General features: G+C 42.6%; 3 protein-coding genes and 1 long non-coding RNA gene across 8 annotated transcripts; 3 read left to right on the top strand and 1 right to left on the bottom strand.

Annotated features, from left to right (window-relative positions):
* The first annotated feature begins 16,204 nt into the window (after positions 1 to 16,204).
* On the top strand, positions 16,205 to 21,291 carry LOC129540746 (uncharacterized). The gene is made up of 3 exons (XR_008682715.1): positions 16,205 to 16,304; positions 16,441 to 16,483; positions 21,170 to 21,291. It is a non-coding gene; the product is annotated as an uncharacterized LOC129540746 (long non-coding RNA).
* Positions 21,292 to 51,244: 29,953 nt separating this feature from the next.
* On the top strand, positions 51,245 to 89,543 carry EFCAB14 (EF-hand calcium binding domain 14). Its single transcript, XM_055402127.2, has 11 exons — positions 51,245 to 52,432; positions 54,336 to 54,484; positions 59,889 to 60,034; positions 70,191 to 70,289; positions 73,717 to 73,827; positions 75,950 to 76,054; positions 77,085 to 77,276; positions 79,039 to 79,125; positions 81,427 to 81,538; positions 82,464 to 82,589; positions 86,076 to 89,543. The coding sequence occupies exons 1-11, from the start codon at positions 52,251 to 52,253 to the stop codon at positions 86,249 to 86,251; spliced, it is 1,485 nt and encodes a 494-aa protein (XP_055258102.1). The 5' UTR covers positions 51,245 to 52,250; the 3' UTR covers positions 86,252 to 89,543.
* A 1,558-nt stretch (positions 89,544 to 91,101) lies between these two features.
* Positions 91,102 to 97,569, bottom strand: TEX38 (testis expressed 38). 2 transcript variants are annotated; one of them, XM_055402631.1, is made up of 2 exons: positions 97,508 to 97,569; positions 91,102 to 91,887 (listed from the first exon to the last, which is right to left on the bottom strand). In XM_055402631.1, exon 2 carries the CDS (start codon positions 91,760 to 91,762, stop codon positions 91,277 to 91,279), a length of 486 nt encoding a protein of 161 aa, XP_055258606.1. In that variant the 5' UTR covers positions 91,763 to 91,887; positions 97,508 to 97,569; the 3' UTR covers positions 91,102 to 91,276. The 2 variants fall into 2 exon arrangements, with proteins under 2 accessions (XP_055258606.1, XP_055258605.1); XM_055402630.2 differs by lacking the exon at positions 97,508 to 97,569 and adding an exon at positions 96,368 to 96,936.
* On the top strand, positions 97,021 to 121,428 carry ATPAF1 (ATP synthase mitochondrial F1 complex assembly factor 1). 4 transcript variants are annotated; one of them, XM_055402626.2, is made up of 9 exons: positions 97,030 to 97,444; positions 100,741 to 100,849; positions 104,177 to 104,221; positions 104,837 to 104,899; positions 107,812 to 107,862; positions 109,009 to 109,056; positions 112,160 to 112,255; positions 113,911 to 114,018; positions 120,512 to 121,428. In XM_055402626.2, the coding sequence occupies exons 1-9, from the start codon at positions 97,116 to 97,118 to the stop codon at positions 120,704 to 120,706; spliced, it is 1,044 nt and encodes a 347-aa protein (XP_055258601.2). In that variant the 5' UTR covers positions 97,030 to 97,115; the 3' UTR covers positions 120,707 to 121,428. The 4 variants fall into 4 exon arrangements, with proteins under 4 accessions (XP_055258604.2, XP_055258603.2, XP_055258602.2 ...); XM_055402628.2 differs by lacking the exon at positions 112,160 to 112,255 and having other exon boundaries at positions 97,023 to 97,444; XM_055402627.2 differs by lacking the exon at positions 107,812 to 107,862 and having other exon boundaries at positions 97,026 to 97,444.
* Positions 121,429 to 128,711: the final 7,283 nt, after the last annotated feature.

Below are 128,711 nucleotides of genomic sequence, written 5' to 3'. Positions count from 1 at the left end.
AACCCAGTGCAGAAGCTCCTCACCTGTCTGACTGCTCTCCCCCTGAGGAAGTATTCTTGCTTAAAGTCTCACTTTCCTTTCTTTAACCTCCTTGCTTGTCTATAAATTCTTTTGAGATGAAGAAAGAACCTTAAATTTGCCTGGAACAATTTAATTAATATAGATCTGTCTTTAGAGCCATCAACATTGAGTATAATACTTTTAGTGCACCTAGGTTTTGTTTTTGTTCTTTTGCAGTTGCTCAGTCCAACTCTTTGTGACTCCATTGACTTCAGCATATCTGGGTCCTTCACTGTCTCCTGGAATGTGCTCAAACTCATGTCCACTGAGTCGGTGATGCCATCCAACTATCTCATCCTCTGTCACCTGCTTCTCCTCCTGCCCTTAATCTTTCCGAGCATCAGGGTCTTTTCCAGCAAGACAGCTCTTCACATCAGGTGGCCAGGTACTGGAGTTTCAGCATCAGTCCCTCCAGTGAATATTCAGGGTTGATTTCCTTTAGGGTGGACTGGTTGGATCTCCTAGAAGTTCAAGGGACTCTCAAGAGTCTTCTCCAACACCACAGTTCAAAAGCATCAATTCTTTGGCACTCAGCCTTCTTTATGGTCCAACTCTCACATCCATACATGACTACTGGAAAAACCATAGCTTTAACTATACGGACCTTTGTGGACAAAGTAATGTCTCTGCTTTGTAATATGCTATCTGGGTTTATCACAGCTTTTCTTCCAAGGAGTGTCTTTTAATTTCATGGCTGCAGTCACCATCTGCAGTGATTTTGGAGCCCAAGAAAATAAAGTCTGTCATTGTTTCCATTTTCTCATGAAGTGATGGGACCAGATGACATGATCTTAGTGTTGAGTTTTAAACCATCTTTTTCACTCTTTTCTTTCATCTTCATCAAGAGGCTCTTTAATTCCTCTTCACTTTCTGCCATTAGGGTAGTATCATCTGCATATCTGAGGTTATTGATATTTCTCCTGGCAATCTTGATTTCAGCTTGCACTTCATCCAGCCCAGCATTTCACATGACGTACTCTGCATATAAGTTAAATAAGCAGGGTGACAATACACAGCCTTGACATACTCCTTTCCCAATTTGGAACCTGTCCGTTGTTCCATTTCTGGTTCTAACTGTTGCTTCTTTACCTGCTTACAGGTTTCTCAGGAGGCAGGTAAAGGGGTCTGGTATTCCCATCTCTTTAAGACTTTTCCAGTTTATTGTGATCCACACAGTCAATGGCTTTGGTGTAGTCAATGAAGCAGAAGTAGATGGTTGTTTTTCTTTAATTCCCTTGCTTTTTTTTGATCCAGTGGATGCTGGCAATTTGATCTGTGGTTCCTCTGCCTTTTCTAAATCCAGCTTGTACATCTGGTCACAGGACTGGAAAGGTTCAATTTTCATTCCAATCCCAAAGAAGGGCAATACCAAGGAATTTCAAATTACCACACGATTGAGTTTATTTCACATGCTAACAAGGTAATGCTCAAAATCCTTCAAGCTAGGCTTCGATAGTATGTGAACTGAGAACTTCCAGATGTACAAGCACCTAAGTTTAACAGAAGTTAAATGAAATCTTGTTATATCTGTTGTAAATTTGTCAGAAAGAAAAATAACTTGGTATGAAACTTTTATGAGTGAATTAAATACAAATGACATAAGAGTTTTTCAGTAAACTACAAGAATAGTTGCATTCTGAAAAGTCTCTAAAACAGTCTCTCCAAATTCTAGTAACAACTACTTGCCTCTTGGTAAGATGAAAGAAATTAAGATGGTTAAGACTCAGGGATTCTCATTTAAATACACAATGAGTGCTACTAAAAACAGTAAAACATTTCACTATACAATAGGAAAGTAGGATACATGTTTTGAGTAAAAAAGGATTTTTATGCATGGTTGGGCTGAGATTAGGTGAAACTTATTTAGGTAAATGGATTTTGTTATTAAAAGTAGACGGGTGTAGAACTAGCTTTAGTTCCTCTCTGTTAAGGGAACAAGTTTACTTAGAATGCTGCTTTTGATCACAGATTGTATGAACTTGCCTTTAAGTGATCTGTATTTGTTTTTAAATAGTCACAGTGACCTACGATTCTATCTGACCAAATGTTTTTTTAACTTTTTGATATTTTTTATGAACTTCCTATAAAATTCTAATTAAAGTTCTTTTGACTTCAGCTAGCTTGGAGATGTTTCAGAGGGCCCCTGAGGCAACTCAGAAAAAAATTTAATTTAATTTAATAATACATATATACATATAAAACTGACTAGAATTGGTTGACATGTTAAATTACACAGCTTCCTCAGATTATACTGCATGAATAAATATTATTAATATATACATTCTAGAAACTACACAACGTTTCTGAAATTTGGACATGCCCTGGTATAATGTTTTAATTTTAGTTGTTATTGTATAATGCTGTATGTCACAACAACTTGGATAAGCTTCTTTGTCAAGACATATTGTCATTAGATCTTTAACCACACTTTTTTAAGACTTTTATCACCCCTAAACAGATAAGCTGACAATTTGCAAATCTGCCACATCTTCAAAAAGAGTCATAAAAAGGACATTTTGACAAAAACAGGTTTCTGATAACTTTTAAATCATACTGCTAAACTAGGCAAAATATTTTAAAAGCCTAATGGAAACTCTGATTTCATAAAACTTTTAGTAAAAAGAATTACTTATTCAGAACTGAGTCAACTGATGAATACGGTTATAATTTTTTGGTTTTGCCTGAAATATTACTGGCTTTTAATCTGTGCTTTTCCAGATGTAAGGAAATCTTTCCCCCTAAGTATAGTTAAGACATAGTCAGAAAGTTAAAATTAATAGATGAGGATGGGAACTGGAGCTAAAAGCCTAAGTCCAATTACAAATTAGAAAACAAGGTTAAAGGAGTTCATCAAGTTCAAATAATTGTAGATAAAGAAGAGAACTGTGCTGTTTACTAAAGATTCTAATATTCCCTGTCCAAGGCTGATCAATTCTGTTCCACAGTCACCATTCATCTTCCCTATTTGGCAGGAAGCAAAGATAGTTTTTACCCCTTTCCCACAAGATTGTGAAGTGGACATTGACAGTGGGGAATTGTAACAGGGAATAACAAATCTGACTCCATACTGGTTTTGTCTCTTTTACATTAACCTTTGCATTCTGTTGCTTTTGCTACAAGTTAATCTCTCAAACAATGTTGCTTATCATTTAAAATATACATACTGGCCCATCTCAGGGAACCCTGCCCCCATGCTTGAATGTTAAACTAAAATACCCTTTTTCAGCCCACAGGAAACATCCTGACCCAACTCACTTGTGAACGTTTGCCGGAAAGAAGATATTAATATATCCCCCAAACCAGGAGATATTTGCAGTAACTTATGACCGATATTGCCTGTTTTACAAATTTATTGTTTCTTGCATTAACAAATGTGTAACTGAGCCTCTGATAAAATGATGATACGTAGTTCCATATGAGATTAACGATAGTAACAGTGTAACTTTAGATATGGGAAGAAGCAACAAGAGGGAATATTTTCCTAGACCGTAAGAGACTAGTAAAACAGGTGGTCCAGAGACTTTCAGTTCAGTTCAGTCACTCAGTCGTGTCCAACTCTGCAACTCCATGAATCACAGCACGCCAGGCCTCCCTGTCCATCACCAACTCCCAGAGTTCACTCAAACTCATGTCCATCGAGTCGCTGATGCCATCCAGCCATCTCATTCTCTGTCGTCCCCTTCTCCTCCTGCCCCCAGTCCTTCCTAGCATCAGACTCTTTTCCAGTGAGTCAACTCGTCACATAAGGTGGCCAAAGTATTGGAGTTTCAGCCTTAGCATCAGTCCTTCCAATGAACACCCAGGATTGATCTCCTCCAGAATGGACTGATTGGATCTCCTTGCAGTCCAAGGGACTCTCAAGAGTCTTCTCCAGCACCACAGTTCAAAAGCATCACTTCTTCGGCAATCAGCTTTCTTCACAGTCCAACTCTCACATCCATACATGACCACGGGAAAAACCATAGCCTTGACTAGACGGACCTTGGTTGGCAAAGTAATGTCTCTGCTTTTTAATATACTATCTAGGTTGATCATAACTTTCCTTCCAAGGAGTAAGCGTCTTTTAATTTCATGGCTGCAATCAGCATCTGCAGTGATTTTGGAGCCCCCCAAAATAAAGTCTGACACTGTTTTCACTGTTTCCCCATCTATTTCCCATGAAGTGATGGGACCAGATGCCATGATCTTTGTTTTCTGAATGTTGAGCTTCAAGCCAACCTTTTCACTCTCCTCTTTCAATTTCATCAAGAGGCTTTTGAGTTCCCCTTCACTTTCTGCCATAAGGATGGTGTCATCTGCATATCTGAGGTTATTGATATTTCTCCTGGCCATCTTGATTCCAGCTTGTGCTTCTTCCAGCCCAGCGTTCCTCATGATGTACTCTGCATAAAAGTTAAATAAGCAGGGTGACAATATACAACCTTGACGTACTCCTTTTCCTATTTGGAACCAGTCTGTTGTTCCATGTCCAGTTCTAACTGTTGCTTCCTGACCTGCATACAGGTTTCTCAAGAGGCAGGTCAGGTGGTTTCTTAAATAGCTTTAATTCAAAATAATCAATATGCAGTTGAGGCATATTCTAGGGTGGCCTGTCCTAAACCCTAACATAACCAATGAAGAACAGGGGGTAAATGAATACTCTCCCCTCCCATGCCCCAGGTAAGCAGTACTGAAGTGTACTCTAAACAGGTCCTCAGAGGGTCCCCCAGCAGGACTGAGCCCTCTTGCCTCCAGTGGTAAGCAGCTCAATAACACACCTCGGACTGGCTTTGCCTTCTCTCCTGGTCACTCTTCCCAACCACCCACCCCTCCTATTTTCTGGGGTGAATTATCTGCTTTCCCTTTGGGGGTGACCCAAGTTAAGCCTAAAGTTATGTGACTCACAGTTATATGATTAAGTGCATGGGAAGAGCTGGGGTGACAGGTGTCAGAAGGCAGGGGGCGGGACCTACATGTTAATGCTATTTTATTGCCCTGATTAGGTCAAATGGACCGTGAGTCAATGGTCAGCTCTACCAGCCTGGTCCTGGAGAGGCAGAAACTTGGAAACCCTGTGTAAATGCCCAATTTCCCAGGCATAAAGAAAAGGGATATAGATATTTCTCAATTGCTTCAGAACGCGTAGGGGAAAGGGTGTGTTTGGCACATCAGAGGAAACTTCATCTGACATTTCAAAAAGACCTATTTCCTTGTCTCTCATCCCCCCTCCTTCCTTCTCTTTTTTCCTCCTTTTCCTTTCTCCCTCCCACCAGGAATGATGACTCAGCACTTTTCCTCTGGGGACAGCTAGAGCTATTGGCAAACAGCGTTTCTGTTCCCCTCTGGAGGAACCCAGGAAGGAGGGCATGTTTCCCTGTAAGGGTGACTCTTAAAGCCCTCCCCTTAGGCCCTGTCCAGCTCCACCCCATGTGATAGCTCCCAGATATAAGTTTCCAGTAGCTTCTGCCCTTAGAGATCTGGCTGGGGCAGCCAAACCCCGACTCTGGTGTTCAAGCCATGTGCTTGCCAAGCTTTGCCTGGCCCCCACTACCTCCTCATCAGACATACTAGCTGCCTGTCTTGGGTTTCTGATTGTTCTTAGGTACACATCCAACCCTGAACAAGTTCCTTGACCTCTTTAACTCTCAGGTTGCTAATCTGTGAAACAGTGGTTAGAATAGTAGCCGCCTCATAAGGTTGTGTGAAGGATTAAATGAGTAGCACAGAAATTCTCTGGTAGCACAATGGGTAAGAATCTACCTGCCAATGCAGGGGACACAGGTTTCCCTGGTCTGGGAAGATTCCACACATGGTGGAGCAACTGAGTCCTGTGCTACTCTTTGCAGGCCTGTAAATGTGGAGCTTCCTTTTCTGCCCCCAATTTCTACAGGGCCAGAAATTTTTTGGTCTTAATAAAATGCCAAGGCTGCAACAAATATATTCAGAACTGCAGACTTTGGAAAGATTTTCCTGAGTATAATCTCTACTGATTCTCACAAAACCTTGTGAGCTCATTAAAGAAGGAAATCTAATATTTGTCTCAGTAGCCACTGAGGTAGAGAGGTAATACATGGAAAAATAAACCAAATCCAAGGAGGGAAGGCTTAATATTTCAAAATGGCACTTCTTAAAGCAATCTGTAACTCTAATGCCATTCCAAGCAAATCTCAACAGGAATTTACATAGCACTTAATAAATTGATCCTAAAATTTTTACAGAAGAATAAAGGTCCAAGTATAGCCAGAAGAATTTGAAAAAGAATAAGAGTAGATTTACCCCCATAGGATATCAAGACATTTTATAGGTCTAGTAATATTTTTTAAATGTACTCATACAATGGAACAGAAAAACTAAGAATGACATCAAAATATCATAAATGACAAAAGTAGCATTACAAGCCAGTAAAGGTAAACAAAACACTCGGTAGATGATTCTGTTACTACTGACTGTCCCCAAGGAAACAGGAAAATTAGGTCTCTATCTTATATCATATACAAAAATTGCAAGTGGTTCAAAGACATGAACATTGTCTTTAAAAATATGTCAAAACTTTTAAAAGAATATCAGATCATAAACTCTTGATAAATAATACATTTGACCACATTAAAAAGTGTGAAGTTAAACATTAAAATTTGAAGTTTGTGCATAGAAAAGATACAAAGTTAAAAGATCACAGACTGAATCACATATTTACAAAGCATGTACTAGCAACAAATTAGTTTTCCAAATACATAAAGATCTACAAATAATAAGTGAAACACAAACAACCTAAGGATAATTAACAAAAGATATGAAAAGGCAATTCTTAAAAGAAACCTCAGTGGCCAAAAGCATGGGGAAATGTTCAAATTCATTAGAAATTAGAGAAATGAAAATTTACTCTATAATGAGATTTTAGTTCATATCAAACAAATTAGCAAAAATTTTCAAGTTTGATAGTACCAGGCATCAGTGAGGATGTAAGGAAACAGAAACCCTAATATATTTCTAGTCAGAATGTAAGTATGAGAGCAATGTGACAGTGTTGGTAAAGTTGCAAAAGGGCAAACCTCACCACCCAGCAATTCTTTAGGCATATACCCAATTTCCACTCTCATGCCTGGAGACCATGAAAGCAAGTTTACAGTGGGAAAAAGTAGAAACATTCCAACTTTCCCTTGGTAAGAAAATGGATACCTAAACTGAATAATTCATACCATGAATAACCATACAAATGAGTAACCCAGGTCCACATATATCAATATGAATGAATCTCAAAAACAAAGCTTGGGGGGAGCAGAGAAGTTGAAAAAGCAAGTAAACACTTATGTAAAATTCTAATGCAAAAAGCCATACTATGTATTACACACATACAGTTTTCAAGTATAATACATATGGAAACATGTTGATTTCAAGTTAGACTTTGTGGAGAGAGCAAGGGAAAAGGAATGATCAGGGTAGGATTTTAGCCATATCTAGCATTTAATTGCTTTTAAGGGAGAAAGAGGCATCTGAAACAAATATGGCAAATATTCACATCTGTTAGATCTGGGAGGTAGGTTTGTAGGCTTCTGTTACAATATTTTTTTATTTTCAGTGTGTTTAGAATCTTGTCTCATAATGTAAAAGTTCAATTTGAAACATCATCTTGGTACAGGCAATGTGTATTCTAGTTCTATGGTGGGAATTAAGAGTTGCATGGGGGGCAGCCTCGGATGGGACCTGATGCTGTGACAGGTGTCAGCAGCAGCCATGGCAGTGCAGTAAGGTGGTGGTAGCTATGATGCGCTGAGCTTCTGGTGGTAGCTATGATGTCCTCCTGACTTCAAGGAGACCCCTCTGAGCTAAATACACACCAGAAGTAGTCTTTTGACCCCAGAAAACTCCTGGGGTTTTCCTGAGATGATCATAGTAGCAGGAACATCAGGGAGAAGCAAAAGGCATTCTCAGAGACTGGGGAGATGGGCAATCCAGCCATTTCACTGGAATATTAAAAAGGAATAGAAAGAAAGTAGTCCACTTTCATGCTTTTTGAATGGAAGGTGATAGAAGATTCCATTTTCTCTTCGGGGCCACAGGCTAAGAAGTATTTTCTCTTACTGAGATGACCCAGAGAGTCCTGGAAGTAGAGCCCAGAGTTCTGGTTCCCAGCTGACCTAGCTCCCAGCTGCCAGCTGAGCAAATGCCCAGCATCCCACAGCCCCCAGCATCATAGAAGTTTCCAATTTGGCAGTGAGGTGGGATCTTTGCCTAGAGTCACCAGGTACAATGTTGAGAAATGAAAACCATTCCCTCTGCCATGAAGCCTCTAAAGTTCCTTGAGAACCTGAGATACTTCCCTCAAATCTATTCTGTCCCCAGGAAAACACAAGAGAACATCCCCACCCTAACTCCCAGCTTGTTGGTCATTGGTCAATTTATCAGTTTCCTGTCATCAGAACTACAGACTTCAGAGCTGGGAACTTTAGCAATAAGTCTTTCAGTTTCTAGATAAGTTCTGGACAAGAGAGGAACTTGGCCAGCAAGTCACTGAAAGACCTGGGAGGAGAACTTCCATCTCTACATTTGTGCCATCTCTGATACGGAAAATCTCTGGCAGAGCTGGAGGCCCCAAGGGTCAATGCCCAGGGAAGGGAGGAGAGAAGTCAGAGCTAGTCAGGAATGGAGTCCAGTGTCAGGACACAGTGCACTGGGCAGAGTTCCTGGCAGTTGAGAGAAGCCAGAGGGTCCTGATCTCTGTGGCCCAGAGGGCAAGTTTCCCAGGGACAAACTCTAGGACCTTCTCTAAATCTCTAATCTTCCCAGAAGGTGCAACCTGAGGCCAAAGGGGAAAAGCAAGCCTCCAGCTTCTGCAAAGCAATGGGGAGGCAAGAACAGTGGGGGGTGAGGAGGAGGTGGTGCCAGCACAGGGTCTGAACCAACAAGAGTTCACATGGCCAGCTCCACAGGCTGATATGAGGCTGAGTCACTGCAGAGAGTCCGGCAGGGTTGGCCACCATGGCTGGTCACTCCTTGGCTTTATTTTTTTATCCAGCACTACCTTGTTGCCTTGATGTGATGGCAGAGGTGCTGCCTGTATTAGTCACAGTTCTCCAGATAGAACTCTTCTATGGTTTCTTTCCATCGCCCTTAAACTAAAAGATAAAGTCTGGAATGCAACCTTCATGGAACTCCCAACCCAGCTCCTATACCCGCAACTGAGCTTCATCCTCTGTCCACACCCTCTTCCCCTGCAACTGTCACCTATCTTCCTCTAGGTCTGCCAGGGCACTCTGCTCTGTCTTGCCTTCGTGCATGCTCATCCCTCAGCCAGGAATCCTACTCCCTTCTCTTTGCTAAGATGAATCACAAGGTGGAATCAAGATGGCTAGGAGAAATATCTATCACCTCATTATGCAGATGATACCACTCTGATGACAGAAAATGAAGAGGAACTAAAGAGCTTCCTGATGAAGGTAAAAGGGGAAAGTGAAAAATCTGGCTTAAAACTCAACATTCAAAATGCTAATATCATGCCATCCGGTCCCATCACTTCCCGGCAAATAGAAGGGGGAAAAGTGGAAGCAATGACAGATTTTATTTTCCTGGGCTCCAGATTCACTGTGGATGGTGACTGCAGCCATGAAATTAAAAGACGCTGGCTCCTTGGAAGAAAAGCTATAACAAAGCTAGACAGCATATTCAAAAGCAAAGATATCACTTTGCCAACAAAGGCTTCTATAGTCAAAGCTATGGTTTTTGCAGTAGTCATGTACAGATGTGAGAGCTGGACCATAAAGAAAGCTGAGCACCAAAGAATTGATACTTTTGAATTGTGGTGGTAGAGAAGACTCTTTAGAGTCCCTTGTACTGCAAGGAGATCAAACTAGTAAATCCTGAAAGAAATCAATCCTGAGTATTCATTGGAAGGACTGATGCTGAAGTTGAAGCTCCCAATACTTTGGCCACCTGATGAAAAAGCCAACTCATTTGAAAAGACCCTGATGCTGGGAAATATTGAAGGCAAAGGAGAAGTAAGCTGAAGATGAGATCATTAGATAGCATCACTGACTAAATGGACATGAGTCTCAGCAAAGTCCAGGAGATAGTGAAGGACAGGGGAGCCTAGAGTGCTGCGGTCCATGAGGTCACAAAGAATCATGACTTAGCAACTGAAAAACAATAACAAATCACACACAATGGGGCTAAAACTCTTCAACATGTAGCACTGCCTGGAGACAGGAAAAGGGCAAGAGAACAAGAACTCAGTTATAAAACTCTTAGCATGCCAGATCCATTACACAATCAACCTGCCAGGCAGGTACCTCTGAGCCATGAGTGGTGACTTCCTCATCACTGGAAGTGGGCAAGCAAGGCTGAGGTTTAGTGGGTAGGGAAGAGAAAGAATAGTGCCTTCAGAAACTCCTTTCCCTCTAATTCATAAAACAGGGCTCCACTTCACCAAAAGAGGCAGGATGGTGGACCTATCTCTAGCAAGAACTACCAAGGATCACTGGGGCAGGGGAGTCAAGAGAACAAGTTACCAAGTTACCTGGCTCAGGTTTCAGTAATACTGTGGGTCCTGTCCCTGCCCTGCAGCAGCTTGGGCAATTAAACAATGCTTGGGTTTAGGACAGCTTCCAAAACCTCGGAGAGAATGTGCTAAGTACACTTGTCTCCAGCCCTGCCTTAGGAACAGCTCTCTTTTCTGTGATCAGCAAACACTGCCTGGCTCTCACTCCTGCTGATATGAGGTGAAGAGGTTTAAAAACAGTGTGGTGCTCAGAGAAAGATCCTGTGAATGGAGCAGCAAAGGAAGGGGTGTGGGGTGTTGATGATCCGTCAGGGGGGTTGTGGTTCTTTACTTGCCAAGTCATGTTCAATTCTTTGTGACCTCATGGACTGTAGCCCGCCAGGCTCCTCTGCCCATGGGATTTCCCAGGCAAGAATACTGGAGTGGGTTGCCATTTCTTTCTCCAGGGGATCTTTCCCACCCAGGGATCAAACCTGAATCTCCCGCATTGACCAGCAGATTCTTTACTGTGAGCCATCAGGGAAGCCCGAAGATAAGATACCTGAGAATTTTTTAATCCAGAGGGGAAGACACTGGAAGAGAACACAGTTGAGAATGCAGGACAGAGTGGGGGAATTAAGAAACCGATTCCAGGTCCCAAGCAGGCAGGAGACATAAGAACCACGGGGCAGGATAGACAGCACCCAGGGGACAAAGGAGCATGAGAACAGCGTGGTGGAGCGAAGGTGGGGTTCTGAGGGAACCTAGAAAGACACGGGATCCTTCGCAGAGTCAGAGGAGAAGGTTTCAGGCAGAAGGGAGGCTGCCCTGAGTAAGAAGGATGAGTAGGAAATGAAGGCCAGTCGGAGAGGCTCGGGAACAGTCACAGGGACAGTACACAGGCAGAGCATGAGCTGGGGCCCAGCGAGCCGAGGGAAGCTGCGGAAGAAGAGCCCCTGCCTGGTGCAGAGTGGGCAGAGCCTGGAGGATGATGCTCTGACCAGGGAAGGGTGGTCACTAAGGACCTGCCCAGCTGGCTCCTCCCCCGGGGCTGCTCTTTACCCTCAGGGCCCAGCCTGGTGAGCTTCCCTGGTGCACCTCCACCCCAAGCAGAGAGAACCCGCCCTCCTGAGAACCCCCACAAGGCCCCTCTGGAGAATTGTCATCTCTGAAATAATGCCTGGAGTGCCAAGTTCTTTAGACATGTTGATTTTTTTCCCCCCATTTAAGCCTCATCACCCATCTCCATATGCAGGTGTGATTATCCTCATTTTACTGAAGGGAACCTAAGGCTCAGAGGCATAAAGACATTTGCCCAAGATGACTCAGCCAGATCTTGCCCAGGTCAGTCTGAGCACAAAACCCACCTTTTCCACTTTGCCACTGCACTGGAACCAGCTGAGCAGGGGTCTGCCCTGCACTGACAACACGCCTCATGAGGGCAGGAGCAGGGTCTGCTTCATCCTCTGATCACCAGCAGAGCCCATGCGGTACTCAAGAATACTTATTGAGAAGACCCCAGAGGCAGATCATTTCATCTGATCCTTTCGTTTTATAGATGAGCAAACTGAGGCTCAGGAGACAGAAAGGATTCAGCGGGGTCACACAGCAAATCGACACTGGCGCTGGGTTCAGTTCAGTTCAGTTTAGTCGCTCAGTCATATCCAACTTTTTTCGACACCATGGACTGCAGCACGCTAGGCTTCCCTGTTCATCACCAGCTCCTGGAGTTTACTCAAACTCACATCCATCAAGTCAGTGGTGCCATCCAACCATCTCTTCCTCTGCGGTCCCCTTCTCCTCCCGCCATCAATCATTCCCAGCAACAGGGTCTTTTCAAATGAGTCAGTTCTTCACATCAGGTGGCTAAAGGATTGGAGTTTCAGCTTCAACATCAGTCCTTCCAATGAATATTCAGGACTGATTTCCTTTAGGATTGACCAGTTTGATCTCCTTGTAGTCCAAGGGACTCTCAAGAGTTCAAAACCAACTGTGACTCCAACACCACAGTTCAAAAGCATCAGTTCTTCGGTGCTCAGCTCTCTGTATAGTCCAACTCTCACATCCTTACATGACTACTGGAAAAACCATAGCCTTGACTAGACTGACCTTTTTTTGGCAAAGTAATGTTGGCACTGGGTTAGGACACAGGTTTTCTGACTCTGAAACTAGAGCAAGGCCCATGAAACCCACCACAAAGTCTGGTTCCTCTCTCTGGGGCCACAGCCTCACTTGCTGCCTAATGATCTGCCCACTAATCCTATTTTATAACATGTAGCCCTGAAGTTTACATCAGAATTAGTGTCCAGGGCCTGGAAACACTGCCAATCCCACCTTCTGGGAACACTGCTGTCAAAGGAAGCCAGGAAGCAACTCAGTTTTACTGCCTAGATGGCTCCAGGCCCAGGGCTGGGGCTCCTGGCCAAGGAGTTAGGCTGGGACCACTTTGGAAAGTAGAGACACAGATCAGAAACACTCGTGGGCAGGGACTTAGATATGATCTGGGGAGATAGCTACAGAGCCAAGACCTAAAGGATGAGTTAGAGGGAGGCAAACAGAGAGAAGTATGGGAAGGTGGAGAGAACAGCAAGAACAAAGGCCTAGGGGTAGAAGAGTAAAAAGGACAGCCACAAGTTGCACGTGACCCTGCACATTCAGGGTCACTGTAATGAGGATGCAAGTTTCAGTCGAGAGAAAGGAAATAGGGTGCAGGGCAGGCCAGGCCAGATATCTTTCCCATAAAAGGAAGAGAATGGCACTGGCATTTCAAGTAGGGATAGTGGAATGAGGAAACACCAGGAAAGGGTGCAGAGAGGAAACTATTTGAACCATGGCACTTGTTTGTCTGTTTCTACTTTGAGGCAGTGACAGACTTTATTTTCTTGGGCTCCAAAATCACTGCAGATTGTGACTGCAGCCATGAAATTAAAAGACGGTTGCTCCTTGGAAGAAAATCTATGACAAATCTGACAGCATATTAAAAAGCAGAGACATCACTTTGCTGACAAAGATCCGTCTAGTCACAGCTATGGTTTTTCTAGTAGTCATGTATAGATGTGAAGTTCAGTTCAGTCTCTCAGTCGTGTCCGACTCTTTGCGACCCCATGAATCACAATACGCCGGGCCTCCCTGTCCATCACCAACTCCCGGAGTTCACTCAAACTCATGTCCATCGAGTCGGTGATGCCATCCAGCCATCTCATTCTCTGTCGTCCCCATCTCCTCCTGCCCCCAATCCCTCCCAGCATCAGAGTCTTTTCCAGTGAGTCAACTCATCGCATGAGGTGGCCAAAGTATTGCAGTTTCAGCTTTAGCATCAATCCTTCCAATGCACACCCAGGATTGATCTCCTTTAGAATGGACTGGTTGGATCTCCTTGCAGTCCAAGGGACTCTCAAGAGTCTTCTCCAGCACCACAGTTCAAAAGCATCAATTCTTCGGCGATCAGCTTTCTTCACAGTCCAACTCTCACATCCATACATGACCGCTGGAAAAACCATAGCTTTGACAGACCTTTGTTGGCAGAGTAATGTCTCTGCTTTTTAACATGCTATCTAGGTTGGTCATAACTTTCCTTCCAAGGAGTAAGCATCTTTTAATTTCATGGCTGCAATCAGCATCTGCAGTGATTTTGGAGTCCCCAAAAATAAAGTCTGATACTGTTTCCACTGTTTCCCCATCTATTTCCCATGAAGTGATGGGACCAGATGCCATGATCTTAGTTTTCTGAATGTTGAGCTTCAAGCCAACTTTTTCACTCTCCTCTTTCACTTTCATCAAGAGGCTCTTTAGTTCCTCTTCACTTTCTGCCATAAGGGTTATGTCATCTGAATATCTGAGGTTATTGATATTTCTCCCAACAATCTTGATTCCAGCTCGTGCTTCTTCCAGCCCAGCGTTCCTCATGATGCAATCTGCATATAAGTTAAATAAGCAAGTTGGACCATAAAGAAGGCTGAGCACAGTAGAGTTAATGCTTTCTAACTGTGGTGTTAGAGAAGACTCCCAAGAGTATCTTGGACAGCAAAGTGATCAAACCAGTCAATCCTACAGGAAATCAACTCTAAGTATTCATTGGAAGGACTGATGCAGGATCTGAAGCTCCAATACTTTGGCCACCTGACGCAAAGAACCAACAAATTGGAAAATATCCTGATGCTGGGAAAGATTGAGGGTGGGCGGAGAAGGGGCAACAGAGAATGAGATGGTTGGATGTCATCACTGATTCAATAGACATGAGTTTGTGCAAGCTCCAGGAGATGGTGAAGGACAGGGACGCCTGGTGTGCTGCAGTCCATGGGGTCACAAAGAGTTGGACACTGAATAACAACTGCCCTGTCTAGAGTCTACTAAAGGGATCATACTTCTTACCCTTGAGATGGAATTCAAACACTTTGCCACCCAGGCCTGGCATAGCTGATTCCTGCAGGTCATTCTGATGTCCTCTCCCCATCAGCACCCTGTGGTTCCCTCCTTCCTATCCTGCTCCTGGATCCCAGGATGACCTCTGTAGCTCTTCTTCTGTTTTCCTCTCTGCGTGGAATGTTCTCCCAGCTCAAATGTCACTTCCTCCAGGAAGTCAACCATACCCGACCCCTGCAACTCATCTGTGACTACTTTCTGTCTCAAGGTCCCCAGTGCTGGTCTCCATTATAGCTCTGGAGACAGTTTATAATTATGTAACAATAAGGAGAAAGTGTTCCTTTTAAAAGTTACCTGCCATCTGGGCCAACTGACTTAGGAAGAAGGTAGAATTGCTCTTAGGCAAAGAATGTTCTTTTGGTTTGGAGATAAATTAAATGAAGTGCCTGGTGATTCAGATGGTAAAGAATCTGCCTGCAACGCTGGAGACATGGGTTCGATCCCTGGGTTGGGAAGATCCCCTGGAGGAAGGTGTGGCAACCCACTCCAGTATTCTTGCCTGGAGAATCCCCATAGACAGAGAAGCCTGGGGGGCTACAGTCGATAAGATTGCAAAGAGTCGGACATGACTGAGCAACTAAGAATAGCACGGTCCCTGGCCACAGGTTAGATGTGAGCTGAATGGACAAAGAGACTTTAAAACACTGTGTAAGATATTTACTTCCCAGGACTCTGCAATCTGCACTGCTCTCCCCATTCCCTTCCTAGTACACTCTAGGTACTAGCTAGGCCTGAAATTCTTTGCAATCAGAGTAGCATTCTTGACTTGCAGATTCAAAAGGCAAGACCTGGAGTTGCAAAAACCAGGCTTTCAGACTTCTAAAACCTAAGCCCTGAAGGATTTGGAGCATAAGCTCTGTAACATAAACAGTAGATTTAAAGGAATAGTACATGAACAATTGGTACCACCTTCCCATAGCTGAGACCAAATGAACGGGTACCGCAGGTGTCAGGGCCACTGGGAGGAGGGCAAGAGGGCTTCCATCTTGAAGACTGTCAGCCATCTTAAGGCAGGATGTGAACTGGGCCTGAACCCTGTTAACCATCGTTAAAGAAAAATCAGGAAACCGCCTCCTCACAGATGGCAAACAAAGATTGGAAGTAAAGATCAGGTTGTCTCAATTAGATTAATGATAGTGCCTGCACCTGCATGTTGTAATTGTTAATTTTTCAGCACCTACATGTTGTAAAACTAACTACTAATGTGTGAAGAGGCATGTAGCAGAGGGTATAAAACCGAGTCCTCTGAACTCATCGGGGTCCTTGTTGTGAACCAATTCCACCTGGGCCCTCTGGCATAATAAACAGTATTCCACTGTCCTGAATGTCCTCCGAGGTGTGTTTTGTGACTCCAGATTCTACAGCAATTCTGGTGCGTTGGCTGGGAAACCCTCAGAGAGAGAGGCCCATTGAGCCTCCACCTGTGGCTTGCTGGGATGAGAGCCTCCAGAAGGGGAAGGCGCCTCCTCCCCCGAATCAGCCCTTGTTTAATCGACTCTTCTTTCCAGGTGGATTTCACAGGACTAGACAACAGAAGGAAAGCGCACACAGGTACGTCCCACTGTCATAGTGGAAGAAGGGGCCTGATCACCCCCTTGGATGAGTCTGTGGCAGCTGTGTCCTCGTAGGCTCAGTGGGGAATTGTTTACTGAAATAAGTAAAATTCTGTTAACTGAATCTGTGCTGGTTGTTTGTCAATGTCTTTTCTGGCTTACAAGGGACTGTCCCCTGTGCCACAACACCCTCCAGTTCTCCTTAGGGATTCAGGGACCTCCCAGATGTTGTTTAGGACCAGACTGGGAACTGTGGCTCTGGGTGCATGTTTGTCTGCACTGACCCACGATAAGACAGACTTGGATCTCTCCAAGATCAGACTTATGCAAAGAGGAGTAGATGGAAGCCTTAATTGCTTGGATTTGGCTGGCTTCTGAGAGAAAAACATGAGAGAGATTACCACTGAAACACTTAGTAAGTAAGGCCTTTTCCACCCTGGTCATAGCCGAGAAGGAAATGGCAACCCACTCCAGTGTTCTTGCCTGGAGAATCCCAGGGACGGGGGAGCCTGGTGGGCTTCCGTCTATGGGGTCACACAGAGTCGGACACGACTGAAGTGACTTAGCAGCAGCATAGCCGAGATAAAGTGGCAGTTGTGCTTTGAGTGGAGACATCAGCAGTGGCTGAGTACATGACCCTGGCAAAGTGAAAGAGAAGTCGCTCAGTCGTGTCCGACTCTTTGCAACCCCGTGGACTGTAGCCTACCAGGCTTCTCCGTCCATGGGATTCTCCAGGCAAGAATACTGGAGTGGGTTACCGTTTCCTTCTTCAGGGGATCTTCCCGACCCAGGGATTGAACCCAGGTCTCCCACATTGGAGGCAGATGCTTTAACCTCTGAGCCACCAGGGAAGCCCAAAGGAGCAATGAAATAGAAGTTGGACTTTCTGTAAGTGATAGAAGAAACGTGAAAAGTAGGATGGGGAGTGGAGAATCCAAGCCAACCGTCCTTGAACACATGATTAAAAACTTCAAAAAGGGCTTTAGAGGAGACTAGAGTATGAAGTTAACCCCAGACAAGCTTAGAACATTTTGTGAGATAGACTGGCCATCCTTTGGGGTAGGATGGCCCTCAGAGGGAACCCTAAAATTGAACAAAGTTCGGGCTGTGTACTCCGTGGTAACCAGGCAGCCAGGCCACCCAGTACTAAATGCACAGAATACACCCCCTTGGGCCCAGGTATGTTATCTTGGAAAAGTAGAAAGCAAGATTTTTCTGGCACAGGCAAAATGCAAGTGAGAAAAATTAAAGGAATTATATTATGATCCGGAGGAGGAAGAACTCCCACCACCCCCTCCATACTGGGGAACATGAAGGGGACCCCCAGAACAAGAGGAAAGAACAAGAGAGACTTTCCTCCTCTGCCTCCCTCAGTGGAGCAGGTTTCTCTCCCTCCTACTGCACCACCTAGTGCAATGGGAGCTGCTGCACCAATATTATACCTACCCCTCCCCAGTTGAGAAGAGGGGGGAAAGGGACAATCAAGTGTTTAGAGGCAGCTGAGGTCTACAAAGGAACCTCAAGAGAGAGAGGTTTTGCAAATGCCTCTTAGGGAGGTCAAAGCAGTGCTGTAGGGGGGCCAGACGGGCACATCCATCCTGGCCCCACTGCTCTTTAACTATCAGCCATTCTCTACCATGGATCGCTTGAACGGGCAAAGACACACCCCTCTCTATTCTGAGAAGCCACGGGGTATGATTCATCTAATGGAGACTATTTTCAGGACCCACCAACTGATGTGGGATGACATAGCCCACCTTCTCCTCATCCTCTTCAGTACAGAAGAAAGACAGTAGATCCTCACAGAGGCACGTAAGTGGCTCTGAGAAAATGTACCAGAGGGCCAGCTGGACCCTGAAAGTTGGGCCCGAGAAGCCACTCCAGACACAAGAGCAGACTGGGACTTCAATACTGACCAAGGTAAGCAATCCTTGGAACGGTATAAGACAACATTATACAAGGCCTCAAGAGGGGGCTCACCAGCCTACTAACATGGCTAAGACTAACCCTATGATCCAAAAGGCAGACAAGACTCCCACAGAGTTTTATGAGACACTGTGTGAGGCCTTTCGACGATACACCAACTTTGATCCAGACACCCCTGAAAATCAAAGGCTCCTACACGCCGCCTTCGTGGCCCAGTCGTATCCAGATATTAGAAGGAAATGCCAAAAGATGGAGGGGTTCTCTGCTCTTACCAACACCCAGATGATAGAAATCGCTGCTGAATTGCAAGTGGGAACAGACTTTCCTCCTGTCTGTGATGATACCAAGGGAAGATGAATGGAAGCTGATCAGTCATCTGGGGAGGCGGGGGTTGCAGACCCTGGAAGCCTGAACAAAGCTGTTTCCTGAAGTATGGGCTGAAAGTAACCCCCCCAGACTTGTGTAAAACCACCCTTTGGTGATAATAGAGCTAAAGGTGGGGGCCCAGTCCATAAGGAAAAAACAATATCCTATACCGCTGGCTGTCAGGAAGGGAATCAAGTTCCACATTGATAGGCTGAAGGAGGCAGGCATACTGGTGGAATGCCAATCACCATGGAACACCCCTATCCTCCCGGTGAAGAAGAACAGGGAAAAAGATTATCAGCTAGTTCAGGACTTGAGCTTAGTAAGCCTAATGCCTCCTAATGCCCAGTATTTTACTTGTTTGGCTTTTTTTTGTATAAGAGTGGCTCCAGTTAGCCAAAAAAATTTTGCCTTCAAATGGGAAGACCCCAGGACAGGTCAGAAGTCCCAGCTGACTTGGACTTGGCTGCCACAAAGGATTCAAAAATTCCCCTAAGATATTTGGGGAAGACCTGGAAACAGATCTCCTCTCCTTCCCGTCAGATACTACCAAGTGTCAGATCTTACAGTATATAGAAGACCTACTCCTGATGGCAGAGATTTGTTCTCCACACTGGGAAGGAACTAAGACTCTCTTGGGCTGGCTGGACCAGGCTGGATACAAGGTGTCGTGGAAAAAGGCCCAAATCTGCCAGATTGAGGGTAAAGTACGTGGGATTTATTAAAAAGAAGGGGAGGTTGCCTTGGGCTTAGAACAAAAACAAGTGATCAGTCAGATAAACCAGCCTACTACCAAAAGGCAAGTGAGAGAATCTTTAGGAGCTGTGGGGTTTTGCCAGATCTGGATACCTGGATTTTCACAAATAGCTAAACCCCTGTATTCTGCCACTACAGGTCCCGGGAATGACTAACTTGGGAGCCAGAGCAGAATCATGCTTTTGAACAATTAAAGAGAGCTGTGACAGAGGACCCCGTACTAGGCCTCCCTGATTTAACCAAACTTGCACTCTGTACATTTATGAGAAAGAACAAGTAGCACTCAGATTGCTGACACAAGCAATAGGCTCAGGGCAGCGAACTGTGGCTTATTTATCAAAAAGGCTGGATCCCGTAGCCTCTGGATGGCCCTCATGTCTGAGAGAAGTGGCAGCTGTTGTCATTTTAATAAGAGACTGACAAACTGATTATGGGACAGCTATTAAAAGCACTGCATGCCATAGTCACTCTCCTATTGGGGGGTCTGGGGCAAAGTGACTTTCCACCTCTCAGATCAAGGACTTTTATGTGAAAATCCCCAAATAAAGGTGGAAGATTGTCAAGCTCTAAACCCAGAAATTTATTTGCCAGTGAGCTAAGGGCCTCCCAACCATGACTGTGAGGAGGTGCTGCTGCTGCTGCTAAGTCACTTCAGTTGTGTCCGACTCTGTGTGACCCCATAGACGGCAGCCCACCAGGCTCCCCCGTCCCTGGGACTCTCCAGGAAAGAACACTGGAGTGGGTTGCCATTTCCTTCTCCAATCCGTGAAAGTGAAGTCACTCAGTCGTGTCTGACTCGTAGCGACCCCATGGACTGCAGCCTACCAGGCTCCTTCACCCATGGGATTTTCCAGGCAAGAGTACTGGAGTGGGGTGCCGATGCCTTCTCCAAGTCCTGTAGCAGAGGGTATAAAACCAAGCCCTCCAAAATCATCGGGGTCCTTGTTGTAAACCAATTCCCCTTAGAATTGGTACTGGTATACCAATATAAACTGGCGTAATAAACTGTACTCCACTGTCTTGAGTGTCCTCCAAGGTGTTTTGTGACTCCATATTCTACAACACAGGGACAGAGAAAGAGCCAGTGAAGAAGAGGTGTGACTCTGGCAAGTTCCTGAGAAAGTCCTCGTGTTACCTGTGTGGGAACTCAGAGGGAAAAGGGACACACATCCTCCCGGGGTCAAGCCTAGGAAAGCAGCATGGCCCAGGTGGCTCTGGAAAGGTGCTGAGGAAGGGCCTGCATGGTGCTTCTAGGCTGATGGGTCTTCACAGCCTCACAGCACGGGAGCAGATGCATGCTCTGTTCTCCCGGGGGGGTGGGGGGTTCAGGAGCAACTGGGAGGGAGTTTGACCTGGAAAGACCTTGTGGTTTGACACGAGGGAAGACACAGTGGCCACCTTTGCTAACTACAGTAAGAGTGAGGGCGAGGCAGAACCGTGTACACTCGGGAGAAAACAGGCACCCCACAGCCCAGCCTCAACAGTACTGCAGTGACTCCCAGAACTCAACACACACCTGGCAGAAGGAGTGAGAAGACCCAGAGTTGACTGAGATACATTTCCACCACCTGTAGGAAGGGCATTGGGGAAAGAAAATAAGTTTACATGTAGAGAAATAATCTTTCATTTCTTGCAGCCTTACACTTATGGACTAACACTGGATGGTTGGATGACTGCCTATGAAAACAGGAATGAATGCAGCCGAAGAGGGAGAGGAGGATGGAGAGTGGAAAAGAGAGCCCCATAGTGAGGGCAGAGGCCTTGCTTGTAGAACCAGCAAAAATCCCCTGTGGAGTGCCTGTGAATCTTCCCCAATGGGAGTCTAATATTCAAATTCAAGTTCTCATTTGTCCTGATCTCTGCTGCAGCTCCCCTCTGCAGCCCCAAATCGTTGATATCACCCACCACAGGTCCTAACCTTGCATGAGTGATGCTTTGTGGGGGTGAAGGAGGCGGAGCAATGGTGTATGTGGACCCAGGTGGCACAGAAAGAGGATAGTGCTACTAGGCCAGCATGGTGGCAGTCAGACCTCCTAGGGCTGGAGTCCTCTCAAAGGCTTCCTCATTCACCTAACACTCACGTTTGTCACCTGGGGCCCCAGCTAAGGCTGTTGGCCAGAACACCTGCACATGGCCTCTTCATGTGTCCTGGGCTTCCTCACAGCGTGGCAGCTGGGTTCCAAAAGCAAGTATGTAAAAAGAGAGACTGATAGAAGTTCTATCATCTGGTACAATCTAGCCTCAGGAATCACACAGCGTCACCTTTGCCTCTTTCCAGCTTTTTGGTTTTTGCTTTTGCTTTGTTGGCCGTGCTGCATAGCATGTAGGATCTTAGCTCCCAACCAGGGATCAAACCCATGCCCCCTGTGATGGAAGCGTAGAGTCCTAACCACTGGACTGCCAGAGAAGTCCCTCGCCTCTTTTTGTTTATGAGAAATAAATCACTGAAGCCAGTCCATCATCAAGGGGACGGAATTAGACTACGCTTTTCTGATAGGAAGAATTTGTAGACAAGTTTAAGATCACTACAACAACCAGGAAATACCAAGAGAAACAGAAGCTTCTGAAAATATTGTGAGGATCATGCTAGTTTTCCACCATGTGTGGAAATGCATCTCAGATGTTTCTATTTGAGTATCAAGGGTAATGTGACCGCACAGGCTAGAGGACTTTGGAAACCCTGGGCAATGCTGCTAGTTGCCTAGCAACTAGCAACCCCCACCCCCAGAAGACAATAAGCTCACTACTCTCTGCCCTGGACATTGAACTACATTGGTGTACACCTGGTACAACTGAAACCATTCAGGGCTTGTTTCCATACCATGCACCTGTTTGCTTAAAATTTGGCAAATGTGTAAAATTTGTGGTGCTCACTACAAGCACTGCTACAAGAGTACAGCAATTTGCAGACTTGGCAACGAGTATCTGGAATCGACTTTGGGACTGACCAGGACTCTGCTGGACACACCCAGAGGTGGGTGATGGCTCTTCCCATTATCAAAACTCACCGACTAAAGCAGACAGTTAAAATCAGCATAGATGGATTGAACCCTGAGCCCCTCCACAGCACGGTTAGTGTCTGAAAGTGAAAGTGAAAAAGCCAATCAGACCATAGGTATCACAAATATGTCTGTGAGAAGGAGAGGACAAGGGCAGAGAGTGTGAACCAGGTTCTGCTAAAAGGCAGCAGGCTGGCTCAGATAGCTCTGAGGACCTTCCCTCAGGGGAGACCCTGGGGTTTCTGACAATCATTCATCCTGTCCCTGAAAAGAGGGCCAAAGAGAAGAAGCTAATTCTGCTGAGTCAGCATTTGCCCTTTCACCGAGAAGATGGAAGCCCTAGAATATCAAGGTATGACTCACCTGCTCTCCCTTCACTCCTTCCTATCTCCAACAACATCTGCTCCTTCTCCCTCTCTCCTGACAAATGACAACAGCGGGTGAGTAATGCCAGGAGGCAACAGGGCCTGTCAGCTGCTGTACAGAGATTTACTAGGCTCTTGGCAAACTTTTGGAGACGGAAGTGGTGGGGAGAGAAGGAAGGAGGGTATGTGTCTCAAAGCTTATGCTCCAAAGTAGGGTATACCTCTGGGCCTGGTGGGATGTGGTAGAGAATGCTCCCTCACTGTGGGTGTCCAGAGGAAGGCGAAGCCTGACCAGCAGGGACACTGAAGCCAGTTCTTTCTTCATACCACTTTGCACAACTTCAGAGGTGATCAGAGCAGCAGTAGCATGAAGCCACAGGCCTGAACAGGGAAGCCAGCTGAGGCTGAGTTCATGCATTCAACAGATACCCAGTAAGCTACTACTATCCTGAGCTACTAATACTCGTGCTGAGGGCTGGAGAGACAGAGCTATCTCAGACATGGAGGAACTCCCAGAGGAGGCAGAGAGAAAAGCACAAAACAAATCAAGGCAGTCAAGTGTTTCCTGTTGCGGGAACCATGGCGAGGAATTTATTACAGCTGGGGTAGAAAGAAAGGTCATGGACGCATTCCCAGAAGAGGGGTCATTAGTATTGCATCTGGAAAGATAAACAAGCATTCCCTAGCAGAGAAAGTGACATGGATAGACAAGACCAAAGAGGCAAGGCACAGTCAGCCAGCTGTCGGATAATTCCAGGGGCACAGGGTCTGAGGATGGTTCAGACTGAGGGGAGAGGCTGGAGAGGCAGGCCAGACCCAGAACATGCCCAGCCTTGCCGGCCAGTCTGAGGACCTGGAGTTTGACCCTAGAGGCCACAGGGAGGACTGAAGGCTGTAAAGGGAACTGAGGCATCAGTCACGCTGGCTAACGTGGAAATTAATGTGGGGAGGTGGAAAGACTTGGAGGGTAGGAGAGAGGTGAGGAAGGCTGACAAGAGAGGGTGGAGACTTATACTAGGGCAATGGCCATTGAGGATCACCTGGATGTGAGACTAGCAGCAGAGGTTAGCAGTCCAGTCTTGTCCATTCCAGTGTACCAGATTCTAACCCCAAGCTTCTGTTTCCTGTCCCAGCTTTGGATGGAAAATAAGTATTGGAGATGGATTCCGAAAGAAAAGAGCAGGCCTTCCCTGGTGATACAGTAGATAAGAATCCACCTGTCAATGCAAGGTGCATAAGGTCAATCGTTGGTCTGGGAATATTCCACATGCCACTGAGAAACTAAGCCCATGTGCCTCAACTACTGAGCCTGCCCTCTAGAGCCTGTGTGCTGCAACTACTGAGCCTATGCTCCCCAACAAGAGAATACACCACAGTAAGAAGCCATGCACCACAACGAAGAGTAGCCTCTGCTCACCACAACTAGAGAAAGCCTGTGAACAGCAACCAAGATCCAGCACAACCAAAAAAATTAAATTAATAAAAGAAAGAAAAAAAGACATTATGGAAGACTTTGGGCGGTGACAGAATTAGGAGAGAGAAGGCAGGGGGCAGAAACATTTCCTCCTCAAGCTGGAGATCTGCTCTCAGCCCTGTGTGGTGTTCACCCCAAGAAATAGGATGGCTGGGAGGATTAGGGTGTCTGAGAGGGAGGAGGACCCTATCTTGACTTCATTCAACAAGTTTGTTCAACAGACATTTGTCCTTGGCTTGCTAACGGAGACACACCAACTTTTTGGAACCAGCACATCTGGTTCACATGCCAGGTATACCTCACCAGCTCCATGGCCACAGGCAAGTGACTTCATTTCTGAGTCAGTTTCCCCATCCAGACAATGAAGATGGTCATCCCCTCTATGCACAGCTGTTTTAAAGATTAGAAATAATATATTTTATAATAATTGTGGCACAAAATAGGTGTTTGGTAAATGGCAGTCACTGTTATTTGTCTAGAACTCTGCAGAGGCTCTGACCATGCAAAGGTTGGGTGAACCTGGCCTTCAGAAAGTTCTGTTTCACTGCTTCCCTCTGCTGACCAAAGGAGGCAGACTCCACTGGGGAGAGAATCACAGGATGCTGACACCAGACAGAGCTCCCTATCACTCCACCGGGAGGAGATTTCCCATACACCAAACACTCTCTCGTGGGAGGACACCAGCCTCCCTCCAGACATGGATCCATACAGAGACAGCACACGTGAAGCAGCATACAGACAGACAGACACTTAACAGCAGTTTGAATTCATAGCTCACCTCTCTGCACCTCTTGGCTATAAAATGCATGATGATCTCTACCATGTTTCACAGAATTGTTGCGACTTTCAGGAGAATAGATTATGCCTGGATGATCTCTGTGGACAGACATGCTCTGAGCTACCACACAAATGTTCATGATCAAGCATTTTCTGATGTCCCTTCCCCACCATGCTGGGTGCTAGGGACCCCAGGAAGATATAAGAAGCTGGCCCTGCCCTTGAAGAGTGCCAGTCTGGTGGGAGAGACAGCCATGTTTCAGGCAGGTGCTGATGGAGTAGGGACTATCCCTGCCTGGGGGAATCAAAGAAAGACCTGCTGTTAGGTTGGCCTGTTCCTAGGACCCTGTTTTTCAGCCCTGAAATGGAAGAGGATAAAGCTAAGCTCAGGATGACCTACTCCAATCACTGCATCTCTTGGCATAATCCTTTCTGCTCTTCAATCCCCTCTCCCTCAAAGTCATGAAATGTGGTAGAAGGTCAACAGAGTCAGCCAGACAAAGCCACAGCTATCTCTGAGTATAAAGCCACCCTGTATTCAGGTAAGGCTCTCAAGACCTTGCCTTACTTGGTAATACTTTTTCACTGGAATTCCTGGACCAAATCCCGAGGGAGTTGCCTTCACCTTTAAAGTTTTGAATTGACTCCACCTCACTAATCTTGCTAAATCTCCACAGGTGAGTTTCCACCAGACAAGTTTATCCAGGTTCCCACAACCTATCTATAGAAATTTCTGAGGACATGGATATTGACAAAGAATCACAGGGACAGAAAGAAGTTAAGACAACAGAAAGGGACAAACTTGTAGGGAAACATACATACTTGGCCCTTCCTTAGAATTTAGTTTCAGAAGAGAAAAAAAATTGTATGACAACGAAGAACGGGCTGAGAGAGTGCAAAGGAGAAACTTCAGCCCTAATAGGTGAGGAGAGGAGCTACCCCTCACCTGAGGTCAGGGGCGAGAGCCGAGATGAGCCACCCCATGCCCCCGAGGTCAGGGGCGGCGGCCGAGAGGAGCCACCCCAAGTGCAAGTGGCGGTGGCTGCGCAGGCGCAGGAGGGCCAAAAGGAGCTAACTCCACGTTCAAGGTCAGGAGGGGCAGCCGTGAGGAGATACCCCTCGTCCAAGGTAAGGTGCAGCGGCTGTGCTTTGCTGGAGCAACCCTGAAGAGACAGCCCACGACCAAGGTAAGAGAAACCCAAGTAAGAGGGTAGGTGTTGCGAGAGGGCATCAGAGGGCAGACACACTGAAATCATAATCAGAGAAAACTAGTCAATCTGATCACATGGACCACAGCCTTGTCTAACTCAATAAAACTAAACCATGCAGTGTGGGGACACCCAAGACGGGCGGATCATGGTGGAGAGGTCTGACAGAATGTGGTCCACTGGAGAAGGAAATGGCAAACCACTTCAGTATACTTGCCTTGAGAACCCCATGAACAGTATCAAAAGTCAAAATGATAGGATACTGAATGAGGAATTTCCCAGATCAGTAGGTGCCCAGTATGCTACTGGAGATCAGTGGAGAAATAACTCCAGAAAGAATGAAGGGATGGAACCAAAGCAAAACCAATACCCAGTTGTGGATGTGACTGGTGATAGATGCTATAAAGAGCAATGTTACATAGGAACCTTCAATGTTAGGTCCATGAATCAAAGCAAATTGGAAGTGGTCAAACAGGAGATGGCAAGAGTGAATGTAGACATTCTAGGAATCAGTGAACTAAAATGGACTGGAATGGGTGAATTTAACTCAGATGACCATTATATCTACTACTGTGGGCAGGAATCCCTTAGAAGAAATGGAGTAGCCACCATGGTCAACAAAAGAGTCTGAAATGCAGTACTTGGATGCAGTCTCAAAAATGACAGAATGATTTCTGTTCGTTTCCAAGGTAAACCATTCAATATTCAGTTCAGTTCAGTCGCTCAGTTGTGTCCGACTCTTTGCGACCCCATGAATCACAGCACGCCAGGCTTCCCTGTCTATCACCAACTCCCGGAGTTCACTCAAACTCATGTCCATCGAGTCGCTGATGCCATCCAGCCATCTCATTCTCTGTCGTCCCCGTCTCCTCCCACCCCCAATCCCTCCCAGCATCAGACTCTTTTCCAGTGAGTCAACTCGTCGCATGAGGTGGCCAAAGTATTGGAGTTTCAGCTTTAGCATCAGTCCTTCCAATGAACACCCAGGATTGATCTCCTTTAGAATGGACTGGTTGGATCTCCTTGCAGTCCAAGGGACTCTCAAGAGTCTTCTCCAACACCACAGTTCAAAAGCATCAATTCTTCGGCGATCAGCTTTCTTCACAGTCCAACTCTCACATCCATACATGACCACGGGAGAAACCAAAGCCTTGACTAGACGGACCTTGGTTGGCAAAGTAATGTCTCTGCTTTTTAATATGCTGTCTAGGTTGGTCATAACTTTCCTTCCAAGGAGTAAGCGTCTTTTAATTTCCTGGCTGCAATCAGCATCTGCAGTGATTTTGGAGCCCCAAAAAATAAAGTCTGACACTGTTTCCACTGTTTTTCCATCTATTTCCCATGAAGTGATGGGACGAGATGCCATGATCTTTGTTTTCTGAATGTTGAGCTTCAAGCCAACCTTTTCACTCTCCTCTTTCACTTTCATCAAGAGGCTTTTGAGTTCCTCTTCACTTTCTGCCATAAGGGTGGTGTCATCTCCATATCTGAGGTTATTGATATTTCTCCCGGCCATCTTGATTCCAGCTTGTGCTTCTTCCAGCCCAGCGTTCCTCATGATGTACTCTGCATATAAGTTAAATAAGCAAGGTGACAATATACAACCTTGACGTACTCCTTTTCCTGCTTGGAACCAGTTTGCTGTTCCATGACCAGTTCTAACTGTTGCTTCCTAACCTGCATACAGGTTTCTCAAGAGGCAGGTCAGGTGGTCTGGTATTCCCATCTCTTTCAGAATGTTCCACAGTTTATTGTGATCCACACAATCAAAGGCTTTGGCATAGTCAATGAAGCAGAAATAGATGTTTTTCTGGAACTCTCTTGCTTTCTCCATGATCCAGCGGATGTTGGCAATTTGATCTCTGGTTCAGTAATCCAAGTCTATGCCCCAACCAGTAATGCTGAAGAAGCCAAAGTTTAACAGTTCTATGAAGATCTACAAGACCTTTTAGAACTAACACCCAAAAAAGATGTCCTTTTCATTATAGGGGACTGGAATTCAAAAGCAGGAAGTCAAGAAACACCTGGAGTAACAGGCAAATTTGGCCTTGGAGCACAGAATGAAGCAGGGCAAAAGCTAATAGAGTTTTGCCAAGAGAACACACTGGTCATAGCAAACACCCTCTTTCAACAACACAAGAGAAGACTCTACACATGGACATCACCAGATGGTCAACACCGAAATCAGATTGATTATCTGCAGCCAAAGATGGAGAAGCTGTATACAGTTAGCAAAAACAAGACCAGGAGCTGACTGTGGCTCAGATCATGAACTCCTTATTGCCAAATTCAGACTTAAATTGAAGAAAGTAGGGAAAACCACTAGACCATTCAGATATGACCTAAATAAAATCCCTTATGATTATACAGTAGAAGTGAGAAATAGATTTAAGGGACTAGATCTGATAGATAGAGTGCCTGATGAACTCTGGACGGAGGTTCGTGACATTGTACAGGAGACAGGGACCAAGACCATCCCCATGGAAAAGAAATGTAAAAAAAGCAAAATGGCTGTCTGAGGAGGCTTTACAAATAGCCATGAAAAGAGTTGACTCACTGGAAAAGACTCTGATGCTGGGAGGGATTGGGGGCAGGAGGAGAAGGGGACAAAAGAGAACGAGATGGCTGAATGGCATCACCGACTCGATGGACGTGAGTTTGAGTGAACTCCGGGAGTTGGTGATAGACAGGGAGGCCTGGCATGCTGTGATTTATGGGGTCGCAAAGAGTTGGACACGACTGAGAGACTGAACTGAACTGAATAGGTGAAAAAGACATTCAGGTATAACTAATTGGAAAAGGAGAAATATAGTTGTCTTTAAGTACAGATAATATGATTGTCCACAAAAAAATGAATTAAAACAAAAAGTTCACATATAAACAGAGCAAGGCAATTGGACAAACATTTGCATGATTGCATTTCTATACACCAGCCGCAAACATTTGCCATAGAGAACAATATTTAAAAGATTCCAACTATAATAGCAACAATATTATAAAGTAGCTAGGCATCAGTTCAGTTCAGTTCAGTCAATCAGTCGTGTCCGACTCTTTGCGACCCCATGAATCACAGCACGCCAGGCCTCCTTGTTCATCACCAACTCCCAGAGTTCACTCAAACTCATGTCCATCGAGTCGCTGATGCCATCCAGCCATCTCATTCTCTGTCGTCCCCTTCTCCTCCCACCCCCAATCCCTCCCAGCATCAGACTCTTTTCCAGTGAGTCAACTCGTCGCATGAGGTGGCCAAAGTATTGGAGTTTCAGCTTTAGCATCAGTCCTTCCAATGAACACCCAGGATTGACCTCCTCTAGAATGGACTGGTTGGATCTCCTTGCAGTCCAAGGGACTCTCAAGAGTCTTCTCCAGCACCACAGTTCAAAAGCATCGATTCTTTGGCGATCAGCTTTCTTCACAGTCCAACTCTCACATCCATACATGACCACGGGAAAAACCATAGCCTTCACTAGACGGACCTTGGTTGGCAAAGTAATGTCTCTGCTTTTTAATATGCTATCTAGGTTGGTCATAACTTTCCTTCCAAGGAGTAAGCGTCTTTTAATTTCCTGGCTGCAATCAGCATCTGCAGTGATTTTGGAGCCCAAAAAAATAAAGTCTAACACTGTTTCCACTGTTTCCCCATCTATTTCCCATTATAACTAAAGTTATGTAAGATTTACATGTAATTAAATATATTACCAAGAGACACTTCCTCAACCAAATGATCAAATCTAATGCCAACAATAATTATACTACTGACATTTTACCCTCAGGTGTGATACACTGAGATAGACATATCAATGATAAAGTATTCTTCCCACAAACATGTATAACCTGAATCTAGAGGGGAAAAAAATCACAAGAAAATTTCTGGTGGGAGTATATATTTACGTAACCATTTTGATTCTAAATTGAAGGACATTTTTGCAAAAGATTTGTACTTTCAAAAATTTCATAAAAGACAAAAAAAATCATAGGTCAGTGACAGGCTGGAAACTGATCTAGATTAAACAAGAAATAAAGACAAAGCAATTAAATATGATGTAAGCTCTTTGATCCCACCTTTTAAAATCAGTATGGAGGACATTAAGGGGAAAATTGAAGAATTTTTAATAAGAACTTTATTAGAAAATAATAATGCAACAATGTCAGATTTCCTGAATATGATCATTACATTGTGCTCATGCAGAAGAACATCTCAGTACTTGGCAGTTATATGCAGAAATATTTGGGAATATGATTTCATAATTTGAGAGTTACTCTCAAATGATTCAGAACAAAAGAACATACTAGTATTTATATAAATATAGAGACCTAAAACAAAAGTATCAAGGGTATGTGGGTGTTGCTTTACTGTTTTGTGGATATTCTATAGAATCCTGATTACTGTTCCAAAATTAAAAGCTGAGGAAAAATAAGCAGAGACAATATCGGGACTTCCCTGGTGGTCCAGTGGATAAGACTCCAAGCTCCCAGTGCAAGGACTCCAGGGTTTGATATCTGGTCCAGGGAACTAGATTCCACATGCCACAACTAAGAGTTTACATGCTGAAACTAAAGATCCTACGTGCCACAACTAGGACTTGTCACAGCCAAATAAATAAACATTTTTTAATGGATATAATATCTATACCATGTCTCCAAAGAGAAATGTTTATTACGGTCAATTTTAGATTCAATGCAACCTCGATCAAAATCACCATAGAGCTTTTTAAAAATTAAGCCTAACAAACTGATTGTAAATTAATATGGAAGAGGAAAGATACCCTAAATATTTCTCTTTTTATTGGAGTATAGTTACTGTACAATATTGTGTTAGTTTCTGCTGTACAGCAAAGTGAATCAGCTACATGTATGTGTATGTGTATATATATATATACACACATACCTGTGTATACACATATGTGTATACATAAGGCTATGGTTTTTCCCGTGGTCATGTATGGATGTGAGAGTTGGACTGTGAAGAAAGCTGATCGCCGAAGAATTGATGCTTTTGAACTGTGGTGCTGGAGAAGGCTCTTGAGAGTCCCTTGTACCGCAAGGAGATCCAACCAGTCCATTCTAAAGGAGACCAGTCCTGGCTGTTCATTGGAAGGACTGATGCTAAAGCTGAAACTCCAATACTTTGGCCACCTCATATGAAGAGCTGACTCACTGGAAAAGACTCTAATGCTGGGAAGGATTGGGGGCGGGAGGAGAAGGGGACGACAGAGAATGAGATGGCTGGGTGGCATCACTGACTCTATGGACATGCGTTTGAGTGAACTCCGGGAGTTGGTGATGGACAGGGAGGCCTGGCGTGCTGTGATTCATGGGGTCGCAAAGAGTCGAACATGACTGAGCAACTGAACTGAACTGAACTGATACACATGTGTGTACATATACACACACATATATATATATATTTAGTTCACCACAGAGCATTGAGTAGAGTTCCCTGTACTACACAGTCGGTTCTCATCTCTTCCTATTTTATACACACTAGCATATATATGCGGAGAAGGCACTGGCACCCCACTCCAATACTCTTGCCTGGATAATCCCATGGGTAGAGGAGCCTAATAGTCTGCAGTCCATGGGGTCTCCAAGAGCCGGACACGGCTGAGCAACTTCACTTTCACTTTTCAGTTTCATGCATTGGATAAGGAAATGGCAACCCACTCCAGTGTTCTTGCCTGGAGAATCCCAGGGACGGGGGAGCCTGGTGGGCTGCCGTCTATGGGGTCGCACAGAGTTGGACACGACTGAAGCAACTTAGAAGCAGCGTATATATGTCAATCCCAATCTCCCAAACCATTCCATGTCCCCTTCCCTGCTTCCATACATTTGTGTCCTATGTCTTGTCTCTATTTCTGCTTTGCAAATATATCCTAGGTGTTTCTGAAGAAGAGGGAGGAAAGACTAAATCTACCAGTTTTTAGAATATATCATGAAATCACTTAATCACAAAATTAAGACAGTGTGATGAGGTTCAACGCATGATACAGGATGCTTGGGGCTGGTGCACGGGGATGACCTGGAGGGAGGATATGGGGAAGAAGGAGGTGGGAGGGGGGTTCAAGAAAGGGAACACATGTACACCAGGGGTGGATTCATGTCAATGTATGGCAAAACCAACCAATATATTAATGTAAGGTAATTTGCCTCCAATAAAATAAAAAAAATAAAAGTGTGATGATACAAACCTAGACAGCATATTAAAAAGCCAGAGACATTACTTTGCCAACAAAGGTCCATCTAGTCAAAGCTACGGTTTTTCCAGTAGTCATGTATGGATGTGACAGTTGGACTATAAAGAAAGCCGAGCACCGAAGAACTGATGCTTTTGAACAGTGGTATTGAAGACTCTTGAGAGTCCCTTGGACTGCAGGGAGATTAAATCAGTCCGTCTTAAAGGAAATCAATCCTGAATATTCAGTGGAAGGACTGATGCTGAAGCTGAAAGTCCAATCCTTTGGCCACCTGATGTGAAGAACTGATTCATTGGGAAAGACCACGATGCTGGGAGAGATTGAAGGCAGGAGGAGAAGGGGATGACAGAGGATGAGATGGTTGGATGGCATTACCGAATCAATCAACATGAGTTTGAGCAAGCTCTGGGAGTTGGTGATGAACAGGGAAGCCTGGCTTGCTACAGTCCAAGGGGTCACAAAGAGTTGGACATGACTGAGTGACTGAACTGAATTGATGGTACAAATTGGCCAATATGGATTAGAAAAATGAAAAATGTGAAATTGGATCCGTATTTTGAGTGAAAGTGAACACGCTCAGTTGTGTCCGGCTCTTTGTGACCCCATGGACTATACAGTCCGTGGAATTCTCTAGGCCAGAATACTGGAGCGGGTAGCCTTTCCCTTCTCCAGGGGATCGTCCCAACCCAGGGATTGAACCCAGGTCTCCCACACTGCAGGCAGATTCTTTACCAGCTGAACCACAAGGGAAGCCCTCCGTATTTTGCCCCATACACAAAATGTCCATTCAAGGTGAACTAAAGATCAAAATGGAAACTCTAAAATGTAAAGCTTTTAGTATATACTTTAATATCTTTATAACTTCGACCTGGGAGATAATTTCTTAAATAATTTACAAAAAAATTGTTTAAGTTGCTAAGTCATGGCAACTGTTTTGCGACTCCATGGACTGTAGCCTGCCAGGCTCTTCTGTCCATGTGATTTTCCAGGTAAGAATACCAGAGTAGGTTCCATTTCCTTCTTCAGGGGATCTTCTGGACCCAGGGATCAAATCCATGTCTCCTGCATTGGCAGGTGGGTTCTTTACCACTGAGCCACCAGGGAAGCCCTTATTAAAAAAAAAAAAAAAAGTTAATCATAAAAGAAAAAGAATAACTTGAACTATATTAAAATAGTTCTATCCAGTAAAAGATATTTTAAGAAAAGATAAGCAATTATTTACAAACTGGGGAAAATATAGTTGTAACATATACCAACAAATGATTTGTATTAAGAATATATAAAATGCCTCAAATCATTCACAGAGAGGAAAACAATTAAAAAATGAACAAAAGTCACAATTAGGCATTTCACAGAAAAGGGAACCAAATTATTAATAAACATTTGCTAAACCTCATTAGTAATCCAGTAAATAAAAATAAAGACCACGATGAAATCACAATTACTCCATTCAATTTACAAAGATTAAAAAGTCTGACAGTATAGCACAGGAAACTATATTCAATATTTTGTAATAACCTATATGGGAAAAGAATCTGAAAAAGAATATATATATATATGTAACTGAAAACATATATATATGTATAACTAAATCACTTTGCTAACTTGAAGCTAATACAACATTGTACATTAACTATACTTCAATTAAAAATGGTTAAAAAATAAAGAAGTCTGACAATAGCAAATGTTAGAGAAAATGTTGGTCAACTATTCTACTATACACTGTGGCTGGGAGTGTAAATTTACACAGCCACTCTGACAAGCAATTTAGTACTAGCTTATAAATCTGAATTTCCAGATACTCTACAACTTAGTAATTCCACTTCAAGATATATACAGGTGTGTAAGTAAGTGTAAGTATGCACAAGGAGAGATGCTCCAGTATATACATACAATAATATTTTTAGCAGTACTGTTTGAAATAGCAAAATAATATCAGTTCAGTTCAGTTCAGTCGCTCAGTTGTGTCCGACTCTCCGCGACCCCATGAATCATAGCACGCCAGGCCTCCCTGTCCATCACTAACTCCCAGAGTTCACTCAAACTCATGTCCACAGAGTCGGTGATGCCATCCAGCCATCTCATTCTCAGTTGTCCCCTTCTCCTCCCACCCCCAACCTTTCCCAGCATCAGAGTCTTTTCCAGTGAGTCAACTCATCTCATGAGGTGGCCAAAGTATTGCAGTTTCAGCTTTAGCATCAGTCCTTCCAATGAACACCCAGGATCGATCTCCCCTAGGATGGACTGGTTGGATCTCCTTGGGTTACAAGGGACTCTCAAGAGTCTTCTCCAACACCACAGTTCAAAAGCATCAATTCTTCGGTGATCAGCTTTCTTCACAGTCCAACTCTCACACCCATACATGACCATGGGAAAAACCATAGCCTTGACTAGACGGACCTTTGTTGGCAAAGTAATATCTCTGCTTTTTAATATATTATCAAGGTTGGTCATAACTTTCCTTCCAAGGAGTAAGCGTCTTTTAATTTCATGGCTGGAGTCAGCATCTGCAGTGATTTTGGAGCCCAAAAAAATAAAGTCTGACACTGTTTCCACTGTTTTTCCATCTATTTCCCATGAAGTGATGGGACCAGATGCCATGATCTTTGTTTTCTGAACGTTGAGCTTCAAGCCAACCTTTTCACTCTCCTCTTTCACTTTCATCAAGAGGCTTTTGAGTTCCTCTTCACTTTCTGCCATAAGGATAGTGTCATCTGCATATCTGAGATTATTGATATTTCTCCCAGCAATCTTGATTCCAGCTTGTGCTTCTTCCAGCCCAGCGTTCCTCATGATGTACTCTGCATATAAGTTAAATAAGCAAGGTGACAATATACAGCCTTGATGCACTCCTTTTCCTATTTGGAACCAGTCTGTTGTTCCATGTACAGTTCTGACTGTTGCTTCCTGACCTGCATGCAGGTTTCTCAAGAGGCAGGTCAGGTGGTCTGGGATTCCCATCTCTTTCAGAATTTTCCACAGTTTATTGTGATCCACACAGTCAAAGGCTTTGGCATAGTCAATGAAGCAGAAATAGATGCTCTTCTGGAACTCTCTTGCTTTCTCCATGATCCAGCGGATGTTGGCAATTTGATCTCTGGTGCCTCTGGCTTTTCTAAAACCTGCTTGAACATCTGGGAGTTCACGGTTCACATATTGCTGAAGCCTGGCTTGGAGAATTTTGAGCATGACTTTAAAATAATATCAACAATACCATTATTACCCACTGACAGGAAGATCAATTAATAAATTGTGATATATTTGCACAAAAGAATATTTCATATACAGCAGCAAATCTGAGTGAAATACAGCCCATATTACTATTTGGTTGAATATTGATGATATTTACACTGAAAGAAAATAGCTAGTCTCAAAAGATTGTATACAGCATGATATTCTTTTTGTAAATATAAAAAAAAATAACTAAAACAAAAAATGTGTGTGTGTATGTTTTGAAAATCAAGGAAATGACAAATTCAAATTTCAGCATGGTGTTTACATAGAGATGAAGAAAGAGGTTCAGTTCAGTTCAGTTGCTCATTCACATCCAGTTCTTTGTGACTCCGTGGACTGCAGCATGCCAGGCTTCCCTGTTCATCACCAACTCCCAGAGCTTGCTCAAACTCATGTCCATCTAGTCAGTGATGCCGTCCAACCATCCCATCCTCTGTCATCCCATTCTCTTCCTGCCTTCAATCTTTCCCAGAATCAGGGTCTTTTCCAATTAATCAGTTCTTCGCATCAGGTGGCCAAAGGATTGGAGTTTCAGCTTCAGCATCAATCTTTCCAATGAATATTCAAGACTGATTTCCTTTAGGATGGACTGATTTAATCTCCCTGCAGTCCAAGGAACTCTCAAGAGTCTTCAACACCACTGTTCAAAAGCATCAATTCTTGGGCACTCAGCTTTCTTTATAGTCCACCTCTCATATTCATACATGACTACTGGAAAAAACCATAGCTTTGACTAGATGGACCTTTGCTAGCAAAGTAATGTATCTGCTTTTTAATATGCTGTTTAGGTTAGTCATAGCTTTTCTTCCAAGGAGCAAGTGTCTTTTAATTTCATGGCTGCAGTCACCATCTGCAGTGATTTTGGAGCCCCAAAAAATAAAGTCTGTCACTATTTCCATTGTTTACCATCTATTTGCCATGAAGTGATGAAACTGGATGCCATGATACTAGCTTTTCGAATGTTGAGTTTTAAGCCAACTTTTTCACTCTCCTCTTTCACTTTCATCAAGAAGCTCTTTAGTTCTTCTTCACTTTCTGCCATAAGGGTGGTGTCATCGGCATATCTGAAGTTATTGATATTTCTCCTAGCAATCTTGATTCCAACTTGTGCTTCATCCAGCCTGGCTGGATGTACATCATTTCATATGATGTACTCTGCATATAAGTTAAATAAGCAGGGTGACAATATACAGGCTTGATGTACTCCTTTCCCAATTTGGAACCAGTCCATTGTTCCATGTCCAGTTTTAACTGTTGCTTCTTGAGCTGTGTACACATTTCTCAGGAGGCAGGTAAAGTGGTCAGGCATTCCCATCTCTTGAAGAATTTTCCACAGTTTGTTATAATCCACACTGTCAAAGGCTTCAGAGTAGTCAATAAAGCAGAAGTGGGTGTTTTTCTGGAACTCTCTTGCTTTTTTGATGATCCAGTGGATGTTGACAATTTGATCTCTGGTTCCTCTGCCTTTTATAAAACCAGCTTGACCATCTGGAATTTCTCAGTTCACATACTATTGAAGCCTCTCTTGGAGAATTTTGAGCATCACTTTGCTAGCGTGTGAGATGAGTGCAATTGTGTGGTAGTTTGATTATTCTTTGTCATTGCCTTCTTTGGGATTGGAATGAAAACTGACCCTTTCCAGTCCTGTGGTCACTGCTTAGTTTTCCAAATTTGCTGGCATATTGAGTGCAGCACTTTCACAGCATCATCTTTAAAGATTTGAAATATCTCAGCTGGAATTCCATCACCTCCAATAGCTTTGTTCATAGTGATGTTTCCTAAAGCCCACTTGACTTTGTACTCCAGGATGTCTGCCTCTAGGTTAGTGATCACACTATCGTGGTTATCTGTGTCATGAACATCTTTTTTGTATAGTTCTTCTGTGTATTCTTGCCACCTCTTCTTAATATCTTCTGCTTCTGTAAGGTTCATACCATTTCTGTCCTTTATTGTGACTATCTTTGCATGAAATGTTCCCTTGGTATTTCTAATTTTCTTGAAGAGATCTCTAGTCTTTCCCATTCTATTGTTTTCTTCTATTTCTTTGCATTGATCACTTAGGAAGACTCACTTATCTCTCCTTTGCTGCTGCTGCTGCTAAGTCACTTCAGTAGTGTCTGACTCTGTGTGACCCCATAGACGGAAGCCCACCAGGCTCCCCCATCCCTGGGATTCTCCAGGCAAGAACACTGGAGTGGGTTGCCATTTCCTTCTCCAATGTGTGAAAGTGAAAAGTGAAAGTGAAGTCGCTCAGTCGTTTCCGACCTTTAGCGACCCCATGGACTGCAGCCTACCAGGCTCCTCCATCCATGGGATTTTCTAGGCAAGAGTACTGGAGTGGCTTGCCATTGCCTTCTCCGAGAGATACTATTCTTTGGAACTCTGCATTTAGATGGGTATATCTTTCCTTTTCTCCTTTGCCTCTTTGAAGAAACAGGATGGACACTTGCATGTAATTATTGCTGATGTTACTTGCTGGGCTGGTTTGTGAGTTTGTGTGTGAGAGAAAGAGGAAGGGAGGCAGGGAGAGGGAAGGGGAAAAAGGAAAGAGGAAGGAAGGAAGGAAAAGAGGTCAGTTCAAAGACTAATAATGACAGTGTTATGAGCCAAGATTATAGATAAACTAAATTTGTGCAACTTGTGTCAGTTAAGAAGAAGAGGAGGAGAAGAAAGAGACACCTAAGCAACCTGGGTATCAGGGAAGGCTTTCTAGAATAGGGTACCCCTAAGTTGAGCATTTAAGAGCATCTAGGGTTTATTGCCTGGAGAATCCCAGGGACGGGGGAGCCTGGTGGGCTTCCGTCTATGGGGTCACACAGAGTCGGACACGACTGAAGTGACTTAGCAGCAGCAGCAGCAGCAGGGTTTATTCAGATGAAGGAGCATGAAGAGGCTTTTCAGGGAAAATCAACATGCAATGATAAAAGGCCAGAGAGTTTGGGCTACAGGTTGCTAATGCTTCAGGTTCCCTGATGCTGAGAAAGATTGAAGTCGGGAGAAGAAGGGAGCGACAGAGGATGAGATGGTTGTATGGCATCACTGACTCAATGGACATGAGTTTGAGCAAACTCTGGAAGATAGTGAAGGGCAGGGAGGCCTGGAGTGCTGCAGTTCATGGGGGTCACAAAGAGTTGGACATGACTTAGCAGCTTACAGGTTGCTAAGGATAATTGCTCAGCAGAATGGGAAATGCTAAGGAACTGTGCCTATAAGAAACAAGACTAGGGAACTATGTAGGTGCAACAACTTCAACCATATGGACAGGGTAGGACCTAGGAAACTGACTGGGTCAGGGCACTCCATTCTCTAGGTACGAAGCCTTTCTCAATCTGTCTGACCAGCAAGACTATCACAGCAACAGTAACCTTGGAGATCTGAAAAAAGGTGGAGCCAGGCACACAACCCAAAAAATCTTTTATCAGATCTTAAGGCTCTGAGTCTCGGGCTATATGCAGGGTGATGATTGATTCTGTGATGATTGATTCGGGGCTAGTTGATTCTGTGCCAGTCCTGAAGGCTAAGATGGGAGCACAAATGTGCCTTTAAGAGGTGGAGAGCAGAACTTACAAATCAGCACCATGGACAGAAGACCCAGCCATTCCTGTCTTCTCAAGGTTCAGGGCAAGCCAGGAAGACCTAGCTGGAATCTTTTGCTTTGTTTTGTTTTGGCTGTTCTAGGTCTTTCTTGCTGTGCAGACTTCTCCCCACTTGCAGAGAGTGGAGGCTACTCACTACTTGCAGTGCCTGAATTTCTCACTGCAGAGGCTTCTCTCATGAAACACAAGCTTTAGGGCACATAGGCTTCAGCATTTGCACATGTGGGCTCAGTAGTTGCAGCTCCCCAGCTCTAGAACACAGACTCAGTAGTTGTTGCACACAGGCTTAGTTGCTCTGTGGCATGTGGAATCATCCCAGACCGGGTATCAAACCCATGTCTCCTGCACTGGCAGGCAGATTCTTTACCACTGAACCACCAGGGAAGCCCCCAGTTGGAATCTTTAGTAGACAAATCCTTGAACTCCAAGAGCCCAAAGATAGAGAAATCCCAGATCAGGAGACCATCAGTCCTGATCTAGCCTGACTGGATGACCTCACGATTGCTTTTGCCTCCTCCCTGGCCTTCCCTGGTGGCTCAGGCAGAAAAGAATCCATATGCAACGCAGGAGACTCAGTTCAGTCCCTGGGTTGGCAAGATCCCCTAGAGAAGAGAATGGCTACCCATTACAGTCTTTTGTCTGGAGAAGCACATGGACAGAGGAGCCTGGTAGACTATGGAATCTCAAAAGAGTATGACACGACTGAGTGACTAAGCATGAATGCACACTCTGGTCTTCCTACCTAAAGTCTGACCCCTTCCTAACCTCTGTTTCAATCCCACAGTGCTACCAGAGCAATCTTTCTATGACTTGAATCTGATTGTGACTCTGTCTTTTAAGACTGATATCCCCATCCTGATATTCAAGACCCTTCAATACTTCCCCTGCCCATATGCCTGACATTATTGGTCTCCTCTCTTTTCTAACACTTTTGCTCCTAACACAATTTTCCCTCCTATTTCTCGGATGAACCCCTTTATTCCCACAAGTGCTAAATATTGGAGGACCCACAGGGTTCAGTCTTTGGAACTTTTCTTCTATTTCCACTCATCCCATTAGTCATCTCATCCAATCTTGTGGCTTTAAATACATCTCTAACCTAGAGTTCATATTCGTGGACCTACCTACTTGATAACCCCACTTGGGTATCCAATGGACATCTCAAACTTATCATGTCTCTAACAAAATTGGTAGGAAGAAGGATGTTGAATAATATCCTCTGAATTGAGAAGGAAGTTTAAGGCTGAAAAATGCAGCAAGCAACACCATAAGGTGCAACAATGAAGTCTATTATGGGTAACTTACATACAGGCAGGACGGTGTGGACCACAGTCCAGACATTGATAGCTATGCTCCATCCACACCATACTGTGGAGGGAGTACAGAAGGATTTAAAGGAGCCAAAGCTAAAAATAGAATCTATCAAGTGGGAAACATGTCAGCACCAAGGGAAACTGGGCATTTTTCATCTCACCCAGGGATCTCATGACCATTAACCATCTACTTCAGCAAAAGACATTCTTCCAGTTTTCATATGAGATGAAGGCAAGGGTAAAAGTTGATAGAGAACTTATATGGCTTGTGCACATTCTTTATGAGTAGGTTAAAGCTCAGTCATGCAGAAAGAGAAGGGGCTGGATTTCAGGCCTAAGATGAAGCTGATAAGATGGAGTCAGTGTGGTTCAGCCACACAAAACACTTCGTCTCATCCTCCTACCAGCTTCCCCACCATAGTAACCAGCAGCTCTGTTGTCCAGTTGCCCAGACCTTAACTTCTCTCTTTCTTTCATGCCCTATATCGAGTTCATCAGGAAATTCAGTCAGCTCTACCTTTAAAAATGTGTCCATAAACCAACCACTTCTTACCACTTGGTCTAGATCACCATCATCTCTGTATTACAGCAGTAGCCTCTAAACTGCTTTTCTGCTTCTGCCCTTTCCCCTTTTATTCTGTTCTGAATATGGAAACCAGAGTGACCTTATTAAAACATTAAGTGGGATCATATAAGCCCCCTTATCAAAACCTTCTAATAGCTCCCTAACTGACTTAGAGTGAAATCCATAATCTCTTTGCATCAAACATTCTTCCACAGCCATACAAGTATCCTCACTGCTCCTCAAATGTGCAAACTTACTCCCACCTTGGGGAAAGTTTTAGAATCAAATATTGTAAATCTTCCAACTTTGTTCTTTCTCAAAAAATTGTTTTACTATTATAGGTTTTTGCATTTTTATATATATTTTAGGATCAGCTTGTCAATATTTATCCAAAGAAAAAAAGCCTGCTGGTATTTTTGCTTATGGCTGCACTGAATCTATAGATGAATTTAGGAATAACTGACATCATTACAATGTTGTCTTTCAATCCATGAACATGATATATTTATTTATTTAGATCTTACTTTGATCTCAGCAGTATTTTGTAGTTTTAGTGTACCAATTTTACACATAATTTGCTGAACTTATCCATAAATATTCCACGTTTTTAAGTCATTGTAAATGGTTTTAAGTTTCTATTTTCCAGTTGTTCAGTTCTAGTATACAAAAATACAAATAACTTTTTTACATTGACCTTTTATCTTGTGATTTTGATAAATTAGTATATTAGTTCTAATAGCTCTTTTATAGATTCCTTAGGACTTTTTATTTATATGATTATATTATCTGATCTATAAATAAAGACAGTTTACTTCTTCATATCTAAATATGTGAGCTTTTTTCTTTTTTACTGTGGCAGTGATTAGGACCTCTGCTGCTGCTGCTGCTAAGTCACTTCAGTCACGTCCGACTCTGTGTGACCCCATAGACGGCAGCCCACCAGGCTCCTCTGTCCCTGGGATTCTCCAGGCAAGAGTACTGGAGTGGGGTGCCATTGCCTTCTCCGATTAGGACCTCAGTACAGTGTTAAACAGAAACAATGACAGCAGACATCCTTGTCCTGTTCTTAATGTAAAAGAATTCTATTTCAGCATTAAGTATGATATTAGCTATAGAACTTTCATAGATGCTCTTTACCACATTTTACTATTAATTTTAATAGAGCTTTTCTTATAAATAGATGGTGAATATTATCAATGCTCTTTTTTGTATATATTGTGATAAATTATGTTTTTCTCCTTTATTTTACAATATGGTGATTTTCAAACGTTAAATTAATCCTGCATTTCTAAGATGAACCCCACTTGGTCATGATATATGCTTTTTATTTGGAGTTGGTTACGATTTGGTAACATTTGTTAAATGTTTTTATATCTATTTTCATAAGAGAAAGACAGTTAATTTTCTTTGTACTGTCTTGTTTCCCTTCTCTCAAGGAGAATAGTTCTGTGCTAATTGTTGTCCAATGCCTAAAAAGTTATTCCATACATTTGTACAGTTTTCTAGTTATTTATGGGCTTCCCCCATGAGGCAGCAGTAAAGAATCCATCTGCAATTCAGGAGACTCAGGAGATGCAGGTGTGATCCCTGGGCAGGGAAGATCCCCTGGAGGAGGAAATGGCATCCCACTCCAGTATTCTTGCCTGAAAAATTCTCCTCCAGGACAGAGAAGCCTGGTGAGCTACAGTTTGTGGGGTCACAAAAAGTTGGACATGACTGAGTATGCACACACATACATGCACTAGTTAGTGATGCAGGACAGAAAGTCCAGTACAATTTTAATCATGTACAGAAGCTAAAATTCCTCCCCCTTGGATCTTTTTATTCAAATTTCACTTCAAAAGCTGTAATCACTACAACAATATTTTTCCTTTACTGCTTCATATTTCTCCTTAATACTCATTATCCAACACAATGTTTATTTATCACCTTATTTGTGAATTTTTTCCTTTCATTAGAATGTAAGTTCCATGCAGGCATGGATTTCTGTGTATTTTGTTCCTTGTTTAACTCCAACATAAAGAATAGGGCTTAGAATACATTAAGCGTTCAATAAATATATGCTGGATGGATGGATGGATGATTGAATGGATGAAAGCTTACTTCATTTCAAAATCTTTCCCTAATGCCATCCCGACCCTTTCTGCATCTTGTATTGTGGTGCTGATCACGTCTTTACTGTTCATCTTTATTGTTCACTGTCTCTGTCTGTTGATCTGTCTCTCTCTCACACACACACACTCACACACCAGAAGCTCTTACACAGCAGGAGTATGATCGTCTATCCTGTGTTTCCCAATCTCCTAACACAGGAGAGTTACCATTTGTGGTGAAGAGAAATTGTCCCCATTTAAGAGGTGCAGTTGTGCAGGAAACCTGCAGAGGGCAGCATGAGGCAATATATGTCTATTGTCTCCTAGTGCCAGTCTTCTCGGTAAGTAGAGACTGGTCTCAGATGGAGCTGAACTGTAGTCTCAGGTTGATTTAGACACACAAAGCCAGTGCTATTCCCTTAGAAAAGAACTCGGGATGGCCCAGACAGCCTCTCCGTGTTGTCCCCCACTCCCACACCTGCCATTTATTCCTTCATCCACCCCCAGCATTGATGGAGGGAGCGCACACACCACACACACACACACACACACACCACACACACACACACACACAGCCGTTTCTAAGTTAGAAGAGCCTTCCCATCACGATTCCATCACCTTCTTTCCCAGCCTGCACTAAGTCCCTTGCTCCAAATAGGTATCTCAGAGGTCTGTTTCCCGGTCTCCCTGTCCACTCAATGCATTTAACAATTCCCTTGAAGCCCTTTAATGCCCACCATTTAAATTTAATCCTTAGGCACTGCCAGGGGGTGCACATAGTTAGTTCCAGTTTACAGATGAGAAAACAGACTCAGAGAGGAAAAGGAACTCATCTAAGATCACACATTCAGTAGGTGAAGAGACTGAGACTCAAACCCATACAATACTGTACCCTGACTCAGGGCTCCTCTGGTCCAGCTGCAAGTCCATTTCCAGCTCAAGCCCCTGGAAAGGAGGGCAAGAGTTGGTGGTCTGAAGGCCATTGTACATTCTTTCCTCCCAGGATTATTGTTCTCATCCTAAAATAATTTCAATCATTCCAGACTTTCTTTTTGTCCCCTAATATAAACCCTGTGGACCACTGCCTGCTTCCTGGGAACTCTGGCAGTGTGGAACCTGGATATTACTGGTGTATTCCAGGGCCACACACAGGACTTGGCATGTGGAAGTAGCTTCCTTAGGGCAGGATTGTTGGATGGATGGATAGATGGATGGAATGAATGGGTGGGATCACCAAGATGAAGGACAATGCCTAGAAATTCTTCCAATAGCTCTCTTCAGCTCTTCCAATAATTTAATTCAGCAAACAGTTCCCAAGGTCCTTCCAGCACTGGATGCTGTTCTGGGTGCTAGGATACTCAATAGATGGGGAAACTGAGGCTACTACACAGCCAAGGGAAAAAAGCTTGCAGCAACTCAAAGGAGACTGTGCCTAGAATAGAAGAAGGATGCCGGTGGGGGCAGTCCTTACCCTTGCCCACAATAATGCTGGGAACCAGTGCTGCTTCCTGCTGCCTAGGACCCACCAGGAGAAAAATCATTGTTTAGCTTGGAGCTTGGCCCCTCTCCTACCACCCAGTCCTTCCTCTTCCCATTGTCTTTAGGGTACCGGATGCAGCTGCCGACACAGCAGCAAAAAGAATGGGGAAGGGGCTGGGAAAGCAGACGAAGCCATCCCAGGAGAGGTAAGATGCTTCAGCTGGTGGTCCCTTTCCAGATGAGCTGCAGACAAAGGCCCAGGCAACAGGTCCGCCAGCATGGTGCTGGGCACCAGGTGCAGAACTCAGGTTTCCAAGGCTCAGATCCAGATTCAAGTCCCAGTTTCTGCCACTGATGTGCTGTGTGTCCCTGGGCAAGCCTCTTGCAATCCCTGGACATCCATTTTCTTCTCAGTTAGAGCAAGATAAGTTGTTTACCTTGGGAGGACTAATTTATCACAGTGATGATTAACACAAAAAATGCCTAATACATGAGTATTTTTAAATGTTCATTTCTGTTCCTTCCCTCCAACTTTAACCATAGAAAAACACCAAGAAAAATGATGGCAAAGGGAATTCTTGTAGCAGATGGAAGCAGCATTTTCTATTAGGTAAATGAAGATTAATTACCCAACTGGGTCACCATGAAAATTATACTTAATAAATCTATAATAAATCACACTGAATAATTAATAATCACATTAATGGAACAGGTACATTTATTGAGCATTTACTATGAGTCAGGCACATTGCTTCTTCACACAGCTACTCTGTGAGTTACATATTGTCAGGGTCAGTTTCACAAGTATGTGACAGAGAACCCCCGACTCAGAAGGGTGTGCCACAACTAGGGCTTAATAATCTGTGGTTCAGTTCAGTTCAGTTCAGTCACTCAGTCATGTCCGACTCTCCACGACCCCATGAACCACAGCACGCCAGGCCTCCCTGTCCATCACCAACTCCCGGAGTTCACTCAAACTCATGTCCACAGAGTCGGTGATGCCATCCAGCCATCTCATTCTCGGTCATCCCCTTCTCCTCCCGCCCCCAACCTTTTCCAGCATCAGACTCTTTTCCAGTGAGTCAACTCGTCGCATGAGTTGGCCAAAGTATTGCAGTTTCAGCTTTAGCATCAGTCCTTCCAATGAACACCCAGGATCGATCTCCCTTAGAATAGACTGGTTGGATCTCCTTGTGGTACAAGGGACTCTCAAGAGTCCTCTCCAGCACCACAGTTCAAAAGCATCAATTCTTCGGCGATCAGCTTTCTTCACAGTCCAACTCTCACATCCATACATGACCACAGGAAAAACCATAGCCTTGACTAGACGGACCTTGGTTGGCAAAGTAATGTCTCTGTTTTTTAATACACTATCAAGGTTGATCATAACTTAATCTATGGTTACCATCTTGAAATCCTTAATCATTTTATTTTTGAATTTGTTTTGAAAGTGAAGTCTGATGGAGCAATGGAGCCTCCACTGGGGACTTGGAGGTTCTGTCCATACGTAGTCCCGCCTCGCCCCACCTCCCTCTCCCCTTCCCCCTTCCCCAGGATAGGTTCTCAGCTGCCTGTTCCTCTGCGCCATCGCATCCTTGGCCTGGATACAGACACAGGGAGGGCTGGGTTGGGGTGCCTGAGGAAGGGCCCCTTACCCCTGTGAGTGTCCCCATGCCCAAGGAAGCATAGGGCTAACTAGCGAGCTATGAACAGCATGACAAAATAGGTAAGAAATCATAAGAGAAAGGGGGATAAAAGCTTTTTTCCTGATTTTTGAATAAGGGATCTTGCATTTCCATTTGCACTGACCCCCACAAATTACATGGCTAGTCCTAGGTACTATTATTACCACCACTTCACAAAAGTGGAGACTCAGAGAGGCTCAGTCATTTGCCCAAGGTCACACAGCTGCCAACTGGCAGAGCTCAGATGTGGACTTAGATCCCAAAGAAGAGAGGATTATGAGATCTTAAAGAGCTTCAGCCTAGGAATCAAAAGTCCTGGATCACATTTCTGATCATTGGCCCTGAGCCAGTTTTTCCCCCACTCTCTGCCTCAGTTTTCCCAAGTGAAAGCATTCTGTAGAGTCTTCTAAGGTAGCACCACATCTCAAGATGTGACTTCGCCACTCACACAGAATGGGATTTTGAGCTCTGGGAACTCAAATTTGCTTACCCTCCGCACATTGTTGTAGGAGAATTCAGCAGGTATCATTCACCCTATATAAACACTATATGATGTTGCTCCCTTCCCAAAAAAGCATGGAGCAGAAAGCTGGGCAGGGAATACGCTTATTCCCATTGTACACACAGAAAAGCTAGAATACCAGAACTGGAAAATTACTCCAGTTCAGTTCAGTTCAGTCACTCAGTCATGTCTGACTCTTCGTGACCCCATGGACTGTAGCATGCCAGGCCTCCCTGTCCATCACCAACTCCCAGAGTTTACTCAAACTCATGTCCATTGAGTCAGTGATGCCATCCAACCATCTCATCCTCTGTCGTCCCCTTCTCCTCCTGCCTTCAATCTTTCCCAGCATCAGGGTCTTTTCCAATGTGTCAGTTCTTCTCATCAGGTGGCCAAAGGATCGGAGTTTCAACTTCAGCATCAGTCCTTCCACTGAATATTCAGGACTGATTTCCTTTAGGATGGACTGGTTTGATCTCCTTGCAGTCCAAAGGACTCTTAAGAGTCTTCTTCAACACCACAGTTCAAAAGCATCAATTCTTCCGCACTCAGCTTTCTTTATAGTCCAACTCTCACATTCATACATGACTACTGGAAAAATCATAGCTTTGACTAGATGGACCTTTGTTTGCAAAGTAATGTCTCTGCTTTTTAATATGATGTCTAGGTTGGTCATAACTTTCCTTCCAAGGAACAAGCGTCTTTTAATTTCATGACTGTAATCACCACTGCAGTGATTTTAAAGCCCTCCCCCCAAAAAAAGTCTGTCACTGTTTACACTATTTCCCCATCTATTTGCCATAAAATGATGGGACCAGATGCCATGATCTTAATTTTCTGAATGCTGAGTTTTAAGCCAACTTTTTCACTCTCCTCTTTCACTTTCATCAAGAAGCTCTTTAGTTCTTCTTCGCTTTCTGCCATAAGGGTGGTGTCATCTGCATATCTGAGGTTATTGATATTTCTCCTGCAATCTTGATTCCAGCTTGCACTTCATACAGCCCAGCATTTCTCATGATGTACTCTGCATATAAGTTAAATAAGCAGGGTCACTTGGGAAAGTGACTTACCCAAGATCTTAGTGCATTCCAAACAAGTTTTGAATGGGTAACAGGTTGCACAGACACAAAATCATAATGTGAACATCCCCAAATGGACAGATGGGTCACAACCTTGACAGGTCCTGGTGTGGGAAGGCACATGGTTCCTCAGTGCAGGAGCCCTTGCTCTGAGAGGGTTGGCTTAATTTCTGGTCTTGAGGGTCCAGGTTTGAGGGAGGAAGCTAAAGAGTACCAAGAGCTCCTGAGAGAAGAAAGACACCTGGCCAGTAGTTTTCAAAGGCTCAGTATTTCATGGGATGTTTACCCAACACCGAAAGTTGTGTTATCTAAAGACCAGTAGACCAAAAGAAAAAAAAAATAGACAAAAAGGTGGACAGTGGGACTGAATCACAGATCCTTCCTCCTCCAACCTCCCCACCCAAGACCAGTCCACTGCATGAGAGGGCAGGGCCTGGCTGACCAGATGTCATTGCAGCTGGGTGAAATGACTTTGGCCCCACCTCACTTCCTTGGGTTCCTCAGCCCCAGGTTCCCTTGGTGTATATGTAACATCTACAACACAGGAGGGCCATGGGAAGGGCTATCCTGGGCCAGTCACTCCTTATGCCTGGGTTTCTCATGACCACAGCACGTGTTTGTGAAGTGGTTCTACAAGTCAAGACCTTTTCCTGTGTAGTACCACACCTTCAAGGAGATGCTAGTGCAGAGCTGTCCAACAGAACTTTCAATAATGATGGAAATGTACTGTTCTGTTGCTGCCCAATAGCCACTAACCACATATGGTTATGGAGCACAGTGGCCAGTGAGACTGGGAAACTAATTTAAACTTTTAATTAAGCAAAATGTAAATTTAAATTGTTATAGGTAGCTAGTGACTACTGACTACCATATTGGGTAGCACAGCTCTAGAAACAAAAGGAAATGAAAAACCAAAATAACTGCATCACGTTTGGGGGGCATCAAAAGCACTTTCACAAGTATCTTCTCACGTGTCTGTCCTGTGAAATAGACTTTAATCCTCACTTTGCAGAAAGGAAAACTGAAGCTCAGATTTAAATAGCTTCCATGTTGACAGAGCTAGTAAATATTCTAAATGATTTCATCCCAGATCTCTTGATTCCAAACCTCCACTCATACCTCTATATAACTCTACCCACCTACATAGGTGTCACATATATATCAGATCTTCTACCTCTGGACTTGACACATAAAGATAAATAAGAAATAGGCCCAGACTTTGGGTGGGTATCCCTAGACAAAGCCAGTGTGATTGACACAGTAAGAAGTGTCAATATATAAAAAATTACTTTAGGGCTTCCTGGTGGCTCAGTGGTAAAGAATCTGCCCGCCAATGCAGAAAACATGGGTTCAACCCCCGATCCAGGAAGATCCCATGTGCCACGGAGCAACTAAGCCCCTGTGCAACAACTATTGAGCCTGTGCTCTGGAGCCCAGGAGCCGCAACTACAGAAGCCCGCACATGTGCTTTGCAACAAGAGAAGCCTGCATCCCACAACGAGAGAGTAGTCCCCACTCACCACAACTAGAGAAAAGCCTGCATAGCAGCATAAAACCCAGTACAGTCAAAAATAAATTTTAAAATTGTATTTAAAAAATTACTCTAAATGACTTTTTTCCGAGCAGTTCAAAGCACTTTGCTTTAAATACTATCTACATGGGAGACTCTCAGATTTATATTTCAGGACCCAATCTCTGCCCAGAATTCCAAATAGATGTACCAAACAGTCCATCTGAGTACTGAATTGGTTTCTCAAGTTTGCCACAAATCTGCTCTTTCCTATCTCAGTAAACAGCAATTCCTTTGTTCCAGCTGTTCCAATCTGACTCTGGAGTCATCTATGACTCCTTGTTTTGTACACACCTGCTCTGTAGACCATCAGCAAGTATTGTTAGCTCTAAGGTCAAGAAGCATCCAGAATGCTCAGCATCTCCACTATTGCCATCGTATTTACTTGTCCTTTTCTCTCCTAATTCTCTTTTCCAGTAGCTAGAGTGATCTTTTAAAAAATCTAAGCCAGAACTTAAAGCACCAATGGTTTCCCAAAGTCCTCACAGTGGTCCCTCAAGCCCTACAAGATCTGCTCCTGATGCGTGTCTGACCTCATTTCTTATAGCTCTCCTCTGGAGAAGGAAATGGCAACCCACTCCAGTATTCTTGCCTGGAGAATCCCGTGGACAGAGGAGCCTGGTGGGCTGCCGTCTATGGGGTCCCACAGAGTCAGACACTACTGAAGCCACATAGCAGCAGCAGCTGGCTCTTCAGGTCCAGCCACACCACGTTTTCCACGTCACTCCTTCCTTGGGGTCATTGCACAACTCATTGCCTCGCTGCCTCCCAATCTCTAACCAAAGGTCCCCTTATCACAGAGGCACTCCCCGTCCCTTTATCATGTTTCCCTTTTCCCCATAATATTCATCACCTCCTGACATGTAACATGTTATTGTTCTCCTTCCACTCAAGTATAAACTGCAGGAACTGGGTTGGCAGATAAAACACAGGACGTCCAGTTAAAATTGAACTTCAAATAAAATAACTTTTAAGTATGAAGATGTTACATGAGATACACTTACGTTAAAAAAAAAAAAAAAACAATTTGTAGTTTATCTGAAATTTAAACTTTCCTAAGTGTCCTGTATTTTTATTCCCTAAATCAGGCAACCCTACGCTGGAAGGCAGGGACAGTGTTTGTTTTGTTTATTGCTGTATCCTCAGCGGTAGAACTTTCTGACACGTGGTAATCAATGACTAAATCAACAAATATTTACAGAATGAATGAACGAATGTGTTCAACCGGGTCATTAACTTGTAACACGCCTAAACTTCTAATAAGCAGCTGGAGAGTCAGAGGGCTGGCACCTCTAAATTGGGTTAGTCACAACTGGGGGCCGATGCGGTGATGAACTTCCCAAGCAAATTCATCCAGCTGGGTGCCTTGCCTGGCTCATCCCTGCTCCTCTGGAAACAACACACGGCCTAGGACAGGTGAGAGACAGGTCCCCTGACACCCTCCTGGGGGCGGAGGCTCCTCGACAGGGCAGACCGACTGCCAGCGCCAGAGCCTGCGCCTTTTAACGCCCCGCCGCCCCTACCTCCTTGCGTGACGTCATCGAACAGGCGGCCAATGGGAGTGCGCCTTACTGGCAGGCGGCGCCGGCGGCCGCTGCCAAAGGGGAAGTGAGCTGGGGCTGAAGCGATGGCCCGGGTCTGGAGCCTGCGGCCACAGCCGCCGCCGCCACCAGCGACTCGGGAGCAGCTGCGGCCGCAGCCGGAGCGGGGACCGGAGTCGCGGCTGGAGTGGAGGCGGCGCGTGTGAGTTGCCGAGAGTCGGCCGTACCGGAACACCTCAAACTCTGGGCGGGAGCGCTTCAGGTGGGCTGAGCCGCGGTCACCCCTCCTCACCGCGCCCCCAGGCCGAGACAGCAGGGCTGGGGTCTTCCCAGGCGCAGGACTGGCTCCTCTCAGGCCGAATCCTCCAGGCTAGGCTCTGGGTTTTCCTTGGCCTCTGACTCCCTTCAAACTCAGGACAGAGACCGGAGGACGGTGATCTTCTTGGACTCGGGCATTTTCTCTGTCAGGGTTATAGTGGCTGGGAGCCTCCTCCTGCTACCATCTAGGGAGGGACCAGCGCGTTCCCACCGTCGTGCTTTACGTCTCCCCGCCTCTTCCCATTCAAGAACCAAGTTTCTTGTTTTCCTCTCCATTGGAAATCCTGCCCCGGAAGTCCGAAACACCTATCTGTGTGTCCTCTCCAGCTCCTGGAGTACCCTTAGAAATACTATCTGCTGACCAGGGTTCAGAATCTCTCATTCTTGACTTGACTTTTTATCCTGAGAGACAAAAGTTGCTCCCCTCCCCAGTACCCTCTTAAGTAACTGGCACTCCATGCATAGGCCTTTACCCATTTGGATCACCAGCTCCCTGGCCATCTCTATGTGACTTCCCCCATTCATTTGAGTTCCTGTTTCCTCTGGAGTCCAATCTCCAGCCCCTAGCGTATCTGGTCAGTCCCACCCCTGGGTGGGAGTGACCAGAGGGCTTTGGCCCAGGATTCCTCACCCTGGAAGGCAGCTCCAAGGCAGGGAGAGAATTGGGCGTCGGGTACGAACCTGGCAGCTCGGGAGTGGGTGCTCCACTTACCCCACACAAGAAGATGAAAAAGCGCAAAGAGCTCAATGCATTGATCGGCTTGGCTGGGGACAGCCGGAGAAAGAAACCCAAGAAAGGCTCAGGCCACCGCCTGCTTCGCACGGAGCCTCCTGACTCAGACTCCGAGTCCAGCTCAGAGGAGGAAGAGGAATTTGGTGTAGCTGGAAATCGCTCTCGCTTTGTCAAGTGAGTAAAGAAGTGCTGAGGCTGGGATGGGAAAAGTCATCTTGCACTACCAAGGGGGCGACTGAAAGGAAAGGAGACGGGAGTTCTTAGGAAGAAAAAAGTGTATAGTCCCTGGAAGGCACAAGGGAGGAAAAATGTTCGGGAGAAGTTGAGTTCAGGTTTTGAATGAAGTATAAGTTAAGAGTTCTGTCTCTAAGTGTACAAAGAGGTCTGAATCTAGGGTGGAAGTGTGGACTTGGGGATTGTGCCAAGAGCCCGGTGAGAGTAGCAGAGAAGCTAAGAATAGGGACGTAGGGAGAGAGAAATTTGAGAGACAAGGCCCTGTTAAATTTAGGAGACACAGGGACCTTAAGACTGCAGGGTTTTTTATTTGTTTGTTTGGGTTTGTTTGTTTTTAATTTTCCCACTGTGGATGGGTCTGAATCTGGTAATGGGGGAATATGATGAAGGACGTTCTGTAAAAACTATGAACCTTGAGAGAAATGGAGGGTGGGAGACAGAAAGAAGAGGCCGCTTTTTTCAAACCACTTTTAGATGGTAATACCCTCCAGTAGTGAGGACAAGTGGAAGTGTTACTCAGTCGTCTCCGACTGTGTGACTCCATGGACTGTAGCCTGCCAGGCTCCTCTGTCCATAGGATTCTTCAGGGAAGAATACTGGAGCGGATTGCCATGCTCTCCACTAGTAAACACAAAGATATTGGGAATTGGGGGTAGGGTAGGAAGGGGCTGAAGGGACTCTTTAAAGTGCCCTTGGACTCTCTTAAGGAGCACATTGAAAGAGTATGCTGCTGAGGATGTGAAAGCAAGAGCTCGGCTGAAGCTTAGAATGCTAAAAGAGATCAAATCCTTTGAGATTTGTTTGTTTGGAATGTCTTTGTCCTTTTATATTAAAGGAAGAGATTGGTTTCTAATGAGCTTTGGCAGGTGAAGTAGTTCAGGGCAATCCTGGGCTTCAGCTATGAAGATCTGATGAAGTGGAATAGTTAACTGGAACAGTTACCCTGTTGGTTTAGTTTAGACCTTGAGTGCTGGTTGACGTTTGATGTGAAATCTAACTCCTATGTCCTTCCTTCTGAACCAATCAGCTGGAGTGTATGAGCTGTCCACTTTAACCTACCGTTCTAGTTTTTTTCATTCCATTTTCAGTAAAGCTAAATCAAAAGTTTATAAAGTTTCAGTGAAGTAAAACAAGGTCCTCTTGAATAACTATATATTTGAGAGAGAGAACTAGATAGATAAGTGAATTACAATACAGGAATAAATGGCATAGAAAACTCTGATCTTTACACTTCCCTAACCTGAGTCACGGAGAAGGCAATGGCAAGCCACTCCAGTACTCTTGCCTAGAAAATCCCATGGATGGAGAAGCCTGGTAGGCTGCAGTCCATGGGGTCGCTAAGGGTCGGACACGACTGAGCGACTTCACTTTTCACTTTCACACATTGGAGAAGGAAATGGCAACCCACTCCAGTGTTCTTGCCTGGAGAATCCCAGGGACGGGGGAGCCTGTTGGGCTTCCGTCTATGGGGTCACACAGAGTCGGACACGACTGAAGTGACTTAGCAGCAGCAGCAGCAGCAGCAGCAACCTGAGTCAGTTTCCAAAGACCTGCATTGATGATGATGGCAGTGAGCTGCAGTGCCCACAGCTGCTTCCTGTAACTCAAAAACTCCCTCATTTCATGAGAAGTTTGTCCCCAGTAGATGAACTCTTCCTGGGTCATATTATCTTGACATATTCAACCTGCTGATCAGATTTAAGTGTGTTACCCTATGTTCCCTGGTAAATGGGTTGGTTATTCATTAGAGATGCTAATTGCATGCCCACACATGTGCTATTTGGAATCAAACTGTATTCATAATCCCTTTCATGCTCCTGGTTGCATTTGTTCTTCCGATCAGGGGAGACTATTTACGATGCTGCAGGATCTGTTATCCCCTCTGTGCGTTTGTCATCCTTGCCGCCTGTGTCGTGGCCTGCGTTGGCCTGGTTTGGATGCAAGTCGCTCTGAAGGAGGATCTGGATTCCCTCAAGGAGAAGTTCCGAACAAGTAAGTGGTCCCCCTTTTCAGAGTATAATTTTGGACTCTTTGCCAGGTTCTAGGACAAAGTGAACCACACTGAATTAAGATTTTTGCTCACTCTGATGAAGCAATTACATGTTCCTTTCAGCATTTTTTCAACTCTTTCTTAGCTGTCGGCTTGAATGCAATAACATTTATTTTTAAATGCACAAACAAAACACAGCACTTATGCACCATTGGGACAAATAGCATCTGAAATAATGGCATTGCAGTCAGTGTTTATAGCATAGAAGGGAAGGATCGAGATCCAAGGTTCTAGAACCTTGGTTAATTTCCACCTGTTGCCACTTCATGTTTCCCAACTGTAAAGTGGTAGTAGCAACACTAGGCTATTTCCTTCCTCTTCACAGGGCTGTTTGAGAAAGAATGTGGGCGTGTCTATCAGACAATATCCTCCTTAAGAAAAACCTAGAGAAGCATAGTACTGAGCAGTAATAATAATACCCAGCCTGTATGGCGTGCTTACTGTGTGCTGAGTCACAAATATTTGTCTCATGAGTCAGTGTCTCTTAAGAAACTTTTGAAGTTGAAGAGTTTTATATATTCTAAATTGTTAAGTTGTATTTTGTGCATCCAACATCCTTTTTCTGAGAGATGTGCTTACATGGTAGCTTCAACCCATTTTAGCCTAAAGATCTTTCTTTAGCAACACTGAGATCTTTGGTTCTAGGTTACAAGGGTAAATTTTCTAAGCTAATAAAATCTTAAAACAACGGCAAATTACAAAAAAAGGAAAGAAAGTTATACCCAAAATATACTTTACTTGGTCTTTAACTAACAAATAATGCATAGCTGTAATTACAACCTGAATTTTATTATAAGTAATAAAATTTTTTTTTTTTTAATTTCTAGGCTAAGGAGCCAGTTTCAGGTTAATCACAAAATCACAAATACCCTAACTTTAGCAGCTTTAACATTCCAGCAAACTGACCACTAGGCTTTCTCAAAGTCATAAAGAAATCTGTCCCTAGAACTAGAATTAGAGTTGTTTTCTTACTTCCTAGGAGTAAGCCCTAGGTGATCTCTTTGTTGCCTGCAGTTAGTTAAGTTCCAAACCTAACCTAGGGACAGCTAATCCAGTGTATTAATGACGTTCCTAGTGATGTTGCTTAAAAAAAAATATATTGAAGTATTACCTTTAGTTTTCTTCTGAGCCTCTGATTCAGGAAATGAGATTGGATAGGCCACAATTCTCTGCCAGGATCATCCTGATTTCTGTGTTTTAAATTGGTGGGGCAGAGTACAGTGTAAGAAAGGATGAGCTTTGTATTCTAGTTATTTTCCCTCCTTAGTTTTGTACTTAGCAGTATTACATGGTGTTTTTCTTGGTAAGTAATAATCATAACTTGGAAAGGAGGATCTGAGAAGCAGTGTTTTACTATAAATAGCCACTGACGACACCTGTCTATGCCAGCATCTCTCCGTAACTAGTTGGGCCTCCTACGTTTGTACTGCAGCTTGTTTGGGTCACATATTTGTTGTTGTTGTTCAGTCACTAAGTCACGTCTGACTCTTTGGGTCACCTAAAGCAATTATTTATTTATGCATTTCAAAACATTGCTCAATTCTGCCTTCCAGGGATTTATTTCTCTGACTGCTCTGTGCCTGTGTTTTCAGGACACCAGTGTACTGTGTACCTTAGCTGAGCTTGTCATTCTCAGGAAATTTCTTTGTTTAGAAAGTCATGTTTGAAGTGTGTACATACAATAGACCTAACAATCGATCAGGCAACGAATATGTTTTGAGCACTCGTTAATACCAATTCCTGGAAATACTCTGTTCAGGAGATGCCAGGAGTTGTGCCCTGGACTGTAAGACCTGCTTTCTACCACTGAGCAGCATTCCCCTGGGTCCCTGGCTGGACTTGTCAGCCAGCTGAATGAAGCAGGTTTGGAATTGTCAGTCCAGCTGCTCTGCGGGCTTTGGTTTGCTGCAATAGGTACGCTAGCACCTATACTATCTAAAGCAGAACTTCCTGAGAGAGAATAGACATGGGGCCTGGGGCTATATAAGTCAGTCTATAGGGTGAACCTTAGTGGACCACTTGGCAAGAGGCTTTATGGGAAAACCATTCTCTTAGCTAAATGATGTTAATCTTGTTAAACTTAATATAATCTTTCTTTGAATTATGTTGCTACTTTAAATATATTTCAATAAGTTTATTTCTTGTTTTTCAAGAGGATAGTGGAAATAAGACTACCTGCTGGTCTGGCTTAAATACCTTTTTTAAAAATTCAGAGCACCTTGTCATTTATTTCATTACCTTCCAAGACACTTGTGAGGAAAGGAGGCAGGATTGCTGAGATATCTGGAGCACAAAGCAGAGCAGATAGGCTAGGTATTTTTTCCTTGAGGCCAACGAGTAATTTGATCCTTAAGCTAAAAGTGCTGCCTGGCCTTGAAACTCTTCACTCAGTTTTCTTTTTCTAGAACCAGGTACTCCAGAAGACCTCCACAGTTATTCTAAGGAAGATTCTATTCCCAGCCATTCCACTCTATCACTCCAAGCTAGACGGAGGGGAAAGAATTTGGAAGAGAATGACAGTATTGATAAGTCAAACATGTCTGTTTCTGGTCATGCAGAAGAGTAGCAGTTTGGTCATTTCATGCAGAACTTGAAAATGGTCTTATGCTAATAAGAGCACTAGGATATAAGCATCTGTGACAGCTGAAGAGTTCTAGGGAGAGTGCTGGTCCTTTCTAGCACTTTCCTTTCCAAACTTTCTAGAATCAGAAAACATAAAGATAAATTTGTGCTACAAAAGCACTTTGGGCATTCCTGTGTCATAACGTCTGTCACACTCTGTAGTAATTCTGGGCTGATGCCTTGTTCCCCACCAGACTGAGAATTTCAGGTTCTTTTGTATGCGCTAGTGCCAGGTACATGGCTAGGCACATAGTAGGGGCTCAATTACAAGATGAGTAATTACATAAAAGTATCTTGTAAACTGTAAAGACGCACAAATATAAAATATTACTATTGGCATTATGTGTTGTATCTAAAGGGCATGTGCAGAAATCTTCATTTCCTCTTCTTAAAGATCAGGAAAAGAGCTAACTAAGTTCTTTTGAGTAGGATTGTACTAAATTTTAAATGAGTTGCTTCCATGTTTAAAGAACATGAATTAGTAATCGTATTTTTTTATGATTAAACTTAATTGTAAGTTTGTTTACAGTATTTCATTCCATGTATGTAATCAGATTGCCTTTACTTGTCTTCTCTCTCCTAAAAATCCCCAAATCAGATAATGAATATAATCCCTTCTTGGCTCACACAGTCCTCAGGATTTAAACTGTTTGCAGGGCTTGTCAGATTTATGTTTATTAGTTAATAATTTTAATCCAAGTTACTTATGTGTTTATCTTACTTCCTCTTCTACTTAATTCATATAGATTGCATAGGAAAGAGAGAGACTTCCCCAGCCTTGGAATGTTTTACCATGTGAGAATGGCAGATATGTGTGGGATAAACTTTTCTTTATAACCTAACTGAATTCAAAATTCAGTTGGGTGCTAAGTGCTACGTTAATTTAAACTGACTGATAAAATATTCCTACTACCTGAGATGAATGTATTCTTGCAATTGCAATTCCTGCAATGAATGTATTCCTACTATTTATAAAGGACTCCACATATTTTTGAAAAGTGAATAAAAATGTCTAATTTCTTTTAATAATTCTGAATTTTCAGATAGTGGGTTTGTTTACAGTGAGGATACCACCACCATCCCCTGATTTTTGTGGGGACTTTTTGTTGTTGAATTTATTTGTTGAGTTTGCCTTGTTTAACTTAATTAGGATACTATTAACTCCATTTTATACCCTATAATAATTTCGCTGGACAAGCATTTAAATGCTTCTGTGTACCTGGGACTGTGCTGGTCCTTGGGAAAACATGACCAAATAAGACCTGATCCCTGCCCTCGGGCAGCTATCTTCAGTCTGATGGAGGAGACAGATGAGTAAATAATTACAGCACAGCATGTTCAGTGCTCAGTCGAGTTTGGAGTTGTAAAGAAGTACCAGTGGGCTCAGGTGGGGGCCAGCTATCTGTGCCGAATCTTGAAAGAAATCAACTAGGCTAAGGTGGAGGAAATGAAAGGGCAAAAGTCAACTAGGCAGAGAGGATAGTGTTTGCAGTCACTGAGGCTTAAAGAGGTTGGTGTGTCAGGAAAATCAACTTGGCTGGAAAGTAGACTGAAGTGTAGCTAAAGTGATGAGAAATGTGGTTGAGAGGTAAGCAAAGGCCAGATTTATTCAGTCATTGATACTTAGTGAGTGCCTGAAGTGTGCCAGGTGTATTCTTGATGCCAACCTACAGAAACAAAAAAAGTTTGAGAACTTAAGATTTTAGTAAATAGTTTTATATCTGTCCCTTTATGCCAGTTTTTTATTTTAAAAAGAGCACATGATAACTAATCAGGCAGTCTGTGGGTTTGAAAGAAAGACAGGTTTTATTCTGGAGGACCAGCCATTATCAATATTTTATTTTCCACGAAAAAGAATACTCTAAAGAATGAAGAGAAAGCACTCTTTTCAGGCCTCTGCCTTCAGGCTGGCAAATCTTGAAACCATCCAGAAGATGCTGTTTCTCAAAAGAAAGGCCAATTCACCTAACATTTTTCTTTATCTTCTATCTCACTTTGAGCTTTTGGGTTGATTTAAGATTTAAGAAAGCACTGTTTGCTGTTTATGAAAAAGATTTAAAATCTTAGTTGTCAAAGCAGCATTTGAAAGATACTAAGAATCTATCTTGCATTTGACCAATTTGGGGTAGAAAAAATAAATTTAAACATTTAGAGATATAACTTAGGCTGTCACCTTGAGCATTAATGGAGTAAAGTTTATAAATCTTGGTTGATCAATCAGAAAGTTTCTTAATTGAGCAGGTCAATACTTAACATTTATTTATCACTTATTGTATGCCTGACCAGCTGTGTTTAGTGCTTTACAGCCCTTCTTTCACTTAAAATATTTTCACAGGATGGTTAGAATTCTCACTGTATTACACATGAAGAAAGTGAGCTCAAAGAATTTGAATAATTTGCTCAAGATCACAGTAAGTTACTGAGTTGCAATTCAAGTCTAACTCTTTCTGCTGATGTTGTTTGTTATCATTTTTAGCCACCTGGCTTTAAAAAAGTTGTACTGCCAGTAGTGAGATAGCCCCAGTTAAATGAATCTTTAGTGTTCAAGATACACATTTACAGAAGTAAAAAGAACAGTGGAATTGATAAATAAGATTTGTCATTATCCTCCCAGAATTAACTTTCATTAATCTGTCTTCTTTCCTGCTCTATGATCATTTTTTCATCTTGGAACCATGAGGGAACTTTATGGCTACTTATGATTGTTTTTATGTTTGCTTTTAGTGGAATCTAATCAGAAAAGCTCATTCCAAGAAATTCCCAAACTTAATGAAGAACTACTCAGCAAACAAAAACAGCTTGAAAAGATTGAATCTGGAGAGCTTGGGTTGAACAAAGTCTGGATAAACATCACAGAAATGAATAAGCAGGTAGTAAAAGTGTGATTGTCTTTCTGTATAAGCTGTGAATATTTCATTTTGTCTCTCTACTATGTATCAGTAAGTATAGGGAATTCACTTCAGATTGTTTTACTTTTTGAAATGGTGCTTTGCATACTATGATCCCAATACATTAAAGTCAGTTAAAATAGATAATAGTATGCATTTGCCAAATATTTAAAATGTTAACCCTTTCTACAGAGGAGCAGAGTTTTACCAAGTAGAACAGCTTAGAAGGAGTTAGAAATTCATGAATCAGTTTTTCCTAAAGAGCAGTGTAGATATTAAATTTAAGAATGTATCGTCTAACCCCCCCCAAGAAAATTGGATAACTGATTTTTATTAGATAGTGAGAGCTTATTTTGCTTAATAGAATTTGAGTAATTTGCTCAAGATCACAATAAGATACTGAGTTGCAATTCAGGTCTAACTCTTTTAAGAACTTACAGACGGGCTTGGGGTGTAGTACTGTATGTCGCACTGGAAACTTATCAGCAGCTAATGATAATTATTATTCTAGAGTAGCATTAGAGGAAATGGCAGAGTTGGTTAAATACCTTGACCAGGCAAGTAGGCTTAGAGCCAAAACTTTTCCAGTCCCTAAATTGGCCAGATCTCACATTGATTCTGAAAGAGAGACTGACAGAGGGAAAGGGGGGTATTCAGAGGATGTTGATGGAGCATCTTATATGAATAAGGTGCTGCAGCTGCAACTTGGTGGCTCTAGCTCTTGTTCTCAGTTTGTGTGCTTTAGTTAAGAAAGACACACATTGACTTTAAAGAAAACTCAAGTGCCAAGTGAATGGTCCACCCACAGAGTCCTTAAAAATAGCTTTGTCATTCCTGTTGTGGCTAAGAGGATATTCTGTTCTTCAGAGTGGAGTCACAAAGTTCAGAATCAGTCAGGGCAGAGAGCACTGTGCTAGAATAAAGTGCCTGCCAATGTTTTTGAAGCTACCTGCACCTTTCAGCCAGAGAAGGCAATGGCAAGCCACTCCAGTACTCTTGCCTAGAAAATCCCATGGATGGAGGAGCCTGGTAGGCTGCAGTCCGTGGGGTCGCTAAGGGTCGGACACGACTGAGCGACTTCACTTTCACTTTTCACTTTCACACATTGGAGAAGGAAATGGCAACCCACTCCAGTGTTCTTGCCTGGAGAATCCCAGGGATGGGGGAGCCTGGTGGGCTTCCGTCTATGGGGTCACACAGAGTCGGACCTGACTGAAGTGACTTAGCAGCAGCAGCAGCTCCTTTCAACAGTAGTTTGGGAGTGGCACAGGCCAGCATTTGTGACCAGAAATCAATGGCCTAGGGCAGTGGCTTTTAGACTTTTCCTGGAACCTACAGTAAGAAATATTTTCCATAATTACGCGATAAACACATGCATGTGTATGTGTGCACCCGTGCATCCACACACTTGGTCACATCCAACTCTTTGTGACCCCATGGACTGTAGCCCACCAGGCTCCTCTGAAAATGGGATTTCCCTGGCAAGAATACTGAATGGGTTGCCATTTCTTTCTCCAGGGGGTCTTCCCTACCCAAGGATTGAAACCTTGTCTCCTATATCTCCTGTATTGGCACTTGAATTCTTTACCACTAGCGCCACCTGGGTGTGACTGAAATAAAACTTTCTGAAAACAATCACTTGCCTTAATATAATGCTGCCTTACGATATTTTTTTATTTAGTTCTCTTTCATTTTTATAAGTATCATGAAATAATTGATGGGTTAGAGCACCTACTATTGACTAGTTATCATTTAGCCTTGGACTCGGTAATAAGGGAAAATCAGAGATTCACTCCTTTTTTACAAGAAATATAGGATATAGACTCTGGCCTTGCTTGTATTCACAGAACAAATGAGCAATTTGGCTAGAGAGTACAAGTGAAAGTAAACCAGCATGAAGCACTGAGAAATAATTAGCGTCTCTCTCTGGGGCAATCTGTGGGTTCTTTTGCAGTTCTGAGGCATCTAATTATACCAGCAGGTTGTCCATTGTGTTCTGAGCTTTGCTGCTGCTGCTACTAAGTCGCTTCAGTCGTGTCCGACTCTGTGTGACCCCATAGACGGCAGCCCACCAGGCTCCCCCAGAGTCCCTGGGATTCTCCAGGCAAGAGTACTGGAGTGGGGTGCCATTGCCTTCTCCGTCTGAGCTTTGATCACAGTAATGATGATGGCACGTAAGATGGTAACTGCCACCCATTAAATTCCTTCTTTATGCAGGTCCCTATTAGATGACTTACGAGATATCCTGTTTTGCTTCTGTAGCTCTATGAAGTGGGAGGTACTGTCTCCATTTTACAGATAAGAAAACCAAGGCTCACTGAGGTTAAGAGGTTTACCCAAGATCAGCTGCTGTGTATCAGTGCTAACAAAATATTCAAGTTGTAGAAACCTATTTTCTTTCCAGTTTTCTATTCTACCTTCCATCTTTATAGCCTCTAAAGGATGCAGCAGTAGGTGCTTAGTAGATAAAGCTGAAATAATGTGAAGTCAAGTCTGTATCAGGGCTTATAGTCGATGATTATCTGTTTTAGTAACTTTTGTACTTACTATTTAAAGAGCACTTAATTTTAACCCCAAAGCAAACAAGCAACATTTCAGACTTTATAGAATAAAATGGTCTAATAAGTAAATGGTCTACAGTAGCTATTTTAAATTTCGCTAATGAAAAGTCATGTAATATCCATGAAAGTCATGACTCATCTTTTGGCTGGAATGTAGTTTGTATTTAATGGTTTGCATTTAATTCAACTTTTTAGACTCTTTGAATTGCATTGTGTGATGTTAGAGATAAGTTTTATAATGCTCAAATCCAACCTAACATTCTAGAATGTGTCAGAGACCTAAGCAGCCTCTGATATCAGTAATGGGAGAGTGTCCCTTGCCTTTCATTCTAGTTACACATGTAGCTTTGCAGTAGTTTTCCACAGATGTGGGCATTATTCCACCCAGGAGAGGAATGCTGAAAAACAGAATCCAGCTTTGCGATTTCTGGGACTGTAGCTGAATCCTGGTGACCAGTGTGTGATGCAGGTCATATAAGTGAGTACAAAGTCCTGTAAGTCCTCTAACACTTAAGAGGACTTGAATGGGCCTCTGAGAGAACACTTAGAGGAAAATGAACGGTCAGCTCTCCAGAGCATACTCTTTCTGTGAGTCAGCTGATAGCCCAGGCCTAGAGCACTTGGGGCATGGGGAGAAGTGGACAGCTCCTCATCTTTTATTGCCTTGGCTTTCAGCTGTTCCTCTGGTTTTGGTGAAGTGGTAGCTGCCAGTTAGCCACACTGGCCGTTTGTGAGGCCATGACCATTATCCAGATACTTGTGATCAGGATAGTGCAGTACCTGGGAGAGTAGCTCTACCCAGATCACTTCACTCAGAACACAGCTTGTTGTCTGTTTAAAATCTGGCCAGTTTGTCAGTGAAAGGAGTTGTTCCCTCAGGTGGGAAAAAGGTAACCACACGATTGATACGGTATTTGGAATAATCATATCCTTGCTCGTCAAGTTGGTATAGAGCCAGTTGTGTACATTGAATAAAACAGACATTGAGTAAAACTGGGGCATTGAATAAAACAGACGTGGGAGAGACCCCTTCCCAGTACTTAGAGTTGAGCATGTAAGATAGTCTTGGAAGGCCCAGTGGAGGGCATGGGGAAAGGGCTGGGAAAGGGCCAGCCAAGGAAATCTGTCATGCACCTCCCAAAGCTTTGTGATGTGTTTTTCCTATGTGTCTATTTCCTTCCCATCTTTTGTCTTTAAAATTTCACGAGTAATATGTGAACATATTCTTATATAAGATTTAATAGTAAGATACACATAGAACTCTTCAGAAAATTCTTCACTGCCATCTCTGTATGTGCCCCCATCATACACAGATACACACATTCCCTGTCCCCATAATTGTTGTAAATAGTCTGGGCTACATTTTTACAGTTCACTTTATATGCATTTACAAAATCGTAATAGCTTTTAATATGAATTAGCTTATAGGTTATTGTATACACGTGCACACGTATGTGTGACTTTATAAATGGAGTCATTAGGTATATATTCTACAGCTTTCTCTGTTTACTCAATATATCTATATCCTTAATGAGAGACATTTAGATTGTTTTCTAGTGTTTTGCTCTTACAAATAAGAAACCAGTGAAAAGTCTCGAGCATACATCTTTATGCTTGTGAGCATAATCTTTTTTTAAATTTACCTTTTCTTCAAGTTTTATTGAGATATAATTAACACTAAGCACTGTATAAGTTGAAGGTGTACAGCATTTGATTTACATCATAAAATGATTATCACAGTATGTTTACTGAGCATCCATCATAAAATTAAAGGAGTAGAAAAAAATATTTCTCCTTGTGATGAGAACTCTTAGGATTTACCATTTTAACAACTTTCATGTATAACATACAACAGTGTTAATTATCTTCATCATGTTGTACATTACACCTCTAGTACTTATTTATCTTATAACAAGAGGTTTGTATGTTTTGACTCTCTTCCTCTAAATTTCCCTCCCCTCACCACCACCACACCATCTCCACCCCCCACTTATGGTAACCAACCACAAATTTGGTCTCTTTTTATGACTTTGTTTTTGAAGTATAATTGACGTGTAACAGAGTTAGTTTCTGTTACACAATAAATGATGTGATATTTATTTTCATTTCAAAGTGATCACCAGTGTTACTTATGTCACCATACAAAGATATTACATAGTTATTGACTGCCTTCCCCACGCTGCCGTTTCATGCCTGTAACTCATTTATTTTGCAGCTGACAGTTTGTACCTGTTTATCTCCCTCACTTAGTTCTTTCCTTCCCCCACACCCCTCCCTCTGGCATACACCTGTTTGTCCCCTGTATCTGTTTCTGTTTTTTTGTTTGTTCATTTGTTCTTTAGATTCCACATATAAGTGATTTCCTACAGCGTTTGTCTTCTCTGTCTGATTTATTTCACATAGCATAATGTCCTTTCGGTTCATCTGTATTGTCACAAATGACAAGATTTTATTCTTTTCTATGGCTGAGTAATATTCCTTTGTGTGTGTGTGTGTGTGTGTGTGTAGTACAGACCACAACTTCTTAATCCATTCATCTGTGATGGGCACTTGATATCTTTTCTGTTGTAAATAATGCTACAGGGAACATGGAGGTGCATATTTCTTTTTTTCTCTCTTTTTGGTGTGAACTGATTTAATTTTTAAAAAATCAATTTCCTGATTTAAAGCAGGAACTTTTATTTAAGCTAAAGCCATTTCATGCATAGTCATTTTTTTATCACTTTATACAGTGATTTGAAACTTATTAGGGTACTCTCTGACTGCTATTTTTGATAGTGCGTCTCAACTTTATGTTTGCATAAGAACTGTTTCAGAGAGTGTTTGAAACATACATCTTTTCTAATGTTTTCATTTTCTTCAGATAAGTACCCAGGAATGAAACTGCTGGATGATATGGTAGTTCTGTTTTTTATTTTTTGAGGAATCTCCATACTGTTTTCCATAGTAGCTGCACCAGTTTACATTCCCATTAGCACTACAGGAAGGTTCCCTTTTCTCCACGTCTTCTCCAGTACTTGTTATCTGTTGTCTTTTTGACAGTATCCATTCTGGCAGGTGTGAGGCAGTATCTCATGTGGTTTTCATTTGCTTTTTCCCTGATGATCAGTGATGTTGAACATCTTTCCATGTGCCTATCTTCACTGGAAAAAAATCTGTTCAGATCTTCTGCCCATTTTTTAATCGGGTTTTTTTTTTTTTAGGTGTTGAATTGTATGAGCTCTTGGTATGTTTTGGGTATTAACTCCTTGTCAGATATATTGTTTGCAGATAACTTCTCCCATTCAGTAGAATCCCTTTTCATTTGGTTGATAGTTTCCTTCAGTGTGTAAAAGCATTTTAGTTTGAAGTCCCATTTGTTTTTGCTTTTGTTTCTCTTGCCTAAGGAGATAGATTCAAAAAAATATTACTTAGACCAGTGTCAAAGAGCTTACTGCCTATGTTTTCTTGTAGAAGTTTTACGGTTTCAGATCTTTTTTGTGCATGGTGTAAGAGTAGTCCAGTTCAGTTCTTTTGCATGTAGCTGTCTAGTTTTCCCAACACCATTTATGGAAGAGCCTATCTTTTCCCCATTGAATAGTCTTGCAGTATTTTTCTGTAGATTAATTGCCCATATAAGTGTGGGTTCGTTTCTTGGCCACTGATCTATGTGTCTGTTTTTGTTCCAGTCCCATACTGTTTTATTACTGTAACTTTATAGTATAGTTTGAAATCAGGGAGCATGATGCCTGTAGTTTTGATCTTCTTTCTCAAGATTGTTTTGACTTTTTGAGGTCTTTTGTGTTTCCATATAAAATTATTTGTTCTAGTTCTGTGAAAAATGCCATTGGTATTTTGATACAGATTGCATTGAATCTATAGATTGCCTTGGGTAGTACTGTCATTTTAACAATGATTTTTTTCCTAATCCATGAACACAATATATGTTTCCATCTGTTTGTGTCATTTTCTGTTTCTTTTAGTAGTGTCTGATAGTTTTCCAAGTACAAGTCCTTTACCTCCTTAGTTAAATTTATTCCTAGGTATTTTCTTCTTTTTGATTAAGCAAGTAACCTCTAGGATAGATATTTCTAGAAATGAAGTTGCTGGATTAAAGGGTATAAACATTTGAAGTTGTGACAGATACTGCTAGATAACCATCTAACAAGTGTCTCCAATTTACATTTCTATTAACAATGCATGAGAATACCTGTTTGCTTATGTGCTTTTCAGATCTCAATATTCATACCTTTTTAAAGGCATGGTTAAAACCTTCTTGATGTAATTGCTGTTCTTAAGAGTTTGTGGTTTGCTGCAAGTATCTCTCTGGGTCTGAGGTTTCTCACTCATTTTATTTTTAAATGGATAGAGTTGGAATGTTGATGATTTGTCTGAATATTTTGGGGGACTTATGGAGAATTCCATGTTTAAGTGCTTATTAAATTTCGTTATTAAAGAGCTAACATTTATTTGGTATTTTGTTTGTATCAGTTACTATGCTAAGAGTTCTAGTTATCTCATTTAATCCTCATAGTCTATATTAGTTATCTGTTGATGTGTTACATTTGTCCCAAAACTTGATGACTTAAAACAACACACATTTATCATCTCACAGTTTTTCTGGGTCAGAAATTTGGAAGCCGCTTAGTTGCGTTGCTCTGGCGAGGATCTCAGGTTGCAGCTAAAATATAGTATCAAGGCTGCATCATCCAAAGGCTTGACTGGCACTGAAGGATCCTCAGTCACAGGGCTGTTGGCAGGAGTTCTCATTTTGTCCCATCATGGCTTCTCCATGGGGCTGCTTGGGTGTTCTTACAACATGGCAGCTGGCTTGTCCAGAGCAAGTGGTCTAAGAGAGAACAAAAAGGAAGACTTCCTGCTTTCTTATGACCTAGTTTCCAAAGTTGCCCGTTGTCACTTGCACTTTATTCTGTGGACCAAACATGAGTCACAAGTGCAGGCCACACTCAAGGGGAAGGGAGTTAGTGTCTACCTCTTGAAGGAAGGACCATCAAAGAATTTGTGGACATATTTTAAAACTGTCACACATCCCTATGAGATGGTTGTTGTTATACCATACTCCCAGTGAGGAAAATTAGTTCACACTTATGTAATATTATCTCTACTTCCTAACCTCCGCCCTCTGCTCTGCTCAGACTCACCTTCTCAGTGTCCATCTCAGCCACAGAGTGCTCATTCTTAGCCATTCATTCATCTAGTAGATACTTACTGAATGCCTATCTTTGTGCCAGGTGTGTTATGGAAAATAAAAAAGAGGTGGTCCTTGATGACATGGAGCTTACAGTCTAGTGGAGGAGAGAAACCTTAATTTAAAATCACACACATAAATAAATCATTGTCACTTTGAGAAATGCTGTGAAGGAAGAGTATTCTTGCTGTTGCTTCCTACCTACTCATTGATACCACACTCACCCTTCTAACCTAGAAAGGAAAGCTGATTAGTTCTATATATAAAACTCTTACTTCTCTGGCAGAGTCTGATTTGAGTCCTGCTTCAGTGCAGCTTGTCCCTTTCAGCCCGCAGTGATATTCTTTTCTCAGACTTTATTTGGTATCACATTCAGTACTCGTTTCTTTAATACCTTCATCTCCATCCCCCTCCCCCACCTCTGCCTCTCCGTCCTCCCCTTTCTTCCCGTCCCCTCTCCCCCTCCTTTTCTCACTCATTTTTTGCTCCTGCCCCCAGGCCTTCTTTCTATCCTCCAAACATGCCAAGCTCTTCCCCGCACCGGAACCTAGCAGTTCCCTCTGGCCTGAAATGTACTTCTTTTGATCTGTCTGGTTAATTCCTTATTATTTGGATCTCATCTTAAATTTCATCTTCTAATAGAGGCCTTCTCTGATAGTGCAGTCTGAAGTAGCTACCCAGTCATTCATCAAATCACCTTATTTTAATTTTCCTCTAATGCATCCCACTATCTAAATATTTTTCTTATGTGAAATTCTGTGTCTCTTTGCACTAAAATGTAAACACCAATGATCACTGACATCTGTGTTGTTCACCACTGGAATAAAATAGGGCTCGATAAATATTTGTTGCAGGAATGAACGAATGAGAAGGCTTCCCTGGTGACTCAGTAAATAATCCACCTGATAGTGCAGAAAGCAGAGGAGATCCAGGTTTGATCCCTAGGGCAGGAAGATCCCCTGGAGTAGGAAATGGCAACCTGCTCCAACATTCTTGGCTAGAAAATCCCATGGACAGAGGAGCCTGGCAGGCTGCAGTCCATGGGGTCACAAATAGTTGAACATGACTGTGACTCAGCACACACGAATGAATGAGAGGATGAATGAAAGGAAAATGGTATGACACCCCTGAACATATCCCTCCTAAAAGGAAAGAGGGAGAAAAGTTCCAGGGCGCCCCACTGCACTCCCTTGTTCAGAACATGCTGCTGCTCACTGCAGAAGCTCTCTTTAAATACTTTACATAGTAATTGTTATTATCTAATACTTTTTTTCTGTGTTCTTCTATTACCTTTCTACCAGGATGTAAGCTCCATGAGAGCAAAACCTCATGGTCTTGTTTGCTGCTTTCTCCGCAGTGTTGGGCACAGAGAAGGTGCAAGATGTGTGTTGAAGAAAAGAATAAGGGGTCAGGTTTACGCCTACCACAGGGTTAGGCATGTCACAAGTGCCCAGAACCTTGCTTGATTACTCTGTGAGGCCACTCTGAATATAATTGCTATTGGTAGGTCTGTGTCGTCATCCTCGAATTTGTGACAGGAAAGCAGTGTGGAATTGCATCTTCAGCCACATTGCAGTTGTTGGAGTATGATCTCTGCAACCTGAAATGGCATATTACACAGGTTCCCCCAGTCCTCATTCAAGAGAGAAGTGCAGCTATTTAGAATTTTATCCCTAAATCGCAGAAGGAAGATACATTTTATTTTGATTCAACTCCTATTTTAATACATTCAGTCTGTCAGTCAGCCAGCAAGTTAGTGGGTATTTATTGAGCCCCTTCAGGGTCCAAAGTAGTGCTTTGGTTGAGCAATTGAGCTTGAAATATTAATCACATTGTTAAACCAAAACTAAATCCCCAAGTAGTTGAAAGTGCCATTCAAGTTGTCAGGTTCAGTTCCTGTCGACTATATTTTGTGATGATGGGCTTTTACTTTATAATATATGTTCCCACTTGGGTAGGAACAAAAGTTCAGTAAGTAACTGAGGTGGTATTTTTTATCAAAATGAAATCTTTCAGAGGTCCTTGATCATTAGCTTTCTTCCTGTGCAGTTGTTTAAGGGTTGTATTATAATCACTGCATCTTTTGGGTAATTTAAGATTTTTGGATCTTGTAGCTTCCAAGAGTGGGGTAAAGAATAATACCTGCCTTTCCTTCTTTGGCCTGGCCAGGAGAGAAGGGATATTATTGCTGCCTACCATACCTCAGGTCTATCCAAAGTACTCCACAGATTTCCTCTGTTTCTGTGAGCTGATGGGGCAGAATGTCTGGATTGCAGAATCATGTGGCATCCAAAGGTGCCTTGACAATCCTCATCAACTTCTGTGTGTGTGAAGCAATCATTTGTTCTACAGATTCTGTTTTCATTATTTATTACTCACTTCCTTTCAGATTTCTCTGCTGACTTCTGCAGTAAACCACCTCAAAGCCAATGTCAAGTCAGCTGCAGACTTAATTGGCCTGCCTGCCACTGTAGAGGGACTTCAGAAGGTAAGTGCTGTGTGTAGATACTGAAATTAACCGACTGTAATTCTACCTTCTTGCAAATTTTCTTTAAAAGGCTGGTATTTGAAATCAGCTACTCCAAGAAGACAGTAGTAGAGTTCAAGACAACTCTGTTTTGGTGTGGTTCCGTTCCATTCCTTCGCTCAGTCGTATCCGACTCTTTGTGACCCCGTGGACTGTAGCCTACCAGGCTTCTCCGTCCATGGGATTCTCCAGGCAAGAATACTGGAGTGGGTTACCGTTTCCTTCTCCAGGGGATCTTCCCGACCCAGGGATCGAACCCGGGTCTCCCGCATTGGAGGCAGATGCTTTTAACCTCTAGTTGGGCTTTTAATTTGCAACAGGTGACTTTAGCTATGGTTTATATGGATTCACACCATTTTATTTGGCTTTCCAAATCCCAGGATTGCTTTGCTGGGACTCTTATGTTACCATGTGTGGGTTTGCTTTTCATTACTTGCCTTTTCAGTTCATCATCCACAGTGTTTTTATGAAAGCAGAGCAGTTGTACATGGGAGTTGCCCTAAATTGCTCTTATTTTCCATAATTGAGAAAGAGAGGTGTTTTTGATGTGTGTGTTTTTATTGGTTTTGGTTTTAAAAAAAAAGATTTGGAGAAGTACAAATAAAATTCCGGGATATGATAAATGTTGACAAAGGTGTGGTGCAAAGAAAACTTTCGAACACTCCTTTTGAGAGTATAAATTGGTAAAAAGCATTTTAGAAAACAGTATATATTATTTTATAAAGGTGAAGGGGCACACCCTCTAAGCAAATCACTCTTCAGTATGTATGCTAGACTCTAGGCCCTAGGCAAACAGTACTTTAGGACTTCTATTTACTTGATCCCTAGGATTCAGGCCGAGAGAAGAGGCAGTGACCAACCAAATGAAGAATATGTGAAGATCTCTAGACCTGGGTGGGGAGAATGGTTTGGGAATGGAAGGAAAAGAGGGCACACAAGCAACAAGAGGCCCTGGGGCAGGAAATGAAAGAGATTCTAGAGCAGAGAACCCCAGACAATGGGTGTTAAATCTAGAATCTTTGACTTTTTTAAAAGTCAACATGTGATGAGTTTGATTTGATTATGTACCAGGCTCTTGTTTTTGTTGTTGTTGCTATTGTTTAGTCGCTAAGTTGTATCTGACTCTTGCAACCCCATGGACTAGGCTGCTCTGTCCATGGGATTTCCCAGGCAAGAATACTGGAATGGGTTGCCATTTTCTTCTCCAGGAGATCTTCCCGACACAGGGATCGAACCTATGGCTCCTGTGTTAGCAGGTGGATTCTTTACCACTGAGCCACCAGGGAAGCCCCACACCACCCTCTATAAAGGTATAAATTGTTTGCACCAAGGAATGAGAAATTCCTAAGCCAGAAACAAAACTTTTACAGCCACACCACTGTGTGTGCAGAGTCTCTATCGTCTGTTATTTGTCCAATATAGTCATCTGCTTACAACTTAAAAAAAAAAAAAATAAGGACCAGATGAGACCAGATTCTTTTTGCTGTTGTTCCAAAGGCCAAGTGCGGGAAAGGTAGGCCTCTGTAGCCTTCAATACAGAAGCAGCTCTGTCAGTCTCACATTAGAAGAGGAAATTGGTTTATTCTCACATTCATTAATTTAATAAATATTTGTGGGGCTTCCTCCAGTATGTGCCAGGCACTTTGCAGTTGGTGAGAATACTAGTTTCAGGGTTTTGCTGTAGAGTTCACATGGTGCTGTCAGCTGCTTCCTTTAAAAAAAAAATCTTAAACAAGAGCTTACTATCTTTTGGCCTCCTGATGGGCTCATACATCCAGTCAGTGAGGATTCTCTAACAGTGGATGTCTTTGAATGCTTGTAGCTTCTGTAACAACAGAGCTTGTATAGATAACATCCCTGCTTAGAGACTTCTGCCCAGCGTGTTGTCTCCTTGCAATCCTGTGCATTTATAATGTCAGGCACTACTTATATTACAAGTGGCTCAGTTTTGAAGTGGTAGGTCATCTCAAAAACCTAACTTCAATCTATCTCCTGTAATTTTTTTTTTAATGTTGAAAACGACATTTCTTTTTCTCTTGGATTCCTGACTGGCTATCGGTATAATAAAAATATCCTCGGTTAAAAATACTAATGGGACACCATAAAATTGTCAGTTTATCTTAATGAAAGGCCAAAACCTACCAAATTAGTAACACTCTTTTCTATGATCCCTTAGAACAAGCCGTTTTTAAAGACAGTTTCTGAATTATATTCCTAAGTCCCCAATCCGCTTGGGCTCCTTACACATAATGAAAGCAAATAAGCTCCTACCCATATCAAACTCTACTCAGTAGTTACTGTTGGGATTCTAAAGCAGAAGAACACATAGCTGCCAAATGAAATTTTCCCTTCATCTCTGCAATGTTGGGTTTCCCAAAGCCAAAAATAGCTCCACCTATTTTTACTCAGAAGTCATCATTTTCTCCTGAGTGTGGCAATCTACCATGTTGCCTCTGGTCATCTGCCTGCAGGGCTTGATAGAGACAGTTTGTGGGAGAACTTTACCTACGGGTCCCAGGTTTATAAACTAGTACTTTTTTTTTTTTAGGAAAGCTCTGGCTTTCCTCTATGAAATTTGTGTGTGTATGTGTAGTTTCTGGTTGTGTCAGCACAAGCTACATGAAATTCATAGTTTGAAGATATTTTAAATAATCCACCATTAGGTCAGTGTTTAATGTAAAATCACAATGATATACCACTGCACTCCCACTGGAATGACTAACAAAGAACAGACTGAGGGTACTAGTATTGAAGAGGTGATGGAATAAACAAGCGTATACACCATATGATCAGACATTCATTCCTAAGTATTATGATAAAAAGGGAAATGAAAACATATGCCCACATGAAGACTTGTATGTGAATGTTCATAGCAGCTTTATTTGTAGTAATCAAATGTTGAAAATAACATAAGTGGCCATGAACAGGTCAGAAGATAAACTGTGATATATCCATACAGTGGAATGCTACTCAACAACATGCTGAGTAACTGCAGTGTATATAAATCTCAGAATAATTATACTGTGTGAAAGAAGCCATACCAGAACAACAACAAAAAAAGTACATGCCCACTCACTGTTCTATTTATATAAAATTCTAGCAAATGCAAACTGACATATATAGGTATATAGATAAACAGGTAGTGATAGACAGTGGATCAGGGGTTGCCTGGCAGTGGGGAGGAATGAATTACAAAGGGGTGTGAGGAAACTTGGGGGTGATTGATGTTTATTATCTTGATTGCAGTAATGTGTGTGTGTGTGTCAAAATTTAGCAAGTTACACATTTTAAATATGTTCAGTTTATTGTTTATCAGTTGTGTCTTAATAAAGCTATTAAAAATTTCAAAAAGGAAAAAACACCGACCCTACTCCATGTTTCTGTTCAGAGTGTAGCTTCCATTGGCAACACTTTAAATAGTGTCCATCTTGCTGTGGAGGCAATACAGAAGACTGTGGATGAACACAAGAAAACCGTGGAGCTACTACAGAGTGACATGGTAAGGAAATCCACAAATGCTATGGAAAGTCAGCACACTCCCGCCTGCCCTTCTCTGTGTTATCATGTGAAACTAACTTTGCACTACCTAAACAGACCACACTAGGCACCTTTTTAAAAAGATACAATAGGCGGTGTTTATTAATTTTTCTACAACCTGTAAACTAAGTTAGATAGGAAAAGCCGAGTCTTTTGCAAATGTGAAGGAGGTACAGCACTAAGATACCATTCTCAGAGTGGAATGTGTCAGAAATAAAATGGAAAAGAAGGAAAGGGGGTGAGGAAGTGTCTTATTTATCGCTACATAGCAAGTCACCCTAAAACTTAGTGGTTTAAAACAACACTGGATTATTTCTTACTCTTCTGTGGATCAGGAGTTGGGACAGGGCTCTTAGACTGTGGAATGATTAGAGGCCAACAAAGAGGAGCTCCAGAGGGTAAAAGGCCAGCTTGGGTGTTCCAGTTTAGCCAGTCTCCCAGTCAGATTACAGCTGCATGGATGACCTCAGCCTACGCCATGTGAAGCAGGATGCTGCCCCACCCCCTCTGAGCCCAGTCAACCCACAGAATCATGAGAAATAGTAAACTATTGTTTTAAGCCACCAAGTTTGGGGATGATTTGTTATGCAGCAACAGATAACTGAGACAAAAGCAAAACCCCTGCAGTGTTCAGGAATTGCTTTCAAATTTCTCTTAATGCTGTGCCAATGTAAGCTGTCTCAGTCCTTTAGAAGCTTTAATTTATCTCCTAATGGATACTCAGCTCCACGAAAGGTTTATGAAGGCTGAAAAAGAATGGCACGGCCCTCACTGCCCTGCCAGAGAGAAGAGTTATCCATAATGTGAAATCAGGATGGTTCAAGGCACATAAAAGTTCCCTAGCTTCTCCACCAATTTCTCGATCTCCCCTACATGTTGTTTTCAAGCTTTGGAGTTTCAAGTTTAAACTGAGCAGTTTGTACCAAGGAGTTTGGACTATATTAGAGCTCTGAAAAGGAGGGTTTTTCATTTTCTTCAGAACAAGTACTCCTCATTTTCATTTAGTGGGGCTGACCCAGAAGAAAAAGCCTTGATTTGGGTGTCCAGACACCCTGGATTCTAATTCTAGCTCTACCCTGTAACTGTGTGATCCATAATAATAAAGCCTTCTCTAACCCAAAAGCTCTTTTATTATTATTATTATTATTATTATCATTATTTTAATAGCTTGAGCATTTTCTCAAAGTAATTATTTTCTAAAATACTTTTTCCTAACTCAAAAATTCATACTTTATAGAACCATGGGATTATTTTTTTTTTCTCCTCCTCTCCTTTTCTTTATTTTACCATTTGATTATTATAGAAGCAGTTGACAATGTCTAGGATTTCAGATTTCAAGGAAAACAATGTATTTTGGCCAGTTGCATACTCTTATCATTAAATTTTCATCTTTTAAACTTCCATGGTTGCCAGTGGTAATCCTACTACTGAATAAGCCATATAAACATTTTCTGTTAGAGGGAATAGTGTATGTAAACATGTCATACTACAGTCTCTTCAGAAAGAGTCTTGAGCAGTGGGAATGGGATGAGAAAGAAAGGGTAACCTTCAAACATAACTCTTGGCATGTGCTGTACAAACTGAAGAGTTAATAATGTGCATGGTTGATTATGCTGCTCAATGCCCAAAGCCAGTGTTTCCATGTCTGGCTGTTCTTTGAATGTACAGATCTCTTTAGTCCTGGGAAAATGGTGACACTACCATTCAGACCGAGTTGGTCCTGGGAGATATTGTGGTTCTGTAGTTTCTCTGAGAATAAAGGGAACTGGGAGGGAAGACCTAGTCTTTAGGGAGTTCATTCTCAGTTTCTCATTCTGCAGCTAAGAAACAGGACCTCAGTTCCCTGACGTAGTCTGGGTGCTGCTGGTCCAGTCAGGCTTTAGGCCAGGCTTCTCCAGAAGTACCTGGTGCCCTCAGGCCTAGCACAGGATAGGTCACACTAAGGCTTTCGGGAAATAATTGTTGATTAATCTGTGAATGCCCCTGTGAGAAGTTGGAGTGTTCCAGGGCCATCCCTGATGAATAGGTAGATGTAGTTATTATTAGTACTTATTGCCTTTACCAACCTTTGTTCCTATTAACAGAATCAGCACACCTTGAAGGAGAGCAAAGGAAGCAACCAGATCATTCCATCACCTTCCGCTTTATCTGAACTTGACAATAAAACCCACAGTGAGAATTTGAAACAGGTACTTTTGACTCTGGTTTAACTCTCTTGTGACCACACTGTAATCTGAAGGTGACCTGCGTAGTGTGGAGTCCGTGTTGTGGTCCCTCAGCAGGCATCTCTTGCACACATTTGCCTGCCTGAGAGCTAAGCAGAGAGAGGGTATGTGCAGCTCTGTCAGGGATCAGCGTGCTGCCTGTCTCCTCCTTGGCACACTGTATTTTTTTCCCTACATGTCCATCAGTGGAGTAAATTTTCACATCTTGAAAGTCATAGAGTGACCAGATTATCCTGAAACTGTTTCTGAAAAATAGCAGCCTGGACAAATTAAAGATGGGTGAATAGTAGATTAATATGATAGCTGTTTTGAGTCACAGTTCAGAACAATAGAAAGGATATCCTTGAAAATGAAGAGTTTCTAAAGACTAAAGACCAGAGGAGGGAAAAGGATATTGAGTTCAGAATCACATTAAAGAGAATAAAAAAAATCGTCACTAAGAAGAATTCCTGTACTGAATTTAATGCCCTGTAAAGCCTGTAGTCATCATTCCTTTTTAAATAGCAATCAGTACTGGAGAATGTCAATAAAAATAATTGAATCTTACACTAAATAATGCACTACCTGTTATGGTTTTGCTACATGAGCCAATTCAGTAATTGGTATTGTTCCAGTGGTGGTTTCGTTCTGACAAATTAGGTTAATGAGCATTTCAGTTAATAACCCAGCAAGCTTTCTCACCAGCAGGTGAGGTAAACATTGAGAAATCAATTCCCAAGCTCTCAGCTTTCTAGGACCAGAGAGTGAAGCATGTGGGTAGTCTCTTCCCTCTTTCCCGCTCCTGTCTAACTGAGGTCAGATAATTCCAGAGGGAGTCAACTGGGAGCAATTCAGAGTGGAGGGACAAAGCAGAGACAGACGATTGATGGTCTAGAGCAAGGAAAGGAGTTTACTTCAGTAACTTGACAAAATAAGGGTTATTCACTGCTGCTTCCCTGCTTGTCTAGTACATGTCTTTAGCTGAATTCCATAACTTGATTTATTTCCACTCTAGGATATCCTGTACCTCCACAGCTTTTTAGAGGAAGTAAACAGTGCCCGAGTGAGGTACCAGAGACAGAATGATCTTAAACTCGAGGGGATGAATGAGACCGTCAGTAATCTTACCCAGAGAGTCAACTTGATAGAAAGAGATCTGGTTGCTATAAGCAAGGTAGAGAAGCAAGCGAACCTGTCCTCCAGCATGGTAAGCCTCTTCCCCTCTTTTTGACATGTTCTGTGTTGCAGTGTGTTTTGTCTGTACATGGATGACATTCCACCACCTTTCAGACACCAACCTCTGGCATACTTGAGAGGCTCCACGTTTGTGTTGTGCTTAATCCTGTCTCCTCTAATCCTTACACTAGCTCTGTGATGTGAATGGCACAGACGGTGTTAGTCCTGATTTGGAAGGGAGATGTGGGGAGGTTCAGTTGCTTGCCAAGGCCTCCCCACAAGTTATTGGCAAAGATGGCAAGCCTCCTTTTGTGTTGCCGGTGACTTATCTGGTAGGGAAGCTCCGGCATATATTTCCAAGGAAAGTCTTCTTGATCTTTTCTTTCTTAAGTTACTAAGGATGGAAAAAAGTCTGAAAAAAAATATATGTACAAGAAATGGAATCACTTTGTTGTACACTGAAAACTAATGCAACACTGTAAATCAACTATACTTCACTTTGGGACTTCCCTGGTGGTCTAATGGCTAAGATTCCATGCTGCCAATGCAGGGGGCCCCAGTTCAATCCCTGGTCAGGGAACTAGATCCCACATGCCACAAGTAAGACTCGACACAGCCAAATTAAAAAAAAAAAAAAATCAAGACTTAAAAAAAAAAGTTATTAAGGGTGGGAACAGTGACAGTGACAATAACTAGAGAATCTTATCGTTTTTTAAGCCCAAACTAGGCTTTCAGACTTGTCCTGTTTCAGTCTTCATCTGACATTGCAGAAAATGTCAGGAAAGCTGTTTAAGACACGTCAGGTCAGACCAGCTCCTCCCCTAAAGAGATCATTGAGTCCATCCTCTCATTTTACACAGAGGAGCCCGAATGATGTACTGAGTCACTGATGCTGACAGATTGTATAGTTTACTGGTTTTTATGTTATTGCAAATAAAATGTGGTGGGTTTTTCTTTTCTTTTCTTTTTTAAAAAATCACCTTTCACATATGTACTGTTTGAAATCCATGTGGATTATTTATTCATAGCTGCAAGCCTCACCCTAAAAAATTTCATACAGCAAAGAGGCATATGTAGAAATAGAAACAAAATACAGGACGTTGTACTGTAAATCAAGTAACCACCAAAGCTGGAAGCAAGCCCACAAGTAACGTCAAGCTCTGGCACATAGGAAACAACCTTTGAACTGGCTCTGCCATGGTGCAGCCTTGGCAAGTTGCCTGGTCTTGGCTTTGAGATTAGAGGAGGAGGACCCGTTCCTCCTCATCCTTTCCAGGGGTGTGTAATTTACTACAAAGCTGCAAAGATTAAAGGAGCCTTCTTTCAAAAAGCCCTTTTGAACTTAGCTAAACTAAGGACGGTAGAGGCTAGGAATTTGGGGTGATTTGATGAGTATTAGGCCTTGAAGGTTGGGTTTCAAGGCTTATTGTGAAAACTCATTGGCCCTAAAGCTCCCCATACTGTCCCTCCCCTCCCCACTCTATTTTTCTCCAGAAGAGGAAATTGCTAATAATACCATCTGTCCTACTGTTTTTTTCCAACTGAATCATACCCAGCATGGTTTTGGGTTAAAGTTCTGTCGCTTTTTGAAGTTTGTGATGGAAACAACTAGAAACAGCAGTTTCAGCTTTGTCCCTGTAAAACCTTTCTCCCTCTCCTCTTATTCTCCTGCTGGTATTTCTGTTGAGTATTCTAAATAAGTTTGGCAAGTTTGTTTAAAAAGTCCTAAACATTGCTTAAGTTTTCATGTTTTCCTTTAACCTTCTCTCATTTTGTTCCTTTTACCTTTTAAGGTGAATGATAGAGCTGCCACTCTGAAGAGAGAGTCTTTGCATCAAGTGACCAACAGAACAGAGTCAGTAAAATCCCAGGGCATAAAGGTAAATAATAAGAGGCTTTCTCTGAAGTAAGAGTAAATGCATAGGCATCTGCTTCTTTCTCAAAGGGAGCACTTCAGTCTTTTTTGCTGAAATTTCAAGACACAGTAATTAGTAAATAAGTGAATACTTTATCAGGCACCTGCCCCATGCCCAGCTCTCTGCTAGAAGCTGGGGTGACCACAGTGAGCAGGGTAGACATGTGACCACTCTTGTGGTGGTGCTCAAAGTCCGTCAGTCAAAAGATCATTAACACATAATTGAGTGGAATATAAGTGCTACAGAGGAAAAGTATAGAATATCACAGAGTGTTAACAGAAACAGGAAGACTTCCCTAAGGAAGGGACTTTTAAGCTAAGACAGTAAGTTCTCTGTACTGTTGATGGGAAACAGAGGCATAAATTATCTAAAAATGGTATCTAAACTAAAAATTATTTCTTTTTGTTAAGATTACAGCCTTTGGGGGAATGGAAGAGGGGAGAAAAGATTGTAGTCTCAGTTTATACAAAGCCCCTTTAAGCTTCAGCCAGTTCCCTTCACCTTGTACCTTCCCATTTTTCCTTTCTCCCAAATATATTGTCTAGATAAGACAAACAATCTGATATGTTTTGATATCCCCGGAAAGAAAGGGTGTTTTCAACATTCTCTGTGATTAGAGTATTGTGTAATATTAGTATTATAAGACCTGGGTTAGGATAAAGGGAAAGCCAGGAAGATCTTGACTGAGTGACTGAAATATCATTTCATATGCACATTGCATTTGATAAGCTCAAGGATGTGAGTTCATAGGAAATGAACTTGGAAATGAACCATGTGTCAGACCGTTTTCAGTGTAATGCTTTCCGTCTATACTTGTTCTTAACAGTTTTGTGTATTATCTAGATAAAAATCACATATATTAAGATTTTAGTGCTTTAAAAACTAGGTTTTTGTTGAGTTTTCTAACTACTACTACCAAAAAAAAAAAAAAATGAACTTCACCTAGAGAAGAAGAGAAATTTAAGATCCAGATGAAAATGTTGAGCACAAAAAAAGTAACAGGTGGTTACTATTGGAAAATAGTAGTGAATTCAGCAACAGTTCAGATTTTGATAGTAAATATCAGAATAAAATAGAGCTAGTACACATTTTTGCCTGAATTTTTTGGCTTTACTTTCCAACACTTTGTGATTTTTAACTGTTACCCCGATGTCTTAGTGCTGCGTCAGCTAAGCATCCTAGCAAAATGCAATTTCTCCTTGCCATAAATTATTCAGGCATTTAGTACCTAGTTTTAGCTATATATGTGTGTATATATATATATCCATATTTTGACTCCCTAAATAAACTAAGAGTGATCCATGGTGGTGGTTTAGTTGCTAAGTTGTATCTGACTCTTGGGACCCCATGGACTGTAGCCTGCCAGACTCCTCTGTCCATGGGATTTCCCAGGCAAGATTACTTCTACTATACAGTAACCATTTCCTTCTACTATACAGTAACTGTTAGTAGAGAATAAGGAGAGGGGAGAAATAAGTAAATATATGTTGAATGAAAGAAACATACAGTGGTCAATATTGTAATTAGACATAGGATCAGGACCTTTCATACTAACCTATGCAGTTAGAAACTGACCTCACAGAAACCAGACTTCTCTCTTTTTATAATTAATTGTATTTTTTATATGCTACTATATCATCTAGGAATGAGGCAGAGAAGGTGGGGGGAAGTTTTTTGTTAAAGATACAAGTAAGGCCTTGAATTAGAAATACTATAATTCTTTCATGTTCCTAACAGTTCCTGCCACCAGTTGAATAGTTATCATGGGGGACAAGAAGGCAGATCAAGGGAATACTTGTGGTTTGGTTCCTTTTTTTTTTTAAGGTTATAAGAGCATGAAACTCTGCCTAAAGTCACAAGGTGAAGTAAGCTACTCAGAAAAATTATTTAGTTAGTATGAACTAGTTCCTAGACAACAGGATCCTGCCCATTTCGGAAATGGGTGTCATAAAGGCACCTGAGCAAGTGTTCTTTCCTTTATTGCTGGCATATACATGCCTTCCCCAGCTGCCAAGTGCACACAGCAAATCAGATCATCTGTGGCATAATGTTCCCTGAATGGTCTAGGCTCAAATCCAGCCCAGCCCTCATCAACACTGAGTACTAAAGATGTCTCTCGTAATTATTGATCATTCCTTCATTGCCCTCAGAGGGAGCCTATTTGGGGTCAAGAACTACAGGCTAACTAGGCTTTGGGAATATCATGAAGAATCAGATGAGATCCTCCTTCTGCCTTAAATCTTCTATGATCTTTGTTTTGGACAGAAAGAAGATAGTTCAGATTCTCAGGTATCTAAGCTTAGAGAGAAGCTGCAGCTGATAAGTGCTCTCACAAACAAACCTGACAGCAGCAGGCCTCCAGAGACTGCCAATGAAGGTAAGATATTCAGGATTGGCTTCTGAATATTTCACGCAGGCTTGGGCAGCTCGCCTCCCACACGGGGAATGGGGAAAGGTGTTCTGGCAGGACTGATGGCACAGAGTGAATGATGCCCGAGTGCACCGAGTTGAAGATGCTACACTTTGCTTTCATTTAGAAAAAGCCCATTTTGCACATGATTTGTACTCCAGTCTATTAAGGGAAGAATGGGTAATGTTTAGCTGGAAATAGACTTCTCCATGCTGTCTGCATCCAATTATAGGCAGAACCATTACTGTCGTAGTGTGTATTAAACCAGCCCTAAGTGTTGTTTACGGGAGTCTTCATTTCTGTAAGTGCATAAAATTTACTTAAAAATAAATATTAGTCCTCCTGAAAAGCCATTAACAAGTAATAATGTGGGATCATTGGGTTGGAAGGCCTTTGACTTAGGCAGAGACATAACCTAATCGATACTAGCAGTTGCATCAATATCTGCTGGTGCTGCTTTATGATGTAACCAAGGCACTAGATTATGTTCGTTTTGACCTCTACACACCCACAAATATTTTTCATTTTGGGGAAAGCAATACAACTTCTGTTATTCTCTTTTACGTGGGAGACAAAAGTACAGTGGGAGGCCTTACCCTGACATTGTTCTACATAATTGTATGGTGACGTTCTTTCAGCACAGCCGGTCTGGTGACACGTACCCTCAAATTAGGCTCTTAGCAGAGTTCCTACAATGTCAAATCCCCACTGCTTTTTCATTGCAGCTTGAACTCTCAACCTCTAAACACGTATAATGCTAACTTGAACTGTAAGAGCATCTAGTTGGGACCACAGCTTCAAACTTAAATATTAAAGTTTGAAGGTGACCTTCAATATTGGTTTAATTTTATGTCGAACTGGTAATACTAAAACTGTATATTGTTTGTTACAGAGCGAGTACAGAATTTCACATCAAAGCCATCAACATTGCCAAAATTCCCACGGTCTCTTGGAGACCAGATTGAGAAAGCTGTCCAGCTAAGACCTGTTTCCCTTCCAGGAATTTCTAGCATCGAAGGTAAAATTTTTATATTACGGAATGATAGAGGAAATAGCTCAAAGTTGTAACTTTCTAACTTTTTTAACTTGTAAGATAAAGATTGATATCTAACACTGTTGAGCACTTCCTGTGGGCCAGATACTTGATATGCATTATATCCTATAATCCTGGTAACAATCCTGGGACCATCAGTAAAAGTCCACACAGCCAATAACTGATGAGGCAAAATTCACACCAAGGCAGTTTGACAACGAAACTTTTACTCTTAACCACATTGCACTATGTTATCTCTCTGTGAATGTTCTTTAGAGTCTTCAGTCATTCAGTGAGTACCTAGTTAGACCCAGTGTAAGCAGTAAGAATACAGTATAAGAAGATACAGTCTCACTTTCCCCACGGATATAACAGTCCAGTGAAGAAGACAAGCAAGCATAATACTGTGAGACTAGCAAAGTAAAGTAAAAGGTGACCTGTTTGTCAGAAGTTCTCCAAAAATATGGGGTCTTTGGCCGAAAATCAGCAAGATAAATGTTAGTAGGAAGGATCTGAATCACAGAGAAATGTGTTTGTCTTGCTTCCAGCAGTGTGTGCTCCATCCCTCTTTGTGGTGTTTGGTCTCTTGATTCTGCACTTGCTAACTGCCTGGAAAATCACCCATTCCTGTCACCTTCTCTGCCTGACTCTTCACCTCACTTTAGAAACCTTTCCAGCAAGAAACATTTTCTTGCCTCCCAGAACTGGACTAGGCTCCTCCTGTGTGTGTACTCACAGTATCTTATGTTTGCACATGTCACACTGTTGTAATTTCCTGGGGAGCTCTAACACTTAACTTCATTCCCAGCCCTATCCTCATGCCTGGGACATGTGAATATTTGTTAAGTGAATGAGTTATCTACAGGTTACAATTAATTCTTAAAGCATAGGAGACCTAAATTTACATTGCATTTTAATTTTGAGTTCTAATGAGGTGGATGAACCTAGAGCCTATTGTACAGAGTGAAGTAAGTCAGAAAGAGAAAGGTAAGTATTGTATACTGACACATATATATAGAATCTAGAAAGATAGTACTCATGAATTATTAGCAGGGCAGCAACGGAGAAGCAGACACAGAGAACAGACTTACGGACATGGCAGGGGGAGGAAGGAGAGGGTGAGATGTATGGAGAAAGTAACATGGAAACTTACATTACCATATGTGAAATAGATTGCCAGTGGGAATTTGCTGTATGACTCAGGAACCTCAAACCACGGCTCTATGACAACCTAGAGGGGTGGGAAGAGATGAGAGGCAGGAGGGCGGTTCAGAGGGAGGGGACATTTGTATACCTATGGCTGATTATGTTGCTATTTGACAGGAAACAACCTAATTCTGTAAAACAATTATCATTCAATTAAAAAAAACTATTAAAAATATATATTGCCATTTAAATACTTTATTCCCTATCCCCATTTTTTTTCTGTTTTCTAGTGAGACAAGAGAGTGTTAAGTTCTGTTTGCTGGCAACACAAGTTGCCTCCTCCTGCTCTTCACTGTTACATCAAGAATTGATGAAATAAAAGGAGGAAAGACTGTTAGAGCAGATTGAGAAATAGCCATCTTAACATTTATACTTTAATCCCTAATATAGGTGGTGCACACTTTTGAATGACTACATTTTTTAAATGACCTGAGGCAACAATCTGATTTTTATTAGATTGCTTTTGCAGAGTGCATAGCACATTCTGTAAACTCATGCCCCATATGTACACACACGCACACACACACACAAAAAAAACATTTTCCAGTCGACCACTTGGTGGCAGGAATTGGGAACAATTGTCTCATTGCTTTCCTGGTTTTCAGAGAGCTTTATATAGCTGCTTTGCTGGGGTTCTTAGGCCTGAAAGTAGGGACTTATACAAAAGATTGTCTACAAAATTGTTTGACAGTACTGTCCTCTGGTATTAGAGACTGAATCTATTTTTTTTATTGTTTATGTTTAATTGAAGGATAACTGCTTTGCACTATTGTGTTGGTTTCTGCCATACGTCAGCATGACTCAGCCATAGGTATACATATGTCCCCTCCCTCTGAACCTCCCTTCTGCCTCTCACCCCTTCCCACCCCTCCAGGTTGTCATAGAGCCCTGGTTGAAGTTTTCTGAGTCATACAGCAAATTCCCACTGGCTATCTATATGTTCCCATGCTACTGTCTCCATTTGTCACCCTCTCTTTCCCCGCTCCCCCATGTCCATAAGTCTGTTTTAGAGACTGAATCATTAATACTAAATCATTCAGTGGGGACACAGTCAAGCCCTTGTTAAATACTATATAAACAGTTGGCCCTCCTAGGTATTCATTACAGGGCCCGCTCTTGGGCAGGGTGGGATAGTGGGGAAGGTCAGTCTCAGAAAGAGAATAGTCACATCCTATTATCCCCCTTTCCCCAACCCCTGGCAACCACTAATCTCTCAACCACTTTCTCTTTGGATTTGCCAATTCTGGGTGTTTCATGTAAGTGGAATCATGTAATACTTGGTCTTATGTGTGCTTCTTTCTTTCAATATGCTTATTTCACTTAGCACAATGTTTTCAAGGTTTATCTATTTTGTGGCGTGCAACAATATTGCATTGCTTTTTTGACTGAATAATATTCCATCCTATGGATATACTACATTTTGACTACTAGGAACAATGAAGCTATGAACACCCGTTTACAACTTTTTGTGTAGACAAACATTTTTGTTTCTCTTGAGTTTATACCCTGGGAATAGAACTGCTGGATTGTATAATAATTATTGAATTGACAATATGCCATAGTCTGTTTTATAGGCCATCAGAGCTCCTATCAGTTAGCTATTTAGGCTTCTGCAGTCCCTTCCACTCCTTCAACATAAGAATAAAACCTGGAAAATGTTAAAGGCCCTGAACAGAGAGAAAGCTAGTCCATTTATTTCTCCTGTGATTATCTGTCACTGCTTCTATTTTGGGAGAATGGTGCCCTACAGTATTCTCTCATCCTTAAAGGGTCAAGAATTAGTCTTTCAGGGACTTCCCTGGTGGCCCAGAAGATAGGAATCACCTGTAGTGCTAGGGCACAGGTTTGATCCCTGGTCCAGGAACATTCCACATGCCGTGGAGCAACTAAGCCCCATGTGTGACAACTACTGCAACTACTGAAGCCTGCTCACCTGGAGCCTGTGCTCCACACAAGAGAAGTCACCTCAATGAGAAGCCCACACACCACAGCAAAGAGCAGCCTCCACTTGCCGCAAGTGGAAAAGTCTGCACAAGGCAACAAAGACCCAGCACAGCCAAAAATAAATAGATATAAATTTAAAAAGCAAAAAGAATTCCTCTTTGAGATTTAGTGAGACCATAAATTTTACCTTTGGGGAACAAAGTCTGCAAAGTAGCTTTTCTTTTAGTGGTTTATATTCAGTTGAGACTACTTTTTAAACTGTTAACTAAATTTTGCTATTCGTATAGGTATATACATGTTTTTGTGATTCCTTTTTAACAGATCTTCAGGGCTTATTCCATATGACTGGCCAGGATGTGGATGGGAAGCTGACCTACCAGGAAATCAAGGACTCCTTGGAGTCTGTTGGACCAGAGCCAGAGCGTTTGAGAGAGTTTGATTTTGATGGAGATGGAAGATACTCATTCCTGGAGCTGAGAGCAGCTTTAGGTGTCTAGCCTTATCAGGCTCATTTCAGAAGTGGATGTATGCTGTGGACTACCTGTTATCTGCTCAGCTAACAAAAACAACCCTTTTACCTACCCATCAATCCTCCAGTCCTCCAAACTACAGTAGCAGACACATTGTCACCTTTTAACTTGTTTGAAAAAGCTATATAAAAGTTATTTTTTTAAAAAAGACCATTTTACTTATGATATTCAGAAATCTATGATTTCCTGAAACCAGTAAGAAATTTTAAAATTTCCAGAAAAAAAGTCAAGCCCTCTTTTTTTCTCTTTCCTTTTTCTGAGGGGAGGAGACCTTATCTTTTAAAACTGGAAAATGTGTATATAGAGAGACTAAGCCACCTTTTATATTTCACATAAATTTGCCTTAAATTAGCTGCACTTTATACAGACTCAGAAGATGTCTTTCCTTTAACAGATAGACCTTTTCTGTTTGTAAATATTTAAAATGAAAGAGTTGTGCATATTTTGTGAGAAGTGGGAAGAATGGTTTGAAACAGAATGTGAACAAATGACTTGTTATTAAAAATTGCTAATCTTACCTGGTAGCAGCTTGAAGCTATGTCCCCGTCTCCTTAAGACATCTTTAGGTGCTGCCATGGGGTGTGACCTGGTGCTGGGGGAATAGATTTAGGGAGTGGACACTGTGGGGACAGGGCTGCCTCTAGACTCAGGAAGGTAAGATCTGGCTGTTTGTTCTGTCCTCCCATCCTGTGAACCAGAAGTCTTGTTGGGGATTTTCTCATTTTAATCCTGTTTCAGGGTTTATATGCATAAAAAGTTAATACAGTAGGAACCACGTTTTCCCCCCTGAGTGAACTAGATTATCTTCTCCCACCCATCCTCTCAATTCTACCTTTAAGCTCTAACCGACTTTCACCTCTGATACTATCTTCATTCTGAATGGCAGGGCCACAGTCCCTTGGCCACTGTCTCAGCCTGGCTACTCAGGAACTATAGAGGAAAGCACTGCCTCCAATTCTGATCCAGGAAACTTACTGAGATTTTTACCTGGGGGCTAAGCAAGAACCTAATGTGTTCCTCTGTGGGCTGACTAAGGCCGAAAAGGTTGTAAAATGAAACACCTGAAATCATATTATATTTCCTTACAACTGCAGCTCAGAAGTAACTGGAGGCTTTCTGTCCAGAGGATTCTGTCCAGAGAACATGGCAGGCAGGCCTGGAGTAGGGGCTTCACGTGATAGCGGCCAGTTTCTTCAAATCTAATGCAAGCAAGTGTAATCTCCCTTTAAAGACTTCTGTAGCCCTGGTACCAAAGGCCCCTGGACTAGAAGGAATTGTTTCTCCATGTCACCTATGTTCGTGCTCTGTTGATCTTAGAGGCAGTCTTCAGGCTACACAAAAGGGAAACTGAGGAATTTAACTGTGCTGTCGGCCAAGTCAGGGAGAAACTAGAGAAGCCTTGAGACTTCTTTAGTAGAGCTTGTTTCCATTTTCACTTTGTCCAAGTTTCCCTGTTAGCCATGGATACAGTTGAACACCTTTAAATGTTTAAGGGCTGGTTTTTTTCTTCATATGATGTTCAGCTTGGCGTTGGCTAACCTTTCTTTTTCCCTAGAGATATTAAAGTTTAGAGTTAAGGCAGGATGAAGTCTTTTCCCATGAATGCGTCTGCTTACCTCATTATGGCTCATGCTTCTAATTCCTTTGCCTATCTGTGCTATTTTATGTTCTTGGAAAGGTTTAAGTGTAGTGTATAATTAATCTGGCACTTTAGGTAACTTGAAGATACTTACTCTTCTCGCTGCCTTTCATGGCTCCCCACCCACCTTTTTTAATATATATACCCTTGCAAATTTTGTAACAACCAAATAAAATTCTAGCAATAAATTATACTGCTATATTTGTATATATTGTACCATAAATAGTATGTCCATACCTGGAAGGTATTTTTTTGAGAATTGATTTATATGAAATATGCTTGAGGGTAATGTAGCTTGTCCTTTTTAGTTTCAAATTCTTATTCATAGGCAAACACTTTGAGGACACCTTCACTCTTTGTATGTACTTTTCTTCTGCATCACCTGTGATTTTTAGTTTATCCTCTGTTCTTCCCACCTCAAGGTGGATGGTACCATCCTGTCCCCTACCAAATTTGGCAGAGGTGTTCCTCTACACTCTCAGACCTGTGAATACCCTTGTCACACCACCTGGGAAAGTGCTGTATCTCCCAGGCAGAACTAAAACATCTTGAACTCCTTTGTTCTAAGTTAAGCATATTTGTCAGCTTAAAAAAAGAATTCCTATAAGCCTATATTGTTCATTATTTTTTTATTTTTAATTGGAGGATAATTGCTTTACAGTATTGTGTTTGTTTTTACCATACATCAATATGAATCAGTAATTGTTCAGTATTAATTTGGGATTTTTATTTGAAAGTTGTCTTAACTTACCCAACGTATGTTGATCTGTAATCAAGCCTAACCTGCCACACCTCAATCCTGAGAGGAATGCTGAGTAGAATTAGTAGTTTTGGCTTCGGTTTTCATTTCAAATGCTTTTTTTATCTCTTCATTCTGGCAGCTCCTACTGCTTTCCTAAGCTACCCAAGGCATGACTTCTTGGTCCTGTTTGCCTTTTGCCTTCTATCTGGTATAATGTTTACCTAGAGAGAGTCCCCCATAAATCGAGGGGCAATATATTAAAGGAAGAGAAGACTCGAAGAGAGAAACTGGCTTGGATCCCTAAATAGTAGTGTCGTCTTACAGGCAGAGAAGGGCCTGGCTCTTAGGGTTGTGTCTGTTACAGCCCAACTGAAGAGTGGACACCCTCCACCTGCTGCTAGCTGCTTTCCCTGCCTTCGGCATTCCCTCACTTTGTCGCTGGACGGAGCCCCATCTGCCCCCCTTCCCACTCTGGTCTCAGCGGTCACAGTTGAAGATTTTGACTGAGATGGGCTCATACTCATAATGGCCTGCTGTTGAGTTGTTTTTAGTGACAGCTTTTGTTTGCTGCACACCTCATTGGCTTGCTTACCAACACAACACCAGTTAGATGTGGGTCCTCTCTGTCATATCCAAACCAGAACACATTTGGGTATTCCTGAGACTTTATAGAGCGTATATTGTTTGTTATACGAACCTAACCTACCTTGTTGTTTTCTCATATTAAGAAATGTAAATCTATTTTGCTTTAGTGGAGCTATTTTGGTAATGTTTAAGCAGTTTTGGTTCTGTTTAGGGAGTGAATTCAAGATTTCCATCACTTGATTTGGGCTTTGCTAATTTCATATCAGTAATAAAACCATTTTAATTCATCTAAATTAAACATTGCTTTTTTCTTCCACTGTGTCTATGATTAAAGGCTCACGCGCGCGCCCCCCCCCGCCATTACTAAGAAAAAAAATCTACTTTTTTCCTTATTTTCATGGACTCCTTCCTCCTTTTGAATGCAAAGCCTAACAGATGGTGGACAGAAAGTAACATTGAAGAATCTGCAGATTTGCCCAATTTGGCCTGAAGAAATGAAGGCATTTTGGCATCTCTGGGGATGTGGGCAGGGTGAGGGAATAGTAAAGCCCCTGACTGCATCAACCAGGGAAGTTTCACTTAGACCTGCTTTTTATTTTGAGGTTCACTATAGGAGCATGTTTACAGGAAATATTCCATGTCTTCAGGAAAAACGAAGGAAGAGGCTTGAAATGCATTGCAAGGTAAGAGTCATAGAGGAGGAGGCTGGGGCTTTTTTCACACATAAGAAAACAATTTTAATTAGCTCTCCATGGTTGCTAGATTCTAGGATTATACACACAATCTGGGAGGCCTTTCAGGAAATACCATACATAAAGCCTAGCTCATAAATACGGTAAGGGGATTTTCTCATTTTCAAAGTAAAGGAAAATTTTATATCATGGAGCAGAACTAGGTTTTCTTAGATTTGAACTGGGATCAAATAGCCAGTATTATCTTTGTCTGTCCTTTTAGAATAGTTTCCAGAAGATGCAGAAAATAATATTCACATGCACTGGATCTTAACTTTGGGAGAAGCCATGAATCCCTTTAAGATTTTTTTTAAAAATGGGTACTTTTAGGAGGTTCATTGGCCAGCCCTCTGCCAAGTCAGTCTGTGAACCAAGTTAATCACGCCCTTCACACACAAATCGTTTTCCAAGAGTTTTCAAAAAAGAAGTTAGGGAATGGAGACCATGGTGAATGGTGGAAAGATCAGAAACTTTGTTGCCAGGCAGACATAAATTTGAGACTTTGCAACATGAAATGATGGACTTCCCTGGTGGTCCAATGGCTTAGACTCTGCTCCCAATGCAGAGGGTCTGGGTTTGATCCCTGGTGAGGGGACTAGATACCACGTGCCACTACTAAGAGTTCACATGCCTCAAATAAAGATCCAGTGTGCCACAACCAAGACCCGGCACAGCCAAAATATCTATTTTCTTAAATGATACGCCAGATGCCCTTGGACACTCTTGATCTGTAAGAGAAAGGTTGTGATATGTTTGACAGTGTTCCTGTGTTAGAAATAATGTAGAGACAATACATCATAGATGTTAACAAAGAATGCAATTCAAGCAGCAGTGCAGTGTGGTTCATAGATTTCATACTGACTTGTTTTGGCCACTACGAATCACCACTGCTCATGCATCCTCGGTGACTGTCACTCTTGTGGCTGTGCTCAGTGTCCCACAGAACAGCAGTGCCTTTGGGCACCTAACCCAGGGTCTGGCACATGGTTTTGTTCTGAAATAACAGATACAGGGTTGTTGAGCCCATCACAAGTACTGGCTCAATGTGTCTCCCCACAGTCATTCCCATTGGTGTTGGTGAGACTCTGAACTTTAGCTTGGTTTGCAAAATGCCCCCCATCAGACACTGCCCTCCTAACAACAAATGAGACACATGGAACCTTGGACTTTTTAAATCTTTCATTAGGTGACATCCACATGGGCCCTGGCCTTGTGTCAATACCACCTTCCTGAGGTCAGCTCTATTTCCTGTTCTGCCCAGGATACCTCCAGCTCCCATCCTCAGTGAGAGGAGGCTACAGTTCTGAAGCAAAGGGCTTGGCATTCAAGCAGTGGTCCCCCTGGGCCATTGTGGGGAGGGAACTGAAGTGGACATTCCTTTGAGGATAGGTGGCCAAAGGGTAGGAGACTGAGTGGTTCAGCATTGGGGGTAGGTTACACAGGGACAGGGCAAAGGGCACCTCCTGAAAGATGGGAATTGGGAGTGGGGAGCTGGCCTGGGGCCGCAGCATTGGGGAAGAAGGTAGGGGCTGCTGTGGTACCAGCTGCACTGCAGGCTGCAGGGGGCCGGGGGCCTCCACCTTCAGGCTGCTGTCTTGAGCAGCATAGCTCCTGCTCTCAGGAACATCCAGCTCCCAGGGGCGATCTGAATTCTGGGCGTCAGTCGCAGTCTTGGTGGCAGCAGGGGGAGGGCCAGTGTTGATGGCTGCATTCATGCCATAGTGCCGTCGCTTGTTAATCCAATACAACAGCGGACTGTAGGTGAATGTGGCTGCTCTCATCACCTCCACCCACTCCTGGGCACGCTCTTCCCGCCGCACGTTCTTCCTCCAGTGCAGAAAGAGAATGCAGCTGCCAGTTACCACAGAACACAGCCCCAGGAATCCAAAGTACAGTAACACCCACACTAAAGGCAATAAGAAAAAAGAATAAGCTGGCCTCTAGTAAGGTCTAGAGAAGCATGACTGCCTAGGCTTACCCAAGCCTCTGGATCTGCCGGGAGCCAGCGAGGGAAATCCTACCTGTGGCAAAGGTCAACTGGGGAAGAGGCCTGACGGGCAAAGGCTAATCAGGGCTCGAGGAGCCCCCTGGACTTACCTGAGCATCTACCCCAAAGAAAACTGGAATCTGACTGCTTTACTATCTTACGCCTCTTACCAAGTCCTCTAATACTTACAGGGGCTTCCCCCAACCACCTTTCTCTGAAAACATTAATTCAGAGCTGTAGTTTAAAAGTTCTCCTCGGCTTAATAGGAGTGTTCCAATCCAAGCCCCTCTGATAGCTTTCTAACTTGCATGACAAGTTTGTCCGGGCTCTTACAACTATGAGTGTGACTGTTTATAGCCTCCCAGCCATGCAAGGACAGAAAGCCTAATATTCTAAAATACAGGAATCTGTTGAAGAAGTTAAAATCATTAGAGTAGTACTAAAAAAGATTTCATTGTTGAATCAATGCTTGCTGCAAAGTTTCCTCTATCTATTGTATCCTTGGAAATATATTAATCACATATAGAGAATATAAGTAGTAGCCTTTGATTTAACCACATCAGATCTTATGTTAATAAATTCCTTTCTTGCAGCTCACTACACCGGTGCCTTATAGGAATGTAACTTTGTTATGTGTCTACCACCTAACTTTAGGAAAGTCACCTTAAAAGAAAAGTCTTTTACTTGCTAACTAACCTATTGTCAGGAGAGAGGGCCATAAAACTGTTAGCAGGCCCCCTGGCCAGAAGATGATGTAAATCACCTAAAACTTTTATCACACAAAAATAAGCCCTGATCCTGATAAGGGTCAAGACTGCTGACCCCACGTGATTTTGGTGTGAATCTATACCTCCCTTTCTCTGTTTCTTATGCGCATAACTTAGGGTATAAAAGCAGCACTGGAAAATAAAGTTTTGGGCCTTGCTCACTGAAGCTTGGTCTCCCCGTGTCATTCTTTCTCTTTTTCCATCCTTTTCTCTATTCTCCTTTTTCTGGTTGAGATCCTTGGAGCGCTGGGCCCTCTGAGTTTACTTATCTGCCTGGGCTTCTAAGACCCACTCGAGGGGGTGCCCTGGTGGGGTGCCTCAAGTGATTCGAGAGGGCGCCTGCGGCCTACGTAAACAGAGCAAGCCCCATGCTGGGGTTTTATTGGTTTCCAGCGTAAACCAAGGAATCATCAGCCCCTGTCTCTCTCTCTTTCTCTCTCTCTAACGCCGACGCCGTTCATCCCGAGGATACCCTGGGTCATATCGAGGCTGGACCCCGATATGGATCCCTACCCTGGCCCATACAAAACATCAGGATAAGAAGCCTCACTGCAGGCAAAGCCCATCAAGAAAGTAGCAGTTTACCAGTTGGGACACCAGTATCCCATCCCATTTCACCAAACCCTAACCATTCAATTGAGAAGGTCCTGGGATATTCTCTGGGCAGGCAGAGATACATGGCCTCTGCCCTCAAGAAATCCGTAGTTTTCTAGAGTAAACCCTGTCTCAACTCTTTAATACGCTTCCATGCAGGCAGTAATCACTCCTGTCCAGGCAAAAGTTCTTCCCTGAGTGCCCCCAAGTCTAAGGGCACGAAGCAAGTGGCAGGGGTTTGGGGAGAGATCGCATTTACCACCAGGGAGGCTGAAGTCCTCCCTTTGGGAATCCATACAGTCAAATCTTGGTACCTCACTGATGGCTCTGGGGAGAGGGAGCTCACCTACTCATCTGTTTAGCCAATAGGAGTCCCCAGAATGCCCAGACCCCATTGTTCCTTAAAGGCAGGTCACTGAGTTCCGAACACTGAGTATCCAGGGCCAGCATTTGTAAAGTCTAATGGAAGGAAGGGACTCCACCAGTGGTGTTTCCTGGACATTGTGCACCTCTACTGATTCTACCAGGACCTGACCCACGCTCTGAATTATTGGTCCTCTACCCCTGACCCACAGAGCAGCCTCCAGGACAGGGCCCTAGGTCCCTCAGCGGCTTTTTGTGTCCCCAAGCTTTAAGGAAAAGTTGATGGATACCTGTCCCAAATGGGGACTGGGCCAGGGTGCACCCAGAGCAGTGGGCAGCCCTGACCTCGAGTCTTCTATGATTGAGTTATCACCTCCTTCCTTGGCTCTTTCAATCTCTTTTGTTTAATTACCTTCCTTCAGCCAAGTGTTGGCAAGTGTTTCTGGGGCATCTGGCCCTATGGGAGCTTCCCACCATCTGTCCCTACATCTCTTTCCGGCCTCACCTTCCTCCCCATCCTTCATACACATTTCCCTTCTGACCAGGTGACTCTTCAACAGACCCTGTCCATTCCCATCTCTGGAGCTTTGCTCACACTGCTCCTCCACCTAGGAGTGCCCCTCCCCGCTTCCCCCCCTCACCCCATCCTCAAACACCTGCTTATCCTTCAAGGATCAGCTCAACACCCCATACTCTGTGACAGACAGTTGTTTCCATCAGCTCCCAGAATTTCACCACGTCCAGTCTGAAGGCACTTTGAGAGTTGTCTAGTCCAACTCCCAGCCAATGCTTGAGTCCTGGAAGCAGATCTCCTCTATGCACCAGTAATCCCTAGGAACTGCTTGGGTCAGGGACTTGCTCACACCTCCTGAGGTTACGGGCAGCTCAGAAAGCTAACTAAGCCCAAGTAAGCCTCCATGTAGGTTGCACAATTAAGCTGAGATTGGCTTCTTGGCACCATCTAATTACTTCCCTCTTTAAGCCTTCAGCATGGCACCTAGGGATAATGAGCACAGCTTTCTCTCCTGGTTCCACTTAATCTGGGTTCTCCTTACTGACTCCTGCTTTTCAGTCTCCTTTGCTAGTTTCCCTTGTTTTCCCTGATCTCTAAATGTCAGCTGCCCTAGGACTCAGTCCTCAGCCCTCTATCCACATTCATTCCCTCAGTGATCTCCCCCAGACTCATGGCTTTAAATATCATAGATACACTCAACTCTCACTGTTCTACCTCCAGCCCAGGTCATTTCTCAGAATTGTAGACTCATATACCCAAAAGCCTGACTGACATCCCTCCTAGCCAGTCTATTAAGTTATCTCAAACTACTTCATCCAAAACCAAACTCCTAATGGCCCATCTTCCAATATCTACGCCAGCCTTCCTCCTGTGGCAGCTTCTTCCAGTTGTTCAGGCCAAAAACCTGACAGTCATCTTTGATGCTCTTCATTCTCTCACACCCACATTCTCTCCAGTAGCAAAATCTTTAGGCTTTGCTTTCAAGATATGCTCAGAATCTGACCACTGTGCCATCACCATCACTTTAGTGCAGGCACCATCCTCTCTCACCTGGTCTCCCTGTAGTGTGACCAGCTGTCCTCGAATGCCTGGGATTAAGGGAGTTTCCAGGAGGGAAATGCCAGGTAAACTAGGACAAATTAGTCACCCTTAGGAGAGCTTCCATCCCCGTCCCCAACGGCCTATATTCCACCAGTAGTCAGAATGATTCTTTTTAAAAGTGGCGCTTATAAACTACCCACCCCAGTATTCTTGGGCTTCCTTTGTGGCTCAGCTGGTAAAAGAATCCACCTGCAATGCAGGAGACCTGGGTTCCATCCCTGGTTTGGGAAGATCCCCTGGAGAAGGGAAAGGTTACCCACTACAGTATTCTGGCCTAGAGAATTCCACGGACTGTATAGTCCATGGGGTTGCAAAGATCAGAAACGACTGAGCTACTTTCACTTTCAGTTTCTATACTCAGAACCCATAGTGACTCCCCTGATCTCACTCAGATTTAAAACCAAAGTCCTCAACCAAAGCCTACAAAGCCCTGAAAAATCAAACTGCCTGTCCCCATGCCTCCTTCGCACAGTCACTTCCTTGCTGTTCCACAAGCAGGGCAAGCATGCTCCTGCATCAGGGCCTTTCTACTTGCTGTTCCATCTGGAAGGCTCTTCCCCCAGATATCCATACAGACCATGCCTCATTTCCTTCAGGTCTCTGCTCACATGTCCCCTTATCTCTGTCTCTCTTAGCCTGTTGCTTTGCATAACGTGTTATTATCACCTAACATTATTTATTTATATTGCACCTCACCCTACTAGGATTTAAGTTCCATAAATTACTGTAAACAAACACCTAAGAATTTCAGGCAGTCAACTGCTCTGAAAATAAGATAGTGGAATAAAGAATATAGAGTGATGCGGGTGCATCAAGATAAGTCCCTTTGAGGTGCTCTCTTGTGAATGAGCCCTAAATGATGAGAAGACAGCCACGTGCAAAGGGAGCAGCCTGTGCAAGGAAGCTAAGGCAGGTACAGGCCAGCACACTTAAAGGCCTTGCTGATCTCTGAGTTCACCACACTACTCCCAGCACAGGCCAGGGCCTAGGGCCCATCTCCAAAGGTGCAGATTGGGCTGAGCAGAGTTGAAAGTGCTGTCCCGGCCCCTGAGAGGTATACCATTCAAGAGGGACTTCTATCAGGTAAGCCCCAGACGGGAGGAATTTCTTGAGGACAGACTGATTGGTGCCATCACAGGGGGCCTGCTCCAGGTGAGACACTGGTATTGATGTCACTGTCCAAGTCCAGGGGATGAAGAAGATGATGGCATTGGGTGGAGAGACAGCGTTCCAGGTATAAGGACTTGTCAAGGACAATCCCAGGTGGGGAGAAGAGTAGTTCCGTTTGGCTGGAGTTCAAGGTAAGTGTCAGGAAGCAGAAGACAAGACCTCAGAAACAGCTGGCATCTTTAAAAGAATTCAGCTTTTGGGCAAATCTCTTAATGATTTCCTTGTCTGTAAAATGGGAATGAAACCTGCCTCACGTGCTATGAATCAGATAGCGTCCTGCACATAGAAACGCTCAGTGAAGAGACTGTGTGATTAACAGCTGATGAAAGGGCCTTCGATGCTGAAGGACAACGACTCCAGCGTGTGCCTAAAGAACTTAAAAGGCAGCAAGCACGGTGGGGACCAGCAGGTCTGTGCAGCTTTCAAGAGGAGACGGCGTGCAAGCGCTGCTGGTCGCGAGCTCCGGGAGGAGGCGGGCGGGGGATAGAGCTGCAGCATACGCGAGGCGGAGGCAGGGGCGGGGGCCCGGGCAGGAGCCGCGAATCCCCTGCCCCCTACCCGACCTTTCCCCGGCTCCCGGAACATTGAGAGGGCGGAACCTCGTTGCCGAAGCGCGGGCGCGGCGGACCCGGAGGACGATGGAACGGGCGCGCGGGCCGCGGGCCGAGGCCGACGCGCCCGAGGAGGAGGAGGAGGCGGTGGGAACGGCCATGGCTGCCGTGGTGGCGGCGGCGGGTGGCGCGGGCCCGGCCGTCTTGCAGGTGGCCGGCCTCTACCGCGGCCTATGCGCAGTGCGCAGCCGCGCCCTGGGCCTGGGGCTCGTGTCAGCCGCGCAGCTGCGCGTGTTCCCGGTGCGCCGCAGCTCGGGCCGGCCCGCCGGGGGAGCGGACGGCAGCGGGGTCGGGGACGAGCTCGAGGCCAACCCCTTCTACGACCGCTACCGCGACAAGATCCAGCAGTTGCGCAGGTGCGGGCCCGGCCTGCTGCGGGCGGGGAGAAGGGGCAGCGGCGGCCCCCACTTCCGGTGTACCTGTATCTGGCGCTGTCAGTCCTTCCAGCAGCCCTGCCAGAGGACCTCTGTTTCTGTGTCCACTCTAAGATCACACAGCTAGTGTGAGAGTCGGGAGTCTCTACTCCAGCTCTTTTTTTTTTTTTCCTGCTTTAGTTCTCAAAACGCTGAGGTCGACTCCTAGGACAGCAGTTAAGGGGCAGGCACCTCCGGGAAACCTGTTCTCATCGAAATGAGAAAATAGAGCTCTGCAGAGAAAGAACTTGACTTGCTCAAGATCAAATATTGAGTCAGCTGAAGCTTGACCTAGAACTCGGGGTCCCAGGCTTCTAGTTAAGGACCCTGACTAGAAGGAAAGGAGATTGGGAAGGGAGCAGGATATCAAAAAGTAATAGTGTGGCAGTTGGTTCTCAGTTGGACCCTCATTAAGATGAGGAACTGAGGATCAGAGAGTTAGAGGCCTGCCAAAGGTCACGCAGCTGGTTGGGATTTGTCTGACTTGGAATCCCAGGTTCCTAAAACTCCCTCCACCTTCTAGAGAGAAGATCCTGGACATTAGAGGTAGGTATAAGGGGGCATAGTGGAGCCAAAGAGTTCAACAGGGAAGAGCTGAAGGAGATCAAAAGTGAAAATTGAAGGGACTTGGGAGAGAAACCGGCAAGGTTGGCAGGCAGTTGTCTTAGGAGGGAAAACCTAAGACTGCTCCTGTAATTTCTCTGAGTTCTATCATTTCTGCTTCCACAGCCTTAATGTACTGCATCACCTTCACCTAGAGTATTGCAGTCATCCTCTGACTAGTCTTCCCCTCTTCCTGTCTCATCCTCTTGGACCCGTCTACCCCCAGTCCATGTCACTACTACTGTAGTGATCTTTCTTTGAAAGAATAACAGAATGAATGAATGTTTTTGCTTTCCTTCAACAGCATTTAGATATACTTAAGTATTTGTCTTTTTAAAAATCTCTTCTTGAGCTTCATCCCCCTTCAGTCTTTTCTCACTGATGGCTTTCACAGACAAGCATCTCAGAAGAGTGGTCTGCCTATACTCTCGAGTACTGCATAGCTCCTGTTCATTCTTATTCATGAACAAACGAATGACTGGTTTTACTTTCCTTCCTCACTCAATCGTTGCCGTCAGTATTTACACTACTGTTATCTCCTGAAGAGTGGCTTTCCAAGGCACCCCAGACTTTTGGATAATGTCCGTATCCTTAGTGTTCCATACAAGGCCTTCGTGCTCTAGTACCTGCCAGTCTTCCTAGCTTTATCTCTTGCCAGAACTTCCTTTGAGCTCTGTGGCCTAGCACAAAGGAATAAAGGACTGGCGTTGGGGGCAGATGTTCCAGGTAAGGGGAGCAGCAGTATAAACAAAGGTGCAGTGGCATAAAACCACCTCAACCATTTGGAAATATTGGAGCAAATTTTCATCATAATACCTGTAGCACTCTAATGTACATATTTACTTGTCTTTCTGTCCTACGTAGTACACTCCTTGAGGTAGGTACTCTTTCTTATGTATTTCTGTATCTCTAGAACCCAACAAGTTAACCAACAGGCAAGAGACAACAAGTCAAGTTTGCTGAGTGAGTAAAAGGGCGACAGGAAGGGATAAGTCCTAAAAGAAGTTGAGTGAGAGGGGAGGGAAACCTGTGTGCCTACAAAAAGAAAAAGAAAACATGAAGTAGAGGGAAAAGGAGATGTGAAATGAAAGCAGGACCCAAAAAAAGAGTCAGTAGAACCTGTGCCAAACTAAGGAAACGGGCAAGATAGAGCATAGCCATGAGGCCCAGGACCAAACAGAGTCTCTCCTGAGATATTTTAGAAGGAATTATAGTCCTGATTGGCTAGTGCTGGAGCACGCTCACTAAACCCAGGTTCTTGGAGCACCAGCCACAAGTTCATTGTGAGCCAAGAGCAGGACAAGCCTGTGTGCCCTGCTGACCCCACTCCAGTCTAGCCCCTGGGTTTTTGCATCACACTACACTGGTGAGCTACAAGATTTCATCTAGCTTTAGGCCCAAGGTAGGTAGGACATGCACAGATGAGCATGTCCAGAGAGGTCCATGGTAGGGAAAGATTTACAAATCACATATATGAAGAGGGGCTGAAAAAAAGCAAAGAATTTTAACCTAGAGAAGAAAAACTTAAGAGGTGACATAAAAGCAATTTTCATGTACTCATAAAAAAACTAGATATTTTCTCGTTCCTGGTGGGGTGAAAGATACAGAGGGGTAGATGGAGACTCGGAATGTTTTCGTCATAAAAGATGCCCAGGGTGGAGTACACAACAGGGCTCTGCTGCCTCGGCCACCCCTCATCTCCATCCACTTACTGGCAACACTGACCTAGGCCCTGGTCAGGAGATGCCACACCCTACCAGCTGGGGCCCCTGATGCAACTTTTCATCGAGGAGGCATTGGCCCGCCCTGGAGGGGAGGAAGATCTGCCAGAATACATGACAGTGAAGGCAGTGGAGTTCGATTTCACCTCCAGAAAAGAGTTGTATGGAGAAGGAGCACTCAGCGGTGTCTTGACCAAGAAGAACTCCACCAACAGGGGTGACCAGGATCTCTCTAGATCCTACAGACCTCAACCATGACACTATAGGCCTCATGGCCCAGGAGCTGGAGCCCCTGTATGACATTTTCACCAGAGTGTACACAGCCTGAAGAATTCTTAACAAATGGCAGCCCCAACCTGAACTTCAGGCCTGAAGACTGGCCCCATTTTGACACAATGGACAAATTCTGATGTTCCTTCAGCATGCTCTTTGGAGAGAGGATCAGGGGAAACTCGCGTGCTAAAAATGCAAAATAGGCTGCCTGAAGCCTCTGGATCGCAGGGCTCTGAATGGAGATTTGCCCTAGTCGGGGAGGGAAGGAAGATGGCTGAGAATTAGATGTGTTCTAGTAAAACCTTGACAGTGGGATTCCTGTCTGAGGAGGTGACCGAGAAAGATGCCCATGAAGTACCTTTCCCATCTTGAGGATTCAAATTCCAAGTACCTGAGAGACCAAGCCCTATGGCACCCTAGGGAATATCCTGCAGGAGAAAAATGTTACACAGGCTCCATGAGGATTAAAAATAGTTGAATAAGTGGACTTCTTTGTCTGCTTTCTTGATTTGTAGGTCTGTGCTCAGGGTAATTAAGACAAATGATGTCTGTGCCCCATCTCTGAAAGTGAAACATGGTGTTTTGTTATTTCAAAATCCAGAAAGGCCCAGGTGGTTTAACCTGTTGTTTACCTTTGATCAGGTCTGACCCTGCTGTTTTTGAGTCCAGACTGGAGAAGCGCAATGAGTTTAAGAAGCAGCCAGTGGGGCACTCCAAGCAAGGTGACTTTATCAAATGTGTGGAACAGAAGGTAAGACCTGCCGCTTTGGGTGCTGTTGGCGTACCAATACTCTGCACCACCACGCCTGACCCTTATCCTGGTTCATTGAGGGGTCAACTGGATAAACTGAACTCACTCTATCTTTACTCAGCTCAGTCTCCATCTGTAAATGGTATTCTGCTCTTTTTGGCAAGGTATTAGAGTCATGGTGGAGATATAAGGGGTGAAAAAGATAATCTCTGCTTCCAAGGGGTATTGTTGAGTGGTCAAGGCAAGATACACATGGCAGCAGCTGTGGAAATTAGGAAAAGGTGCTTAGTGCATATTAGCTTTCATCATCCTTAAACAAGAGTCAGAGCTGGGGAAAAGCATCTTGAAAGCTGTGTACAAGCAACACTACCTATTTGCAGGTTCTGCATCTGCAGATTTCATACCTGTGGATTCAACCAACAGAGGATAGAAAATATTCAAGGGCAGGGTGGGGAACTCTAGAGAGTTCCAGAAAGCAGAACTCCAGTTTGCCACTTGCAGGCAGCTATTTACTTAGTGTTTATTGTATTTATATAACTATTTATATAGAGTTTACATTGTACTAGGTATTATAAGTAATCTAGAGATGATTTAAAATGTATGGGAAGATGTGCATAGCTTATAAGCAAATACTATACCATTTTATACAAGAGAATTGAGCGGCTACACATTCTGGTAGTCTTCAGGGGTCCTGGAACCAATCCCTGACTGATACTAAGGGACACTTGTATAGGAAAATTAATCTAATGCAGTGCTTCCACACTTTTTGACCATGACCCATAGTAAAAAATATATTTTACATTGCAATTCTTTACACATGTATCTATATGATTATAACTGAAACAAAATTTTTACAAAACAATACTTACTTTTATTGCATGCAATGCATTCTTAATATTATTTTCATCTTTTAAAAAACCTTTGGCCATAGTTCACTAAATTTATTTCACAACCTTCCAATTGAAAAATACTAATCTTGGGTGGTGCACAGAACAAATCCAAGTGGGAGAGACCAAAGCCAGGGAGAATATATCTAGATGTGGGCTGCATGGGCCTGAAATAAGGTAGTTACAATGGAAAATTAGGCTTCTACTTTGCAAAAGGATAGGTGTTTCTTTTACTTGGAAAATAACTTTTTTGCCTTACTTGCTCAGTTGTGAATGACTCTTTGAGGCCTCATAGACTATAGCCTGCCAGGCTCCTCTGCCCATGGAATTTTCCAGGCAAGAATACTGGAGTGGGTTGCCATTTCCTATTCCAAGAGATCTTCCTGACCCAGGGTTCAAACCCTTGTAACTCTTGCATCTCCTACATTGGCAGGTGGATTCTTTACCACCGGCGCCACCTGTGAAGCACCCTTTTTTGCCTTGGTATCCCAAATTTTAAGAGAGTTCATTCAGTCTTAATGATTGGTTGAGTTAATTAGAATCAGAATAGTTAATGGATTAATCATTACAAGGTTGAGCAAATTCAACCTCTTATGACAAATCTAATTTACAACTTTGTGTGAACAAACAACTCTACTACAAATATTTTATCTAATGTAATTTCCTAAAACATTTATAGTGTCAAGATTACAAGTTAATAGCTATTGGAAATATTACTGTGTTATGAACTTTCAACATTATTTGGGAAAGCTTTTTGCCCCCTTTTGAAATAAGACTTAGAAATTCACCTTTATGATAACAAGAGCAGAATAAGTAAAGATTTAATTTAAATTATAGCAGTTCTTAAGTAAATATTCACTTACTGTCTTTCTTATCTAGCTGGAGGAAGGTTAATAACTAATGGCTCTATTTCTAAAGCCTTTTCTTTGAATCATTGGTTCCCTATTACATAACACCAAACATCCCCTTTTTGTAATAAATTGTATTTAATGCTCTGTATTCTACCCTGAAATGAAATGTAGACAATATAACCTACCCATATAATGTCAGGGGAAAAAAAATATAATGCCTTAATTTTAATAAATTTTTTTTTTTTTTTAATACAGATAATACTATGTAAGGTCTTAGGCACAACTATGCTGTGAGACCTAATGCAGTCATCAGGTACTTTTACCTCTATGTAAAATCGCCATGAATCCTTAACGCAGCAAATGCCAGCTGGTACTAGGTGTTACATTGGTAATTATAAAAACTCCCAAACAATAGCAGTGTTGTTATCAGTGACTCTCATGAGATTCCACAATGTATTGGTATAATTTTCTCTTAAGTTACATATAGTTGCATTTCTGAAAAATTCAGTATTAAAACTGTTTTAAAAAAGGAAGAGGAAGGGACAGATGGAGGAAGAAAAGGAGAAAGGTAGGTCTGGCTAGACATTGAAAAGTTAGATGAGGGAAAACTCTTTATTATGTAGAACTCACCTGCAAAATTGCAGTTCATTTATCACTACTGCCCCTCCAATAAATGCAGGTGTAACCATCCAGTCAATTATTGTGATAACAACAACAACAAAAAAAACACGTCCCCATAGATTTCCAAAGCATCTGTAGTAGAGATGCTTTAAATGTTTCATTAATTGCTCTTGAAACTTTGGCCCATAGGGTGTATCCGGTAGGTTTTTCTATCCCAGGCTTTTGTCTAGTTTGTAGGTACTGGTTCTACAGACATCGTTATGAAAGATTTGGATTCATTAAAGCACAGAGTAATGAAAAACACAGTTTAATGCGGAAAGTATGTTTCAGTTTCAGATTCCCAGGTGTGGATTGTGCTCTCTGAAAGATAGTCATGAACTGAGAAATTGAATGGAAGAGGCAGAATAACCCACCCTACTATCAGAAACAACTCCAGATAGGATTTCCTGCTGTGGCCTTTATCTGAGAGTGAGTTAGGAGAGAAAATAATCACTTTCAGTTTTTCTTGGCCTTTTGTGAGGGGGAGTCTAATCTGAGGGTGGGAATACATTGTAATATGGATTACTGGAAAAGACTCGATAGTCTGCTGAGGGTGCCTGCCTTCAGAAGTGCTGTCACAGATGAGAAGCAGCTTGGAAGAGACATCATTCCATTTCTCATCTCCTCTGTGGCACACTGGGAAGTGGAGCACAGGAAACCTCAGCAGGCTTGTTCTGGGAAGCAGTCCCTCATCCCAGGACTGATTGGATTCTCAGTACCAGTAGAGGGTGTTTAATAACAAAGACGTTTCTCATCTCTGCATCTCAGAATCAGTCAAAAGTTGTCTCACAAACAATAACTCTTAGAACAGTTACTGTATAGAGTGGAGAGAAGTGAGTTCTTAGGTGCAGCATTACTAAATGAGGTATTGGCAGCTCACCTAGAGAGGGTGGTCTTAGAGTAATACCCTGTCCCACCCTGTATTTCAGACTCCGGGGAAACAGCCTGTGAGCAGAGGATTCACTAAGGACAAGGTAGGTTTCTGATTAAATAGCCAAGTCTGAAATCATGTGGAACTTCCATAACTTGCATATTTGAACGTATGTACTGTGGTTCAGTGTTTTTGTGCTTTTCTAACTGTGGAGATTAGAAATATTTCTATGAATTTTTGTTATGACTTTGTTACGGTTTTATTATGACTCCTACATAGTGTGGGTCCTGGAGTGCTAGAGGAAATGTAGTGATATCTTTCCTGTCTATAGGAAATAGTTTAAAAAAATGAAATAAATACATGTTTACTCTGTCATTTAGCTTGCAAATAGGAACCATTTCTGATAGAATAGCAGTTAAATTAAAGGTAACAACTGAACTTTCTCCTCTTACCAGCTGCAAGCTGCAGTGCTCATGAGTGAATGTGAAACTTTTGGGAAATCCCTGCAGATACTCCCTGAAAATAGAACTGTGAAACCTGCCTGACCCTGGTGGCTGCCTTCTCTGAGCTTATGGGTTTTTTAATACTCATTCTCCACTTACTGAAGGTCTGCTTTACTGTCCTAACATGATGCTTCCTATAAGGCTTACAGATAGAGTTAAGCTGTTTTATTTTTTCAGTTGTAGGTGTTAATTGCCTTTTATTTTTTTCCTTTCAGACTCTCAGTTCAATCTTCAACATTGAGATGGTGAAAGACAAAACTGCAGAAGAAATAAAACAGGTGATGAATGAAAATGAATTGGCATACTTTATGAAAGTATGTGCTTTGTGAACCAAATCTGAAGGTAGAAATGAGCATACGTTTCCTGATACATCTTCCTAGCCAAAATGAAAGGCACTTATTGAAAGCAAAAGTGATCAATTACACTAAAAATAGTGCATAAGAATATTTGGTCTCACTCCTATATGTCTAATCAACTCACATTTCCCCTTTCTTTTTCATTCCTGTTGTCCGCATCTTATTTAAAATCATCACTCCTCTGGCCCCAGACGACTGTATTACCTTTCTAAATAGGTTTCCCTGCTCTTATTTCTCTTCCTCCCCCTACCCCTGTCATATCCTCCGTCATAAAATCCTCCTGAAGTTCTACTCATAGTGTATCATTTAAGAACAGACTCTAGAACCAAGCTGCCAGTTTTGAGTCCAAGCTCTGCCACTTACTAGCAGAATGACTTTGATAAGTTAGTTAACCTTTCTAGGTCTCAGATTCCCTATCTGTAAAATGGTCATAATAATAGTACTTACTTCATGGAGTCAAACGAGTTAATATTTACAAAGTACTTGGAACAATGCCTGGCACAGAATAAATGCTATATTTGTGCTTTTAAATAAAAGAATAAAAATAAATGTTATGAAGTAACCTGCTCTCAAAACTTCAGTGACTTCCCATGTTCCTTTGTTTGACTTTCAGAGTCCTCCATTATTTTAGGACCTTCTGCAGGAAGCCTTCTGGACACCTTCCATCAAAGCACTCGTGATCTGTTCCACTTGTTTGGTCATTCCATATACCTTGATTTGCATTGCTACTTACATTTGCATGTCTGATTCTTTTTTCTGTAATTAGAATATAATAAGCTATTTATTGGCATTCCTTATAGTTCCATAACTGTATTTTAGGTAGATTGAGAGGATCAATAATAAAGGTAGTACACTGCGTGTCAGGTGCTGTACCTCGTGCTTTATATACACCATTTCATTATATTCTCATCACCCCCTTATAAAGTAGGTGTTCTCACAGGGAACTCTGCTCAGTATTATGTAACAACCTACATGGGAAAATAACTTGGAAAAGTAATAGGTTTATGTATATGTGTAACTGAATCACTTTGCTGTACACCTGAAACTAACACAGCATTGCTAATCAGCTATACTCCAATATAAATAAGAAGCTAAGAAAAGAAAAAAAATTTTTTTAAAAACTAAAAATATAAAGTAGGTACTATTAGTCTCAATTTACAACAGAGGAAATTAAAGAGATGAAGTAACTTACTTACTGATAGAACTAAGATTCAAACCCATGTCTGTTTGACTCTGCATCATATTCCCTTACAAGAAGTTGTGCCAGTTGCTATGGGTGTCCTTGGGTACTGTATCATTCATTTCAACATTTATTAAATGTCAGCCTCTGTGCCAGATGTAGAAATAAATGAGGGACCCCCTCCTTTCAAGGAATTACAGCCTAGTGAAAAGACAGACGTGAAAATAAAAAGAGAACGGCACAGAATTCTAGCTTCTGCTAATTTAGGCTTAATACAAAGTCTCCAGGAAACTTCAAACTGCCTTTGGGAAGAAGTGCCAATAGAAAGTGGACACCAAGTATGTCCTTTAGAGGAGAGAGAAGCCAGGCCCAGGAAGCCTGACCATTACATGACAAATATCATTTCGACCTATATTTTCAGATACTAATTTGTGTTCATTAAAATAATTTTGAGTGGCCAAGGTCAACTATGTTAGGAAATGTCTGTCAGTCTCATAAATTCAGTGTTGATTCATAAACTATCTGCTAATATAAATTAAATAAAAATAAGCAGGACATGCTGTCCTTAAAATGAGGAGGCAGTACTTTGACATAAAAAAAGGCATAGCAATCTTAGGCTGCATTGATCAGGTGATCTGCCCAGGTCCTAGGAGTTAATATTCCTTCTGTGCTTTGTGATGGTGAGATCTCACTTTGATTAGTGTCTTCAGTTACCCCCATCCCATGTTCTTGGGGATGTTGACAAAGCAGAGCAGCTCTAAAGGAAGGTGACCCATTCTTTAGCACCAGCTCACTTAGGTATCACATCGGCTCTGATGCCTTCTTCAACTTCTGTGCCTTTGCTAATGCTCGTCCTTCTCTGCTTAGAATGTCTCTTATCATCTCTCCTACCTGTCTTATCTTCCCAGACTCCCCATTCATCTGGCTAACTCCTGATCATTCTTCAGGACATAGCTCAAGTGTCCCTTCCTCTGGTACTTGTACCCTAAATTGGGTTAAGTGCCTCTTTGTTGCCCTCAGAGCACATTGGCTATGGTTTGCATTGTAATTCTGTTGTGCTGAGTACAAACATTATTTCAAATAATGTTTCAAATTATTTTTTCAATAATATTATTGAAATTATTATTTCAAATAATTATTTCAAATTCACAATAATCCCATGAGGTTGAAGTTATTGCTATTTTATCAATGATCATATTGATGTTATTTAGTTATTTTCAGTAGTTTGCCCATACTAGCATAGCCAGCAAATGACAGGAGCTGGGATTTTCACCCATATCTGCCTGACCTTGAGACTCTGGGTTCTCTGAGAGGGCCCCCAATTGGCTGGGCATTGTCAGTCTGGGGAGAGGAATATGGAAAAAAGCATGTGTCTGTTACACACAAAGCACGTCTTAGAAAAAATTATTAACAAGGTCATAGAATCTGTTTCTCTGACAGGAATTTGCTACTAAGAGTTACAGTTTAATCAACTAGAAGAGTAGATGCTATTAAATCTTTTTTGTAATCATGTACAAGTAATAAAAGTATTATGTTGGATTTTCTTCCCTGTTATCAAATAACATGTTACTCTGAGCAATGAAGGCTGTCACTGCTTCTTGGTGCAGATTGAAAAGATGACCGACGGGTCACAGACACTCTCTTTTTTGTACAGATTTGGCAGCAGTATTTTGCAGCAAAAGATACAGTCTACGCAGTTATTCCTGTAAGTAGTTTGGAAGGAAAAATGAAAGTGTTACAGCACGAGGGTCAGGGCTCTAACCTTAGTAGGCAGTTGCTTTTACTGTTCCTATGTTTATTGCCTCTTGAGAACCTACATTTATAGCTCTGAGGGTTTTTATTATGCCCTGAGTACCAAAGATTGGGAGCTCCATATGGTGTATTTATGGCTTTTGTTTTTCCTCTTTCTGGTTTAGAAATGTCTCTTTGAGTCAAGTCTGACAAGGGAGCATGGTATAAGTTTATGTTGCTGAGCAATTTCCAAGTGTCTTTTATTTCTTTTTCGTGTTTTCCAGTCAAGCTGTTGGAATTTAGGACAGGTCCTCAAGCATAGCTTCCTTCCCTTCCTGTCTATAAGTGACCTATCCCTGAGCTGACTTGGAGCTTCCCAAACTTTTGAGGCGTCTCCCTTCTCAAAATTTCTGCCTTGGAGATAGTCACGGGCCACTGCTTGACCATTGAAGATCTGTGACTCAGAAGGAACGCTGCTGACTTCTGGTTTAGTGTCCTGCCGCCTTCTACCAGAAGAAAGCACTTAATGTTCTAGGTTATCAGCTAGTTCATTAATTGTTCTTCTCTGAAGAGGAAGTAGCTTTAGATTAAGTTTGTATCAAGTATACAAATATACACCTAGCTTACTTGTGTTTAGTTTAAGGAGGAAAATGTACAGATGGAAAAATAAAGCCAGGCCTTTTGGTTGTTGTTGAGAGTATTGCTATCTTTTTTTCTTCCTCTTTTACATATATACCCTTTCCTTTCATGAGTTCAACAGCCAAAAGAATCTGTGCTTTTCATGTTATTTTAAATTTCTAATACTGACTCATTGTTTGAGCAGGCCTTCTTAGCTCTCCCTTATACGGACCTGGTGACTTATTGTCTCTAACACTTGGCAGAGTCCCCTGAAGAGTTTAGAGCATTTGGAGTATCCACTCCTCACACATAATTCTGATACTGAATAAGAAAGCGTACATCTGGTTTTTCCTCTCTGTTGTAAGAGGGGTTTGTAAATGATGCAACTTGAGATTGTTTTAGTTGTATTTTAGTTCTGGAGTTCAGTCTTGGTGACTTTAAATGTGATTATGGCCTTTTTTATTTTCTTGTCTTTGAATTTTATTCTTTTCTAACCCTACAGAAAGAAAAGTTTGATTTGATTTGGAACCGGGCTCAGTCCTGCCCAACAGTAAGTTTCCGATGACCATATGAGGATTGCTTCTCAGTGCTGCCAGACAAGGATGTTTTCTAACCATTCTCGTCATGCTCCACGCTATCACACATTTTATAGTTACTTAACAAAGATGCTTACATGTTGATTATACTGATAAATGAAATTTTTAACCTTAACCCTACCTAACCTTGTGGGTTTGCCCAATAAGTCTGTGGCTGTTTAGCGCTCTGAAACATCTCAGCCCTTTCTGATATGGATCTTAATCTATTAATATAAGTGGAAAAAAAGAATATAAGTGAACGTTGAAAGCAACACCTGAGACCTTAATCTTTTTAACCTCCTCTAAGTTTCTCTTCTCTTGGCAGTTTCTTTTCAGTTTTGGCCATGCTATTTTGATTATATATGTCTGAAAGGAATTATGAAATTGTTGCTAGAGTAGCAAGCTGCCAGAAGACAAGAGAAAGGGAATAGGTGAGGTGGGTCAGCTGACTTGGTGTCTGTACTGATTTCTAAGATTCTTAAAAAATGCTTCTAAACATTGCTGAGCGAAAATAAAAATCATCTAAGTAAATGAAGAGATATACTGTGTTTGATGGATGACTCAGTATTGTTGACATTTCTCTCCAAATTGATCTCTAGATAAAATATAATCCCAATCAAAATCATTATAAGCTTTTTTTTTTTTTAAAGAAATTGACACACACACACACAAAATTGACTAGTCGATTTAAAAAACTTGTTTGGATATCCAAAGGATCTAGCATAACAAAACAGTTTTGAAGGAAAAGAGCAAAGTTAGAGAACTTACATTACCTGATTTCAAGACTGTGATTTCATAAAACTAAAGTAATGAAGATAGTGTAGTAATAACATAAAAACAGACACATAGATCAGTGGAGCAGAGTAGACAGTTCAGAAATAAACCAATATATGCATGGCCAGTTGTTTTTCAGCAAAGGTGCCAGGGTAATTGGGAAAATAATAATCTTTTCAACACATGTCCAACAAATTGTGCAAAACAATTTGAGTATCCATACACACACAAAAAAATGAACCCTTACCTCACACAGTATCCAAAAATTAAGATCTAGAAAAAAATCTTAGGTTGAATATTAGTCACAATAGCCAAAAGGTACAAGTAACCCAAGAGTCCACTGATGAATGGATAAATAAAATGTGGTATATACATGTAGCAGAACATTATTCAGCCTTGTAAAGCAAGGAAATTCTGACACATGCTACAACATTCATGAACCTTAAAGACATAATGTGAAGTGATAAATAAGCCAGTCACAGAAGGACAAATATGTATGATTCCACTTAGGTGAGGTACCTAAGATAGAATGCAAATTAAAACTACAGTGAGGGCTTCCCTGGTGGCTCAGTGATGAACAGTCCACCTGCCAATGCAGGGGACACAGGTTTGATCCTTGGTCCAGGAAGATCCCTGGGCTACGGGATAATTAAACCCCTGCGCCACAACTGCTGAGCTTGTGCTCTGGAGCCTGGGAGCCACAACTACTGAGCCCACTGTGTGGGCTGTGTGCCCTGGAGCCCATGCTCTGCAACAAGAGAAGCCTGCAAATCACAACTAGAGAGTAGCCCCCACTCCCTGCAACTTGAGAAAGCCTATGCAGCTGGGAAGACCCAGCACAGCCATAAGTAAATTAATAAAAAACCACAGTGATATACCACTAAGATGATTAAAATTAAAAAGACTGACAATACCAGGTGTTGGTGAGGATATGAAACAACTAGAACTCTAATATATTGCTGATAATAGTATAAAATGGTGCAGCCACTTTAGAAAGCAGTCTGGCAGTTTCTTTGTAAGTTAAGCATATACCTGCCATACTACCCAGCCATTCTACTCCTATTATTTTCCCAAAGAAACTGAAAGCATACATCCATTCAGTGACTTATGCACATGTATAAGCTGTTCATGGCAGCTTTATTTGTAATAACAGATGCTTAAGATATCCAGATCTATCACAGGTGAAAGGGTAAAGAAACTGTGTGTACAAGGAAGTATAGATTCTGTGGTTTCATTTATATGAAATTCTGGAAAGCCTGACCAGTAGTGACAGAATCCAAGTCAGTGGTTGCTTAGGAACAGTTGGAGAGAAGGAAGGATGAATTTCAAAGGGATTTTTGGACATGATAGATACCTTCATTATGTTGATTGTGGTAATCATGTGGACTGGTTTCACAGTATACATATGTCAAAACTATTTTAATTGTACACTTTAAATATGTGCAACTTATACCTCAAATATACCTCAAGAAAGCTTTAAAAAATTTTTTTCTCCATTAGGTAGGCACTAGAGTTATCTAATATTGGTAATAACAAAACGGAGCCTTAGTGGTTGGCAGTAAGGAGACAATTTCATGACTTATGTGTATTAGGCTGATTATACTTTGTTTTGTTCTGGCATCAGTCTCTTTACCACTCTTGCCCAGTCCATCTTGAGCATAAAATTAATCATCTCAGTGATTAGAGCCATACTTCAGTATCAGCCTCAGGTAGTAGAATATGAAGTGATTATTATAATTGTAGCAAAAATTAACTCAGCAACATGAGGAAGTTTAGAAATTGAAAAAGACCAAAAAGTTTATCAAAAGAAGGATGGGTAAAATTGTGGTAAATATCTGTTGTCAATTTCCATATAACGTGAAAATAATGAATTAGTAATATTTATCAACATCAGTAAATCTCAGAAGTATGATGTGAAGTAAAAAAAGCAAGTAGCAAAAGTATGCATATAGTTTGGTAAGATTTAAGCATGCAAACTGCTGTTTCTTGTTTATGGATGTATACTTACACACTTAAAGTATAAAAACCTGGAAGAGAATGACAGGCACCAGATGTGGGTTAGCTGTCATTCTAGAATGGAATTAGAATGGGTTTACATAGACAGCTTCAGTGAATCTCTAATACTTTCTTTCTTAGGTGGGTTGGGAAGTGTAAGAGTGTTCTCTTATCACATATGAATTTCAAAATACAACAGAAGTTTTAAAAACCAAATGTTGAAGAAACGGAGTGATGACACAGATGGTTGGACATAGATCAGGCGGTTTTATTTATCCACCTGTCTCCTTGTGTATTCATCTCCCACAGTTTCTCTGTGCGCTACCAAGAAGGGAAGGTTATGAGTTTTTTGTCGGGCAATGGACAGGTACTGAACTCCACTTCACTGCACTTATAAATATTCAGGTGGGTGTCCTGTGTTCATCTCTTCGGTGAAAGAAGCCTACCCCTCTGTGGGACTAAGAGCCCTTGCTAAGACTTTAAGACACAGAATATATACTAACTGCCAGCAGCATTTGCTGTAGCATTGATGAATTGTCATACATCGTTGGGCTAGCTTTTTAGGCCCCACCCAATACCTATGAGTTATAACCTTAAGGTAGGTTCTGTGTCTTACATGTGTTTTATTAACCAGATCAGCACTATCTAAGGGACTAGATGCATATTTTTCATTTCATAGATGTTATTTTGTTTGCTTCCATCCTTCCTTCCTTTTTCTTCTGGAAATACTAGATTAAGAAGTTTGATCCAAAGCGTTTGAAGCTTTTTTAAAAAAAAAGTGTTTTAAATGAGATAATCACTAGGATTGTCAGTCTTTATTTGTAGGCCAGATCTGGCAAAAATAAGAATGGATTATAACAGCTTTGCAGCTGGGATGAAGGGAGCACACAACAGAATGAGAATTTTCTTATGACTTTATCTCTTGTGATTGTATCCAAAAATTGTATCATGTTTATTTTTTTAAAAAAGAAAGAAAAGAAAAGAAAAATAGCAAGCTTAGAGAAGTTAGTTCACACTGCTAATAAGCCATAGAGCTAGGTTTGCTTGACCCCGTGTTGACTCCAAAGTCTGTGAACTTAACTGTTAGGCTGTTGTGTTGGAAACTATGCTAGGAGTACCCTCCTGAAGCTCATATACAGGTATAGGAAAAAGATCCAGAAACATAACTATGATCAAAATGATAGTGTATCTATAGAAATATGTTCAGGAGAATTGAGAGGCTACACTGTTACTAAGAGAGTCCTAGCAGTAATTCAGTTCAGTTCAGTTCAGTCACTCAGTCGTGTCCGACTCTCCGCGACCCCATGAATCACAGCACGCCAGGCCTCCCTGTCCACCACTAACTCCCGTAATTAGGTATTGATAATTAAAAGGACTTTTTCTGAAATCTTAAAGATGAAACCCAGAGATCTTTTGAATGTATGGTTGTTTCCTCCTACACTATATGAGGGCTTAGGCTTTGAACCCAGCCTCTCTTCCTAGTCTGAACTGAGGTCTGGTAACCACTGCCCTGTCCATTCTTCATGAAATTATGATGTTCCGATTCTTCTTTTCCCCTCTTTGTCCCACCCAGATTATATTGTAAAACTGCACATTACAGATCTGGCCCATGTGCAAACTCTCCAGCTGTTTGCTACAGCTTAAAAGAGCTCAGTCTTCAGAGCCAGCCAAGGGGAGTAGATTTCAACTGTGAAATGCACTAGTCCATAAAAGTGGCAATTACACAGGCATATTGCTTTCTTTAGAACTTGATTTGGTAGCTACTCGTGTCGTTTTGTTTTTAAATATATGGCCATGATGAAGGATTCACTGCCTACTGTAAACATTTTCTGGGAACAAAGCCAAACCTTTTTCAATTGAAGACACAAATAACACTGTGCAAACTGTCAGTTTTGCTGTGACTTGGCAAACCTGACCATCCCCACGTACCAATCCTCCAACTCACTAGCCACCCACGGGACTGTTAAGAGCCAGAATTTCCTCCAGACTCTATTGCTGTGAAATTGCAGTTTTGTTGTGGTGGTACCTTATTGAGTCTTGATAAGTGTTCCTCCTTACAGACACGAGGGGAAGCTGCAGCCAGCCAGCTGATTTTATATCACTACCCTGAACTTAAGGAAGAGAAGGGCATAGTGCTGATGACAGCAGAAATGGATTCCACATTTCTGGTAAGAATCAACTTTTACCTTTTTGCATTTATCTGGTGGCCCAGAAGATATTCTTCTGCCAAACCTCATGAGAAGTAATTCCAAAAGCCAAACATAAGAAAGATACTTGTTTCTTACTTAAATTGACAGTAATTTTGTCTTGCTTAAGCTCTTCCAAATTGAAGTTAGTACAGATTCTCATTCATTTATTCACAATTTGAAAGTCCAAAAGCTCTGACCACAAAATTTTTTCATAACTCCTTTGGTCACCAAACCTCATCTGATTTGAACTTACCTGATAGCTGTATCTTCACTGTCACTTCACTTTGATATGAGTCTTTATTAATCCTACTCAGTGCGGAATATTCATGCATTTTACAAGGGAAATATTAATGGATTATGAGTATTATGTAATACAGTTAATGGTATCTGCAATTTTTATCTTTCTAAAATCCAGTAATTCTAACTCCAAAACACATCTGGCCCATGGGATTTCAGGTCAGAGGCTCTGGACAAGTACATGGCTTAAGTGTATGAAAGAGTTCAAAGTTTAGAATAGTTCTTCATCTTTTGTCTTTCTCCACACTGCTCACATGTACAGCTTTCGTCACGCATAGTGTTTTTCCTTCCTCCTTTTCCCTTTCCTGGGATAGAGCATTGACCATGTGCCTGTGGGTAATGATGTCTGTTGTGTTTGTTCTCTGTATATCCAGGACCAGGAGCAGTTTTATGATTGCTGTTCCGTCTCTTTGTCTAGTCCTTGCTCATTTCAGTCTCATTTATCCAGCATGTCCTCAAGATAGTGGGCCCTTTAGTGCCTTTTCCTCCTGAGGTTCTTTATTATAACACCCACTGATTTTTCCTCTCTTTTACCAGCTGTGTACAAGGAAGGGAGAAGTGACGGTACCCAGGTGTATCGCATAGTAATAGTAAGCCCCAAGTCGAGGCCGTAATTGAGTCTCCTTCACTGTCTGTTAGTCCTGTCTATTATCAGTCTCATTTCTCCCATTCTTCCTTCTACTCATCACACTCAACTGGAAGTCACCCAAAATCCTATCCAGAAGAATGGAGTTGCCATTAACTGAGACAGACAAGACTGCGGGCGGAACAGGTTTGGGAGGAAGATCAGGAACTGAATTTTGGACGCATTAAGTTTGAGGTGCCTGTTAGATAATCCAAGTAATAGGCAGTTAGGCATATGAGTCTGAAGTTCAGGGGAGAGGTCCAAGCTGGAGAGATGAAAATGGGAGTTGTCAGCATACAGATTGTTATTTACAGCCATGAGACTGAAATCACCAAGGAAGTTTAATGAAGGTAGAAAAGCGAAGAGGTCTAAGAACTGAGCCCTGGAACAATGAGGAAGCATCAGCAAAGAAGATGAAAAAGAAAGAGTCAGTGAGATAGGAGGAAAACTAAGATGCTAGAATCCCCTGGAGGCTAAGATAAAATGTTTCAGGGAATAGGGGTGCTGAGCCAACGGCTCACATACTGGTAGGGCAAGTGAGATGAGGACTGAGAATTTATTAGAAGTCATTGGGGACCTCTATGGGGGCAGTTTCAAAGGAGGGATAGGACAACAGCGTATTTGGAGTACATTTAGGAAAGGTTGGAAGAGAAATTAGAAGAAGTAAGCATAAATTTGTCTTTGAAGGAGTGTTTCTGAGATGAAAAGGAAAGAACAGGGTGTAAGAAGTGGGGATGAAAGTGGGTTTTTTGTTTTGTTTTAAATGAGAGCCTAGTGTGTATATGCTGATGGAAAGGTCGGGTAAAGAGGAAAATACTGAAAATGCAGGAGAAAGAGAGTTTTTTAAGTGGTGTTTTGAATGGGTAAATCTTGGGAATGAGGGGTTAATCTTTGCCAGAATTGTAGCAAGAGAGAAGCCAGGATATAAGGACACATTCAGTTAAGTGGATAGAGGTAATGGTAGCTTGTAAGGTGTTCTCTCCAGATTGCTTAGTGAAAAGAAAAATCATTAGCTGAGAGTGGGGATGGAAGAATAGATGTTGGACATTTGAGTAGAAAAGAGAAGGTATGAAATTGTTGTCTAGAACATGAAGTGAGAATGTGTTCTATATCTTTTAAGTAGTTGAAGAAACAAAAACTAAAAAAGTAATATTTCATGGCCTGTGAAAATTAGATGAAGTTCAAATTTCAATGTATATAAATAAAATTTTGTTGGAACACAGCCATGCTTATCTTTACGTGTTATCTATGGCTGCTTTACATCTACAACAGAGAGTTGAGTAGCTGCAACAAGAGACTGTAGGGCCGTAAAACCTAAAATATTAATGGTCTCTCCCTTTCCAGAAGGTGTTTGCCGACATGTGATGTAGGAAAAAGGAAGAGGAATGGCTGTGTGGGAATGACAAGCACAGAGATAAAGGACTGAGAGTTGGATTTACCTAGGGTTAGGGTTTAGCCGCGTGATGTAATGAAGTAAGAGAGGGACCGGAAAGTTAAAGGTGAATGCAAAGAAATGACTGTAATTATTGACAGTGGAGTGCAAGTTGCTGGTAAAGAGAGAAGTGGAAACAAGAAGGATGAAGAGACAGTAGGAACTATGAGTCCTGCTTGAGGTAAAAGGTGTTTTTTTATTACTTGCAAAATTTTTATTGCTGTATTTAGTTGTGATCTGTTCTCTTTTTTTAATTTATTGAAGTATAGTTATTTTACAGTGTTGTGTAGTTGAAGGATTTTTGAAGTTTGGAATGAGTGTTAAATACAGGAAATAGTAGACAAAGTGTGAATTTTGAAATTGAGACTTGGAGGGGATGTAGTTACCAATAATGATAAAATTTAAAACTTAACCACAGACAGGAATGAGTGACACAGAGATGGTTTTGTATTTTCTGATCTTCAACAAAGCGTAACATCTAACCATATTAGATGTGGACTCCAGAGGTCAGAGGAGAGACTGTTTCTGCTTTAGCATTTGTACCACCTCTAATGGTCTCAAACATGGTTCCCATAATTATTAAAATTTGCTTCCTAGTCTTATAACATTCAACAGCATACTAGACAACATACATTTGCCTTGTATAAATCAACCTGTGAGTTTCCGGTGTAGTACAGAATTAGACATGTTAAAATTTAGTGTAGAGATACATGATGCACAGATGGGAAACCTAGAAATGTAATATAAATATATGATACCCTGCATACTCATGCATACATTTATATTGTAGGCCTTGTGTTTCCAAATACAGTAAAGCAAATAGATAGAAATACATGGAATCCATAGGTTTCTTCTAAACTGATTAATTTTAATGATGAAAATTGAGTATAGTATTTAAACACCATATTTGGTTCCACATGTGTGTCAGCGAATGATTTCACTGGAATGTAGTGAGTGCTGGGATGAAGACTTGCGCAGCTTTGGAGGGTCGGGCGGGTGTTCCTGACCCAGAGGAAGGAAGAAGTGACACCTGAACTGAACCTCAGAGATTAGCAGAAGTTTAGCAGTATAAAGTGGGGAGGGGAATGTTCCAGACAGTGGGAATGGAATACGGAAATGCTAGGAACCATAAAATGACTTGGGGTATTACAGTTTGCTATCACTGATATATTAAAAGAGGAAATTTGGTGGATTGTGTTCAGAGGATTGACTTTATCCTGTGAGCACAGAAAGATGAGGAGTTGACCCATAGAAAGTTGGATTTTGAGACCATTAACCTTAAGTATTTGCTTCCTAAACATTTTTTAGTTCTAGCCTGGTCAGTGTGATCATTTAAAATGCAGTTGCAGTAGTCTGGGCAAGAGGTGGTAAAGACCTTACCCAGAGCAGAGTAGGGAAGGAGGAGAGAGAATGAACTCGGAAATGTATAGGGAATAAAATGGGCAAGACTTGGTACTTTGATTGTAGCTATTAAGATTGAAAGAGAGGGAGGAATCAGGCAGCATAGGGAATTAATATGTTTATCTTCTTGGGTCTTGGAGAGGGAAGAGACTGCTGTTTCATGTCGAGAATTAAGGGAATAAAAGACAAGGGGCGAATGAGGCGGCAGCGGCTGGGGAGCAGGGGGGCTTTCCATAATCCTCCACGAGAGACATTTCCCCACGTCTTTAACTCTCTTCCCATCATTCTAGTGGCCTTCAAACAGGTGGTCAGAGTCCTTTATCCACACAAAATCTTAGCATGTAAAACCCCAGGATATAACAGCTGAAAGAGAGGTGAAGGGACTGAGGCACCTCCACAGAGGCCCTTGGACTCTGCAGCTTGAACAGCACTGTTCTAAATGAACTCAAATAAAAGTTAACTGTCACAGTCCCTACAGTTCAGAGCCTCAGAGAGTGGTGACATCTGCCGCAGATTATGCACTTGCTTAAAAAATGGTTTGTCCTCGAGACATGTTTAAATTTAAAAGGTAAAAATGATGAAGTAGAGTTATCGACCTTAATGATTCTGCCCCACCAGAAATAGTATCAGGGTGACGTGGAGGGAGTACCAGCCTGGGAGTCCAGAGATCTAGTCCTTGCTCTGCCACTTGCGTGCCACATGACCTTGAGTCCATCCTTGACCCTCATCTGCTTTGGTTTCCTGGTCCATTAAATGAGGACTGGATGATCTCTAAGGCCCCTTCCTGGTCTAAAATTCTATTAATTTGAAATAGCCAGCGATTTGGAAAATGGCTTTTGATTGAAGATCCAGTCTCAGAGATCAGTGCCTGCTTATGAGAAATGACCTGAAACCCATGGGAGGGAATGGAGGTGAAGCAGCCTGTGGTATTTATAAACCCATTTTCATCACTCTGTAGCTAGACATAGCACACTTTTGACAGTTTTAGTAGGAATTTTCCATTATCATTTGGGGTTGGATTTTGGCTATGTGAACATTATGATGATGAATAAATGTCTCTGATCACCTAGCACTAGAGAATGTATAGGAAGCAAAGTAAGAGTTTTTGAGGTAATTCTTTTGTAAGATTTCAAGAGTGTAGCCTGTATCTTGATCCCACTTCTGTTACAGAGTGGTCAGGTCACCATTTTCTTGCTCCTGAGCTTTAGAGAAGATGGCCTCGTCTTTTTCCTGGGGCTTTGCTGTGGATTAGTTAGAAATGACTGCATAGTAAATTACTACTCCAAAACTTTGTGACATAAAACAATAAATATTTATTACCTCACTGATGCTAAAGCTGAAACTGCAATACTTTGGCCACCTCATGCGACAAGTTGACTCACTGGAAAAGACTCTGATGCTGGGAAAGGTTGGGGGCGGGAGGAGAAGGGGACGACCGAGAATGAGATGGCTGGATGGCATCACCGACTCTGTGGACATGAGTTTGAGTGAACTCCGGGAGTTGATGATGGACAGGGAGGCCTGGCGTGCTGTGATTCATGGGGTCGCGGAGAGTCGGACACGACTGAGCGACTGAACTGAACTGAACCTCAGTTTCTTTGTGTCAGGAGTTCAGGAGCAACATAGCCAGGTGGTTCTGGCTCAGAGTCTCATGAAGTTGCTGTCAAGATATTGGAAAGGGCTACTGTCATTTGAAGGTTGATTGGGCCTGACGATCCACCTCTGACCGCACTTGCTTGGCAGTTGGCAGGAGACCTCATTTCCTTGCCACACTGGCTTCTCCGTAGGCTACTTGAATGTCTTCATGACATGGAAACTGATTTTCCCCAAAGCAAGTGATTTGAGATAGCAAAACAGAAACCATGATGTCGTCTGTGACTGAATACCAGAAGTCATTTTTCATCATTCCACTTTAGTCCATTTGTTAGAAAGCAAGTCACTAAGTGTAACGGTCATTCAAGGAAAGAGAAACAAGGCTCTATCACAAGGAAGAAAAAGTGTCATGGGGAATTCCTTGGTGGTTCAGTGGTTAGGACTCCATGCTTTCACTGCTGATGGCTTGGATTCATTCCCTGGTTGGGGAACTAATCCCACAAGTTTTGTGGCCCAAGAGAGAAAAAAAGGATATCATAGACTTTGTGGACAATTTGTTAAACTACAGCTGGCTTTGGCACCACTTTTTTGACTGAGGTGGAATAGGTTTTATTCAAGAGTATGTCTAGTTAATCAAAACAGTACCAACTCACAAACTTAGTTCTTAGAGCTGGAGAGCTGATTAACTATTGCTCTTTTTTCCCCCTTGAGATATATACTTAACAGCTACTAAGGAACTGAATAAAGATGGAATTTTTTTTAAAGGGAAATTTTTAACATATGGATTAATTTATCAGCAAGCATTCACAGATTTCACTATATGCAGGGATGTAAAACAGGCTCATACTGTGAGGAATTCACATAAGGGTAGACACACAAAAAAGTAAAAGAGGAAACAAAGGACAGATAAAATATAGTATGATACATACAATGCTAGAGGAAGAGTAGACTAATTTGGGTACACAGAAAAGGGGCACCTCACCAAGACTTGGGATGTCAGGGAGTCAGGAAGCTCTCTGGAAGCGGTGACTCCTGGGCAAGGGCCCCCACCTGCCACAGGCCGTAGACACAGAGCTGCGTGGTCCTGTGCCGAAAGGGACCTCACTGTTCTTTTTACCTTTCAGAATGTTGCTGAGGCACAGTGCATGGCCAACCAAGTTCAGCTCTTCTATGCCACGGATCGAAAAGAGACCTACGCGTTAGTGGAGACCTTTAACTTCAGACCGAATGAGTTCAAGTATATGTCTGTCATCGCGGAGTTGGAGCAAAGTGGACTTGGAACCGAACTGAAATGCTCTCAGAACCAGAATAAGTCTTAGGGATGTCAGGTTGGCTTACAGACTTTTCTGCTCAGCCCTGGATAGTACTGAGCCTGCCCACCCCTTGAACTCTTGGAGGCTCAGTATCTGTAATGAGCTGTCTCTAAGGAGTCGCCTTGTGTGCTTATTGCAAGAAGTAACGTGGAGGTGAGCCCTGTTACTTGATATTCAGGAACAAAGATACCCAAATATTCTGATAACTATCTCCCAGCATACTTGAAGTTTCCTTTTCAAGTGTTTGAGATCACATCCAGAGACAATTAGGGATCCACAAGATGGTTGACTTAATTTTATGCACTGCAGGAGTGTATTTTGTTCTCTGGCCATTTTGACTGCACAGCTCCTAATAATGAGTTCCTCACTTTTATAAACTGTGAAAGGATAATAAGCTTGAAGACCTGTTGTAGTTAGACATGGTCTTTGCATACTCTTCCCACTTGGCTGGCCAAAGGCATAACCCAGTTAGACTCTCGAACAACCACATATTGCCATCAGGATTAAGAGTCTATCTAGATGCTCCCAGAATTGCTGTTAGTGTAGCTGGTTTGGAGTATCAGCAGATTTCAGGTATATTAAACACACAGGTACAATGCCTGCTGCCTGCATATTTTTAAACCATAATTTGTGACACCTGCTTCTCTTAACTATTCTGCCTGTTGGAAGCTGTGTATTTGGAGGGGCTGAATTGGTGCAGTATAAATAAATCAACTATTTTGTAAAGAGAGGATCAATCCTGATTTGCTTTTTGTTTTTCAAACAACTCTGAACCATGCCAGTATTATATTAATAGAAAAGGTAGGTGGAAGCAAATGTACCCTATTGTGTGTGGGGGGAAATGTAGCAATAAAATAAAGTCTAGCTTATAATCTTTGTTACACTAAATAGTGAAATCTAAGCTGTGTGCTGTCCATTGTGTCTGTACTGTGGGCTGATCTCGTCAAAACTCATCTTTGGACTCAGCAGTGGTTTAAAATAACAGAAAAAAAAAAAAAAGAAGAAGCTCTCGGGCACTGGAAACTCAGGTTTGGCTTACAGTGCCCCTGTTGTGGCTCCAAGCTCAGCGATAGAAGAGGGTGGCTGTAACACGCCAGCCTTCTGAACGCACGGCCTCAGAGCACCCCCCGCTCCACTACTGTTGCCAGCCACCTTTATTAGAATGTCTTTCCCTTTCTTCATCTGACATGTTCCACTTGGCTGCTCCTGCCTATGGTCTAGCGAACCACGCTGAGCATGGTGTGTGGGAATATAACCAGGATTTGCAGTTCATGTGTGTTTCATTTATTACTGGAGACTTTATAGGTTGAGTTGTTCCCAAGTCCTTTAAATGGGATTGGACTTCCCATTATTTTCTGAGCTGTGTTTCTTTTTTTGTACTTCTGAATCCATCTGTAGAAAGAGACAGCATTTGTTTAATCTGGAAAAATTACTGGTCTTTCACAATTTCTCTAAAGGTTGAGCTATTTCCTAATGCAGATTCAGGCCTCTTGTCCTGACATTTCTTTTTTCTTTTTTTTTTTTTGAGAAACAAATCTGGATGTTTTGAGTCCCAAGAATGTTTGCTGTTCAGTGGAACTACTTTCATAGATATGTTTCCTTTTCCCCTCCAGATGGCCCCAGTCTTTAGCCTTAGTACCTTTCATAACATCTCTACCAAAGGATGAGAAAATGCTGAAGAAATAAGTCGGAACTGACTGCTCATATTATGTTCCTCCCAGCTTTGCCCTAAATCCCCGGTTGCCAAAGAAGAGCCTGTCCATGGCCAGTTACATCAGATGTGATCAAAGTACCATCTGGTTGTTCTTTGTATTTACCTAGCAAGATCTGGAAAAGAATGACAAGAAAATTGTCAAATTAATCAGTCCCCTGGTATAGTGTGGTGTTATAAATGTGGACAGGCTTTAGAGTTAAGTGAATCTGGGTTCAGTATTGGGATTCATTAGCTCTAAATGTTGAACAAATTATTTAAACTCTAATTCTGTTTCTGCATCTGTATAATGAGAATAATAGTATCTACCTCATGGGATCATTTTGAGAATTATATTAAAATATAAAGATTGTAGTAGAGCTTAATAAATGTCAACTCCCTTCTTCCCTACTTCACCTCTCACTAAAGACCCACCCAAATTAGTATATCAGATGTGCAGATCATTCTTTATTCCAGCCTTATCTCACAGGTTCTCAAACTTTAAGTTGCAATGGAATTACCTAGAGCACTTTAGAATGTAGACTCCCAGGTCCTGAACTCCAACCTGCTGAAGTGCTGGGAATCTCCATTTTAATATGTGCTCCAGATGATGATGAAGATAATTAGCCAGTCACACTTTGAGAACCACTGTCTTATCTATTGGAGAAGGCAGTGGCACCCCACTCCAGTACTCTTGCCTAGAAAATCCCATGGATGGAGGAGCCTGGTAGGCTGCAGTCCGTGGGGTCGCTAAGGGTTGGAAACGACTGAGCGACTTCACTTTCACTTTTCACTTTCACACATTGGAGAAGGAAATGGCAACCCACTCCAGTGTTCTTGCCCGGAGAATCCCAGGGACGGGGGAGCCTGGTGGGCTTCCGTCTGTGCGGTCACACAGAGTTGGACACGACTGAAGTGACTTAGCAGCAGCAGCAGTCTTATCTATTCCTCACAAATGATCCACATTAGCCAGGTCTCTCTTTCCTGTGGACATTAACCATAGAATCAGCTTCCTTGTCTCTTTGCCTCCTATAATGGTCCCCTCGGCATACTCTACGTTATATTTATTTATGTATGTGTCTTTTCCCCTCTATACTGTGAGCTCCTTGAGGACCAGGGGTTTAAGCTCCATTTCCAGCACCAAGGACATGGCTTGGAACATTGAAGATACTCAGATTTTCGTTGAATAAATAAATGACGTGGATTTTAGCCAAAACACTATCTTCTTCGTGTATATGCCTTATATTTAAATAGTTTGCACTTAAGAGATTCTTTTGACACACATAAGTGAAAAATTTACTGAGTAGGAATATTTGCTAATCAAGACAGCAAGGTAAACAAACATTCTCTGTATCTCAGCTAAATCTCCTGCACTTCTGTGATGGGCTGTCTGCTCCGTGCAATTCAACAGTCATTCCAGAGGACACCCTCTACAACCTCCAACTTACGTGCTGACACAGGAGGGTGAGCACAGTCATCCCTGCACTCAAGCTGTGTTCCAGCCACCAGCTGCGTCTTGCCTTTGACTCTGCCTCAATCTAGCGCCTGGTCAGAGTTTGCCTCGTCTTGTTCTGAGGGTGGGTACTTTCTTCCTCAAGCAGTTGGGAAGCAGGAGCCATAGGCTCTGTTTTTTGTAGTCTTGGCAATACTGACCTATTGTTCAGTCTTGGAGAAGAAGTACAAAGGCACAGTCCGCCTGTCATTTGACTTAGAATTGATTCAGCATTCAATAGTTAGGGAACACCTATTATATCCCAAACACTGTTATAGGAAACTGGGGAATACAGCAATGACGGGGACAAATAAGGCCTCTGTTCTCATGGAGCTTATATTGTGGAGAAGACAAATGAATAAAGCAATAAGATTATTTCAAATACTGGTAGTGCTGTGAAATTTTTTTAATGTGATAAAAACATAAGAGTGGAGGCAATAACTTAATGGTCAGGAATACCATCTCTGCAGAGGTGACAGCTACTGCTTGACCTGTGGAAAGTACCAGGTAGAGATCACCAATTGCTGAGTCCTTGAGGTGGGGCCAAGCTAAGCCTGCATAAAGGTTCAGTTCAGCCACTGAGGAGCTCAGAGCAGCACGGCACGACACTGACGTGAATACTAATTGCAAGACCAGTGCTGTCTTAGAAGAGGGGCAGGGAGGGTTAGAGAATACTATCAGGTGCTATGGGGAATGCAGATATTGCTAGACCATGGTACCTGCCCTGAAGCACCTATGACTTAATAAGGAATGAAAGACTATTAAAAGTTTCAAAGAATGTGTGTTCCATGCAAGAGACAGGAGGTGCTATGAGTTTATAGTTAGTCTCAAAATATGTTAACAATACCACTAACATCTATTGGTGGCTTACCTGCCATGTGCCAGGCATGACGCTGAGCCCTTTACATGGATTGTATCAGACCTTCCTACAACCCAGTGAGGTCACAGGAACCTGCTGATTGGTCGGATGTACCACTGCTCCCCATGTGTTCCCTGCCTTCCCCCACCTCCAGCTCAGAAAAGAGGGCAGCCTCCCAGTCACCCCTAACCCTAACTTCAGCAACCAACTCAAACCTTTAGAAGCCATGGGTGTCTTGAACCAGCCTTTGCTCTGAGAAAGAGATGTGCTAATTTTCCTGCCAACACCTTAAGAACAAGATGCACTTGTTATGTATTATCCAAACTTTATTTCTAAAGATATCATATTCTACCTAAAGGAGGACTTTTTGTGCTGTTTCATCCTACATGGAGCATTTTGGTCTTGGCAGTTCTCTTAATGTGGCAGGTTGATGGCAGCATTTTTATCCCTATTCTGATAAAGGAGACTTGGTGCACGAAAAGGCAAGAGATGACTTGAAGGTCACTGCATCAGGAACCAAGCCGGGAATAGAAGGCCATGCTCAGACTTAATGATATCATTTGTAACGTCCACTGAGCAGTCTCATCCCTCACATTCACAAGGCTACTTCTGAGCTCTCTGGGCCTCAGGTACTAGAAGAGCCACAAGAAAAATCAGTTCATATCACTTATGAATCCTCCCAAGCTGTCCAGAGCTTTCAGAACAAAGTCCCTGTGGATCAGCTCACAAGAGCTTCCAGAACTAGTCTCCGGTGACTTCTCCAGGCTCATCTCTTGGTAGGCCCCACCCATTCCCTTAGCTCCCATCAGTCTGGATGACTGGCAGTTTCCTGAATATACTGTTCTTCCCTCTACTCTGATCTTTGCATAGGATTTGCAAGCTTTGAATGCCTGTTCCCCCTGCATTAAATTAATTCTGATTTGTCTCTCAAAGGTCCACTGAAGCATCTCTACCAGAGCCTTCCGTGGCCCTTATCTGCTCCATGCTGTCCCTGCCCAGTTGTGTGCTACTTTATGCTTCCCCAGCATTTTGTGCTCTGCCTTTACAAGGCTCTCTTTCCCATAGACTGGACACTCCTTGGAGACACACATCATGTCTTACTGGACTTCATGTTCCCAGTGTCCAGCAAGAAGCTCAGGACAGACAGAGAAGGTACCAATATAAATTCCTTGTTCAGTTCAGTTCAGTTCAGTTCAGTCGCTCAGTCGTGTCCAACTGTCCGCGACCCCATGAATCACAGCACGCCAGGCCTCCCTGTCCATCACCAACTCCCGGAGTTCACTCAAACTCATGTCCACAGAGTCGGTGATGCCATCCAGCCATCTCATTCTCTGTCGTCCCCTTCTCCTCCCGCCCCCAACCTTTCCCAGCATCAGAATCTTTTCCAGTGAGTCAACTCGTCGCATCAGGTGGCCAAAGTACTGCAGTTTCAGCTTTAGCATCAGTCCTTCCGATGAACACCCAGGATCGATCTCCCTTAGAATGGACTGGTTGGATCTCCTTGCAGTACAAGGGACTCTCAAGAGTCTTCTCCAACACCACAGTTCAAAAGCATCAATTCTTCAGTGATCAGCTTTCTTCACAGTCCAACTCTCACATCCATACATGACCACGGGAAAAACCATAGCCTTGACTAGACTGACCTTGTATACTTGTATAAATTCCTCTTGGAAGGTACTTGGATAAATGCCTCTTGGATGACTGCTCACCTCAGACTACCTGTGTCTACAAGCATCCCTTGCCTAGTGAGACCCAGCCCTGGCAAAGACTGTGACTGTGTCCCAGCCTGAGGCAGTGGCCCCTTTGTTTGCCCTTCCTACACAGGCTACAATGTGAAAACAAAGCCAAGAGGCCATCAGAGGAGGCAGCTGGTCCAAGGTTTGTAAACAGAACTGAGACAGTGAACAAACTTGGGGAACAGTACAATTATTTTTACCAGCTGGACACATTTCAAGCTCCCATCTTGGCTTACCAAGTCTCAGCACTGAAAAGATCTCAGACACTGTCCAGTCACTAGTTTTCGACTGTGCTTTAAGAAATCCTTACAGGGGGACTTCCCTGGTGGTCCAGTGGTTGAGAATCCACCTTGTGACACAGCAGATGTGGATTTGATCCCTGTTCAAGAAACTAAGATCTCACATGCTGCAGAGCATCTAAACCCGCATGCCACAACTACTGAGCCCATGCTCTGCAAACGACATCTCCCGTGATGCAATGAAGATCTCTCGAGCAGCAACTAACATCTGATGCAGCCAAATAAATTTTTTAAATATTTTTTAAAAAAAGAAATCCCAACATGGACTTCCCTGGTGGTCCAGGCTAAGACTGCACTCCTAGTGCAGGGGGCCTGGGTTCAATCCCTGGTCAGGGAACTAGATCCTACATGCTGCAACTAAATATCCCGCTTGCTGCAGTGAAGATTGAAGATCCCATGTGCTGCTAGTAAGACCCAGCACAGCCAAATAAATATTTAAAAAAGGAAAAAGAAATCCCAACAGTTCCTAGGTGTGGGAGCCTGGTCCTTATCCCTAACTCAACCAGAGAGAAGCAAACTTTGTTTACTGGGTTTTCCCTAAGCTGTCATTCAAAGAAAGAGTTTCGAAGAAATACTAAAAAGAAAAAAAAAAAGAACCTGGTCTAGTTTAACCTCCTACCCACCACAGCAGCCCTGCCTACAGCATCTCCAACTGTTTGAAAACTTCCAGGGACTGGGAACTCTCCACCTGCCAGCTGACAGCTCTGAGTGATTGCAAGTTTGTCCCCACCCTACGCTGAAATCTCACCACCTCTGCCCACCCTCACGACTTTGCTCTGCCCACCATAGCTACAGCCTCCTAGAGAAGTCTCTTGGCTTTTCTATCCCCAGAGCATCTCCTGCTGATGTGTGAAGATAGCGCTCACGTTACCTTGGAGTCTTTTTGGCAGAGGAAACAAACTCTGTCTTTCCTTATATGACCCAAAACCCCAGCCTCTGCTTCTGGACAAACTCACCAGTGTCTGCCTCATGGTTGGGGCCTGGAGTTAAGTCAAAGATAGCCTTGTGGGATAACCAGAGTGGATTTGAGATGGAAGTCCTTTGGGAGTTGGCTTGGCCCACTTGGCAGTGACCGCTCCGCGTTGCCTGTCACTAAGGTCACCATACTGACTCGTCCACCTTGGCCTCCCTTATCCTCATCCTCACTGCCATCCTCAGCTGTCTTCCCATGATCTGTCAAACATGGCTTTTCCTACCAAGAACTCTTTGCATTTACTCCTATTTCATTTCATCTGGCTGGTTGCAGCCCAGTGTTCCATCACATCTTGACTTGAATTTTGCCTGGTGCCCAGAGCCCATGTCCCTCTCTACAGATATGATTCTCGCTTTTCCTTGGTGCTCTTCTACATCTGCCCTGGCAGTAATCAGAGGTAAGTGATGTCCCCTCAAGCGTTTCACTTACCTCCCCCCTCCGCCCCCGCCCCCCACACATACACAAATTCCCTGCCTTGGTTGAAACGTCACTCCTTAAAAAAAAAAAGTCACTCCTGGGTCATACTTGACTTTTGGTTCACTGTGATTCCCCAGATAACTTTCGTTGTTATTGTTCTAACATCCATGATTTGGCATTCTTATTTCTTATTTCTTCAACCTACATGTATTCTCCCCTTTTGGCCTTGCCTCTGGTCAGGAGGGAAGTCAGATCTTGCAGACAGATCTTGCATTTTGACACTGACTTTGCAGGGAAGAGAGGAAGCATGGAGGTGTTTTCCTGAGCCCTGCAGGGGCCAGGTCAGCTGGCAGGTGGAGAGTTCCCAGTCTCTGGAAGTTTTCAAACAGTTGCCCAATGACTTGGAGATGCTGTAGGCAGGGCTGCTGTGGTGAGTAGGAGGTTAAACTAGACCAAGTTCTTTTTATTTTTTTTTAGTATTTCTTGGAAAGGTCCACAACTCCCAACGGACTCTGAGACATTTGCTTCCACTATCTGTTTCTTCC

The sequence above is a fragment of the Moschus berezovskii genome, chromosome 4 (genome assembly GCF_049115385.1).
Source record: "Moschus berezovskii isolate FMDL1 chromosome 4, NW_MosBer_1.0, whole genome shotgun sequence".
Classification (NCBI taxonomy): Eukaryota; Metazoa; Chordata; class Mammalia; order Artiodactyla; family Moschidae; genus Moschus; species Moschus berezovskii.
This window is presented reverse-complemented; position numbering and strand designations above follow the sequence as displayed.

Excerpts from the sequence above, each read along its gene's own strand:
- EFCAB14 (XM_055402127.2), top strand. The coding sequence starts at position 52,251 with ATGAAAAAGCGCAAAGAGCTCAATGCATTGATCGGCTTGGCTGGGGAC. Across the intron at positions 54,485-59,888 it reads CAAGGAGAAGTTCCGAACAA|TGGAATCTAATCAGAAAAGC; the intron begins GTAAGTGGTCCC and ends GTTTGCTTTTAG. Across the intron at positions 60,035-70,190 it reads TCACAGAAATGAATAAGCAG|ATTTCTCTGCTGACTTCTGC; the intron begins GTAGTAAAAGTG and ends ACTTCCTTTCAG.
- TEX38 (XM_055402631.1), bottom strand. The coding sequence starts at position 91,762 with ATGAGAGCAGCCACATTCACCTACAGTCCGCTGTTGTATTGGATTAAC.
- ATPAF1 (XM_055402626.2), top strand. The coding sequence starts at position 97,116 with ATGGAACGGGCGCGCGGGCCGCGGGCCGAGGCCGACGCGCCCGAGGAG. Across the intron at positions 100,850-104,176 it reads TCAAATGTGTGGAACAGAAG|ACTCCGGGGAAACAGCCTGT; the intron begins GTAAGACCTGCC and ends CCTGTATTTCAG. Across the intron at positions 104,222-104,836 it reads GAGGATTCACTAAGGACAAG|ACTCTCAGTTCAATCTTCAA; the intron begins GTAGGTTTCTGA and ends TTTTCCTTTCAG.